Below are 144,179 nucleotides of genomic sequence, written 5' to 3'. Positions count from 1 at the left end.
TCTCAGTGTATTTGTATTTTACCTAAGTGATGGGATTGACCATTTTGGTTTTATCACTTTCTAGTGGTCCTATTATTTTAATGTTGAATCTCCAATCATTTTTGTTGGTGAGACCTTCCACCTTCGTTTCACTGTGCTTATTTCTCTGTATGATTGTTTCTAATTTAACATCTTGGTGGTGGCTAATGATGATATAGGGTGTGATTTTCTTATCCTGCACATGGGGCATATATTGATTGTGTGATCTTGTCTAGGTTTGCTTTTGTCGGTAACACTTGTATGGATCGGATAGTGTTATGTTTTCATTTGTCTTTAAAAAATTGTTGGATGTGATTGTTTTTTTTTGTGTTCCGACAACAATGATGAAATAGGTTACTTTGTACTTGGTACGAAGCCACAATATCTCAAATTAGTGAGATCAGGTACATTAACTAGTTTGGACCTCCTCAGTTGGGGATGACTTTTCAAGTCCATTACATATAAAGGTGTGTGATGAATACATAATTTCTTATATTTTTATCTCTTCATTTTACAAACTGCAGTAGTCATCAGTGTTGTGAACTTTCTTCATAGTTCTTACGTAGTTTAAGTGATTGATGCAGTACTGCTACGATATGGACTGCCAACTAACCTCAACTTTGCGCCTGCATAATAGGCAAATTGGCACACTGATATTTAGCTGGAAAATAGCAGGAATCAATGCTAAATTGGTGGATGCAGACTGGGGTCATTTCATTGAGGGTTTCCAGATCTGCATTTTCCAAGAAACGTGGGCTGTTGACAAAATCTATAAGCAGGGTTTTACCACATAGACCATTTATGCCCTACCCTAAAAAGCAGGTAGGTCTCTTGAGAGGACTAATTATATGGATCAAAACAACCCTTGATTGTTCAGTTAAGATTATTTATTCTGATTCCCCCAACATTCTTGCCCTTAAATTTCCCCAGAAGCATGGCTCCCCTACCTTTCGTGAATATTTACAACAGATCCGCTCCTATTAATAAATCACCACAAACCTTGAACATTTTGAACACTTCTAGGAGTCTATGCTACTGGTCATTATATGGATATTGCAGGTTATGTCAATTGCTGCTTTGAGCTGTATTAACCCTTATTACAGTTGAATCGGCTAGAAGATGTATGTTGGGGAATTTTCTCTTATCCCTTTCTCAAGAAGACTCTCAGGATGAGCTCCACTGCCTTACAGTTAGCTGATATGGTGCTATCTCATGGCATGCAATGGTCGCTCAACTTTTCATTCCAAAGCCAAATCAACTTTTAAGAGGGGGGAATTACAATAGTAATATTGACTATATGTTGCTACATGTTTGGATTTGGGATGAGGTGATTGATATGGAGGTCATTTATCGCTAAGAGTGCAACCATTTTCCCGTTATATCTAAAATGAAGAGGTCACAAATCAAGGATACTTCTTGCCCTGAGAGATTAAGTTCTAATGCAATAGATTTGCCCATTAACAGGCGCAACGTAAAATGGGTAGACATCTGGAATACCAAAGCTATTCTAAGAGAGATTTATGATGTAGCCCATATGGCATTAACAACATTTAAAGATCAGGTCTGTATCTATCCGTGGATAATGGCCACTCATAAAGTATTATTTGCAAACTTGGAATAATTTTTTTAAAAAGTTGTTACATCTCATAAATATACTCCCTAAATGCACAAATTGATTGGCAAAAACTGCAGAGTGGCGAATAGAGATTAAATGAAAGCCCTTTAAAGTAATGCAAGGTCTGATATTTCACAATCCAGACAGGAATATGCTAAGGCAATTAAGAACAGCAAGTCCAGATTTGGAACTACTTGTTGGAAGCAGTGAAGGGGAAGGATGCTAGATCATTTTGCCATTTAATTACTCAAAGGGCTCGTAAAAACCAAGCACACCCAGAATGTTATAATCCTTAGGGGGAATGGTTAATCATTTCACATCACTCTACGCAGAACAACTGTTGGTAGAAAGTGTGTATAGCCTTGGGACTTACCTAATAGAAGGGTCACAGGAGAGGAGGAAATCTTTTTACTGTTGAAGAAATACTTAACGTGCTGTATGAGCAGGAAGTGGGAAAGCTCCTGGGCCTAATGGAATCCCCTTGGACATTTAGGACCCCCATATTAATATTTTGTTCAACGCAATCACAACAGATGATCCACAAAACCTTGTATGACTATATAAAACAGCACCTCCTCTGGCAATGTTTCTCATACTGAGAAATGCTTTTGAGAATCAGTACCTCCGCTTATGTCTTACCTGAATAGAACACTTACTCGCGCTCCCTAAATTAGCCTATATGTAGATCACTGAAAAGAAAACAAATGACTGGTTTAAAAGTGAATAGGAAGTCTTTTGTAAAGGGAATCCTTTTTTCATAATTGTGGGGCTTACCTGCACTTAGGCAGCTTCTTGCATTGTCATTAACCCACTTATGCCTGGATGTCTGTGTTTTTTGCAGCCATATCATTTTGCCTACATTTACATTTTTGTAAATTTATATGATCCCGTTTTTAGCTATCTCTACTTAAAGCTTGTGTCCTTAATTAGGAGCTGGTCATTTCAAGTATACATAGCTTTATTATCTCCACCCCACTTACCTGACTCCATGAAGATTAAATGTGATTGCTGGAAATTATGACAAGGCGTGTCCTAGGTATGAGTTAACTGATGCAGATTTTATATGTATTCCTGAAACTATCTGATCATTGCTAACTACTGGTTGAAGGTAACAACTGACATTGAGAACATTACAGGCAGAGCACACTTAAATGGACTGGGGCCTGTCTCTTGCACTAGTATACCAGACGGTCGACACTGGCGACAGCTCCCTGATATCAGTTGTAAAACATCTATGCGATATGGTGGAAAAGATGCAATTTAAGATCGATCATTTGACAACCATAATTAATAATATGAGGGCTGTTTCTGATCAAGGCCCATGTTGCCCAGCGCCATTCAAACCATCGGGGCCAAATCAGATAGGTACAATGGGTCATACCAGGAACACAAGCTCTACGACAACCCCCAGGGAAAACACCCCAAACCCAAGAACCATGTTTAGTGAGGTGGTTAGGGACGGGAGGGACGCAACCCAAGTCAAACCAAAACCCTTCCCCGGAACATAGTTCCAGCAATTCCATCTACGTCAATGATTCTGCCAAACATCGCTTCAGAGAAACCCGGTAGCAAGGGCATCCCCAGAGATAGACAGGTAGACCAGAACACCGCTGCCAGCCGCCAGGGGAAAGGTTCCATTCTAGCATGTTCACATGTTTCCACACACAACTCCAACCGAAATAAGTTTCCCACAGTGTATCTGATTAATATTCCCAAGTTGCCTATTGGTAGAGATCGTGAAACACCTGAAGCGCTAACCAACAAAGCTATACACTGGATCAGACATGTAAGAGGATGTAGGTCTGTTATTAGGGAGGACATTTCCTGTGCAGTAAGGCTTTTTTCACCAGGTGAGGACTAGGACTGTATCAAACTCATTTTTAAAAACCCAATGATAGCAGAAGAGCTACTAAACATAGAATTTAGATCATGTTCCCCTGACCACTCTAGGATACAGATGAGATCAACACCTCCCTCCAAATGGTCAATCGAAACTAGAAAACTTGACAGGGGCTCCTGTATGGCAAATTCCAATTTAGATTTTAATGATTGACTGCAACCCAACCATGATACCAATGGGCAGGATCTGAACAGTGTACTTGACGCGGTTCTTGAAATTCCTCCCAATAGGGCCTACAAACCATCCCTGCCTAGTATCCCATTTACCTCAGTAAGTGAAGCACACAATGATATTACTGTTTCTACTTGCGGTAAAGCTGGCTCGATCCTTTCCTGGAATGTAGCAGGCCTAAAATCTAAAATAGAATTACCAGAATGGACGTCCTTTATAAGCCAGTACGAAATATGCTTATTTCAGGAAACCTGGTTACTGGAATCCCTGCATTTTCCCGGATACCTGAATTATAGCAACATAGCTGAAAAGGGGGGGAAAGGCCATCCATCTGGAGTCCTAACAATATGGGTTAGACAGGATCTTGCTAATAAAATTAAAGTTATAATTACAAACCATAGTGACTTGAAGGCTCTAAAACTTGAGTTTTCTAATAAGGAGCCTATATACATTTTTAATATTTATGCTCGCAGTACTGGAGGGAAGAAATCAGCAGTCATGGCACACTTGGAAGACATGCTTGAATCCCAACCTGCTCATTCTAACTTCATTGTGGGGGGTGACTTTAATGTAACTTTTGAGCCCCTTTTAAATGAAAATTGGACCCTACCGGACGACCAAGCCAGAGAGTGGGGGTTGCCCAAACTTGACCTTGTACCAATTAAAAGATGGTCTGAAGTATCGCTTCAAATAAATTCACTCTGTCTTAACAAGGGATTAAGATCAACAAACGGGAGAACCGATGGTGACAAGGAAGGGAAAAACACTTTTAACAACGGCCTCCGTACGAGTAGAATTGACTATATTTTGGTCACTCTGGGCCTATGGAGATTCCTTCAAGATATGTCAACTATGGAAAGGGCTGAGAGCGATCACAATCCTTTGTGCCTGACCCTCTCATATTGGAATTCCACAGACCAACCCGGAGAGGAGACGGAAGTCACCACTCTCATTGACACTGTTGTAACAAACAACATGCGCCATGTCCGATGTTCCAAGGTTTTAACTAACCAACGGACCTAGAGGTTTTATTTAAAAAGAACACATCAACCATACCGAATATGGAGGCAACTAGGATTCATGAAGCATTTTTTTGCGATTTACAAAGCCTCTTTGTTAGTCCTAGTACCCCAAATCACCCTCGAGCACCTCTACCCCCTAGATGGTACTCAGGGGAATGTAGACAGACCCGCCTGGATCTGGGTAGAGCGATCAAAGCTGGGCCTAGTTCGAAAATCCGACTTGCTATGGCTGCTTATAAAAACGCAGTCTCTAAAGCCAAACGTAACTGGGACGAGCAAAGGTGAAACGATTTAAAGGAGGCGGGATATCATAAAGATATGCGAAAGTTCTGGAATGTTTACAAGTGGGGTGTGGATGGTAACCTTGAGAAACCCCAGAATTGGGTCCCATGTGACCAATGGGTATCTTACTTTCAGCCACAATACGTGAAGGGTGACGTTTTAAATCCTTCCCCGGAGATTTCACTCTTGCCATTTACGGAGGATCCATTCACTCTGAAAGATGTGAAACGTGCTCTAGACCTAGTGATCCCTGGCAGAGCGCTAGGTATCGATGGTATACCCACTGATTTATTTTTGCAGGGCAGGGACTCTTGGGGCCCATACATACTCCTTTTGTCAAATATGATTGCCAAGGGTGCACTCATACCGAAATCATGGCTCGGGCTGAAATTATTCCCGTCTTTAAAAAGGGGGACAAATCCTTGCCTGGAAATTATTGGCCGATCAGCTTGATTAACACCTCACAAAAAATCTTTGGCAGGCTGATCCTAGAAAAAATACTGGCATGGGAACGGGACCATAATATCTTGTCCAATTTACAAGCAGGTTTTAGAACATCTATTAGCACTGTCGACCAGGTATTACATCTTACAATGCTGTACTACAAGACTGTGACATTGAGCCACGGCAGACTTTACGCCGCCTTTGTAGACTTGAGAGCGGCCTTCGACTTGGTTCCCCGCTCAACTTTGTGGAACGTCCTTAAAGACATGGGTTTACCTGGGCCTTTACTCTCACTGGTTAAAAACTCCATGACCTAAATTACGCCCAGATTAGATGGGGTAGTCCCGGCAATGTTACAACTCAGTTCCTTGTCGAATCTGGAGTCTGGCAGGGCTGTGTATTGGCCCCAACTTTATTTTCCCTTTACATTAATGATGTTGCTAGAATACTGGTTAATTCCAATGTTGATGCCCTAATTCTTGCAGGAGCCAGAATCCCTATTTTAATGTTCGTCGACGATTGCCTCATAGTAGCAAAAACCCCAAGTGGGTTGCAAAAGGCCCTGAAGCTCTTTGTTGAATTTTGCACCACACGGGGTTTAGAAGTTATTGTACTAAAGTTTATGACTTTTAATGCTCCAAAAAGTTTTAAAGGTTCAGTTACCATGAATGACCGCCCCTTTGAGAGGGTCCAGGCCTTCAGTTACCTAGGTGTGTGTATCCAGAATGATCTATGCTGGAAGCACCAGATTGAGCTGACCACCCTGAAACATCATCAGCTCACTGGTGCTCTGTGCCTGGAACACTCGAGGTCCCTCACTAAACCGATAGACCCTGTCCTAGCGGTCTATAAGGGTAAAGTGGTTAGTTCCGCTTTACACAGAGTTGAAATGTGGGGGCATGAGAACCTCAGGGAAATGACGGTGTCTGAAAACTCATTTTTACGGAACTTAAATAAATTACCTCAGAGCACCCCCCTGACTCCCCTCTTTTATGACTTAGGGCTGTCTCCAATAGCTATCATTGAATCCTTATGCCCAGTTTTATACTGGAGGCGGATCTGGACCACGTCAGAACTGGCCACTTACTCTTGGGGTCTGCTGGATATAATTACTAGTGGTAACTCTCATAAAATTAAATGGCTGGTGCATATAAGGGGCATGCTATGTGAATTAGGCCTCAAAGAACTATGGGAGGATCCACTGAACTCAAATTTCCCTCCAAAGAAGGTACTCAAGGACCTCTACTGGAAGTCCTTGGCTACCAAGCTTTTTTAGGAAAACAGACCCTTGTTCCCTGACCGGCATGTTTCTGATTACCAAAGAGAGCCCGAACTTGGAAGACTTCTGGGACACTATCATGAATCCCCTGGATCGCAAGCTCTACTTTCAATTGAGAGTTGGGAGCTTGCCTGTAAGGGCTTTTACTAGCAGATGGTCTACAGGAGACAAGCTTTCGTGTCCAGGATGCCCGGCGCTTTCTGAAACTATCGGACACTTGCTGTTCGAATGTCCAGCTTACGTGGCCCCCCGCCGGTTCTGGCTGCGCCCAATGTGCTGGTTACTAGGCACCAATAGTGGACTGGTTGCTCTAAGAATTATTTGTACCTGCTCTAATATGACTGTATATGTAGCCACAGCAAAATTTCTGGGGTGGGCATGGCTGATTAGATCTAAATTGCTTGCAAATTAATTTTGATCATGGATGCAGATTTGCTATATTTATTCCTTGTGCAACATGTCCAGTTTTAAGAGTCTTTTATCTGTTTCTATATTTATAAAATAATTGTTAACTGTATTTATCTATTTTAAAATCAAACTTATATGTACTGCATGCTTTTATGACAATTTGTCGAATAAAGCTTGCTTGACTGATACTCTATAACTGTAATGTCTTCTCAAAGTGGTAGTTCCTTGACCATCAGCATTGTTTAAGCCTGTGATTTACCATCACTGTTATTAGGGACCTATTTTGTTTCTTGTGTGACTCCGACAGGAGTCTAGAGCACAATGCTGCCTTCTGTGGAATTCTTGTGGGAAGCAGCACTCCTGAAAACAAATAGAATTTTAGATTGACCTCAGGGCGGGTCACTTTGGGACCCACCTAACAGCATCCAGGAGGTCAGGGAATGTAGCACTCTTGGCCAATCGGAGCACTCGATTTTTAGAATGTGTATGCCCGCAGGACTCACAGCTGTCTAGATAGCTATACATTTTTAACTTTAATTTCTCGAAAAACTACTGAACAAAATTACACCACATCTCAAAAAGCTCACTTTCTGGATAAAGCTCTAGACTTCAGCCAAATTTGGTGTAGCACTGATCAGAAATCCCAATGGAAATTACAATTGTGTTTTGGTACCCCCCATTTTCTCGGCAACCACTTGACAGATCACCCCACAACCTCCAAGAAGGAGCTGTAATGGATGAAATTTTTGGGGAAAGTTTCATTAAGATTGGTCAAACAGTGCAAAAGTTATTAGCGAAAAAGAAATCTATTTTCTATGGTAACTCGGTCATAACTATAAGTATACAGTGGCGACTGCCAAGGTAATTCCCTTTACAGCTACCACTTCACTTCAGATCATGCTGTAACACAGGACACCTACCTTACATGTGATAGAGCATGCAGTCTTCACCACAGATAAAGCTGATCCCTGCCTCCTCAAATTTCTGTGCGTATAAACTGCCTTTGATATCACCAAACTCCCACCTTCATCCATAGTCTAAGGCTAGAATGGGATTCACTTGTAATGTCCGTCACTGATTCTCCTCCTGTCTTTACAGCCATCACTAATTCTTGCACATGGGAATCTCAGGTAGGGGACCTTCCTGCACATTAACAATCATCAATGGCAGAATGCAGCACTCATAGAACAAGCAAAAGCAAGGAGAAACTAAAGTATTTATCCTCGTTTCGAAATTCTAACTCCTTCTCTTGCATAACAATAGTTTTTGGCGCTGCCTGAGATTTACACCTCCTTGTAAGTCTGGGGCAGCATTTAAAGCAATGGGTGTTGCTGTGGAACACCGACAGCAATACCCATTGGTGGGGAGTGGCGTAACACTGCTTTGTGAATATGGAGAAGGGCATATCGTCACCAGAACGTCGTTACTGGGGTCTTTCTATTGGTGATATCCCCTTGTAAATATGCCCCTTAGTTGCTTGAATGGGCTGAGTTGCAAAACCTGGGGGTGAGAGTATGTCAGACCTTTCCCTAGTATTCTCTGTGCAAGCACAGCAGTCTGGAGGTGGCCCTACTTGCCTGGCAGCTTCAAGTGCATTTGTGACCCAATCTCGTTAAATCCACACATATTCTGGCAGCCAGGTTCTACATTCTCTATGTGGATATTTCTGGGATCACTAGAGATAGGAAAGCGTTGCAAGTGCATTTTATGTGATAGATCAGATTTATCTCTCCACTGGTGCGGAATGTCACTAATTCTTTGCTTGATCCCAGAAAATGAAGTATAGCATGTCTAGAATGGCAGGAAGCTGTAGGCGGGGCACTCCTTATGGCGTTGGTGAATGATGTCAACTGTTTGGAGTACGTGACTTCTTCTGACTGGCTGAATGGATGTAAACTTGTGTTGAAATGACGTCCTTCACAGGGTAGCACTTCTGTGGTCTCTTCCCGTGTCCTAACTGTCTAAGCACAACCATTGGGGATAACCAGATAAGAGGCAGCAAATGATGAAAAGCCTCATGAAAACCGCACAACCAGTTTGAAAGACTCACCACCCTTCATATGCATTTTTCACGAAGAAAGACGACTGAATTAGTAACTAATGAGCATATTTTGTAGCAATCCACTTTTTATTTCGCCACTCTCGAAACACATTAGCTCCTCTGAAAATACATCTCCATAGTCTGAAGAATGTATCGCACATATCATTGGTAATCAATGCAAGTTAATCAGTGTAAGCTCTTTGGATTTATGTTTGTCACTGTGTCGGAAGGGCCTGGAAAGACGATTATATTTTATAAAAATGTGAATATGCCTTTTTAATTGAAAGCCTTTCTCCCCGGGCTTAAAAGATAATGCATTTAACTTTGAGATTTATCTGTGACCACGGCCAAATAAATTTAATCAACACTTACAATTACATATTAGATACTGTTATTGGTTTTTAGAGCTTCCAAATAATATGATTTTATGCAAATCCCTACAAATATTAATTTGTGCCATTTGTATTATCAGGTCTCTGGTGATAATTTGACTCTTATTAACAGAAATACGCTTCTAAAATAGAAAGACTTGCATTTTAATTTGGTTTCTCAGCTATTTGCGTTCACATTAGCTCTGTTAAAATAAAAAGACACAGAAAAGCTACACATACATTGGACAGTTAATGTAACATAATTGTTTGTTGCCCATAGATAAACAGATAGCGTTAAGCATAAAGTACAGAGGTGCACTAGCAAGAGATTATGGTTAACTTGCAAACACGTAAGCAAAGGCAGTGATGTGTTAGAACAGGGGTCGCTAACCTTTAATGAGAGCTCATTCTGGTTGGTGAAAATAACTGGGAGCTACTGAAGGCGAGGCAACTAACTGCATTGTTACCAGACGCCCCACACCCAGCTTAACCCTTTCACTGCTTGGCCTTTTTCCTCCAAGTGCTAAGCCTTTTTTGGCTATTTGGGGTAGTTTGCACTTAGGCCTCGTAAGTATTTGTCCACATAAGGTATCCACATCACATTTGCGTCATTTTCTTCCAATATCATGAACATTTTAAACGTACCCAGGGTTTGTGTATTCCTATGAGTGGACACAGCAATTAGCCAAATTACAGCTAAATGTTTTTTTTCGTTTAAATGTGGAAAATGTGCTGCCGAAGAAAGTGTCTGTTTTTTTCCCTGCAAATGGTATTAACCCCTTCGATGCTCATGACGGAACGGTTCCGTCATGAGTATCGGTCGAGCTGTGCTCATGACCGAACCGTTCCGTCATAACCACACCCATTTTCATTAGGGCCCAGCACCAGCGGTAAATCTGCACTGCACGGATGAGGTTAACAAAGAGTTTGTGGTGCTGAATTCACCATCCAAGCTTTTAGGGACAGGCAGACTTTTGTCAGAAAACCAACATTTTCTACACAGTTTTGGCATTTTACTGGGACATAGCCTATTTTTGCTACTTTTTGTGCTTTCAACCTCATTCCAGTTAGTGGTAGAAATGGGCGCGAAAGCCATAATGGATCCCGGAAAACTGTGCATTTCTAAAAAGCAACCAAAATTCTGAATTCAGCAAAGGGTCATTTGTGTAGATCCTTAAAGGTTTCTTTTTTATAGAAACTAACAGTTGAAATAAGAAATAAACAGTCATTTGAGCCAATGTCTTCACCTGTATCTTCTAACTATGGCCGTTTTTTTAAAGCAATATACCATTACATCTGCTGGACCCTTCTGGTTGTGGAGATATATAATATAATGTCAAAAACAATGCTACTAATGTGGATTCCTAGGTCAGGGAAAATACAATAATGGAATAAAAAACCCCTAAGCAACAATCGATCTAAACAATATGTAAGACCTAATCAAACACAGACATGATATTGGAGATTCAATGGACACTTACATTCAGTCAAACTTAATTTTATTAATGCAAACTCTTTCACAATTATTACAGTGAATGTTTAAATAATTCCATGAACATAAAGTGCTAAACAATAACATCAAAACGTAACTCTTTAAGTGGACAAAAAAGAGGAAGACAATCAACAGACATGTGCATTTTGACTGAACACAGAAATGGCAATTGATAATTTTCTACAAAAATTGATCAACAATCAGCGATATAGATCAAATAAACAATGATTTAGTCAAGTGGCTGGTTGATGAATCTTCTTGTTATCTAATTGCGTATCGGCATACTAGACGCTTTCTTCAGGAAAGCCACAATAATTCCACGAAAGGATAATGTATGGACCAAACGGAAGAGAATGAAGGCGTATGGAAGATAATAAAAATGTTTTGGAACTCTGGAGAAATACCCCAAGGCGCTTGTGCCCAAGCTACCTTGAGTCTCATTCAAAGCTCAAGGTGGAGAATATTTCCAAAGCAACTGAATACTAGTATAGTTGATGCATTATCTGTGGACATAAAAACCTTCTCTAAATGGAGCTTGATCCTCACAGTAGGAATAGAGACTCACATAATCACAATGCTTGAGGGTGGTCCAAGAATTGCCTCTGAATAAACATTCTACTGTGTAAATACCGGAAGGCATCTGTATTATTCGTCACGGGTTTTGCAGACATCTAGGGGATCCTAAAAAACACCCTGACATTTCTGAAAATTAGACGCCTGTTGGAGTCCAGGGAAGAGTGGCTTGCACTGATCCCCCACATTTTCATTTCCAGAATCAGCTGCAAACCTCAAATTTAGCTAAAAAGTCACATTTTCCTCTAATATCTCTGTGGGATCATTGCAGAGTACAAATTTTCTACCACTCACCATTCCCCTCAGTCTCCAGATAAAAATGATATCTTACTTGTGTGGATGGGCCAAATGCCTTTGACATTGACAGGGACAAAAAATGTGTAGAGACTGAGGGGGTCCCAAAGCTGGTCCAAAAGGGCAGTTTGTTTATATGTTTTTAGCCTGACACTACTTTAGGCACCCACACAAGTGAGGTATCCTTTTTTGCTGGAGTCCAAGGGAAATGCTGGATGATAGGGAATTTGTGCCTGTGCGGTGATCCTAGAGCTTATCCACACAGAAATGTGAGGAAAATGTGAAGTAAATTTGAGGTTTGCAGGGTATTCTGGGGAAGAAAATGCTGGGGGATCCATGCAAGCCACCTCAGCAGCCAAGAGTCAGTACACGCACACCACCATCCAATCGCCATCCATGCACACCGCCAGCCAACTGCCATCCACGTACACTACTAGTTAAATGCCATCCATGCACACAGTAAGCCAATCACTATCCACACACACCGCCAGCCAAGCGCCACCCACGCACTCTGCCAGCCAAGTGCCATCCCCGCACTCTGCCAGCCAAGCAGGGTGGACTGGTAACAGCAACCAGCCTCGGCAGATTGCTGCTCGACCAGCCATGTAAAGGGGGGGTGCTAGTAAAAAGCATTGCTACTGCTTTTGTTACTGGGAGCCGATACTGCAGCACTGCTCCAAATCCAGCTCCCATGGACAGAAAACTGTCCCTTCCCCTCTAGCCCACCGGGCAAATGCCCGGTGCCTGCTACGGTCAGTGCCCCCCTGCAGTAATGCACCATCCATGCACGCAGCCAGCCAAAAACCCGTCCACGTACACCACCAGCAAAGCGCCATCCACGCACACCACCAGGCAAGCACCCATCTACACACACCATCATCAAGCGCGAATCCTCCCAACCAGTATCCAAGTGCAGGTTCCACATGCACCGCCAGCAAAATTTCAGCCGAAGGTCAGTCAAACACCAGTTTAAACACACACAAACTATCCCTGGTTTCTAGTGGTTTTCTGCTCCCGATTGGGTGCAGATGAGACTAAAAATATCACTGATACAGCTAAAATGTATGCCTTAAAAATGGAGCGACCCTTGCCTATTGAGCTTCTCACTGGCATGCCTATAAACATATCCCTGGTGCCTAGTGGGATTTCTGCCTTTGGGGGAGGCAGGGGGGGGGGAGTAGAAAGACTTTTTTGGGGGTGGGGGCATTAGCATGCCGATTGTTGACAGCCCCCAACCCTACATATAAAAAAATAAATTCCTGGTGTCTAGTGGTCTTTCTGCCATTCCCCCTGGGGGGACAGATGAGGAACTATTGCCCCCATGTGCTTCCGGGGGTGACAGAAAGACTGTGGTTAATTTTTATGGGGGGGTGCGGGCATTGGCATGCCCTTTCTGTGCAGCCCCCACCACTATGTATAATAAAAAAACATAATCCCTGGTGTCTAATAGGCTTTCTGGACCCCTGGGGGTAGATACGGCGCTATTGCCCCCATCTGCCTCATGGGCAGAACAGAAAGACTGTGGCGATTTTTTTGGGGGGGTGAGGGCATTGGCATGCCCACTCTGGGCAGCCCCCACTCCTACATATATAAAAAAATCCCTGGTGCCTAGCACTTTCTACCCCCTCAGGGGCAAGCCAAGGGCTATTGCTCCCATCTGCCTCTTGGGGGTAAGAAAGACTGCAGAATTTTTTTGAGGGGTGGGGCATTGGTTTGCCCATTTTGGGCAGCCCCACAACTATATGCAGTCAAAAAAATCCCTGGTGCCTAGAATGCTTTCTGCCCCCGCCCCGGGGTCAGATCGGGGACTATTGCATCTCTCTGCCTCCCATGGGGGGGAGAAAGACTGTCAAATTTCTACATGTTGTGGTGCCCCACGAGCACTCAGAAAGTGAAACTGAAATGAGTCATTTGGCTAATTTCAGTTTCGGTATCTCCGAAATGACGTCAGCGCGACGTGTGCGCCTATTAGTTATTTAACAGAAAACAAGGGAACAGGCTCAGGAGCTGTGGAAGCTCTTCCCCAGCCCCCGAGGCTGTTGGGGGGAGAAAGAAATCTCTCTGTTGCCATCACCAGAGGGATTTCCAGTGCCATGGGGTCGGACGTGCGGGAGCCGTCCGACGCACATGAGCACTTTTGTGTCGGATGGCTCCTGCGCGTATGACGCATGGAACAGGTTAATTGGCTCTAAGCCTAATGTACATAGAGGCAGATGCTATGGTTTGAACAAAATACTTTGACTAGGGGCACTATGACAGGGCTGGGATGTGAGTCAGTGAGAGTGTGGTCTGGGAGTATGTATAAACATGTGATCGTCTGAATGAGATATATGTGTACGGGTGACTGAGAGGCTGTGCCCTATGCACTTCTGGCATAGGACAAACCTTTCACAATATGTGGCACTGTTATATCTATATAAATTTGATTTATCTCCATGCACACCTTGGTTAAACTCGGCAGTTTAAATGTCAATTAATTTTGGCCCTGTCCTTGACGCACTGTGTCTCTCCGTGCTTTTATATATTAATGAGTTGTGTGATGGTATTATCACGAAGGGTGCGCTCCTTTAACATGAAACCTGGTGGTTTCTACCCTGGCTTTTCAAGAATGTATTCAACAATCATCAGGATCAGCCATTTAGTGTTGATATCCCAAGAAAGTATTGTTTCGGATACAGAAGTCTCCCAATCTAGACAACCAATTGCAAAACAACCGCAACCCAGCACATCGCAGAAAAAGGCTTTTTAGAGACAAGCTGTCAGAACACCAAATGCGACCTTTCCAGGAACAGACGCTAGTCCCCAACACCCCCTTACCAAACACAGGAGACAGTGATTGAAACACTAATCTCCTGAATTCAACCAGAAGGGAAAGGGGAAGTGGAAGACAAACAAGAGAGACTTCAATGGTGATGGTACCAACCAGAACTCGTCTTTCTTCGGTTATTCTCTTCTGGCAATACCTGTAACAATGACAATAATGTAACTCTATTCTAAAACTATTAAATTCAGACTCTAATTATTCTTTAGATATTACTCTCATTACCTTTTTCACCAATGACTTTGCCCCACTCTATGTTTGTCTGAGCTTTTCTTTGATCAGTTGTAAGAGCTTCAGTTCCCGCTCAAGAACTGAAGAATAGAATTAGGAATAAAGTTTTTTCTCGCTTTCGTGATGGGGAAGGTTGAAGTTATAAGTTCGATTCTCACGAAAGCTTGAGCAGTCTTAAATAGAACTCCAAGTCTATATGTGCATCAGAGCACTCAATTCCTTGAAGCAAGAGTTTTTGAATAGTCACTTGACAGTTGTAATTCAGTCACTGTACTCCTCACAAGATGCTGAGGTGACGCAGTATTCAATTATAAACTGAAAGTCTTACTTGGTTCTGAAGATTGGAAACCTTCTCTTCACAGAAGGCGTTCCTCCAAATAATTACGCATATTTCATATCCTCGACTTCGCACTATCTCCAGTACTTGACAATAACAGTTCTCTGACGGCCAAAGGACTCTGAAGATGAATTCGTGAAAAGAACAAATTACCACAAAACTCGAGTGTAACTCTAGAAATAGTTCTGAATACTTTCCTGGACAAAACTGCTCTGAAACTCTGAAGAAACGCACTAGAATTCAGGCGCGCTGAGGAAACGCTGCTCTCTCCGTCGATCTATTCAGTTGAAGTGCGCAGTTACCTGGGCGAGCATGCGCCAAATCGATGTTACTGATCTCGCGCTCTGGAAGACTAGAGCGAGAACCTTTGTCTTCTCGCAGTGGCATAGCTGGCGCAACTGAAGACAGACTCAAAACCCTGAGAATGGATTTCAGAGTGGTCTTCCAGGTAGGTCCTTGACGTAACCAGTGTGGATATTTATTAAATGGTCTCTGGTTCAGGCAATTTCGTTTCTTGACCTTGCCGACAGTGGGACTAGGCAGTGGGGTCATGACAGTACTCCCCACCAAAAGGCGTCCCTTCATTCTTGGCTTGTTTGGATTTGACTGATGAAACTCTCGCACAAGTCTAGGAGCATGAACATTGTCAAACGGCTCCCAAGAGTTCTCTTCAGAGCCAAAACCCTTCCAACTGATCAAATAATGCAATTTACCTTTTCTGATTTGAGAATATAGAATTTTATATACCTCAAACTCATCTACAGAATCTACTTCTATAGGTTTAGGTGTGGATTGCATTCTTAAGTGTTGTGGACTTTTCTTTATCAAAGATACATGAAAGACTGGGTGAACCTTCAAATATGATGGCAAGTGTATTTTAACTGAGACTGGGTTGACCATTTTTTCTACCTTAAAGGGTCCGATAAATCTGGGTTGAAACTTGCGGTTTTCTTTTAACCTAAGGTGTTTGGTGGATAACCAAACCTGGTCTCCTGTTCTGAAGGGAGAATTTTTTCTTCTCTTCTTATCTGCCTGTGCCTTATAACTGTTCTTGGCTTTTTCGAGATTTTCTTTGGCTTGACTCAGGGAATCTTGCATCTTTTCTACAAAACCCTCAACTGCTGGAACTGGAGCCTCTTCCCTACTTAGAATTAAACTAGGATGTCTACCATAGTTCAAGTAAAAGGGGGAAAAACCTGTGGAGGAGTGTTGAGCATTATTGTGGGCAAATTCAGCTGACCAAACTAGATCTGACCATCCTCCCTCCTGATTCATCAAATAAAGTCGTAAAAATTGTTCTAACTCTTGATTGACTCTCTCGGTTTGTCCATCAGTTTCCGGGTGGAAACTGGTTGAGAAACGAGCGTCTATTCCCAATCTTTTGGTGAAGGCCTTCCAAAAGTGGGAAACAAATTGTGACCCTCGATCTGTGACTATGACTTGAGGAATGCCATGCAATCTGACGATATGCTGAGTAAATATTTGAGCCAACTGAGGAGCTGACGGGATACCTTTTAAGGCGACAAAATGGGCCATTTTAGAAAAAGTGTCCACCATCACTAATATTGTATTCAACCCTTGACTAACTGGGAGATCTACAATAAGGTCCATGGACACCGTATGCCAAGGATGAGGGGGGGTTGGCAAGGGCATTAACTGTCCCAAAGGAGCCCTTCGATCAGCTTTGCCTCTCAAGCATCGCTCGCAGGTGGTAACATACTGTCGTATCTGTGATCTCATTTCCGGCCACCAAAAATTTCTCTCAATTAACTCTGTGGTTTTCTGGATTCCCTTGTGACCAGCTAAGGCTCCATCATGGCAAAACTTCAAAGCCTTTTCCTGTAACTCCTTTGTAGGAAGGTATAGGCTATTCTGATGATAAGGCAATCCCTTTCGAATATCTCTATTGGAGTCTTCTTTGGACCACATCTCCATTTCATCTGAAGATAACGCCTTCTGTATCTCTTGGGTGAAATCTGTTGTAATGGAAATGGCAACAATTTTCTCCTCTGGAATTATCGATTGATCTTTTGGATTGACATCTCTGGAATTAGAGTCAATTCTGGAAAGCGCATCTGCTTTTACATTACTGGTGCCTGGTCTGAAAGTGATAACAAAGTTGTAATCCGCGAAGAACAGAGACCAACGAAGCTGACGTGCTGTCAACGTCTTTGCTGACTTTAAAAATTGCAGATTACGGTGATCAGTATAGACTGTAACCTTGTGAGCTGCGCCAAGTAAATAATGTCTCCACTCAAGAAAAGCCGCCTTAACGGCTAACAATTCTTTGTCCGAGATGGAATAGTTGCATTCAGGAGGAGTCAATTTCCGAGAGTAATAAGCCACGGGGTGCAACTGACCTGTAGTCGGATGGCGTTGAGATAAAATCCCTCCTATGGCGACATCTGAGGCGTCAGCCTCCACAAAAAATGGTTCTTCAGGCCTGGGATGTAATAGAATGGGAGCCTGAGTGAAGGATCTCTTTAAAAATTAGAAGGCTGTTTCCGCTTTCTCATCCCACTCAAACTTAACTCCTTTTCTCAATAAGCGTGTAATGGGGCTAACCTTATGAGAAAAGTCTGGAATGAATCTCCGATAAAAATTGGAGAAGCCAATAAAACTCTGAATTTCTTTCACACTCGAAGGGGAAGGCCAGTCTTGCACTGCCTTGACCTTGGACATATCCATACTGACTCCTTTGGGAGATAATACAAATCCAAGGAACTCCACTTCTTCCACATGGAAGGCACATTTCTCCAGTTTCACAAAGAGATGATTTTCAAGTAGTCGAACAAGAATTGATCTGACATGGGAAATGTGTTCATGAACATCTTTGGAAAAAATTAATATGTCGTCAATGTAGACCACAGCTATTCTGTCCAGAAATTCTCGTAAGATGTCATTCACAAAATGTTGAAAAGCTGCTGGGGCATTACATAAACCGTATGGCATCACCTGATACTCAAATAATCCATGTCGAGTTCGGAAAGCTGTTTTCCATTCATCCCCAGCAGCAACTCTGATCAAATGATATGCTCCACGCAAGTCTAATTTGGTGTAGATTTTGGCATCTTTTACTTGGTCCAGGAGCACAGAAATAAGTGGAAGAGGATACCTATTCTTAACTGTCACCTGATTGAGCGCTCTATAATCAATACATGTTCTCAATTCACCATTCTTCTTTGGAATGAAAAATAAGGGTGAAGAGACAGGCGACTTGGATGGTCGAATGAATCCATTCTCTAAATATTGCTCCAGATATTTCTTTAAATACTTGTTCTCATCTTCTGTCAATGCGTAGATGCGACTACACGGAAGCACGGCTCCCGGTTCAATTTCTATCTTGCAATCATACGGGCGATGAGGAGGAAGTTTCTCCGCCTCTCTCTTATCAAAGACTGCAGATAAATCTCGGTATTCCGCTGGAATCTCTTGGGTTTCAATCGAACAAATCAAAGTTGGATGATCGGCCAACTTTCGCGCTGGGGAATCTTCTTCTACCGAGGGGGATTCAGAAAAACAATTCTCCTTGCAAAAAATGGAGTCCATATCTACTGTTCTCTTCTCCCAATCAATGCGTGGATTGTGCTCAGTTAACCACGGAAGACCCAATATAAGCTGGAATTGTGGAGCATCGATAAGGTTAAAAATTAAGGTTTCAGTGTGACCCCTCAACCCAGTTAATTGAATCTTCTCAGTTTCATGAGTGATTGGGCCAGATGATAAATTTGTTCCGTCCACTGCTCTCACCGGCTCTACAACTTTCTTCCGTATGAATTGAATCCCAATCCGTTGAGCATACTTAATATCACAAAAATTGCCCGTTGCCCCCGAGTCAATCATCACAGTGACTTCACTAATCTTGGAATTCCGAAACTCGATGGTAAATGAAACTACTAAATGAGGAGCAGAGGATTGAAGAGTATTAACAATCTGTTGAGAATTTGAAGCTGACTTTGGTTCTGCTTCCACCTGTGCAGCTCCGACTACAGGTGAAGCCGATCTTTTACCTGCTGTGACATCTTTGGCCTTTTTGGACAGTCTTTGACAAAGTGGCCTGATAATCCACAATATAAACACAATTGCCCGGCTCTTCTTCTTTCCTTTTCTTCTTTGGATAAAGGCCCCCTGATAGATCCAATTTGCATGGGCTCCTCTGACTGAGAACTTTCGTTGACCCTTTGACTCTCAGTTTTCATACGATCGAATCGAGGTGGAGGAAGATGAAAATCTCTTCTCTTTTCACTCTTCCGTTCGTTGAGCCTATGATCCATTTGTAAAACCAAATCAATAAGCTCGGAAACTTCTGTGGGTCTTTTTGGAATCTGCGCTAGAGCGTCCTTGAGTTCATCCTTTAACCCTCAATAAAAGATGGCTACTCTCTTCGCTTCCGGCCATTGAGTCTCCACAATCAATTTATTGAATTGGGCTAAATATGCCACCAAGTCTCTATTGCCTTGTTTTAGATCGAGTAATTTGTTGTCTGTAGCTTGTGACGCTGAACGTCTATCAAAGATTCTCAGAAACTCCACCTTAAATTCCTCAAACTTGTACAAAATGGGGTCGTCCTTAGTAACTAGAGACATGGACCACGCAGCTGCGTCACCAGTCAGATACGACAGAATGAAAGCCACCTTTGATTGATCCTTAGCAAATATTACGGGTCTACACAAAAAATTTAAGGAGCATTGTGTGAGAAAGATTTGAGCTTTCTGAGGGTCCCCGCTAAATCTTTCAGGAGAGGCTAATGGAATGATGGGCGAGACTGCATGAATTACTTGAGTAGAGATATCAGAGGGTGATGAGCTACTAATTTGACCTGTCGAAGACTTAAAACTTGGACCTGCATCTAACAACTCATCTAATCTTAATTTTATTTGCAAATTTTCTTGACTAGTTCTTTCTATCTCTGCCCTGAGATTTTTATTGTCTTCCAATGAATTATTTAATTGTTTTTGCATACCATCAAGGACTGTGGCCAAAGCCTTGACATCTAAACCTTCAGCCATGTCTGCTCGGGGAGAGGTCTGTGCACCTCAGAAAGAGGCATCTTGGCACTTCAATCTGTCAGAACACCAAATGCGACCTCTCCAGGAACAGACGCTAGTCCCCAACACCCCCTGACCAAACACAGGAGACAGTGATTGAAACACTAATCTCCTGAATTCAACCAGAAAGGAAAGGGGAAGTGGAAGACAAACAAGAGAGACTTCAATGGTGATGGTACCAACCAGAACTCGTCTTTCTTCGGTTATTCTCTTCTGGCAATACCTGTAACAATGACAATAATGTAACTCTATTCTAAAACTATTAAATTCAGACTCTAATTATTCTTTAGATATTACTCTCATTACCTTTTTCACCAATGACTTTGCCCCACTCTATGTTTGTCTGAGCTTTTCTTTGATCAGTTGTAAGAGCTTCAGTTCCCGCTCAAGAACTGAAGAATAGAATTAGGAATAAAGTTTTTTCTCGCTTTCGTGATGGGGAAGGTTGAAGTTATAAGTTCGATTCTCACGAAAGCTTGAGCAGTCTTAAATAGAACTCCAAGTCTATATGTGCATCAGAGCACTCAATTCCTTGAAGCAAGAGTTTTTGAATAGTCACTTGACAGTTGTAATTCAGTCACTGTACTCCTCACAGGATGCTGAGGTGACGCAGTATTCAATTATAAACTGAAAGTCTTACTTGGTTCTGAGGATTGGAAATCTTCTCTTCACAGAAGGCGTTCCTCCAAATAATTACGCATATTTCATATCCTCGACTTTGCACTATCTCCAGTACTTGACAATAACAGTTCTATGACGGCCAAAGGACTCTGAAGATGAATTCGTGAAAAGAATAAATTACCACAAAACTCGAGTGTAACTCTAGAAATAGTTCTGAATACTTTCCTGGACAAAACTGCTCTGAAACTCTGAAGAAACGCACTAGAATTCAGGCGCGCTGAGGAAACGCTGCTCTCTCCGTCGATCTATTCAGTTGAAGTGCGCAGTTACCTGGGCGAGCATGCGCCAAATCGATGTTACTGATCTCGCGCTCTGGAAGACTAGAGCGAGAACCTTTGTCTTCTCGCAGTGGCATAGCTGGCGCAACTGAAGACAGACTCAAAACCCTGAGAATGGATTTCAGAGTGGTCTTCCAGGTAGGTCCTTGACGTAACCAGTGTGGATATTTATTAAATGATCTCTGGTTCAGGCAATTTCGTTTCTTGACCTTGCCGACAGTGGGACTAGGCAGTGGGGTCATGACACAAGCCCGGCCGCCAATGCACCACCTATCGGCATAACAGGAGGGGCAGAAGAAACGGAGGAAGAAGTGGCAAAAAGGACAAGAAGCCAGAAAACTACGAAAGTGATCTAGTGATCAACATATCTTCGAAACAACTCACGAAACCACAAATGTCAGTGCTTAATGAAGGAACTTCTTTTGTCCCTACATATACCAGAAACCTTCCAGAAACTGAAATAGCCTTATTTAAGTTTTTCAGTACATTAAAACTCAGGTATTTCTTTAAGGATGTGCCAGATACCACAGCCATTGGCACAAAAGAATTTAGACCCAAGAGCAATTTTTGAGCACCGTACTCACACAAAACTATTGAAGCTTTCGAAAGATCTGTAATTACTGAAATACAAAAAATCAACTTCATGAAACCCAAAAAAGTGAATTTATCCAAGAAAGAATGGAGTACATTATGTATTGTGTACAGAGCCCTGCACAACACGGGACCTATCCCTCTACAGAAAAGGCTCTCCTGGTATAGGCCCTCCAGATCCCTGCGCTCCTCTAGCCAGAGTCTGGCAGCTACTACCAGGATCAGGAGGTCGAAGATGGGAGGCAGAGCCTTTTGCATCTCTGCCTCTAGGCTGTGGAACGAGCTTCCCCAGAACATCAGACAAATTGGCACCCTACTGGGTTTCAGAAAGAGCCTGAAAACATGGCTATTCGCCAAAGTCTAATCCCCGTGACTTTATTTATTAGATCCGGTGGCTGTTCTACATGTCTTGACAGCTAGTGTATTGTAGTACCATCTGACTACTTCTTGTTTGGGCGCCAGGATACCCGTAGGGTGACAGTTGCGCGTTACAAATAATAAATACAATACAATACAATACAATACAATACAATACAATACATTGAAACACTTAGCATGAATTGACCTTCCAAAGAACTGATGAAGGAGGAGCTCTCATAATCATGGACACCTCATTTTATGAAACTAGTGTAAACGATCACGTGAATAATCAAGAGACATATCTACCCCTAGAATCTGACCCCACAACTGAGTATCAAAAAATTCTATCACAGATCTTAGATCATGCATTGGAGATGAAGTGGATTAACAATAAAACGTACACATTTCTTGACACTAAATTTCCCCGGAGGCCCAAACTATATATGTTACCAAAGATCCACAAAGAGGCATCCAAACCACCCTTTAGACCCATTGTGTCAGCCTGTGGGTCAATATCGGAAAGTATTGGTAAATATGTGGATTAGTACTTACAGCCTATAGTACAAAAATGTCAAACGTACATCAAAGACACAACTGCCTTCCTCTATCTACTGAACAACATCCAATTAGACGAAGAGGCAGAGTATTGGCTCTGCACAGTGAACATCGTAGCATTATACACCTCAATTCCGCATAATGAAGGGCTAGAAGCCCTAGAATGGAGCTTGCTAAAAGAAGACGACTTTGAGGCCAATAAAGTATTTTTGATTGAGTTGATGCATTTCTCACTCTATCACAGTTACTTTCAATGGAAAAATAATTACTACAACCAATGCAACGGCACCTCTATGGGTTTTGGGGGGGGCCCCCTCATACGCGAATCTGTTTATGTCTAAGTTTGAGACCGACCACATCCTACACAACCAAGAATGGACCACATATTTCTGATCTGGAAAGGCAAGAAAAACCAACTTATCGCTAATATAGCTACTTTGAATAACCTTAATCCAAGAATCAGATTTACTCACACAATTTATAAAGAATTCATATCATTTCTGGATGTGCAAATCACAATCATTAATTACCAACTTCACACTAGAGTGTACAAGAAAGCCACAGATCGTAACTCCAGCTTGCTCTTTCAGAGCTTTCACCCTGAGACTTTGAAAAAACATTTACCAACATCCCAATTCATCCGTTTGAAAAGAATCACTTTGGATGTCAATACTCTGAAAACATTGCTTATGGACCAACAACAGCAATATTTGCAAAGAGGATATCCTATGGAGATACTAGAGGAATCTCTAAAAAAAGTGGAGAAGCTCCCTAGAGAAACACTACTCAAATCATCAAGCCCAACCTCAGCACAAAAACAATTTGCGTTTTGAAATTTTCGACAGTGTCCTACAGGAATAAGAAAGCTAATAATCGTCATTGGGAGTTAATCAAAGCTGAACCTGATCTACAAAATCTGTACAACGAACGTGTCACATTTGCTTTCCAAAGATCCAAAAATCTGAAAGAGATCCGATCCACTAAAAAGGAGGTAAAACCACAGTTTAAAGGCATGGCAAAATGCAAAAATTGCATTCTCTGCAATAATGTAATCATCGGGGAAACTTTTATGCACCCAACCAAAGGCCATAAAATTGAGTTACAGTATTCAGGAACATGTGATTCTACTAATGTCATTTATGCAATTAAATGCCCTTGTGGCAAGATATACGTTGGGCAAACTAAACGGAAAATCGAAGTGAGAATGTTAGAACACAAAAGCAACATACGAACCTTGAACAACAAATCCACCGTAGCTATGCATTGGCTTCAAGCCAACCATCAAATTTTGCAATTGAGATTCACAATGCCTGAGATACTCCCACACCGCTGCGACATGGATCCTGTTAAGCAGCGACTAAAGGCAGAATTTTTCTGGATCAAAAAATTGAACTCCTTGCAGCCGACAGGGATGAATGATAGAATTGAATCTTCCTGTTTCCTATGAATAACCACATACATTAGCACAGCTAAGGCCACAGGCCATTCTTGTCCAAGCACATATATTGAATGATCCCTTCGAGTGATTGACACTAGAATCGCCCAAGAAGTCCTTTTATGGATGTTATTTATTTTGTTATATTATTCTGTATGATTTTCCCCTGCTGATAAGTATTTCACTTGAAAATTGTTTTATTAGTTTTTTATTATGTATTTGCATCATTTGTTGTCAGAACTCGCGCAGAGAATACTCACATGCGATGAAGGATATAGAATATCGCACTTTGAAGTGTTAAATCAGTCTCTCACACATGGGTATCCGGCAGAGGTAGAGTGAACCATAATCTTTATTATGCCACTGGCTGCCGACACGCGAGAGCATGTGATCGGAACTGTAACGTAGTCATCCAATCAGCACGAGTCTTTCTGTAACCTAGGAAACACGGCTCGCTAACAGCGTCTGCCGAGCATTTAAGTTATCTCGCTATTGCACACTACATTAGGGCAGTAAGTGTTGCTTAACCATACACATGTCCATGAACTATTGATACTTGCAGACCTGACACGGTCATGACCCTGCTCGTACTATACACATCACCCTATGTCGTCACATCACGTGACTTAGGACGACCCTAGAAGTGGCTTTTTGATTGGCTCCTTGCCAAACCAGCCGGCTTTGCAGTCAGAAGAAATCCAGCTAGTTAAACCAAGTAAGCTTTCCTAGATTTGTCCTGCTTTTAACTTTGGCTCTATGCAGCGATTTGTTGCATGAAACTACTCCGAGTATCCAGCTTTGACCTAGGTCGGAGCTTTTCCGCTAACGGTTCCCTGTATCTCATGTTCCCTAGCAGTATCACTATGGGAATTCCCGCGTACCTTAGAGCACTACTCATCTACAGACGTGAACATCTGATGTAGCATTTAACTGATATATATCACCACACTGCGCGTAGGCATCCACCAGAATCCCCCAGTTTTTGATTGTGTTACAACATGATTTGAGATGTTAACATGAGTTGTATGATTTTAGATTAATTTGCAGAATCTATGCATTTTATTTATACGTTATGTTCTGAACGCTAAGGTCCTGTATGTTTTTTCCAACAGACCCCTGACGAAGGGTTATTTGGTTGACCCGAAATGCATTGGGTATAATGAAATGCACTTTATGAATTCATGACTGAAATGAACAATTTAAAATCTTGAATTGGAGGATATCGAAATATTGAATAAAGAAGGAATGATATCAACACCAAATGGCTGATCCTGATGATTGTTGAATACATTCTTGAAAAGCTAGGGTAGAAACAACCAGGTTTCATGTTAAAGGAGCGCACCCTTCGTGATAATACCATCACACAACTCACTGTTATATCTATAAAACAGAAATGTTCTATAAAAAATTTCAGAATATGGAAAAATGTTCAGCACTTTAAATTCCTCCAACTCAAAATATGGCTGTATTGTTCACTTATAAGTATGGCACTGTATGGATTCCATAAAACTCATCATTTACATTTTTTCTCATTTACAAGTGTCACAGTTACAAACACCAAGCATCCTGCTCCCAGTAGACATGGTGCCATATATATAACAAAGTACATGTGTTTATATGGGAGGAATTTTCCGTGAACATATATGCTTCATAAAATATGAAAATGTATTTAGCTTAATTGAAAGTGGAGAAAGACAAAAAATACTTACTGTTTCATTAAATACATTCTCTGACTACTTTTTCAGTTATAAATATGGCAGTGTCTACTGGCCACTGGATGCATAAGGCCTACTACTTGTAAATGTGACACATTGAAATGGGAGAAAATTAAAAGGAAGCGTTGGTCAATTAGGTAACTTATGATTTTCATTTTGTCCTGTTTAAAATTGTTCAGAAACATCATTTTCTTCTTAGCTCTAATATCGAGTGGACAAGGACTTTTATTTAAGAGTTAAATACTTCAGTGATTCAGTTCTTCAGCTCTGTTATCCTGCCTGGCCCCTAAATCTGCATGAGCACTGCTCATTATCAGGCTCTGCAATCTTCAGCCTGATGATAATAATGTAAACACAGCCTTCCCTTAAAGATAAAAGAGAAATGTGACTGTGTCCTTATTTCAAAATGAACTTAGGGCTGCGAGCTACTTAGCAGGTGTCTGGGAGCTACTGGTAGCTTGTGATCCACGAGTTGGATCCACCTGTGCTAGATGTTTCTTGATGTTGGTAAAAACCTAGAAAACATGTTCTTTGAAAGAAAACATTTTTGTTTTCCTTTATTAGGAAGATCCAGAATCTGGCTCCCTCTCCTGTTGCTGCTCTAGATGTCTCATTATAAATGAAACACCCACGCCTACCTTTGTCATTCTATACATACAATTTGTGGCAACAGCTTGGGTCCCAGAAAAACATATGGCAAGTGCAAAGAGCCCCACTGCCTCTCCATTGTGACCGTTCTCCGAAGGCACAGATGAAAATCACTGTCATATTTCTAGTTGTAAATTGTTAACTCTAAAATTGGAAACTAGTTAAGATATAGTTAAAATATATAAATTTTTAATAATTAGATACAATAACATTGTGGTTTCACGGTCATCCACAAAGACAACATCGCCTGTGCAACCGCAATGGACGAGCCCACCATGCTCGGAACATATGTACTTCCAACTACATATGAGCCACTCGACGACCATCTCAGTAAACCTCACATATCTAATCCCAGGACCCTGAACCACCTTCATTACCCTCCTCACTGACTTCATCTCTCCCATAGCCATTAGATCCAATTACTTCTTGTTGCGCAGTCACCCCAACAATTCTCTCAATGACCCAATGAATCGCAATGCAACCGCCCTCCTAGGCAGCCTCAAAAACATTGCACTCACACAGCATCGTACAAGGCCCAACTCGCTTTGCTGAACTCACACTCTTCACAGCTACCTCACCCTGCATTCATGCCTGGACCACTCCATTGGTCATTTCTATATCAATGCACCCCACTTCAGCAAATCAAAGCCTAGCTGTGGATTGTAGGCCCTAGCTCAGCTGGCACCTAGGAAAATATAGAAAACCTGTATACTGTTGAAAGCTAGACACCCTGAGGCCCCTGCAAACCTCAAAATGTATCTAAAACACACATTTTCCCCACATTTCTATGATGAAAAGTTCTGGAATCAGAGAGGGTCACAAATGTCCTTCCACCCAGCATTCCCCTAAGTGTACTGTTAGAAATGGTACGTCACTTATGTAGGTATGCCAAATGCTTAGTGCCTGTGACCCAAAACGCATGTAATGTGCCTAGCAGTGGGTTTTGGGACCTAGCTCAGCTGGCACCTAAGGAAACCTAGCAAACCTATACATATTTAACAACTAGTCAATCAGGAAAATCCACGATGGGGTGATTTGTGCGGCTGTCAGCAGGTTCTGTTACCCAGTACCCCTTGCAAACCTCAAAAGATGTCTAAAAAACCACATTTTGCTAACATTTCTGTAATGGAAAGTTCTGAAATCTGTGGGGAGCCACACAGTTCCACACACCCAGCATTCCCCCAAGTATCCCAATAAAAATGGTGGATCACTTGCATGGGAAGGCTGTAAAGTTGAGGGCATGCACATCAGATGAAATAAAGGCTGTTTATTCAAGATACATCTTATACCCCATCCTCTTTAGAAAAGCTCAACTTTTTGACAGACTTCTCTCCCTTTTGAACTATAACATTCTACCCGGAGCATCATCAGGATGACATACCACCTCAATGGAATATCTAGGGAGGAGAGTTTCGAAGACCCACACAATACATTAGGGAAACAGTAGGATACCACACATCTTCCTCCCCACAACATTGCTAAAAAAAACGGAAAATGGTCTATTGAACACAACAAAACAAAATATAACTACAAAGCAACAAAAAATATATATTGATAAAATCACAAATCATTTTTCAAATAAGTTGGTTTACCACTTGTCTGAGACTTCTCCTTGCACCAGACCCTTCATGATCTACTTTGACCTTGTTAGGGGTTTCTTCGTACTCTTTGTCCTTAATCAAACCTCTGGTCAGCATGGCCACCCTTTTAAGGTTCCACACCCTATTGTCTTCTATTCTAACAACATACTTGAAAACTTTAATCACTCTCATGGAATGAGGAAAATTAGAACCTTACATGGACAAACCCTTGCTGGGTGATTCTATCCTGACCAAATCACACACCTCCACCATCAATGTTTTCATAGCTTTAGGAACATCAAATGTTTCCTTGTTCCTAATCATTTTCCTCATTCCACTTCATCCATCTCTTTCTTATTCCTTGTACACTCCACACCCTGGATTTTCTTCAACAAACATGATGGGCACAGAAACGTACCTGCTTTCACTTTCTTGAAGAATTCAAAAGGGGGTATTCCCTGTCATAGAATGGGGCATGAACCTATAGTTTTTTACCCTGTTGGAAACTTGTTTTCCCAAATTTCTGATTGACTAAAGCTGTCTGGATGGTTTCCTTCAACACAGGGCTGAATCTCTCGACCATCTCATTGACTTCTGGGTTATGCACAGGTGTTTTCCTGTGTCTGATGCCTCTGTTACAAAAATAAGTTTCTTTTGAGATTACCTGGACTCCATTGTCAGATGACAAGACCAAAGGAAAACCCCCTTTCTCAAGGATGTGCTCCAAGAAAGCCACCACAACCTTGTTTTCAATGGAATTCGTCAGCCCAATTTCAGGCCACCTTGAGTACATGTCCAACAGCACAGTCATATATTTTTCCACACTAGATATTTTGATGGGACCCAAAATGTTGATGGCAACCTCCTCCAAAGCTTTTTTAGGAAACCTTCTTAGGCTCATGGGTTGCACTCTCGGTTTCAAAACTTTGTCGCCCCAGCTACGTTCCATACACACTCCCTCACCTCTCTTTCGATGTGACTGTCCATTCCTGGCAACCAATGCACCTGCCTCAAAATGTATTTGGTCTTGAAAATCCCTGGGTGACCCTAATGAGCAAAATTTACTAGAAGTTCTCTCAAGCAGCTAGGAGGTATAAGTTGTCTTCCTCGTAACAGCAACCCACCTTGAATGGCAATTTAATTTCTTATTTTACTGAAGACTTTCATAGGCTCCTCAATCTTACCACCTTTTTACCAACTAACATTGATACCTTTGATTACTGCCTGTAGGATTTCATCCTCTGGCAATTAAGGAGCCCCATCCTTAATGAGACACAGCACATATTCCTCCTCTTTTGACGAGCTCCTGCACCTCATCGTCAAGTGTGGTTGGTATGTTTTCATCTACCAAGCATGAACAACAATCAGCTAGGAAGTTTTTTGCCTCAGAGACATACTTCGCACTAACATTTAACTCTTGCAAAGCAACCACCCACTTTCTTATTTTCGGGGAGATGTTATCCAGACCCTTTGTCTCCAAAATCTCTCTAAGAGGTTTGTGATCAATCTTAACCTGAAACTCACCTCCTCACACACATTTCCATAGCTTTTTTATTGCCCAAAGGACAGAATAGTTGAGCTCTGCACTTGGCAGACATCTTGAAATGAATAAATCATTTCTATTTCATTATCCTGTATCTGTAAAAGACTGCACCCAGCCCTGTCAAATATGCATCAGCCATGATTATAGTTTTCTGAGCAGGCTCAAAACTGGCTAAGAAAGATGCATTAGACAAGAAATTCTTAAAAACTTGGGGCCTCATGTAGGTTAATGGTATTTACCGATTCGTAAATACCAAATTTTACCGATTCAGTATTTACAAATCGGTAAATGCTATGTAGGTAAATATTCGGTAGAAATTACCGAATCTTTTAGAGTTCGGTAATTACCGAATCGGTATTTACCGATTCGGTAATTGCCATTGATTCCTATTGGCCTTGAGGCCCATACGAATCAATGTCAATTTCGGTAAAATTACTGAATAGTCAAGGGTGGCATGGTGTCACTTTGACACCCTGTTGCACCCCTGATCAGTGCTTGTGGGCATGTACATGCACAGATTTGCATATACACAGGTATTCATTATTTACAACCAACTAATAGTTGGTGGTAAATAACGAATCCTTAAGGCCCTGTGGCACTGTTTACAGTGCCACCTACATCTCAAATTACAGATTTGGTAAATACCGATTCGGCAAATTACTGAATCGGTAAATTGACATAATTTGTAATTTTTAAGGCCCCTACATCTCAAACTCCAAATACCGGTTGGTAACGGCCAAAATCGGCCATTACAGACCGGTATTTGGCCACTTACATATGGCCCTAAGTATTCTTTTTCGCATTTCTCATTCCATAGAAAACTTATTCTCTTCTTTGAAATCAAACTTAGGAGTACATTTGCCATAATATTCTGACATTCCCAGAAATGTAACAACCCCCTCCTTGCATTCTGGTGAAAGACATATTGATAATGATGTTAACTATTTCTTTCCTAGTTTCATTGCCAGATGCTGTTATTGTGTTTCCCAAATACTCAATTTCTGAAAAGTTCAATCTACATTTCTTTGCCATCAATGTCGGACCCTTGTCTCTCAGTTTCTCCAATGCCTTTGTAACCCTCAAATTATGTTCCCAAATACCTTTACCAAAAACCAATACATCATCTTGACAAACTCATTCAATCTATTATTCTAACTATGACGTCCATCATCCTCTAAAAAACTACAGCTGCTGAAAAAAGCCCTAACGGCATTCTTAGAAAATGAAATGTCCTAAACGGGGTGACAAAGGATGTCAAGTTCTGCAATTCAGGGTTTAACTTCACCTACCTGATGGTAGGCGGAGGTTAGATCAATATAGGAGAAGTACCTAGCACCACCCAACATTTCTTCAATGTTGGGTCAGGGATAGTAGTCCACCACAACACACTTGTTCAACTGCCTCAAGTCAATACCATGTCTTGCCTCTACGTTGGCCTTGTGTGTCATAGCCACCAGAGCAAGCCAATTTGTGGCCTCTACCTCCTCAATAAGGCTGCCAACCTTTAACTTCTCCAACTCCTCTTGCATTTTCCCTCTCACATTCATGGAGACACCTCTCACCCTTCAAATACTGGAACCACATGTTTCTTCAACTTAATCTTGTAGACATTCCCTTTAAGGCCTTTCCTGTTGCGAGCACTTGGCCCTCCCCACAAGTGAAGTAACATTTTTATTGAAAGATCTGGAGAAATGCTGGGCGGTAAGAAATGTGGGCAGGCCAGGTGATCCCACAACTTTACCACACAGAAATGTGAGGAAATAATATGTGTTTGTCCATTAATCAAATTTACAAGGGTTTCTAGGTAAGTAAACTTTGTGGGATCCACACAAACCATCCCACATATTAATCAGTTCAGTTCAGTTCAGTTCGTTTTTTATTTCGATAATTAAAAATCATCATAAAAATACATGGTAAACAGTGCATAAAATGTTATTAAATTAAATTACATTTCTGAACATTATGCCTATTTGAAAAAGGTTAAAACATTGACTGGGCACATTGTACATGGATCATGATTCAACGACAAAGTTCGTGCTAAGGTTAATTTCTTGTGTTTCTTAATCTAACAGCTATTTTTAGAAAACTTGAAATGGCGCACAGGGTATACGCACATATTAATCTCTTATTGACCAGTTTCCAAAAAGATGTGAAGGTTGAAGGTTTTTACTACAGAGAAAGTATGCACTGATGTTAAAAAGCAAAATGAACAGAAAACATTACCTCACACCCATACACTAGTCAATCACAGGCATTCTGATTGGATCTGGCATATGGGTAAGGAAATGGTTCATACAAAACTTTATTCAACAATGGCTTTACGAAAAACAGCCCGCAAAAGTCATTGTTAATAATTTCAACATTAGATCAAAGAACAACTGCCTTGTGAGCTGTAAAGCCATGTCAAGGCACTAACATCTTTTCAGTCCATTTACATGCTTCTACTGTGTCAGGCACAGCACACCATTCACACTGCCAGCTTGGGGCCCAACAAAACACAACACTTACATTTACACAGTGCGCAGTTCAGTCCATCATTCTCATATATCAACATGACTAACACATCAATATCACCACCGATAACCCAAACATCAGACAACTGACAAACACACCTCAAGCAAGTGAATACACATACTGTCTACTGCCGTATAGCTCCCACTAATTTGTAGGACCTGTGCATTTGTTGTACAATATACATTTTTTTGATGTGCTTAGACTGATTCCGAGCACCCCTGCAGGATATGTTGGCCTAGAGACCAGCTAGCTCACAGTGCCACCATAAGCACGCTTAACCCTATCAGGGACAGTATAGCTTCTGGCAACCACTGAACATGACAAGCCTGACTGCTCAGGGATCATAGTAACAGATCAGAACCTTTCGCTCAGTCACTCGTGCTCTATTGTTCTTAGAGAAATATACTGAGAATACACGTTGGGACGTTTTCAATATATTTATTGAACCAACGTTATTCTTGTTTAAAATACATGTGCTGTAATAATCAGTAGACAGAACCAGATAAAAGTGGTTACAAGCATGAAATAGTTAATAGTTGATATAGTTCTACCATGGTGCTAAAGCAGTGTATATGTGCAGTCATATAAAACAAGGTAGTAATCAGGCATCCTTCTATTATGTGAACCCTACTCTGTGCGTATCTAGATTGCGTGTAGGTGTAAAGCCAAGAATCCCCCTAAAGGAGGATCCAACCCTGTTACCTAGCAGGAGAGAATGTCAGACCCCAGCTTGGTCACAAACTGGACACCCCTCATGAAGATGTCAGACCGCTGCTTGATAAAGTATCAGCATGCAGGGACTATCGATGTCAACTGAAGTGCCTCCCCTGCTAATCCTATGAGATGCTGATTATTTATAATAAAAGCATCCTTGCAATGTACTTATAGATTAGCAATGTTATGGATGTGTAGATAGCCCTGTCACCCTTGGATGAAAAAAATGACATTTGTACATTTGTGCATAAAGGCCCTGTACTTGGTGTTCAAGGCTTCGTGATAATGTTATATAAGGTCTGATGTGTTAACAGAAGTAGTTTCAGAGAAACTAATCCTACATTGTCACCCATGTGAATATGTGCAAAAGGTCACAGCAGTAACGTGAAAAATGAGGACAATGTAAGAAATGAGCAGCTTCGCTACATGGGCCTAACCTAGGAACATCATACCCAGTCCTCATACTAAAGGCCACTATATATAAAAGCTATCTAAAGTCCATGCCATAATGAAATTTTCACTAAAAAGATCTAAAACCATTTTTAAAACCATCTAAAAGCAAGTATCATAAAAAGCCATTAAAAGTATTTTTACTGTTTAAAACTCCAGGCACATACAAAGCCATGGTGCCTAGAAAAAACATACAAATATTGTTTTGAATCATTTTGTTTAAAAAACAGGCAAAACAGTTCCCATCACATGGAAAAGCAAATGTCTTAAGTATTCCGAGTAGTAGACGCAACATTGCAACCTCAGATGACGGTCTCAGAGGCTCACCTCAAAGCAGGTTTATGTAGCAAAGATGATTAAATCCAGTTCCGACAGCAGCAGCTGAAGGAGGGACTGCATCCTGTAAGTGTTCCGCAGAGCCAGTATACATTTCACTAGGAGCCAAGGCATCCCAGGGTTGATTGAAGAATGCATTCATCAGCAATGGAATACGCTGGGGAGAACAATGCTCCTGCGCCTTTAAGGGGGTCCATCATTAATACTATGTCCAGTGGTGCAACCGATTGTGATCCGAGGCATAAATCCAATACACATTAATGGTTTCAACAAAAGGCAGCATGGCCCCCCTACCCCCCCTTGTTAGTGCACTTCTGTCAACAACCTCGCTAATCATTATTCCTCGACTATATCTGACATTAATGATGACCTTGCTCGACTAAAACTAGAAAGAACCCAGATCAAAGACAGTAATCTATGGTTCAATGGATCACTCAACAAGGAGAAGAGATCCCTTCGACAGATTGAATGAAACTGGAAAAAGCACCCGTCAGGAACCCATCTAAAACTTCCCCGCCAGGCCAGAAATGCCCACAATAAGAAAATCCTCAACTCTAAAACAGAATTCTTCAGAACAGAACTTGAGAACGCCAAGAATAGACATCCCAAACACCAATCAAACAAAGTAGCAAAAACCTCCAAAGAAAACCTAAAACCCCTAATATCATGCACAGAATTGTAATCCTTCTTCTGTGATAAAATCCCAGCCCTAGGAAATTAACTTAATTCCTCAACTCACAACCAAAATCTGTCGGCTCTACCTCTTCTCTCCGCTCTGTCCTCCCAAATCTCACCCAAAAACCAAGCGCACTGGTCCAACTTTAAAGTTTATGACGAGCACTCTATCTCAAGAATCCTATCTTCCCTAAACCTGAACAATAATTTCAATTATCCTCTCCCCTCTAACTGCCTAGCTGCCACGTCTCAGGCTATCATCCCTTCCTGGACTGCAATGATCAACTCTTCCCTCCTACATGGTTCGATACCTGATTCTCTTACGGCTGGCTAAGTCATCCCCATCTTAAAAAAACCTACGCTGGATCCTGCTTCCGCCGACAACTACAGACCCAAAACAAACATCCCACTCCTAGCTAAAGTTCTAGAGAATGTGTGCAACAGCAGCTGAGCCTACACATCACCAACTTCCACCTTCTAGATGACTTCCAATATGGGTTCAGACCTGGACACAGCACTGAAACCACCGTCCTCCACATCGTGGATGACACCCTCCAAGACCAAGGCAAAACCTGTCTCCTAATCCTCCTAGACCTATCTTCGCCATTCAATACGTGTTATACCTGGCATCATTGACGTGAGTCTCCCTTTCATTTTGAGTGCAAGTGCTCCCTATGTTAAATATATGTACTAATTGGTTATTCCATGATTGGGTTATTTTATTTATCTGTCAGTCCCTAGTACAGTGCACCATGTGTGCCCAGGGCTTGTAAATCAAATGCTGCTAGTGGGCTTGCAGCACTGGTTGTGCCACCCGCAGGAGCAGCTTGTAAAGTGTGTCTTAGGTCTGCCATTGCAAGGCAGGTGTGCAGTCTAGCACTGCCATGTCAACTTGGCCAAGTGCACCCACCTGCCAGTCCCTAAACCATTGCTTTGCTTCATATTAGACACCCCTATGGTAGGCCCAAGTGCAGGGTGCATTGTAAGTATAAGGTAGGACATGCTCTGAATGTGTGTAGCATGTTCTAATAGTGATTTACAGCCATTTTCGTTTTTCACTATTGAAGACAACCATTTCTCATAGGCCAGAATGAGCAGTTAGGTTATTGCATTCTTATAATCCTAACTGACTCAGGGAACGTGGTAGAAGTTCGAATTTAGTATGCCTGAACTCAGAATAATAAAATACATATTTTAGTAAAGTTGGTTTTAATATTCTGTGTTTGAAAATACCACTTTTAGAAAGTAGGCATTTTCTTGCCTAACTATCCAGGCCTGCCTCTGCTGGGTTGTTTATTCCTTGCCTGGGTTTGTGAGTGACAGGGCTGGGGGATTCCAGGAGACAGGCGGTGGTGAATTGAGAGATCTGCATCTAGATGGGAGGGAAGGAGGTGCACCTGGGTCCTGTATAGGGCTGGGCCTTCCCTGTACAATGCTGGCTCCACCCCCTGTGGCTTGTCTGATGTCTCTGCCCTGCACTGTGAAAGGAGAGGAGGAATCATGTCAACAGAGTGCTCCAGAGCTGTATCTTTCCTCCCCTGTGCTGGCTCCACCTCCTGTGGGGCGGCTGATGTCTCTGCCCTGCACAGTGAAAGGAAGAAGAGAATCATGTAAACAAAGTGCTCAGGAACTGGTTTGGACTAGGCAGATGCCTCTCTGCCTTCAGAGAACAAAGGATTTTGGGGTATAAATATTTGGACCCTGATCCCAAGAAATTAGACCACTTCTGGACAAGAAACCTTTCTGCCAAGGAGAAGAACCAAGGAAGCTGCAGGAGTTAGGACTGCCCTTCTGCCAGTGTGCTGTTTGCAGGGTTGGCCTGCAGTGGTTGCTCATTGCCAAGGGAAAGGAGAAGGAACTTTAAAAGGACTTTAATCTACAGTATATTATCCAAGGGCTTGAACTGTGCTTGCCTCCTGCTGAAGTCTCAGGGACAAAAGACTTCACCTCCAGCATCCCACTGAATTTCCTTGCTGGGAATTCTGACTCCAGGCATGCCGCTGGGAGCTGGAAGCGTGATGCATCGAGAAGAAGCGTGTCACTGCTGCAGCAGAAATCGTCGCAAGGCCGACAAGCGAGCCTTCGCCGCATCTCCATGGAAGCTTGTGTTCAACGAAGCTGCATGCTGTCACATCACCAGAGAAGCGTGACGCCATCATGAGAGTCGCCATCGCATCACCGGAGAAGCGTGTTGCAAGGCCCGTCGTGGCTCCAAAGTACAGAGTCCTCGCAAGGTTGCCAGGGCGTCATCGCATCATCATCGCATCGCCGCATCAAGGGCACCATCTTCTCGCATCGCATCCGGATCATCGCATTGCATCAAGGCACCAAGTTACACACCGCTACGGGCCCGCAGGCCGAGAATCTACGCATCACCTCTGCACCGGTAAGGCTCACGACAAGTCCCCTACTCTGCGCATGCATTGAGGAAGGACACAACCGTTCCCCCGGATCACAGAACCGACGCATCTTCCCTTTTGCGAGCCTTTTGTTTACTTTGCGTTTCGCATCCAGGTACTTTTTTCAGAACTTTGTCGCATTTACCAACAACTTGAACTAAGAGACTTTAATCAGCTTTTAAGTAATCTTAAGTGTAGTATTGTGGATTTTGTCGTTTGTGGTCTTGTGTATAAGGGCCATATGTATGAAAAACAGAATTTGTGATTCCCAATTTGCGATTTAGAGTAAATCGCATTTTGAGAATAGCAAATCGGTATGTAAACAAAAAATCACAAATAAATCGCAATTCCTTAAAAATCGCAGATTTTTTTGCAATTACCCGTTTTGCGATTCCTTAGTTGCGTATTCGCAGAATTTGCGAACTCACAATTAAGGAATCGCAAAACGGGTACTCTGAAACTCAGGTGCAGCTTCATGACATCACAACCAGGAAGTGTGACTACCCATGCTGCACCTGAGTTTCAGAATCAGAGTGAGAGGCTGGAAGGAGGGCTGAGGCAGCAGTGCACTGCAACAGAGACTGGAGAAATGGCTACACAGCAGCAGCAGCAGGGTGAAAGCCATTGAAAGAGAAAACAGAAGTTTACTGAAAGGGAGCAGGAGGTGCTCATCCAGCAGATGGTTGTGAGCCATTCGCTGTTATTTGGAAAAAAATCCCTCAGATTAGTAGAGACCTGGAAAAGGAGAATATGGGTGGAGATCCATGAGAATGTCAATGCCATAGGCATTACCCACCACAGCGTCGGGGGATTGCGAAAACGCTGGTAAGATATGCACCAGCGTTCGAAGGAAAGGTTTGCTGCCATGCTGCAGGAGGCAAAACTGACTGGTGGAGGGACTTCCACCAGTCAGGGAGGAATGGAGGAATTGGTCGAGGGTACTTTACTACCAAAGAGTGTTATCGGCGTGGCTGACCTCGACAGCTCCGACTTACCAGGACCAAGACAAGGTAAGAAGTATGCCATCACACCCCTTATACCGACCTACTCCATCCCAACACCCATGAGATACCCAGGCACACATCAAAAGTGCCAATCCAGTGCAGGCACACACACAACCAAAGCAATGCATTATGGGAGATGTAGTCATATTAAACAAACAGTGGAACAGTGAAACCCAGCTAGGCTCAAGCAGTATGTGTGTATGAGTGAAGACAATATACAGACAGTCAGGACCCACGCAATAAACCAAATAGTGTAATTTATTTCATTTCCAATGCAAGGCTTGACAGCAAATGAATGTGTGCATTTACATTCACAGCACCACAAGAAACATGGAGCCAGAGGCCTGGAGGGGAGGATGAGTCCCACAGCGCAGCAATGCCAGGGCAAGTGGACGAGGAGGAGGAGGGCAGTCCAGTATTCTCACCCAAACGCCCCAGCACATTGCAGTGGCTCCATTGCCACCACTGGATGACAAAATCGTGACCCAGAGGAAAAAGACAACCAAGTCCAGGGATAGTCTGTGCCACAATCCAGACCACGAGCAGTTCAAAGTCCTACACCATTCATTCCATCCAGGTGCAGGGCCCATCCATCCCCAAGTACACCTGCGTCAGGAGAGGAGTCAGTGTTCTGCGGCCTCAAAGGAAACATGCTTGAGGTCTTCACCTGCAGGGGAGAAGCATACAGGCAATTCAAAGACAGCTTAGGGTGGACTTCAGGGGCATGACGGGTACCCTGGAGGTACTCTGTGTGGAGATACGGGCGGACCGTGCTACTAGGCGCCGTGAAAATCAGCGCCTCCACACACGCCTTGTACTATTCACAAGGGTGGTTAACTGTCTAGCCTCAGCCACCTCTATCGAGTTACGGCGCAGCATTAGCATGCAGCGTGAGGTTGCACACAGCAGTCAGGACATGGCCAGGGGATTACTCCAGGTCATATGTGCTGTGGATCAGCTGCGGACAGTTGCTACTAGTGGGACAGGAGTCCTTAGTTCACTAGAGGAGGACGCACAATCAAGCCGTAGCAGCCTCATTGTTCCCCCAACAGGACAGGCACCGTAGTGAGCATCATGGCAGTGCTGCAGATGCCACTGAAGAGGGGAATGTGCACTTGGGGCGCGGAACAATGGGACGTCAGCGCCGCCGTTAAGGTGCCCGGACTTACTAATTACAATGGGTGGAATAACCCATTGCACAAAGAGAAAAGTGAACAATTTCTTGTTTTTGCACTGTGCATCCACATGACAATACTATCCACATTGTGTGCTACACAGGCTGCGTGATATTATGAATCGTGACTTAAAGGATATTAAACACAGTTTATCCTGAATAATCATTTCTCACCTATAAATAGTTCTGTGTTATGTCATCTCGCCTCTGTCGCCCGGCTGCTGCTCCAATCACACCGGCTGGCCTGCATCCTGAAGCTAGCCCCTCCTCATCTGATGTGTCTGAATCACTGAGCTCCACTGAGGTGCCCTTTCTGGTGGCGATGTTATGCAGCATGGCACTCGCAACCACCATCTTGCAGCAGGTCTCCGGGCTGTATTGCGGTGCTCCTCCACTTTTATGAAGGCATCTGAAACGGCTCTTGAGTATACCAAAGGTCCACTCAATGGTACTGCGGGTGGCAGTGTGGGCACTGTTGTACCTCCACTCCCTAGCGTTTACAGGATTTAGGTATGGGGTCAGTATGAAGTCCCGGACTGCATACGCACTGTCACCTGTGAGGCAAGAGGAAATAGGTTATACACTGTCCTGCCACTGCTGTACTTTACTACTGTGTCAATGTGTCCTATGCAATTACCTAGAAGGTAGCCCTCTCCAAAATCCCCATTAGTGAGTCGACGGTGGATCCCACTGTGGCAAAAGATGAACGAGTCATGGGTGCTGCCTGGGTATTTACCTACGTCAGTGATAAAGTGCTTGGCATCACACACCACTTGTATATTCAGGGAATGGTATGACTTGCAATTCCTGAACACATACTCATTGTGGGAGGGGGGGATATGGCGTCATGTGTTCCATCTATGCATCCAATGACGTGGGGGAATTGTGCTATTTGATAGAACTCCTGCTTGGTCTGGTCTAGTGCCTGTGGGGTGGAGGGGAAGTGGATGTGGTGGGGCTAGCCTCTTAACCATGTCATCATGGAATGCGTGGAAAAAACGTGACAATGCACTCTGTAACACCCCTCCTACTGAGGCTATCACTCCCTGGAAGCTATCTGTTGCCAAGAGGTGCAGTGAGCACAGGACCTGCATGTGGGTGGGGATGGTGTGTGTCCTGCGTGTGGGGTGTTCAAGAACAGGTTTGAGTTCCTCAATTAAATCAAGGATGCTCTCTTCATCCAGCCTGTAGTGTGTATGGATGTCCTCCTTAGTCTGCTGGAACAGGGTAATGCACGCACGGAATATCCTCTCCTGGCGTCTCCTCCTCTGGACAGCAGCTCTGAGTCACAGCCTCCTGGTTATCACATACAGCCCAGCCATTGTGGAAAAATCTGTTTCATTATGGGACTCCTTAAATAGTTTGCACCTGGTTACCACCTGCTCATACTTGGTGTTAATTGTGATTCTCAAAATTGCGAATTTTGTAAATTCGCTATTTGTGATTTTTTCATACATTTCATTGTGATTTCTTATTTTGCAATATCCCGTTTGCGAATTTCGCAAACTGAGAAAATCGCAAACTAAGAAATCTGGTTATCGCAACGTAGGAAATCACTATATTTCTTATGTCTTATTTTGCAATGCGATTGTGCCTCATACATTTGAAATAGCAAATTTTTAATCGCAAATGCTGATTTTTGCGATTCACAGCGCTTGTGACTAAAAATCTGGTTGATACATATGCTCCTGAGTCTATATAAAGAATACTTATTTTTATACAAACCTGTGTTGTGTCCATCTGTAGTGTTTTCACTGTATTACTGTGTATTTTCACAAATGCTTAAAACACTGCCTCTGAGATAAGCCTGTCTGCTCGTGCCAAGCTGCCAAGGGGGTGAGCAGGGGTTATTAAGGAGTGTAGTCCCCTTATCCTGACTTAGAAGTAAGGGTCCCTATTTGGACAGAGGTGAATACCCTTGCCAACTAGAGACCCCCCCAGATCTAACAATACGGTTAACCACAAAATACTCCTTGAACGTCTCAAACTCAGGATAGGTTTGAATGGCACCGTCCTTGAATGCTTTAGGTCCTTCCTCCAAAATCGCTCACATAGAGTCCTCATCAACAGTAATCAATTTGCTCCCTCTGCAATCACGGTTGGAGTCCCCTAAGGATCAACCCTTTCCCCTACCCTCTTCAATCTTTACCTTGAACCGCTCACAGAGGTGCAACACACCGCCAATATCTCCTACCTCATGTACGTCAATGACACACAGATCTACATCAAAATCTCCTCCCCTGAGGACATTCTCTACTTGAATGAAGCCTTGAAGCTGACTGCCCACTGGCTCACCACCAACCAGCTTAAACTTAACGCAAATAAAATTGAATTTCTTCTTGTCTCCCCACCCAAAACCAATCCAGACATCCAGGAATGGATCAAGGTTATCACATTGCTAAACTGCCCTCCTACCATTGTTGACTCTGTGAAATCCCTTAGAATAACCCTTGGCAGCAGCTTGAACATGCTGGGCCATATCAACTCGATGGCCAAAACTGCCAGACCTAAAAACAGCAATCCAGGCACTAGTCATTTCCAGACTAGAATATGGATGCTCTACTTTCGCAGGGTAACCCAAGAACTCTCTGACCCCATTGAAAGCCTGCCTCAGCACCGCCGCCAGACTCCTAACTGGCTCAAAGAAATTCGACCACATCTCTCGCCACCTCAAAGATCTGAACTGGCTTCCCCTTGAGGTCAGAATCTAACTTAACCTGGCCTGCATTACTCACAAAGCTCTTTACTCCAATTCCCCTGCATTTCTCGCCCAGAAACCCATGATATCCGGAGGAGGCAGAAACTCCCGATCTGCCAGAGACCTTTTGCTCCAACCAGCACTCTTCCGGAAGAAAAAAAACAACAATCGGGCCTTCTCTGGGGCAACTTGAAGAATCTGGAACTCTCTTCCGTCCACCATCAGAAGACTTCCGTCTTTGGCACGCTTTAAAAAGAAGACCAAAATGTTCCTAATGGGCAAATTCCTTGCATAATGACCACATTTCAATCACCTCAGCGACATCTTCCACCCACCACTTCTGCATTATCCTTTGCTTTTACAGATGATACCTACACTGCACTCCTGGGCATCCTACCCAAGAGTTGAGACTACGTGCCTTCTTTTATAATGTATCTACCTGTTTTTTTTTATCCCAACTGTATCCGGGACTGCTTGCTTTTTCTTGTATAATATATTTACCTATTTTACCCAATTGGTTCCCTCCCCTCCTAATTCTTTTGTATACCACTCTCAATCCTGTAAAGCACTCTGATACCCTCATGGGTCTGGTTTGCGCTCCATAAAACTATAAAATAAATGAATAAATAAATATGGGTTCTAAGAAGTGAAACCAAATAGACCTGAACAACAAGACCCAGTGTTCATTCAGTTCTCAAAGCCGATGTAGGCCAAAGCCGTGGATCATGCCCTCACAACATTGCAGCACAGCCAGTGCTGTCTACATTCTGGGTTGAACTGGGATGTCCATTGAGGAGCAGAAGAATCAAAATCAGAAACAAGTAGCAGACCTTAAAAAACGCTTCCCAACATGGAGTGCATGAAGACGGGATGACTCCAAAAATAGTCTGAAAGGTGCTAACCAGTCCATAGCTATTACATTTAAAAATGGCACCATTTCCTTCGTATCAGACATATTAAAGATACGGTGGACCAGCTCCCCAGAATGCAGCGGGAAATTAGTATGATATGATATGATATATATTATTGTGTGATTACTTAAAACCTTTACAATATACAACATTTAAAAACATATTGCAAAAGAAAAATGCAGTCATATAAAAAATGGAAATGAAAAGCTCCTAATCTTTAAAACAGCCTTCAAAGTGATATATAAACCTCCAGTATAGTCTAAGGGATTAAAAATCACTGGGATAGGATTGTTGCTCGATGATGCCTCTTGGTAAAATCAACTATTCACGGGAGGGACGGACCTCCGGAAGTAAGTTCCTAGTGCAATAGAGCTCACTGGATGTGTGGCGGCCTCTACTTGTGCCAACTTGTCTTTCAAGAGTAAGTGTGTGTGATGCACAAATTTGCCAAAGTTGGCCATATTCTTCACAATGTCCAAAGTATAGATCTGACATACAGCCTCCTTTGCTGTGCGAGTTCCTAGTTGAAGAAGGACATGTCTATGATAGATTCTGCAAGCTTCGTGCAAGGCTGGGCATATAGCAACATTTGTGCCAGGGACTCCCTTTTATAGATGCATAGACGACACTGTGGAATGTCTGACCATGCTTTCCAGGATGGATATAGTTCTTTTAAGGGAAGCAGGTGTAGTGTTGTGGCTAAGATCCGGTGTAGTGCTTGTCTCCCCACGGCCTGCATGAGGTGGGGCTTATGGGTGTGCACAATTTGAGGAAGACAGAGGGTTTCATGAAAGTCTATGGCTGCTAAGGATTCCACATCCAGTATGCGAGAACAGGAGTGTGATGGCCTTTTTATTGATGTTTTTATGGTTGCATAGTTAATCAGCCTGGTATCCCAGTTCTTGGTCCCTAATTGTAGCAGATCCTTGGCTATGGTAAGACCAGGGATTTCTTGGTTTTAGGAAGAAGGATTCTATGAGGGCCTTCAAGGAATTCTTTTCTCAGGTGCTGCAGATGTCACGTAAAAGTATTTGCCAAGGCGGCCAGCTCTTTAAATTTTTGCAGGGTGAGACCGAACTCAAGGTGGATGAGCTTATTTCTTGTACAGGTAGGCAAGCAAAATATCTCTTTATGTGCTGTACAGTGTATCTTTTCTAGGTCCTGTGTAAACATTCCCGGAAATGCCTGTTGCCCACAGTTGATCGACAGTAGTGTATTGGCCCGCAATACCCTTTGGATTCCTCTGGTTGTTGGACTTTCTAAGGTGGCATATAATTTACAAAGAGCGTGTGTGAGCATTTTCCCTTTCTGCTGCAGTTTTTGTAAATGGACCCATGGGCGGCCGGTCTTGCTAAACCAAGCCCCAAGCCAAGCCTCAAGATAGTTATAGCTGTGTGCACATTCCAGGAACAGGGATCCAAGCGCCCCTTAGTGAGTTTTTTCTAAGGGTGGGAGCCAAAAATCACGATTTTGGACTTACTCACATTCGCTACTAGCTTGTTCTTGACATTATATTCTGAGTGGTGAGAGCTTTTTTGAGGTCTATTTTGGTGTGGTCCAAAAGATCAAGAACATCAGCATATTGAATCAGGTTGATCTTTGTATTGGCAGTTTTTGGAGTAGCGACTGAGGATCCATGCTGTGCTGATCCCAAGTTGTTGTTATACAGAATAAAAAGCATTTTTTGCCAGAACACATCCCAGCTTTATCCCCCGATCTGTGGTGATTTTCTCTGTGGCAGAATCCCTGGAGAGGTTAACCCTTATCCAGGTGCAAGAGTACAGAGATCTAATGGCTTGTAGTAAATTCGGGCAGATGTTCCACTGTGCCAATTTCTGCCAAAGGATGCTGCGGACTACGCCATCAAGGGCTGCAGAGTAGTCAATGAAACAGGCAAAAAGCAGGGGAGAGCGACAAGCTACTGCTTGTTGAGCTAATTATGACATAACTGTGATGTTGTCTACAGTTGAGACCCCTGGTCTAAACCCCGTCTGGTAAAGTGGCAACCGGCCCTCAGTGTGTACCCAGTCTACTAGTTCCTGCAGAAGTGAGCTGGCATAAGCCTTTCCCTCAATGTCCAGCAAGGCAATCATCCAGTAATTCTTAGGGTCTGCGCTTTTCCCTTCTTTGAAGATTAGTTGCAACAATGAGACCCTCCAAGAGTTTGAGACTTCCTCCAGAAGCCTGCATTCTGCATAGAGCGTGGAAAGATTTGATGACCAGAAATCTATATCCTCTCTGAAAAAGGAAGCCGGGCAGCCTATTGGGGCAAGGAGCTCCATTTTGCCGAATCTTTTTAAAGACAGTGTGGACTGCTGCCTCGCTTGGAATGATAGGATCGCCCTGTGGCCCAGAAGACTCCTCTCTGATGCTATTTGACTTCCTTGGTGGCATGTATCCATTTCGACAAGTAGCTTTTTGCTCGTCGGTAAACAGATACTTGACATGGGCCACCCAGATCTCTGTGGAGACCGTGTTCTCTCTGCATGGAAGACCCATGGATTAAGTTGTTTTAGTATTGCAAAAACTCTTCGGTCTTACATGGTGCCAACACCTCAATGCTCTTTAGCAATTTTGCATCTGTAGCTACCCGTTTTAATTTCCAAACGAGTTGCGTGTGAGTCTTTACTTTTAGTTTCAGCTGGGTTTTGGCAGCTTCGAGTCCTATTTTTTTGTACGCCCTTTGTTTTATTTTTAATTACTTAGCACTTTGCTTGATCTCTGGAGCTTGATTTAAAAAAAGGGGTGCTTCCACAACGTTGCGAGCCGCAATAGGCCCTGCAACACTCTTCCCGGTGATGCAGCGGCATCTGCGGGGACATCGATCCTCTTCTCCGGTGATGAGCCGTGACAGGCCCTGCAACGCGCTTCTCAGAGATGCGGTGGCATCTGATGCCACTTCGATCCTTCTCTCTTGTGACACACTTCTCGGCGATGCGTCGGCGTCTGCTGCAACGTCGATTCGCTTCTCCGGTAATGTGGGGCATTTGGTGTTTTGAAGCGGAAGCGGCAGTTCTGCGACATGCTTATCAATCTTGTGTCGCGCTCCCAGCTCCTTGCGACACACAAATCCCCCACAAAGTCCAGCACAGCTGTAGGCACTTAAGGAAGACTTTGGGGAGCTTGTGGGTGAAGTCTGTTGTCCCTGAGACTTCAGCAGGAGGCAAGCACTGTGCCAAGCCCTTGAAGATCCTTCACAAGTTGAAAGTAAAGCACACAAAGTGCTTTCTCCTTTCTTTGGAAGTCAGGCAACCACTGCAGGCCAATCCCCCAAACAGCTCTCCTCTCCTCAGTTTCTTCAGGTTCCTCTCCTCAGCAAAGGTTTCTTCTTGTAGTCCAAAGTGATATAATTTCATGGTATCAGGGTCCCAATATTTATATCCCAAAATACTTTGTTCTCTAAGGGGAGAGGGGTGGTTGCCTAGTCCAAACCAGTTCATAAGCACTTTGTATACAGGACTCCTTCCTTCTATTCACTGTGCAGGGCAGAGACATAAGCCGCCCCACAGGAGGTGGAGCCAGCACAGGGGAGGGAAGGCAAAGCCCTGGAGCACTTTGTTGACAGGATTCCTACTCTTCTTTCAAGGTGCAGGGCAGAGACATCAGACACACCACAGGAGGTGGAGCCAGCATTGTAGAGGGAAAGTCCAGCCCTAATCAGGTCCCAGGTGCAACTCCACCCTCCCATCTAGATGCAGATCTCTCCATTCACCACTGGGCTGCCCCAGTCTGTCTCCTGGAATCCTCCAGCCCTGTCACTCACAAACTCCATACAAAGGAATACACAACCTGGCAGAGGCAGGCTTGAAAGGTTAGGCAAGAAAATACCTACTTTCTAAAAGGGGTATTTTCAAACACAGAATTTTAAAACCAACTTTACTAAAAAATGTATTGTATTTTTCTGAGTTCAGGCATACTAAACTCGAATTTCTACCATGTTCTCTGAGTCAGTTAGGATTATAAAATGTAACAATTCAAACAGCCCATTCTGGCCTATGGAGAACAGGTAGCCTTGTAATAGTGAAAAACGGAAATGGCCGTAATTCACTATTAGGACATGCGACACACACCAGGGCATGTCCAACCTTATACTTACAATGCACCCTGCCCTTGGGCCTACCATAGGAGTGACTGATGTGAAGAAAAGGGAAGGTTTAGGGACTGGCAAGTGGGTGCACTTGTCCAGGAAGCATGGCAGTACCAGACTGCACACAAGCTCTGCAATGGCAGACCTTAGACACACTTTTCAAGGTCGTTGTTTTGTCTGAATGTTGTGGGTCACGGCTGTGCCCACTTGTTATTAATGTGTTCATTCAGTTTTATTAAGAAAATGGTTAAATAAATTTCTTGTCCGGCTGCACAAAAGACATAACACTTATCAGGTGTGTGATTATCAGCTCAGTATACCATTGTGTCCATGAGTAGGGACCACTGTTTTTTGTAGCATGAAATATTGGTGGCTTGTCCTTACAGAAGTCTGAGCAGACCCATCAGTGTAGATGATGTAATCATAGCAATTTAGAGGCATTTTTCATTCAGCAGAAGACATTCTTGTTCGTACTGCAAGAATGCTTGTGTTTGTAATGTAGAAACAAATCTTTAGTCTACATATGTTACAGTGAGAGAGTTGGCCTATTGAATCCATCTTGAATGTGGTGCTTTGGCATTTGGAAGGCTCGCTTTTGTGACAGCCTCTAAGGTCGGTACTGGGATAACCACAATTTGCCTTTCCCCTGTGCTAGTGCTCTCTCTGTCTCTCACTACAGCAGTATGTACAGCTGTGAGGCTTTTTTAAGTAGGTGCAAAAATAATTTTTGTATTTGTGTACAAATGTGATTTGCATGCAATAGGTAAAGTAAAGTAAATTTATACTTGTATAGCGCACTACTCACCCGCAAGGGTCTCAAGGCGCTTGTACGAATACCGCTGTGGAACCCATCCAGGCTTTCCCTGTGAGGCGTCCACTCCTGGGCACTCCCAAGGTGGAGGCCAGGCATCCTTAGCGTTGTGGGGGCCGTTGTGGAGATTAAGCAAGCTCTTGCTCAGAGTTGCAGAGTGGGACTCCATGATTGGAATAGGCACCACGGCGAGAATTATCAGGTCCGTGGAATTTTGAACTCAAGACCGCCGAGGTGGGGAATTGAACCCTGGGCCTGGGCTAGACCTCTGCATCAGGGTCTGCCACTCTAATCATTGAGCCACACTTCTCCACTGTACTGTATCCCTTTCATTGAAAGTGTTGTTGGTGTACCCAGCTGCTCCAGCAACTAAACGGATCACCAGGTTAGATTTGTTTACACGTGTATGTAAATGTTTTGAATCTATCATATCAGCTTGTATGGAACGTAAAATGTTGGTATGTTTCTGTGTCCAATGGTTAATTGAAAAATCAGTTGAAATTCAATCGTAGAGCGGTTTTACTTGTTCTGTATAATCCAAAATGTATGTTCTGACAAAATGTAAAATCATAAAATGGGTATTCGTCTTTTCAGAGTTATTGAAAGTTGGAGAAATGCACATGTTTCAAAAAAATGTGCAGCCAGGCTTCTGCCTTCACTTGACAATTCGCATCTCAGAAACAGGACATTGAAATGGGCAAATTTGGATTTTTTTAAATTAAGTTTGTAGCCAAGGTGAGCACACCCTAGATTTATACAGTCTTCTCTGTCCAAGTGTTCTATTAATTCATCATTTATCAGATAAATATCATCTACATTGGACAACGCCTCCTTATCAAAATTTGTAAGTAACTCTGTTACTCTGACTAAAAACATCCCAGGGCTATTGTTATAACCTTGAGATAAATGGCAAAATTGCCTCTGTGAACCTAGTGCTGAAAATGCTGTCAAATATCTGCTTTCAGGAGCTATATTCTGGTAGAAAAGACCATTTGAGATATCAAGTGTTTTGTATTTTTACAGCATAATGTTATTAGTGAGGCACTGTGTGCGTTGTACTGCGAATGTGCGAGTAGATGTGTTTAAATGTCGGTAGACTAAAACTAGATAGTATGAATGAATTGTCCAGTTTCCTTATGGAAAACAAGTGATTATTCATTGATGAGGTGCAATTTTCTATCTCACTTTGGTATTCAAGTGGTTCCAGGTTTTCCCTAACTTGTTTTTTATTGGGTATTGTCTCTGGGGTTGAGGAATTTATTTTAATGGGATTTAATGATGAGGCAACACATCATCCCACCCAACATGATTGTGGTATAGTGCAGGAGCTAGCGCTAATGCCCACTACTTTGTATATGGATGTTTATTTGATTCTGGGACAAGGTCAGTGAAAACAGGTAAAATAACCATTTCCCCGTTTGTGCATTCCATTACAAACTCAGATGGCCAGTCTTTTTCAGCCAAAAGAATGTTGTAACCATGTCAGGTTCTCCCAAATGAGAACCTTGATGGTTCTGGGTATGCTCCCCCACAATTGGAGTGTTATTTTGAATAAACGATGGTGGACACTTACCCTTGTATCCACTGTGATATGCTCACTCTGCGCTTCTGCCGTCAGATAATCCATCAGGTTCCGGTGAGCTATTGTGACTTCTATGGCACTGTCCAGCATTGTCACTGCTCATTAACCATTCAGAATCAGAGTCCTCAGTAGCCTGGGCATGCCTATTTTAATCCCAGCTACCGTTTGCATTTCGGATTGAGGGTTATAATTCTTTGGTTTGTCTTCTTTTTTATTAATGCAGTCAGATGAGAGTGATTCCTTCTTTGGCTTCATGTGGTTTTCTGATATGCTCTCGGACCGTCCACCTCTCTTTGAACGTGTATCAGATGACTCCTGAAAGGTACAAGAGGAATGTGTATCATTGTCCTGTGCAGGAGTACCATGAGTTCTGGTGTAAACGGCAGCGAAGACTGTACCCCAAGTGGAACAATCTTCCACCAGCGTAGCCATCCACACAAGCAAATAGTCAAAATTCTGTGTTTTTCCTGTGGGCCCGTATGGGGAAAAATCGCTTCAAGATGGCTTGTTTTCTGTGCTATCCGGAACAGAATTTGCTCCCTACTGGTGGGAATAATTCCCATAACAGCATTAACTGTTTGTGGACTGATACTTGTGGTAGCCAATTGTGGTTGTGCAGCCTTATCAGTCCACGCAGGGTTAACTGTAAGTTTTCACATTATCTACTGTGATTGATTTCTGTAATTCTTTACTAGATATTCGTATAGTGTGCTTAACTCTGCTGCATCAAATTAGCAAAATTAGATGCACTTTTTGAGCAGCTAAGACTGGCCACGTTGCTCATTCTTTCCTGAGCGAACTGAGTCTTACGTTTTCTGTAGTGTGGGAGAGGGCACCTTTAACCAATTTATATGTTCTTGGTAAGATAATGAAGTTCCCATACCCACATATGGAATGTATTCATCTGGTGTTTCATCTTCAATGTAAATGTGCAAATATCAGCAGCCAGGAACTTAACCCAAGAATAGCATACCTACGTTCTGAATGCTTTGTGTGAACGATGAAGGTAATGTCACCACCTTTGCCTGGAGACCATATTGTAATAATTTCATAGTAACTACATGTCTGCAATTTTCTGTAATGTTTAGAGCTCCTACTTCTTCTCCAATGTTTTCTCTTTTATCTCCGTTTATGGACATTGTTTTTTTAAAGAAAGAATTTAGTAAATTAATTTATAGAGATAGGGTTTACACAATATGGGAAGTTTATATCCTACAAGATTAAATAACCTACAGCCAATAAATAGGGTATACTTACCTAAGGTGGATTTCACTACCACCATGGACGTCTCCGGTTTGGAGGTGAGTAGGGGTCTCTGAGAAAGCACAACTGCACTACTCAGGTACACCATTAAATAAGTACCCAACCAGTGCTGCAGAGTAGTTCCCAGTAATCCGTAGGATCTGTGCATTTGTTGGACAACATAGATTTTGAATCAGGTGTCTAGACTGATTCTGAGTACCCCTAAAGGATATGTTGGCCTAGAGACCAGCAGCTCACAGTGCACCATAAGCCCCCCTAACCCTAAAAGGGAGCAATTAGCTTCTGGCAACCACTGAACATGACAACCTTGACCCCTCAGGGGTCGTGGTAACAGATCAGAACATTTCCCCCAGTCTCTCGTGCTCTGTTGTTTTCAGGGATATATACAGAAAATACATATTGGGACATTTTCTATAAATTTATTGAACCAACATTATTCTTGTATAAAATACATATGCTGCGATTACCAGTAGACAGAAGCAGATGATTAGAAGCACCAAAAGAGTAAATAGTAAAATAGTAGATAGAGTTCTACCATGGTGCTAAAGCAGTGTATATATGCATACAGCGGCTCAGTGAAGGAGGACTGGACAAAAAGGCATTTAAACGGATGACTTCCTTCTTGCAAGACCGGAGCTTCCAGGTGGCTCAATATCCTCACTATTCTAAAAGCATCCTACTATCTCAAGGGGTTCCTCAGGGCTCTATATTGAGCCCCACTCTCTTTAACCTATACATGGCCCCATTGGTAAAAAAGTATAACATCTCTGTCGTGTCATATGCAGATGACACGCAATTGGTGGTCTCACTGTCACAAACCTCCAAGACATCTGCCACAAATTTCGGCACCTGTCTTCAATATCTATCCTCATGGATGACCAATAACTGCCTAAAGTTAAATGGCAGAAAGACAGAAATTCTAGTGGTAGGGAAATCCCCTTCCATTTGGTCATCAGCGTGGTGGTCGCAAATGTTGGGTCCAACCCCCCCCCCCCCCCTCCCCAATTGATCAGGTTAAGAACTTGTCGGTGTGGTTAGATTCTAACCTTTCCTTTGAGGCTCAGACCAAAAAGGTAGTGGGGAAATGCTTCAGAGTCCTACGCATATTACAGAAGACTTTGGATGTGCTCCTCATGTCAGCCAGGTTGTAAAGAACTCGGGGGTATGGATGGACTCCTTGCTCAGTTTCCAGATGCAAACGAAGAACGTAGCGTGTACCTGTTTTGGTCTAATACGCGGGCTTAAACCCATTTTAGGTTTCTTCGATGCCCCAACCAGACAGATCATTATTCAAGCATTGATTATATCTAGGCTTGATTATGTGAACTCCCTGTACTTAGGGGCAAATAAGGCAGAGATACATAGGCTACAGAGAGTACAGAACACCGCAGCTAGAGCTCTTTTGGGCTTGCGCAGAGTCAGTTCCGTGGCCAGCACTATTCGCCACCTTCACTGGTTGCCTGTGGCTCAACTCATCGAGTTTAAGGCTCTCTGAATAGCCTTTAAAATGTTGAAGCTTGGATCCCCCAAAGTTTTGACAGATCTGCTCTCCTTTTATGTTCCTGCCCGTCAGCTCCACTCCATGGGCCAACATTTGCTGTTGGTCCCTTTAGTTAGTAAAAGTCGGGCCGGAGATCGTTCCTTCCAGCACAGAGTGGCGATCCTTTGGAACTCCTTGCCCCCTCATATTGGTGGCCTCAACAATCTCACTGATTTTATGAAAGCTTTTAAAACCTTTCTTTTTCCTACTGTGTAGGCTGCCGTCTGTGGTGATGCTGCCTTTCTGCTGTTAGCGCCGGGGCGACCTTTGGCTGGGGCAGCTGTCGCGCTCTACAAATGTTTTTAAATAGAAATAGCCAGGAAGATCGTTGTTCATGCATTGGTTACCTCTGACCTGGATTATGGAAATGTTCTACATTTGGGGGCAACAGAAAAATGCATGCACAGGCTTCAATGCATTCAGAATGTGGCAGCCCACCTTGTGGGGGTGCTGCCTAGAAGAGCCTCGCCGAAGAAAGCTCTCTCTACTTTACACTGGCTGCTGATAAGAGAGAGAATACTCTTCAAGGCTTTGTGTATCAGCCAACGCATCTTGCAGGGAAAAGGACCAAGTTGCCTACATAACCTTCGAACTCCCTACATCCCATCTCGCCATCTTTGATCAGCTGAGGTTCATCTGGTCAGAATCCCGAAAATTAAAAAAGAGTGAGAATGGGAGCACGCTCCTTTAGTTATCTTGCCTCTAAACACTGGAATGCCCTCCCTTAGTTTTTACGCATTAAACAGTCTGAGCCATTTTCCGAAAAAAATTTAAAACATGGCTCTTTCGCACAGAGTCCTTTGGATTCAATTTCTCCTGTCTGTTGAGTTTGTGCTGCAGTGTGGGGACACACCAGGAGGTGTAACCAGGCGCTTTACAAGGTTGCTTATTATTATATAAAACAAGGTAGTAATCAGGTATACTCCTACTAGGTGAACCCAAATCTGTGTATGCTTAGAGTGTGTAGGTGTAATGCCAAGAATCTTCCCAAGGGAGGATCCAACCCCTTTACCTGGCGGGAGCGAATGTCGGACCTCGTCTTGGTCATGACCTGGACACCTCTCACAGAGATGTCAGACCGCCGCGTGATGAAGTCTCAGCATGCAGGGACCCTCAGTGTCAGCGGAAGTGCCTCCTCTGCTAATCTTATGAGATGCTGATTATTTATAATAAAAAGCATTATTGCAATATACATATAGATGAACAATGTTATGGATATGTAGATAGCCCTGTCACCCCATGGTAAAGGCCTTGCACTTGGTGGTCAAGACCTCGTGATAATGTTATGTGAAGCCAGATGTGTAAACAGAAGTAGTTTCAGTGAAACTAATATAACATTGTCATGCACGCAAATATGTGCAAAAGGTCACAGCAGTAATGTTATTGCGTAAAAAGAGGAGAATGTAAGAACTGAGCAGCTTTGCTACATGGTTCTAACCAGGGCACATAACACTACCAGCCACCAACACACACACAGCCGGTCAATGCACACTGCCTGCCAAGCACCAATCTGCACACACCCTCACCAAGCAAGCAACAGTCTACACACTGCCAGCCAAGCATCAGTCTACACACACCATGAACCAGGCACAAGTACACATACTGTAGTGAAGTATAATGTAAAGAAAGTCTGTCGCCAGAAATTCTTCATGTACTGTGTTTATTAGCCACAGCTCCAGCAGTCGCAAAGTAACGGTCTAACATAGAATTTCTACGCTGGAAACCCACATTGGACATTCTACATTCCAGTGATGTAATGCTGGAATGTAATGGACATGAGATCACTACAATATCTCTGTTCTTTTACAATAAATAAAACAAAACAAATAGTCAAGGAAAAGATGTTGCATAAACATATCAATTAAATTAATTACACAACAATATACATAATTAAACAAAACAAAATATCAATCATGAAACCTCAAAGGTTTAACAATGTTCTGTCTACTACTCCTTTGTTCAGGTACTGGATGGAAAGGACGCCCGGACTCAGAAACATCAATCTCAAAAGAGGAAGATGAAGAAGGAAAAACATGAGGATGCAAAGACGAATTAAATGGAACAAAAGGATCACGAGAAGGAGCATCATGAGCATGCACCTTCACCACTCTTCCCTTATTCCACCATTCCTTTCTGCTAGTTCTCACTGCACTACTGGTCACAACCTCAATTCTGACAGGAGGTTTGAACTTCGACATCACTTTAGGAGCATGATTGGGATCCTTGACACAAACCCAATCTCCTACACACATGTCTCCTTCTATAGATTTTAAGCTGTGCAAAGTGTCATAGTGACTTTTCATTTTAGCCTGAAAGTTTTCCACTTTAGGTCTCACAACTTTGTCTATATTTAGCATGTGATCACTTTTGTTCTGACACTCTTAACCATGCAGGACACAACCTAGAAACAGGTTGTCGTCCCCACAGAATTTCAAAGGGTGAGAGACCAGAAACAGCATTGGGACAACACCTATGTGACCACAGCATTTCTCTAACAGCTTTGCAGACATCAAACTTGTTCTGAATAACCCACTGTATACACTCTACTAATGTGAAATTCATTTTTTCTACTAGGCCGTTTGCTTGTGGATGATATTCAGCAGCACACTTGTGTTTGATGGCGTTAGTGTCAAGAAAACTTTTCATTTCTTTTGAAATAAATTGGACACCATTGTCTGAGACAATTTCTTTGGGAAAATCTTCTCTTAAAAATACATTTTTTAAAAGCTTGATGACACCAACTGTGTTTGGCTCTTCTACAAATTTTACTTCCCACCATTTACTATAATAGTCAACAACCACAAGAGCAAATTTAAACTTTCGTGGAAGAACACCAAATGGACCTATGAAATCTATGGAAAGCTTGGACCAAACAGATTCTGGTAATTCAACTGGCTGCAGAGGAACTGCCTCAGTTTTAAGACCTTTATCACTAGAGGCACAAAAAACACATCCCTGAACACTGGTGATAATGGCAGAATCCATCCCATGCCACCAATAACTTTCTCTGATTTTCCTTTTAGTTATGGTCTGACCTAAATGTCCTTTATGACCATACATAATGATCCTGTCCCTCAAAGAAACAGGTGGAATAAGTTTGTCTCCCCATACCAACATCCCCTTTTCTTCGATTGACAATTCATCTGCTCTGTGTTTTCACAGTGCAGGCAGCAACACACTTGCAATTTCAAATGGAATTAGCGATCCCCAAGCAGGCAGGTGCAGTGAGTGACTGCACTCACCTGCAAGGGGGTGTCTGTCCCCTGCCAGAGAGATGCAATCAGGGGGTGCACTGACAGTGCACCCACCTGCAAGGGAATGTCTGTCCCGTGCCCGAGAGATGCAACTCTCACTCTCAGTGCACATCCCGATAGCTTCTATGCCTATGCGTGTATAATACGGCACAGGTGCTGAGACAAAGGGATTCCCTTATTTGCATGGGGCACACCCCCATGCAAAGAGGGAACACCCTCTTGAGAAAGTGCTGGAGCTTTCAGTATTACAGAAGGGGCTGCCCAAGTGTCTGCGGCCCTTTCTGTAATGCCAAAGTGACCCGGAAGCGTGCAAACTGGGTGTAAATGCCTGTTGCACCCTCAGGCACTTGTGCAATATGGCTTCTGCCCCCCTTGGAGCAGATGAGCCTAAAAATAAGGCTGATATGCTCAAGGGGAGGGGGGCAAAGACTGGCTAAAATATTGTCCCCATAACGGGCAGAAAATGTGCAAAACAGTGCTCCTAATATTGGGGAATAACCCTTGCCCAAGGAGCCACTCCACTGCCAAAAACATGCAAAATAATCCCTGGTGGCCTAGTGGGTGCATTCCTGCTGCGCAATCACGTCCCCACCCACGATCACACAGCAGGAATGCACTGCAAGTGCCATCAGGCGAAAATAAAAACTCCTTCCTTTCTCCTCATGCCTCTTTGCCATCCCTGATCACCACAGGAGAAAATCTTTGCTTTTTTATCCTACGTGCTGGAAGTAAAGACTTGCAGCGCTCCAACGGCCTGCTCTAATGACATCAGCGCATGCAGAGGTCACTGAGGGGGGTGGTCGAGGGTGACATTGGAAGTGCTTACATTACCATCTTCAGCAGGGGCCTGTAGATGGGTGGCCCACGGGGGAAGTGCCAGCGCTTCCCCTGTGGGTGGGTGCTAGGGCGGAACAGTTCTGCCCTCAGCACAACAGACCCATGGTAGCGGATGGATTCATTTCATCTTCAGCAGCCAAGCAGATAAAGTTTTTCATCATTCATCAAATTTACTTAATTGTATAGTTGTGCCCAATCATAATGATGTAGTATATTCCATGTTCCTCCTTATTATGCCAAATGTGTATGTTGACCAAGAAAAGATTAGGAATACAATAACTATAGGAGATTTTAATGTCAGCCTTTCTAACCATAATATACAGAAGGGGAAGAGGCGTTGAATATACCGATGGCAACCTTCTCGGTAGGCTCCAGAGCAGATAAAAGAGGGTACGATTCTTGAGGCTATTATAGTAAATGGCAGGTTAGATAAGGTTAGATAAGGAGATTCCGTCTCATTCTACTCATAATGCACGCTTAGGTACCTCAATAAATTTAATTATTACAGGTGCTACTTGGTTTTTGATTGCCTAAAAGAATTCAAGGTGATCAACAACAATTGGAGTGTTCATGATATCCTATCATTCACTATGGCATGTTAATTATATTTCTTAATCGCAATGGTTACACAAAGGTTTCCTGATGCTGAGTGCTGCCTTAGGGTTGTCAAGGTGTGAGTTAACCTAAGCGGTAAAAAGCCAGGTTTGAAGTCCTTTCCTAAATGTTAACAACTCTGTGGTGTTCCTGAGGTGGAAAGGAAGCTCATTCCAGGCCCTAGCGGCGCAAGTAGTGAAACTTTTTCCCCCCAGTTTGATTTTATAAATGTGGGTTCTACCACTCATCTTACTCCTGTCGATCGGAGTGCTCACTTTGGAGCGAACCATTAAAGGTACTGTTTTAGATGTTCCGGACCGCTTCTATAGAGGGCATTGAGATTTGAATTGAATAGGCAGTTTGACAGGGCGCCAATGCAGCTGTTTTATTCCTTTTTTATAGAGACAAATTTTGATGTTTCAGTCAAAATTCTTGCTGCTGCGTTTTGTACAAGTTGAAGCCTGTTTGGTTGTTTCTTTTGGCTGTTTAGGTATAAACTATTGCAGTAGTCCACACATGCCTGAGACAATCCTGATCCTACTTTCTCTGCTCCAAGCCAAAAGGAAAATCAAACCCTCAGTGGTTCGGACATTTATGCATCTAGGGATAGATGTCATTTAAAAATAATTGTTTTATAATCAGAAATGTATGACTGTATATAACTTTTTCACAACAAGCACTTCCCTTGCACTGTGTCACTTCAGCACTTGCGCCAATCGCTTTGTTTATTGTCTGTGACAGCCCAGTATTGTCATTTACACACCAGAAAATGAAAAAAAGCAAAACAGAAAAAGTTATTTCTTCTTTCAACAAGAAAAAGAGGTTTCTTTCCTTTATTTGAATATATTCGTTGATTTGCTCATGTCCTTTGTGAGTTCCTTTGTGTTTTTTGTTTTCTCTTTTTATTAATTGTGAACAACAAATATTTGCATAAGCCATTCTGTATACATAAATAGATAGGATTGTATTCAGTAAATAGGAAAGCGATGGTTCCCGACAGAACTACTTTACTTCTATAACTTCACACCTAGCTTCTGAGGGGCAAGGGGTTACCCCATTATACCTTACGTATGTTGTTATTACAGCCTGCCTATATGCAGGCGCCATTAAGTCTGCCCGGAAGAAACTACTGATAGTTCAACATGCAGCAGCTCGCCTGGTTATAAAACTACCTCAAGGGTCCTCAGTTGCAGCAGCCTTAAAATCTTTACACTGGAAGATCCTGGTTATCACTTACAGAGCGATTAGGTCATCAGGACCCAAGTACCTTAGAGCTAGAATCAAATCAAATTTGACACAACAGCTTTTAAGACCGTCATCAGCAAATCTTGCACCACCCAGCTTCAATCAGGTTTCCAGTGGGGGTAAATCAATGGAAGTACTATGGACCAAAGCATGGAACTCTCTACCCATCCATCACCGGCTCTCTCAGACAGAATCTATCTTCAAGAAATTCCTGAAAACTTGTATCTTTGGAGCACCGGCCAACTTCGTGTTCTCACTCATGTGATTCGAAAGAACATACTGCTGCTCTCCTCTCTTGTCTCATTTCTGCTTTAGCGCCATGATGCTCCCTGGAGTAATAGTTGCGCTCTATAAATAAAAAATAAATAAAAAACATGGTGTAAAAATGATAAAAGTAGACCAGTGGCACTTTATGCATAGAGCAGAGAGGAAGATCTTGTGTTGTATTCGCAATTTAAATACATTGAACCCAATTGAAGCATTACGCATTGGAATGGGTCTGGTAAGCACCATTTATAAGGGAATTGGCAGCCATAACACAATGGGGTTACTGTACTTTGAATTCAAAGAAGAATACGCTCAGGAAGTTTATAAGCAAAAACTTTTTTGATCCTACAAGAAGGGGTTACACTCTGATGACAAATCAAATTGTTTGCAGGCACAAAAGCACAAGTATGGCGGATCTGCAAGATATGAGCTATTAAACCTTAAATTTTTCTTGAAAGCATCCATGAAAATTAGCTCTATGAAACATGACATCCAGGAATAAAGAGGTTGGATGGAATAATATGGTTTTACAAGTCTTTGGCGCCACAGTCCTACTTGGGTTGGAATTTATAACATAGGGTCCGTTGGTGTATGCTGTTGTTTAGACTGAATTGTCTTCCTTGAAAAAGTGTTACAGATGCTTGGCGAAGAATAAGATGGAACTACATGCTGTGTAATTTATGTAAGGGACATTAGATCATGTTTTATTTATCTGTACCATCCTAAAATTCCCCGGATGTATCTTTTTAAAACCTCTTTTTATAAAGTATGGTATTAATTCAGCTAGAGCAGCTACTCAGATGCTTCATTGCCCAGTAAATTAATTTTTAGCTTTTTAAAATGTTTTTTAAAAATGTATTAAGATGTGACTTGTGTTGTGTTAAATTACTGTTGATCTCTGTGTAGATCTAAATCTTCAATAAATTCTTGTAGTACAAAATGCACCCTTTCATCCATTTTGCAGAATTACTCTTCCAACAAAATTCTGCGTAATTATTCAAAATTTCTAGGTACTTTTCCATCATTACTCTAAGCAGAATTAAGTGAGTTACACCCACCCCTAATCGTTGCTTGCCCCTCCCCTGTATTACGGTGAGCTCTTTCTGCATCTTCGTAAGCTCAGTGGTATAAAACATAGGGGTGTGCCAAATTTGTGTAATTTCCTTTCACACAATTATGAGAAATATTATGCAAAATATGCAAAATGCACGTCTGGTGTGCATCCATGGGTACATATTAGATGCAAGGACGCATTTTGTGCAAAATAAATAGTGCAGAAAATATGTGTGTTACATACAACATCTGCTTGCTTTCTGTTTGTTTCCGTTGTTTCTCTGCTTATACAATAGGAATTTTACACAGATGACATGAAACTGCATGATATGGTGTGATTTTGACCATTTCACATAACAAACATAACGTGAGATGCCTGAAAATATGCAAGATTTTACCTAAGTATGGGCGAAATGCGTAAATTCATGGTACGCAAATTTGTGCGAAAGCGAATTTGCGATCTGCAAAATTCACGAATTTGTGCGAATTTGCGGATTTCTTTTTGCGTGTTCTTGGGGTTTTTTGCGTAGTCGCGGGCCGCTTGCAGCACACCGACCGCGAAATTACCCATGCGTTCTTACATGAGCGTGGACATCTTGTGCGCGTTGCGTATTTCCATTTCCGGGTGCTATTGGCAATCTCGCGTTGTGTGCGGCGCGCTATTACGACTTCGCGTGTGTTTTTGCATGCTCGTGGAAGAAATATTGCGTGAACTTACCCACCCGGTCCTCAATGGGTGCGGCCATCTTGTTTTTTATTCATTGCTATGGTTCTGGGCCTGACTTTTCTATCCTCTTTTAATCTTTGCAATCCTTTGTTTCTTTGAACTTTTTTTGCTCTTTTTTGCTCATTATCTATCTCTCTATTTGTCTAGATCTATATTTTGCGTTTTTCCAACTTTTAGTTACTTTAATAACTACTATTTTTGATTAACTCTCTCTTTTATTTTATTTATTTATTTCCCCCTGTTCTTTTCTTCTTTCGCCCAGGACCATGGCAAAGGGAGCCGGGAAGTCAAAGGGGCAGGGTCCCGCACCCTGTAGCCGGCTCCCTTGCGGGCGATTGAGGGGAGTGGATGTAGTGGCCAGGGAGATTTTTATCGCGGTGGAGGTGGCCGCCCTTATATTCTTTGTTCTGCGCCACCTCCCTATTACCGTGGCAGCAGGGGGCAGGCCTGGTCAAGGGTATGGCCTCCGGGAGCGTTGCCAGCGGAGGGATAAGGTGTGCTGGGCCATGCGGAGGGAGATTCGGGGGTCCGGCGCACCTACGACCAAGCGACGCACCGGTGGGCCGACGTCCTCGACCGGGAGCATGACCTGCTCAACCTGCCAGGTGTGGAAATCCCTGGTCTTGGTGAGTATTTAATAACAACTTTGTTTTCTTCTGCTCTGTGTTATATTGCTAATCTATTTTTTTCCGGAAGAGTACGAATGCTGCTGATTCGATTACATTGCAGGTAAATTAATGTTTAAATAGCTTCTGTCATTGCAGTTGCTCGCCTGGTAATTTGCATTGCTACTATGCTTACTTGTTTGCAACTTTTTGCTCATTTGAGAGCATAACTGCGTAATGCTAGAGACAGTAGAGACTCAAGTCTAGTCCTTCTTTGTACTCCTGCTGCCACTAAGAAGAGTAGTGGTGGATTGATACGTTGAGTATATTTTTTATTTGTTTGTGGTCTGCAATCATGATGACGGACTGTGTCTGTCATGTGACGTCTCGTGCTGCTGAGTGATGGCAGTCGTAGTAGAACCTTTTTGTTGTTGGTGTAGTTAGTGAATTATATACCTTTCCTATTAGACGGTCTGCGAATCCTGCAATACTGTACTATCCTCCTAGTTGACCAGATCAGGTAGATCAATACATGTAGTGCAATTGTTGTTAATTTGTTTCCCCAAGATAATATTAGATTGTGTTCAAAGAAATCAAATATTTCAAAAAAACAATCATCCATGTTGTGTTTCTTTATTTCATGATCATCAGAACCTCCCAGGGGCAAGGCGACTAGCACCATTGAGACTCCGGTGGAAGAAGGTGGACAGTCACAGGATCGGTTCCTTGCAGGCTCTTCAGCTGGCCCCAGTAAGTTGTTCTATTGTTATATTAATACTTATACTTCCCTAACTTTTACAGCTCTTAATCATTACAAACTATTTCCTAATTCTATTTTTTACAAAATAGTCTTTGATCTTCTTTTATTCTAGACTACTTTCTACATTCTTAACCTGCCTCTACCATCAATCTCTGTGCTACTACTATTTACGATTATGAGTCGGTCTGTGTCGGCCTGAGTCGGTCAGTCGGCAAACGGTGTTAAACAAAACTCTGATCCAGCAATAGCTCTAGGCACTAATTGCACTCATCTGGGTTGCCCTTGCTGTCTATTCCAGTCTTCTTAATGGAAGTGCTTTGACAATTTCCAACAACAAAATGTCAATGTTTACACCAAGAAAAAGGTAGCAGTTGCCTTTTTGATTTGCTAGGAGCACATACCATACCGCTAGTGTTTCAGGGACTATTGTGCACATAAAGAAGTATGGACAAGAGAAATTGGACATTATTGATGATAGGTGCAGTTCGACTTTCCACATACCTCAGTCCGAACAGAAGTTAAACCCCCAATCCCCTGACCGACTATCTAGTGTGTCTGACCAATGATTTTACGACCCAGAAGAACAGAAGAAGACTACCGCCGAGTCCAGGCCTATCTGAGTCACTGAAACATGACTGCCAAGTGCAGTACTTCAAACCCTTCCGCTCACTCGTGAACAAAACCACACAGTGTTTGTTAGTTTTAAAGTTTTATTTTGAATTAAGAAATGAAAAAATGATTTCTTTATTTTTAATAGCGTAGTATTCGGAGCGAGCACTGCTGATAGATGACGTTAAAGTTTAAACAACATTCCCATGAATCAAATTACTTTAACGTAATAGTTAACAGACACATGAAAGTATTAGAATAACTGTGCGGGAGCCCCCACCTTCTTTAAAGTACTTAAAGTACTGCTGGTGATGACTTACTAGTAGTTGGTGAATCGTCCTGTTGGCAGAAGGGCAATGTAATCTTCTTTCTGTAATTAGAGAAATGGGGCACGTTAAGCAAGCATTCATCAGTTGTCCTAAGAAGTGTAGCATTTAATGGAATAAGCATATAAAAAGTTAACACCCTCCCCAAAACCGTTACTTTTTTTCAATCCCAGTAATATAAAATGTGTTCTGTAACATTTTCTTCCATTACGAGACGAAATAGGAGGATGTGTATGGCATCTGAAAATATGGCATGTTTTTTCTGGATGTCACAACATCTGATGCGGCACAGAAGACCACCAGTGCCAGGGCCAGCAGTGTGGAGGGGTCCACTCTAGGGGCAATGCGGTGGCGCCACCAGGAGGAGCTGGGGGGGGAAGGCTCAGCGGCGGCGGACGGTGGTAAGTTATTATACTCCTTACTTATTGATATTTTTGAGTAGGCTCGCAAAGGAGTGTATGATGTACTGTACAGTACACAGTACACTAGTACAAGTACACTGTACTGTTAAGAACAGTTACTAATTTAGAACTACTTTTTTGGCTATCACGGAGAAGACAGTTAACCTTGACTTGTAATAGCATTAGCGGCGGTACTTCTCTAGTAAGCAATGGCCCCCTCTATTTAACTTTAACTCATCTGGCAAACTTTTATCGTGAAGCCAAGTCATATCAGATGTACTTTAGGGATGTGAAGAACGAAAAGTGAAAGAAGGGTGAAACGAAGGGCGAGCAAGTCTTAACATTTATGACTGTAAAGAATGGCGTTTTTGAATGCAAGTCAAGAGAAGAAGACGGTGGTTTCAAAAATATAATGAAAAGGGTGTTAGTTGGTTGGTGAGAAAAAGAAAACTTGGTACATTTGAGACATTAAGAAGAATGATAGACGTACTTTGGAAGCCTGGAAGTTATCTTCTTTTTCCTCATCGATAGCAGAGGTGTATGATGTAGTAGAGCAGACGCTGAGTGGATGAAGATTGTTGCTTTGAACAGCATGTCCGTGCCAGAGTAGCAAAGCTGAGGAAATCCAAATACTAGAATTTATGATTGTTCACAAATACTCCCTGCATTGACTAACAGTACAGTACTTTACTTTGCAAGCACAGCATCTATTGTGTATGTATTGTATAGTTGACAACAATATATCAAGTCAAGTCCCTTCCTCTGGCAATTATAGGTACCACACTCACTCCCTATGTTAATAATTTTATTTCAGCTGTGTCATGCGTGGACTATCACCGTAGTTCACTCAATCTATCAAAACAAAGCACCAAAAGTCATCCATCAAATTACCAAAGATCATGTGATCGGCAGGATAATGATATCTGATCAGAATTGAATAATCTTCATTCTTCTTTTGTAGTAGTCAAGGCCCGGGGGGGGGGGGGGCAGTGCAAAAGATATCATTACATTGAGCAGTAGCCCTTGATGTAACTGAGTATGGCCAGTGGCAGTGCCACCCCTACAGAAAAGTAAGAGCTTTCTATCCCCACCTGCATGTACTGCTTAAAGTACTGCAGATCTGCGTCATCATGGCTTGTGTCTGTTTTTCTTGGGTGCAAGCTGAGTGAGCTGCCATGCCGGCTACCACAAGTTCACGTACCTGTAATTTCTTTTGCAAAACAAGAGAAAAAAAAGAAGACTTTTTTTAGTACTCTCTGACTATGTATGTATTAGTGAGTCCATCCATATTCCTGCTAGTGGAATTCCTGAAACTCCCAGTAATGTCACAGGCCTACAAAGACGGCAGAAAGATACATGCCAAAATGTTATACTCTGTTTGCTACTTGCTGGAGTTACTGAAAGTCAACTTTCCGTTGAATTATTTTGACTTTATGTTAAAGACTATTGGCTACAGTATTTTCTTTCTTTCTTCATATAGATGCTACTCCGAAAAAGCTCACCAGAAAGGAGATGGCTGTCCGGGCCACGGCCTGTAAGATGGAGGCTACTTGTGCCGAGTATCGGCGGCCTTGGGCTCGGGAGCAGGAGGAGGAGAGAGCAACCACTGCAACCTCCTCCAGTGCCCCCGGGTGCACCAGCCAGAAGCCTCCAGCCAAACAGAGCCGTGGCCCGACAGCCTCCCGCCGCCGCCGCACAGCAGCAACACAATCAGCTGCCCCCCCCAGAGCCTGGATGGTACGTCAGCGCCGCCTCTGTAAAAGAGTGGAATACCTGGAGCGGTTGGTCGAAAAACATCAGCACCAGCTCCGGGACCTCTGCAAAGAGCTGCGGGACGTGCAGGATCAGCTGTCCACACTACGCCACCGGAGGAAGTGACTGTCCCTTGCCCTTTTTTTAAAGACTGTTGGGGGATGGGAATTGGGTGTTTGGGAAAGGGGACTTTTGGACATTGTTTGGGGTTACGCAGGGGGATGAGTTGGGTTAATTTATTTTATTTTTTGACTACCTCAATATATTTCTTAATAATTATTTTTCATACCAAAACATAGTATACGCGTTCATAATATTTTGCGTGGGGGTGGGCGGTGGTTACTGGATGTTTGGTTTTTTCCAACTTACCAGCATGGATGAAACATCTAGTCCTGAAATGTACCAAAGTGCCAGTAACCGAGTTAGTGAATTCAGTAGCCCTACTAGTACATTACTAGTAGTACTGGCAGTCTCTGCTCTCCTCACAGTCCTAGCTCATTATTCTACCTCTCCAAAATGCTTATCTTACCTGTGATTCATGTTTGAGAATAGGGGTAGCCACAGGGCTGCCTGCATGGCAAATGGTGATTAAGGTTGGTTGTTGACTTGAATCCTCGACGGATGAAATATCATTGTTGTGCTGGTAGTAGTAGTGGTACACACTGGCAGTAGCAGCATATGAAAAAAAGGAAATGAAACATGAGTGGCCTGAGCGTAGCATTAGAAACAGTACAATAGATAGTACGCTACAGAACAATGCCATAAATTTTAGCCTATTTACAACAAAGGGAGTTTGGCCCATGCGGACGGAAGTGGGGTAAGGGCCCAAAATGCTATATGAAAAAAAGGGGGGACCCACACTTCGATAAATTTCACACCATTTGACTTTAGGATGAAAGAAGATAAACAAAGTTTAATATGTTCATCTGGGCGATTAGTTGCGCCGTTTTATTTATCAATTTTATCAAAAAGTAGAAGTCACTTCAGTCTAGAGAAATCACAATGTCTTGAACGTACTCACCACAAGCGTACGACAAGAAACTTAAATCAAAAAGTGCATCGTAACACAACAATTTAACGCAACATACAAAACAAATTGTAGAGACATACCACTAATGAAAAATACAATGTACAAAAAACATGTGATATTGTTTCACAAAGGAAGGGGGGAAAGAAATTTTATAACCATACATTTTTACATGGTTATAAAATTTCTTTCCCCCCTTCCTTTGTGAAACAATATCACATGTTTTTTGTACATTGTATTTTTCATTAGTGGTATGTCTCTACAATTTGTTTTGTATGTTGCGTTAAATTGTTGTGTTACGATGCACTTTTTGATTTAAGTTTCTTGTCGTACGCTTGTGGTGAGTACGTTCAAGACATTGTGATTTCTCTAGACTGAAGTGACTTCTACTTTTTGATAAAATTGATAAATAAAACGGCGCAACTAATCGCCCAGATGAACATATTAAACTTTGTTTATCTTCTTTCATCCTAAAGTCAAATGGTGTGAAATTTATCGAAGTGTGGGTCCCCCCTTTTTTTCATATAATAAATTTTAGCCTAAGCAGTGCTAAAGTATTCTAAATATAAGTACTAGTTTCGTGGACTATGGCTACTATAAGAAATATTAGGAAGGCAAAGGATACTTAAACATAAGAATTAACCATTTGATTCGTCATGTATACGAGCATGATGTTTGATGCTCAATCCACAATGTCGCACATGAAATTCCATGTTCCAACATTTTTCTGTTGCTTAGACCTTATCCTTCCCTGCAAGTGTGTGGAATTTCTTGTTGTCATTTAGTCATAAGTCAATGAAAAACTACTCATCCCAGGGGAAGAGGGTTAGGGTTTTTGAAGATTGGATGAAAATGGGGTTTTTTGGAAAAGTTTTGTGGAGAGAAGAAAAAAAAACACTGCATGTACAAACAACAAATGAAGAGAAACACATGTTTGGATTCAAAGATATTCATTAATTTTTTTAAGGGACATAAAGGTAGTGCACTACTGCATGCATGAAGTTGTTTGCTAAACGGATGGTTAGGTTACTGAAAAGTTGTACTTACTACATCTTATTGGTAAGTATGAGGACCACCAGGTGTGCCGAGCGTAAATGGTGAAAATCCAAGGACGCCATGGACAAACAACAATATAAATCGACACACAAGGAATACATGTGTCAGATAGCCGCTGCTAAGAAAGATTACCTAGGAACGAGAATTGAACAAGCTCGCAATTCCCATAAAGAACTGTATTCCATAGTAAAGGAATTCTCAAATCCTCCTTCCTGCCAGCCCCCCATTATTGAGTCCCAAGAGTGGGCCGATAAGCTCTCTACCTATTTTAAGGATAAAATAGAGGTCATTCACAAAGCCTTCCCTGAAGAGATTGAACAACTTATCAGGGCGGAAAATGTCACAAAGTTAGCGACAAATTAAAGAAAGTTAAATCAGGCTCCCCAAGTGATCTAGCATCTGCCCAGATCCTTGTAAAAATAGCCCCTGCCATGCTAACCAAAATCACAGAAATCTTTAACCTGTCAACGGCCCAGGCCATCTTTCCTGCATCATGGAAAAGAGCCTATTTTAAAAAAGAATAATGCAGACCTTAAGCAATCTATTAACTATGGCCCCATCTCCCTCCTTCCACTCTATGGCAAAGTAATGGAGTCCCTAACAAACAAACAACTAACTCAATACTTAGAAGACAACACCCTATTGGACACCTCCCAATCGGGCTTTAGAGCCTGCCACAGTACCGAGACCGCCCTTCTGGAGGTAGTTGATAACATTCGGCTAGCCTTGGATGCTAAACAATCTGCCATCCTGATCCTATTAGACCTGTCGGCGGCCTTCGACACCATCTCCCACCGCGTCCTGTTAAGACAGCTGGCGGAGATTGGTGTCGGAGGTCGTGCGCACAGATGGATTCAGAGCTACCTATCAGGGAGACAGTCACAGGTCAAGATTGGCTCATTCTCCTCCTCCTATGTGGATAATGACAAAGGTGTCCCACAGGGCTCTATATTGAGCCCTACATTATTTAATGTATATCTATCCCCACTGGCGAAGGTGATCAAAACATATGGCTTTGATACAGTATCCTACGCCGACGACACCCAGATTCTGATAACTTTAGGTCCAATCCAGCTGATGCCAAATTGAGATTCCAACAGTGCATGATTGCCATCCAAGAATGGCTGACAAACAATTATTTAATGTTAAAAGCAGAAAAGACGGAAATAATGCTGTTTGGCATGGCAAACAAAATCTGGACAGATGAATGGTGGCCTCCATCTCTAGGCTTATGACCAACCCCAAAAAAACTCAGTCAGAAATCTGGGAGTCATCATTGATGATAAACTGTCCCTGTCCCCACACATAAATAAGGTTGTCCACTCCAGTATAGGGCTAATGAGAAGCCTTAGGAAGATCTTCAAGTGGCTCCCACTTGCCTCCCGTAAACCTCTTATTCAGGGTCTCATAATCAGCCGCCTTGATTATGGTAATGCGCTATTGGCTGATGTAAATCATAGCGCTCTAACTAAACTCCAGACTCTACAAAATTCAGCTGCAAGGCTGATACTTGATCTTCCACCTAGCACCCCCTCAGCTCCATCCCTGAAGGCTCTTCACTGGCTCCCAATAAGAAAGCGAATCTCATTCAAAATATGTTGTTTGGTGTATAAATCCATCAATGGTCTCGGACCTAAATACCTGTAGAGAAAGCTCCAAGGCTACTGCCCAGGGAGAACCTTGCGCTCATCTAACAAACACTATTTAAAGGTCCCTAAGGTTAGGACAGTCAGAAATGGGGACAGAAGCTTTTCCAAAATAGGCCCCTCCACCTGGAATACCCTTCCTTTATCTCTGAGAACGGACCGAAACCACAAAACTTTTAGTAGAAACCTTAAAACTTGTCTTTTTAACTGAAATTAAATCCCATGCCAGTCCTCTATAGCCAAGTCCTTCGCTAGCGCTCTGAGACCGAACGGTGAGTTATGCGCTATACAAAAATAAATACATACATACATTATTAGTACATAAAGTTAGTTATAAAAATAGCAAAGAAACATATGAAATAGCTGGAGAAATGACTTTGAAGCAGAGAACAAAGAAACGCACCTAGTCACATTCATAGAAGTTCAAGTTTACAACAATAACATTTAAAAGATAAGGAGAAGTTAAGAGAGAATACTGTAACTTTAGGTTGTAGTTGTCCTGTTGAATTGGTGAAGTTGGATGCATCCAGCCATTCCTCTTATTCGCGATATACTCCTCCATTCCATCTTACGCTCCGTCTATCAATATTGGTGACCAGACACACTGTCCACTGGCTGTCTGATGAGTAATTGCGGATTGCGTCTGAGTTCATTGTTTGTTCCATGGCACATGTTAAAAGCCGTCCTGTAATTTTTGATGGAAAAAAACAGGAAGTGAACCAGTTAAAAAAATCTAAGGTACGCTGTGTGGTGCAAAAATAACACTTTCAGTTTTCAGAGCTGACATTATTATTATATACAATATCACTTCAAAAGTGTGTAACCTGGTTCTCCTTTACAAGGATAGTAATGGTAACTATGGTTGAATTCTGCGGATCCATCATGGATTTTCTTTAAAAAAATTGCAAACAAAATAAGACATTCCCACGAGTGCTCCCAGACCCCTGAACCCAGTCGGCAAAATGTAATACACCCCTAAGTAGCCCCCTAAAAACATGCGATACTGCTACAAGTTGAAGCCTAACTTCAAATCGTGCCAAAAAGCACTCTGCAACAAGGCCCAAACCCCTCTTTTCCACCATGGATTTTCTTCAAAACACTTGCATTCAATATTAGACATTCCCAGGAGTGCTCCCAGACCCCTGAACCCAGTTGCAAACATGTAGTACCCCCCAATAAGCCCCCTAAAATCATGCAATAGTGCTACAGGCCTAAGTTCAAAACGTGCCAAAAGGCACCTTGCAAGTAGGGCCAAACCCCCCCTTTCCCACTGTGGATTTTCTTCAAAACACTTGCAATCAAAATTAGACATTCCCAGGAGTGCCCCTAGACCCCGTAACCCAGGCAAAAAACTGTAGAACCCCCCAAGTAGCCCCCCAAAAACATGCAATACTGTGACGGGGATGAGGCCTAGTTGAAACTCAAGCAGAAAGCGGACGTTGAAATTAGGCCCAAAAGACCCCTTTTCCACCATGGAGTTTCTTCAAAACACTTGCAATAAATATTAGACATTCCCAGGAGTGCTCCCAGACCCCTAAACCCTAAACCCATCTTCTCAATTATTCATTACCTATTCTACTTTTTGTCCGCATCTTCTTCGGAAAGTGAGGGCCCACAGGGCAGCCTCTCCTGTTAATTTCAGAAGTAACTCTGTCAGCAATCAGCAAGCATGTAGTCAGTCAGTAATTTCAGTCCCACTTGAGGGGACTCGTCTATGAAAACAAAGTTTCTTTATTCTTCGTAATCCATCCATCTTCCTTGAGGGAAATGGATAGATGGAGTCTGGAGGAGGAGGATAGAGGAACATGATTGAGTTGTGAACTTGTGAACCTCAGGAATGCAGACTGTGGCACCTTCAAATCAATAAGGAAAATAAGATGAACACAGTGCTGCTGATGGACTTGTTGTGAGAGTTTTGTTGTGGTAAAAGTTGCAAAACAAAGAAAGACACCCAGGAATAAAAGTGAATAAGGACGAAAAAAAAGTAAGCCATTTTCAGCCCTCGGTGTCAGGGAAGTAGAGCTCGTCCTCAAACTGTGTGAATTGAGACGGGAGTAGGTCAGCTAACAGAGAAGAACTTCTGTCACCTAAGTCGCTGTCCTCTTCATCCTGCATGCATTCACGTATTTTGTAATCTGGTGGTATGAAGTGCTGATTCATCTTGATCAGTGTTAACCTCTCCATATTTTTGGGTGAGAGGCGGGTCCTTTTTGAAGTTACAATGGCACCAGCAGCACTGAAAACACGCTCAAAAGACACGCTTGCGAGTGGGCAAGACAAATAATTTAGAGCCAGGTTGGTGATCAGTGGCCATAGAGGCCTTTTCCTATACCAATACAGCAATGGGTTCTGATTAACAAAGGCCTTTGTTGGGTCATTCAGATAGGCCTGCACCATCGACTCAAGGTTCTCCATGGTTGCTCCACTTTGCGTACCATCTGTGGCCTTTGCAGCACTGGAACGAGCAAACCCTTGATGAGTTAGCCAATCCGCTTCCGACAATATTATGGCTGGGCCTGGTGCAGGTGAGGATGATGATACGGTTGCTGCTGGTGTCGTTAACGGCTGTGAGGGAAAAAGACTCCCTTCGTCCACAGATTCAGAAGTGTAACTTGACACCGGATGGCCTGCTGATTCAGTTGTACTTCTGCCGGCTCCTTGAATTTTATGCCACTCTTTTTCTAACCGAGTGGCTGACACAGCTAGCCAATGTTTGTACTTTGAAACATCTGCTTCATCAAAAGGAATGAATGCTTTGCTGGCCACTGCCTTTTTGTACCGTGGATCCAGAATAGTGGCACAAATGTAATGTTGTTCTGTATATATGTTTTTAAGCCTTTCATTGTCACCTAGGCAGCTTAATAACCTCTCCGCCAACTGAAATGCGTCTTGCTTTTCAGCATCATCTCGGAACGTTGAAGACACCGCCTTCAGTTGGTGCTCTAGCATGACCAACAATGGGATAGCTTTGCCCAAAGAACAGTCCTCACCGCTGACTTCACAAGTGAAGACCTCAAAAGGACGAAGCATGTCTGTCAGGCTTGCAATTAGCTTCCATTCCTCCAACTCTAGCCTCATGTCTTTCATAGTAGAACCCAGTTTATCGACATAATCATTGATTACCCCCCATTGCTCACACAGACGCTCAAGCATGTAAAAGGTTGAGTTCCAACGTGTTGCCACCGCCTGGATGAGTCCTTTGACTGGCAGTCTACGTTCATGTTGAATGCTCCTCAGCTGCTTCCGGGTACCATAGTTGGTACCAAGCTTACCTCGACTTACTAATACTTTACAAATCGAACAAATAATCATGTTTTCCGCAGTTTATCTAACAGTAAAGAAGTCCCAAACTGGGGACTGGAGATGTCTGCTGGTGGTAGAGGTGATACTCTGACTTTCAATGCTAGATGAAGTGGAGGATGGGCGTGGCTGAATTCGTTTCTGTTGTTCACTTACAGCACCACTATTTGAGGTCGTGCTGGATGGAGGTCCCTGCTGGCCTAAAATATTTGGAAGCTGTAGGTCGTGTTGGTGTTGTAGTTACCTGCGTTGGTGGTGGTACCAGTGCCACGCTGCCCACATCCCGCTCAGCCGCCATTCGGGATAGGGTGAAAATGTCTGTCTGCTGCATGCCCGCTGGGGCTGGAGTGACTACTGTGATGACTGGGTCGTCGTCAGACTGTTGATCAGCAGCAGAAGCCACCACTTCTTGTTCGTCGTCATCACCAATAAGTTGAAGCCTTGCGGGAACCTTCCTTTTAGGCTTAGCTACCTTTGTCGGCTCATGGCGTGACTCACTCTCAGACTGCATTACTGGGTTCCAATCATGATCAAGATTGAAGAAGAATTTGCAGTAGTAGTAGTAGCCGTCTTTGACCTTTTTCTTGCTGGGGATCTGGAAGACAATGGATCATCAGGAGGAGTGGCTTCCTTGGATGATACCTCTGCTTGAATATCAATTTCCTGATGTGCCCCTACTTCTGGAGGAACAAGCGTTGCAGGCAGTTGTGCCGCTCCATGAACCTCTAGTTGCACTTCTCCATGCACCTCTCCATGCGCCTCTCCATGTGCCTCTCCTTGCGCCTCTCCTTGCGCCTCTCCTTGCGCCTCTCCTTGCGCCTCTCCTTGCCCATGTACTTGCGCTTGTACTAGTTGCACCTGTGGTTGTCGTTGTGGCTGTGGTTGTTGAACACTCGTCAGCTGAGTTACACCCGGCGTTGATTGGATGGTACTTTCTTGTGATGAGCCAACATCACTGGTCGATGGTGATTTAGAAAGTAAAGTGGCTGCCTCAGCAGCACTCATGGTCTTGGACCTAACTTGGCGTGGTGGCACTGAGCCCAATGAAGTGGAGGTTCTGCTTCCAGCTTGGTCCCGGCGGACACCGCTGCTGCTGCAGGCGTAGTTTTTTTCCCCAAAAAGGTGTTGGTGGGCACACCAGTCTCCTTGGTAGGTGGTGCCATTTGCTTCTTCTGCTCCTTCTTACTGGCAGTGGCACTGGCAAGTTTTTTCGCTGAGGCGCTACGGGCACCTTTCTTTGGGTCCATCTTCTTCAGATGTCAGAACAGCAGGCTGCAGTTGCATGAGTTGCAGAGTCACTACCCCAGGGCCTACTGGCTGGTGAGGCTTTACAGGCACCCCAAAATTTTAAAAAAAATCAACATATAACAGTGAGCTAAAATTCCATGACATAAATGAGAATTAAGTGCAAAAAAATCACAGAAACAGTTGTATCATGCACCCATGACTAACCCTGGGCCTACTGGATACTGTGGCTACCCACAATATATTTATTTTTTAAAGTTGGGAAAAAAGTTTTAAAACTGTAGTTGCAGCAACTGCAATGCCCCAAACAAACATCACCAACTTACTTGTAAAATCTCAAGTCCAAAAGTGATCCAAACTCCAAAGTCCAAAAAGTCCTCAAATACAAATATCCAGCAGCAGCCAAAAAAAGTAATCCTTCCAGCTCCAGATCCAAATCAAAAGTGACCAGGACATGGGCAAAGCACTGGGAGGAGCCTGCTGGACAGGAACAGGAAGTTGGAGACTCTGGGGCACTTCCTTCCTCCCACCCCCCCCCCCCCCCCCCAAAATACACTCCTTGCACCAAACAGTGCAGCCAAATGTCAATCTCAGGAGTTATTCTGATCAAAATCATCATTTTCAGAAGGTTTATGCTTCCTGCGGTGGATTTCTTGTGCAGAAATGCAATTTTTACAATTTCAGGAAGGCGAGCTGTTCAAATCTCCCGCAGGAAGTCAGCTGTGCGCTGCATCTACATGTTTGGCATTATTTACTCCCGCAATGCGTGATTGCGCGCCCTTTTGACATACTCGCGTTGTCAAACTCTCACTGTGCAAGATGGCGGGCCGCGATGATATAATTGCGTTAGAAAAACTCTAGCGCGATCACGCAGCAAGATCCAAAATGGCGCAACACACACAAACCGGGAGAAAAACAGCTTGGCGGACTCAGAATCACAGTAAGTCAACACCGTGCGCCCGATATTGTATTTTTCAAGCGCGACCAAGCAAAATAATTTGCAGCTTGCGAATTTGCGGATTTTTGGGCAAATTCGCGCGATCCGCGGACCGCAAATTTGCCAAAAATCCACAAATTCTGCGACCAAAACGGATTTTATGTCCACACTTATTTTTACCCTGGCCTAACAAAAGCTAATATTTCACAAGTAACCATGAAGCACAGAATAGTCCTGAGGTAGTCAAAATGGTTAAATTACATTTTGAATGGCACAGTGTGGATGGATTTGTCTGTTATAAACAGTGGAGTTAAAGCATGGCCTTAGCTAGATGGTACTTGTTTATGACCTGAAATGTGGGGGATTTACCACAGTGTCAAACAGGTATAGAGTATTGGCACTTTTTGAGGAGAAAGAGGAAACACATATAAGTTCTGCAGGCGACTCACGTAAAGGCTAGTGAAAGTGAGATGGTGGTGAGAAAGAACAGACCTTTGATTCAGGTTACTCTGCCTTTTCCAGAGGCTTGTTTATCTGGGTGAGGCCTGGAGTTCCAATGAAGGTAAATGAGACATTTTATGAACACTGAAGATTGTTATGAAAATCTATTTGAATTTGCCTGATATGTATTTATGCTCTTAACATAAGACCAGTGTTCTATTGAAGTGCGTGGAGTGCAGAATTAATGAGATATTGGTTATTTGACACTTGAAGGGAACTGTACCATGAAATTACTGAATACTAATTGTACTCCTCTATATTCTCTATACATACATTTTTCTATAGACTTAAAAACTGTTCACAATCTGATACACAGATCGTGAATGTGGAATATCTGTACAGGACTTTGTTCAGATAACGTTTCCTTTTTGTTGATATTGAAGTTGGATCGCTCTTAGAAATTCAAGGCTCAACTTTTACTGGATCCTGCATTCAGTGATACATTCTGCAATGAAACAATCATTTAGAAGATAACAAAGGCGCTTTGGGAAATATTAAGTCTAAATGGGAGGCCTTAAAAGTAACTTTCATAGGAAATGTCTTAAAACTATTAAGGATGTAAAGGCCAAATTGCTGATCTAATGAAAAAATGAGTGAATGATGAAGAAGCTTGCAAATGATACTACATCCACTTGAAATAAAAAGCATAATGAATTGAAGCTCAAAAATCAATAGTTGCACTAGTTGAAAAGTTTTCACTGTAAAAGGTATGTTAATAAAATGTATATGGAAGGGGACAAGGCAGTTAGGATCTGGCTGATCTATATAGAACAGATCTGCTAGGACAGAGCTAAGAGTACAGATAAATAATCACTGCAATCTGATTAATACTCGGCATAGTATAAACAGATTTAGTTAGAGACTACTTAAAGACTCTGTATACTCAAGCCTGGGTTCCATATCATAAGTCAATGAAAATGCATCTATACGATTTATAGTTGGATTCCCTTTCATGGGGGTAGGTTAATCAATTGGAATGTCTGATTATAGAACAAGAGGTAAGGGAATCTTTAGGACTTATAGGAAGGAACAGAACACTGGGATATACAGGTTTACTCCGAGAGTTTTATGATACATTTAGCAGTCAAAAATGCCTAAGTGATAGGTAGGCCCACTGGAAATATATGATTCTGTAGCTTCAGAGTTTTCTGTGTAATTTTTAATGTGTGCCATTTGCCACATAATCTGCAGCACACTTTCCAGATTTCCCCCACAAAATGTTTCTAGATCAAATGGATAAAAAATTAGTACAATTGCATCAACTTATGTTACAGCACAGTGAAAGCCCTTTGCAAAGGTTGACTGGTCATCTTTCAATAACCTTTTGCTGTGTTTGAGTGTTAGCTATTAGTAATATGGTGGAACCTTTGCCAAGACAGTATTAGCATGTGCAAAAAAGGCAAAATAATGCAGTAGTACTGTCACAAAATGTGCCACAGTACGACCCATAATTAGCCTTTTATTGCTGCATAATTTAGTCAACCGTGCAACATAATTTGCTCCTCCCCTGTTACACAATTCCAATGTTCCTAGTTACACTATGCCAAGAGATTCCAGGGTGCTCCCATAAACAGCACAGAAGGTTGAAATAGTGTTGTTCTCTAAACCAGGAAAAAACTAATGTGAGATGTTAATGACCGCTTTTTATTACTTACTGTGGCCTAAAAATATTTATTAAGATAAAATGGAAGTAGAATACTGTTAACAAAATGTGGCTTTCCCTGAATACAGCAAAATACATAAATGTAGATAGTTGTTCATGAATTGGTGACTGGTGTGTAGAGGGACATAGTTCTGGTCATTGCTTTCCTAAACATAACAAGCATTTGCACTGCAATAGGTCTTGCTTTTGCAAGAGTTTGAGCTATTGGCATTGTTAATGATAATGCCTTTTATTTATGTGTTTTGAAAACCTGAAAGCGGAGCATAAACATGCACTTTGTACTTATAGTTGTTGCTTACTTGAAGCAAGGCTGGCAGTAACTGTGCCACTTTTACTGCCAGCCTTGCTTCTCCTAAGTAAGGACTTCAAGTAGAAAGTGTGTATTTAGCACCATTTAAGGGTTTTCAAAACACATAAACCCAAAAGACATTGTCATTTACAATGCCAACAGTTTAAACCTTTGCACATCCGAGACCTATTGCATTGCAAATACGTGTTCTAGACTGGAATCATTAAAGAATGAGTAACCTGCCAAGAATACTGGCAATAAGAAAATCAACCATCGTGATTTCTACACGCCCCTTCCTTAACTCTACTTAATTATCTCCCCTCCCGCCTTGTCAGAGTCCAAGCTACAAAAATATAAGTTCAGAAGAAAGACTGCTTACCTCATGTCTGTAGTCAGCTACATCATGTCCATCATCAGCATCCACGTGTCTCTCGGCTACCCATCTTGCGCACAGTGTGCCAGACCTCAATAAACTTTCTAATTTGAAACATGACTTAATAGTGGGTTTGCTGATCCTGGGCCTAGGATTTATAGGTGGATTCCCCTTCGCAGAGATAAAATTAGGTACACAACAAAAATTGTGAACATGTCGCTGACAGCATTTTCTGAGAAAATTTACTAATATTAGGCACCTCAATCCAATTGCTTCAATGGAAGCACACAGACTTCAACTCCCACAGGGCAGTAGGTCATCAACTAAAAGGCGCAGAGCTTAAAAATGGTCACTTTACAACACAGTCTGAGGTGGTAAATTCAGCCATGCACAATTTGTACTTTAAAAACAAGGATTTGTCCTTTTTTTTACTTTATTAGAATTACAGTAGAGAAGTACAGTGCTCTGATTCTATCAACAAATGCTTTCAAAGAAGAGCATTCAATTATTGACCCTGTTGTAGAGGGGGTGAGTACCTTCGCATACAGTGATATGGCTATATATGTAAGACTGGACAAACACACATGCACACTCTAGATAGCTGGTCGGACCGGAAGTCCCGTGCGACTTCCGACCATTTATTTATAGCCTTCTGGCCACGCCTGGCCAGAAGGTGATACAATTGGTGTGCGTAGTTCCGGCCGAAGCCGGAGCTACCAACAACTAGAACGCTACATCCCTTCCTAAATTAGTCCTTTAAGACAAATTAGATTAACACATAAAGTCAGCAAGTCTTTGACTGGGCATGGGATTTGATCGGAGGCTGTACTGCCTTCTCCCTCTTACCGGAGTGTCCTCAGGGCAAGCTCTGGCCGATGGCGTCAGCGGTTCAGTGATCCCAGTGGACGGGGTGGACAGTGAATTGCTCAAAGCAACACCTGTTGGTTCGCTACTGATGTCTTGCCTTTCTGGTGTGCCTGCCTGACGCTCCGTGTTGGCAGGAGTCGCTGGGATTCGCTTGAACCACGATACGTTTCTTGTTACCTCTTCGACTTCACGCCGAGATGTCACTGCGTGCCTCTGCTTGTCCTGACAATCCATGGCTCGACTTCATAGGGTGTCCTGAATTTCCCTCCAGGTCTCCGAGCTCGAATGAGAACACGATCTCCGGGGACCAACAATCTGTCTTGAGCCCCTCTCTTCTTGCTTGCCTTTTTGTTAGTTCTTTTCCTCCGGGTTTGGGTGCACTCTGGATGATATGGTTCAGGCCTCCATTCTTCTGCCATGGGTAGCAGATCACGCCTGGGTCCTGAGAACATGAGAGCCCACGGCCACCTTTGTGTAGTGCTGTGTGGAGTGCTCCTGTATTCTCGTAGAAAGCTTTGAAGAGCATCTTCAGGATTGGTTCCTTCTACTGTAGATATTCTTAACACCTTATTAATTGTCCTCATGGATCGTTCAACTTCGCCATTAGCTTGAGGCCACTGTGGCGTTATGAGGCGATGATGAATTCCTAGTTTTTGCATACATTCTTTGAAATCATTTCCCTGGAAGGGGGGTCCATTGTCCGTTTTCAGTTGTTGAGGAATCTCAAACAGTGCAAAAGTCTTGCTCAGTATAGGTTGAATGTTCGTGAAACTTGTAGACTGGGTGACTTCCACAATTGGGTACTTCGTGTAGCTGTCCACTAGAACCACAGTGACCCTTCCGTCTGGAAAACTGCCAAAGTCTAGGTTGACCCAGGACCACGGTGCTGGTGCGTGTTCCTCTGTGATGATCGGTGCAGGGGCTTCGGTTCTTCCTGTTGGCTGACACGCCCGACAGTTCTTCCCTATAGTGTCAACTGCGTCCTCCAGGTTCGGGAACCAGACTTTTTCCCGCATGCGGGCCTTTATTCTCCTGGTGTCTTGGTGGCCTTCGTGTGCTAACACTGTCGCTTGTTCCTGTAGGGTCGTCGGAATTATCACCCTTGAGCCTCTTAAGATAAGTCCATTATCAGCGATGCTGATCTCATTATGTATCTTCCAGAACTGGTTGAGTCGTGTGCGGTCAAGCCTTGCTCCAGCCATGTACGTCTCGCAGGAATCCTTCCCAGGACCCTGTATGCACCGCATTCTCTACTCTCTTCAGGACAGTGTCGTTGGCATATTGTTCCATGATTTTGTCTGCTGACATTTCTTGAGGGCATGCTCCCTGTGATATCATATTCACAAACTCTTCGGTCTGTCTTTCGGGCTCTTCTTCTTGTGCTTCTTCCTTAGCGGGATGTCGAGATAAGAAGTCTGCCGGGTTCTTAGCTCCAGGCCTGTACACAAGATCCATTTGGTACTGTTGGATTTGGATCGCCCATGTTTCGATTCGTGGTGGCGGATGAGGCGCTGTGCCCTTGAATAGTGGAATAAGCAGTTGGTGATCGGTAACCATTCTGAAGGGGTGTCCAGTTATGTAGAGATGGAAATGATTGCATGCCCATTTTACTGCTAACGCTTCTCTCTCGATTTGAGAGTATCTCGCCTCGGTGGCGGTGAGTGCCTTGCTCGCGAACGCGAGTGGCGCCCATACTCCTGGTTCCGTTTCCTGGGTGAGGAGTGCTCCCAGTCCAACGGGGCTGGCATCGACCAGTATCTCGGTGGGTCTGGTCGTGTTGAAATAAGCCATGGTCGTTCCATCTAGGAGGGCGTTCTTGATTTTATTGAATGCCTCTTCCTCAATTTCTGTCCATCTCCACGGGCTCTCCTTTTTAGTTAGATGGCGGAGTGGTTCGGCAATGGTTGCTAGGTTCGGTATAAACCTGGTACAGTATTGGGCCATGCCCAGGAAGCTTCTCACTTCTGAGGTTGTGGTCGGTGCTGAGGCATACTTTATGGCTTGTGACTTCCTGGGATCAACTTGAACTTCATCAGAATTGAATACACAGCCGAAGAATTCTATCGATTTCTGAAAGAATTTGCATTTCTCCTTATGCAGTGTTACTCCATGTTCTGCTAGTCTCTTGAGTGTGGATCTCAGACGCTGGTGATGTTCCTCACTGGTCTTGGAGTGTATCAGGATATCGTCGCTTACATTTAACACTCCTTGTAGTCCAGATAGTATTTCTCGAATTGTATTTTGAAAGATTTCTGCTGCTGAGGATATCCCGAAATTTAGTCTCTTATATCTTCTAAGACCGAGGTGAGTCGAGAACGTCGTTATGTACCTGCTCTCTTCGGCTAGTCGGAGTTGGTGGTATCCAGCATTGAGGTCCAACTTAGAGAACCACTGGGCTCTGTTCAGATCTGTGAGTATGTCATCTACAGTGGGTGTTGTATGTCTTTCTCTCTTTATCGCCTTGTTGGGCATCCGCATATCTATGCAAATGCGGATCTTCCCTGGTTGAAGAGGTTTCTCAGCTATCACCATGGGCGACACCCACGGCGTTGGTCCAGTGACTTTTTCTATGACTCCTTATTTTTCAAGTTGGGTCAGTTCTTGCTCGACTGCTGCTCGTAGGTGAAACGGAATCCTCCGGTGTTTCAGCGCAATTGGCTGGACGGCTTTATCAATATGTAGCTTGATTGGCTGTCGTTTAATTGTGCCCAAACCTCTAAACAGCGACGGGAACAGCTGTAGTATGTATTCCGTTTGAAGTGTCTTGACTGTGTTGGCGAACGCGACTAGGTTGAGGTCCTCTGCTGTGTGGCTCCCCACTAGCAGATCTGCTTCTTTGTCGATTAAATGAAATGTGGTTGTTACTTCACGGTCTTCCGCTTTCACTTGTACTTGCATTTATCCATGCAGAGGGAGTGGAGTCTGGCTGCCGTATGTCATTATCTAAATCTTAGAAGGCGTCAACTGCGGTCTCGGGTTAAGGCTTTTGTAATGCTGTATGCCCATCACATTCACTGTTGCACCGGTATCTATGACCCCTGTGACTTCTGACCCGTCAATTTGAATTTGGCACTTTGGTTGGGGTCTTCGTTTTCTTTTCAGGTCTTTCGTGAATGATACGAAGTAGCACTCTCCTTCATTGTCAGTGGAGGAGTCATCTAATCGTGCATGGCGATGTTGTCTAGCTGTCATGGATCTTGATTCTTGAGTTTCTTCCAGATTTAGTTGCCTAACTGCTCCTGTTACGGTCCGTCTCCCCGCTGTGTTTCTTCCGCGGAATCCTGCTCTGCACACGCTGGCAAAGTGGTTTGGTATTCCACATTTCGAACATGTCTTCCCTCTTGCAGGGCACCCATCTTGACTATGCTCATCACGCCCACAGTATCCACAGGATGTTCGTCTCGGGGTTCTGGTCGGCCATCTTCCCCGTCCGCCTCTGCCTGACGTGCGGACGGCGTCAACTCGTTCTGTCTTCACAACGGCACTTGCTTCCGCTTGAGTGGTCATGACGGCCTCCATTGCTGTCGACCGGACATCAGATAACTCATGTGACCGTGCAAGCATGAGAATCTCGTCAAGCGTGATGTTGGGTTGGCACAATATTAGTGTTCTTAGAGTTTTGTTCCGGCACCCTTGAATGATCTGTGCTGTAACTTCCTTGGTATGATCATCTTCGGCGCATGTGCTCACCAGTTCCCTTAGTCGGGCATGGAAGGCGTCCATCGACTCACCTTCTCTTTGTTTAGATTGCCTGAATTTAAACCGCTCATAGTGCGGGTTGAGCTGGGGGTCAAAATGTGCGTTGAGTGCTCGCACGGCGGCGTCACATTCATTAGCGTTGCCAGTATCTGGAAGGTGGGAGAACAGTTTGTAGATTTCAGTGCCCCCAAAGTGCAGTAATAAGGAGCGTTTGACTGTGTTGTCGGTTTCACGAGTGGCTATGAAGCAGTTGTTCAGTTGACCTATCCATACTGCCCACCTCGGTGCTGCTGTGGAGGGTTCAATTAGCTTGCTGAACGGTGGGAGTGCCTGGATCTGCGAGTGAGCTGATGGATGTGTTTGTTGAGCTGGAGGTACTGCTTGCTGTTGCACTACTTGTGTGGCGCTGCCTGCTGTTGTGGTGCTGCCTGCTGTTGTGGCGCTGCCTGCTGTTGTGGCGCAGCTTGCTGCTGTGGCGCTGCTTGCTGGTTCTGGTTGCCTGGTGGGTTTGACATTGCCTCTTTGTTGTTTGTCCGCCACTGGAAATGTGTATTCCTCTTTCTTGTTTTCTCTTATAAAAGATTTTTTTTTCTCTGTTGGATGTACCAGTGCTTGTTTTTTTCTTCTCCTTCTCGAGGATTCACTCGGCTGTTCGTGTGTCAGTGCTTGTTTCCTTCTCCTCACTGGGGAGACCGACGCGCTCTCAGCGCTAGTGTCATGCTGCACAGGGTAGGCGTGCGTCACTCTGGGGCACCTCGTGGCTCAGAGCGGCCTTCGCGCTCCTCGCGCCTCTGTCAGGCGTCTCTGCCGGGCCTTTTATTTATGCGCATGCACGCCCAATGCGCTCGGGCCTGCTCACGCGCATGCGTGCAGGCGCTGCTTCGGGCCTTCTCCTGCGTGATTCTCCGCACCACCGGTGTCCCCACGCAGCACGGAGTTGCCGCTGCTCACCGTTGTGGTCGCGGACGTCGTCGGGCTACTGGGCACTGCTCGATGCGGCAATCGCTCGGCACTGGACCGCCGTCCTGCTTGTTTGTGCGCCACTCCGTCACTCTTGACTCTTCTTCGGACGGCGAGTCGGCAGGCGATGTTGCCGAATACGTCCCACTCTCGTCGCCAGTGTAGAGGGGGTGAGTACCTGCGCATACAGTGATATGGCTATATATGTAAGACTGGACAAACACACATGCACACTCTGGATAGCTGGTCGGACCGGAAGTCCCGTGCGACTTCCGACGTTTTATTTATAGCCTTCTGGCCACGCCTGGCCAGAAGGTGATACAATTGGTGTGCGTAGTTTCGTTCGAGGCCGGAGTTACCAACAACTAGAACGCTACACCTGTCTCTTTCCTATAACTCCTCAATGCCTCCTCATGGGTAAGAAGCGCTACATAAATGTAATTATGAAAGACTCAAGTGAAGGAGGGTGCTTCTGTGTGATTAAGCGCAGCCTACAGCTGTTGTGGCCTTCAATTACGTCTGCTGGAGCCTGGAGTTTCCAGACTCGTTTGACCCTGGGAGGAGGAATGCTGCCCTGATGTCAGCTGATGCTCCAGGGGATGTTTTACATTCCTCTTTTAAGTTGTGTGGATGCAGGGGCTCCCGAAGTGACTCCTTACTGAACCTAGTAACATGGTGGGAGGGGGGAGAGCCACAGGTAGAAGGAGGAGTGGGAGAGGCTGCAATGCTTCATGCAAGTTATGACGCTGAAGCTGAATTAACAGGGAGAAATGAATTTGCCAGCTTTAGTGAGGCTACACAATGAGCGCGGTGGTGTGCCTCTCTGCTGATCACACAAAGCAGGGGCTGGTACGGTGGTCCCCCGAAGCCCTGTACTCGGCAGAGGAGAGGGCGTGGGGACCTTCGGAGTAGCAGGCTGACCAGGAGGAGATGACCGAGCCCAGAAAGGGTTGGAGGGCAAGGCCCCGCGGCACAGAGAGCAGAACCGAGTACTGCAGTTTACCTGATGCAGGATTGGAATACAAATAAAACACAAGTGGGGCAAGGGTATTGCAAATATGAAGGTAGCTTTACTGGAAACAAGAAGGAAACCAAGAAAAAAAGTCCCCCAAAGAACATATGAACATGTCAAAGTGTAATGATACAGTAGTTAGTCCCTGCTGTGTGGGAGGAATGAAAGAGAAAAGGAGGGACGAAGTGGCAGGACTAACCACTAGCAAGCAAGGATTTTTAAAGGACACTGCAACAAACTAATCAGATGGGTAAAAGCCTACAAGAGGTCGTACCCTTATGCACGACCTAAAAAAGGCAATTAGCTCCATAGGTTGGGAGTAGTTCTCTGCCGTATTGGAGATTATGGATTTTGGACCAGAGTAAGTCCTGAACTTGGCTTCTGAAAATGCCATCCAAAACCAGAGTATGGACTGAAGTTATTTATTCTGAGGGTTGGAATATAGAGAGAGCAGTGATTGAGGGATGCCCCCACTCACTGATCCTGTTTGCCATAGCAATGGAGCCCCTGTCATGTTAGGCCAGGCAGTGGAGTATGGATTGTAGAATAACTATATGGGGGCTTGTTGGGTACAGATGATATTTTACTGTGCCTATGGGATCACGGTATTGGGCCTTCTACTCTTATTTTTATGCTGAACGATTTGGCAATTTGTCAGGTCTAAGAGTAAATTTGAAGTAATCCTGCCTTTTTCTCTGACATTACAATACAGATGTGGTCTTAATGAACATTGCTCCTTTGACCTGGCCACAAAATCAGATTCAAATACTTAGGGAGCCACATATATCATGCCAAATTAGACATGGTACCAAGTAACATAAATAGAGCAATCACTGCACTAAGAACATTAAACATTGGCAACAGTCTACCCCCTATAGGCTATCGGCAGTACTGCTCTAAGATGGTGATACCTAAATGTAATATTGCTTTAGTATTTTACCAAACAAGTTCCCTTGATGTTTCTTTACGGACTAAGGCAAACTGCTAACTGGATTGATCTGGAATGATGGCAGGCATAAAGTAGAGTTGGATAGGATTCAACTGTCATTGCAAAATGTGGGGCTGGTGGCATCCAGCTATGAATTGTGCTGTTTCTCTGCCCATTTGCAGCAGACAGCTAAGTGGAAGACTCTTGACCCAACACAGGGTTGCATACTTAAAATTCAATAGGCAACTGTATATGTTATGGGGAATACCTCTAAGGAAAAAGATAATAAATATGTTATACCTTGACTACAGAAGCCAGCTAGGTACATAAGAAAATGAGGAGAAGTGTCACTCTACTCCAGGAAACATTCTTTACAAAGGAACCGTTAAAACGCTGTACCGTTACAACGCAGGATTTACAACGAAAGTCGTTACAACGACTTTCGCTGGAGGGCGCTCTAGAATAGGGGATAGTTTAATTTACTATCCAACACCTTCCCTACTATCCACGGGGACTGGAGTTGGAATAATAAATTAATCTATTCACTATCTAGCGCCAACAAACGCAAGTCGTTGTAACGACTTGTGTTGTTAAACCTGCGTCGTAAAGGTACGCGTTGTAACGGTACGCGTTGTACCGTCATACATCCCTCTACTTCACTACCTCGTATTTATTTTGTGGTGTCTACCTTAGTTTGTGAAAAGTTCTTTCCAGTGGACGCTGAGTTATGATTGAGCTATGATCGAGCAGCAAATTTCAAATAGTTTGGGATATGTACAGCAATAGTTTCCTCAGCAGCTTTGAAGACATAAGAAGGGATTATAGTATACCAATGAGTCAATTTGTGTTTTATGGCCAGCTGACTTTGGGTGCCAGACTAAGATGGAAAATGTGTATGGACAACCAACAGGTGATAAGGTCTCTGAAGCTCTGGTATCATTAGATTTAGGTCAAAGGCTGTTTCAACCCCATATGAATTAATATTCCAGGGTACATCCCAACCTTTAGGTTCAGTTGGGAATTATTGAGGATAGTATAATGGCAGAGATTTAGAGGGAAAAAAAAAGATTAAAGTGGCATGCTTTTGGGGGGATTCATCTAGAAGTGCACAGTTTTGTTTGTCACAGTTTAACTACTTTCATCAAATCTATTTAACCTCATATAAATTGAATAAGATATTTGCCTCAAGTTCACAGACCTTCCCAAGGTGTTCCTCCACGGACTCTGCATTTTTAGGTTTTGCCTGCACACTGCTTGCGCTGTGCTTTTGAAACCAATTGAATTTTATTATAAATCTTAAAAGGGGCTTACATCCCGCCCTTGCTTTTAATTAGTTCCTGTGCTTGCCACTTAGTTTTCCTCCATTTTTATTGACTGTAGCATTCTATTTCCTGTTGTTCTTCCTGTGTTTCTCTTATCAGTGTCCCATGGACCAAGTACTGTTTTCATAAAGTTTGCTGGTACTTCGGTAAAAGCATGTTAGCACCTCTGCGTGCTCTGATCATAACATGCACTCACCAGTCCCCTCGGGGCCGAAGCAGGGATCTACTCTAGTGCTCCGTTTATAGAGAATCGACTCAAGTGCAGTCGGGCATGCTGCAAGTCTGCCATGGTATATGTGCTTCTACATTTCAGTGCATTCCCTAGGCAGCACCAACTGTATTCTTTGTTCTTTTTTCCACCTTTTTGTTTCTGTTACCATAAATACTTCATTTGTTTACCCTATCAACCTCATTTAACAGGTTGGGTTTCATTTGATTAAGCTTATTTTTCCAGCTTGTACAACGCTTGCTAAGTACTGACATCAATGCCATTTGCTCATTGTCTGAGCCAGGGAAGGCTTTCAGACTTGGGTCCTATGGTGCTCGGTATGGAACTTCCCTTTGTAAGTGCAGTTTTAATTACAAATATTTCCTTCCACATTGCACTGTGCCTGGGCTCAGTAATTGGAATTTATGGAGACTTAGGGGCCAATTGCGATGGCGGGCAGACTTGAGTCCACCCGCCATCGTAGCGGGTACGTGACCGCCCGACTGTAATACGGCAGGCCCGCACTCCAAATCACAATGCTACCACCACCGTGGCGGTCACATCCAGCGATTTAACTTTGCAGCACTGCTGCGATATTGTAAATCGCATGTTGTGAATTTCCATGCACAACGTAGCAGGCACCACGTGGTGCATGCCAGCTTGTGCATGGAAATATAGGGGGGTACCATGGTACCCCCCAGTGCACACACCCCCTCCCCCCACACAGAGGGGGCCAGCAACGGGCTACCAAATATAGCCTCCGCCAGCAGTTCTACCACCATGGAAAGGCTGGCTGACGCCAGCATTGTAATTGGGCAGGTGGTGCCTGCTAGGCACGCCACCATTTTACATATGCTGACCATTGCGCCGGGAAATTGTGACGATTGCCTGTGGCGGAAGCTAGGCAGGCGGTGATTGTGACCCCCACGGTTGAACAGCGATTCACCCGCCATCCTAAAGTGGCTGGGGAAATGGGACTCAGATAGCGGAGGACCACCACCGCACGACTGGCAGTGGTGGTCCCTCCGCCATCGGAATTGGCCCCTATATTCTGTCAAGGTTGCTACATTTTTTAGACTGTGAGCATTGGTCTATCAGATGCTATAACTCTAGGAAATAATTCTAAGGTGTAACTGAAATGTATGTTTCAAATAGAGTGTCGAAAGATTTATGATAGTGGAAGCAGAAAGCATGTTTTTAAATATTGGGCAATGCATAAAGTGGGACAGGTGGCAGTGCTGATTGCTACATAGAGGTTTAACAAAAATTACACAAGGGCACAGAGAGCACTTCTCTCAACTTTTAAGTTACAGTTCAATAAAATAAACTCTTAGACTTGTGGATTTTTTTTTATGGACTCAGATTCTGGGATGGTTGGGTTCGGGAAATATTTCTCTGCGCACATGCCTCCGTCTTCTGAGTGATTAAATGACTGGTTTTCAGGGCTGTGTGTAACAAAGCATGAATTTACATGAGGCTAGCTACAGAGTTGAAAGCCCATTGAATTATTTCACGCCATCCTAAAAGCTCACAGGTGTGACATCCACAGTGTAGATCAATGTGAACCTTTTGTCTCACCAGTACCCAGATGAATGATTCCTACTGCATTGACTTCAGTAGAATGGAAGGTTGAATCTGCACTACCGATATTCAAAGGTTCCTTGAGTAGGCTGTAAGTGTTTTGTACCCACTAAACCTTCTTACTATCAAAGACATTCCTGATTTCATTGTGAAGTCGTATGCACCATCATATTTCCTGAGCTGAGTATGTGCATTCGCTGCCAAGGACACAAGGACATGAGCACAAAAGCAGCAGCACAGAAAAGGGCACTGTATGCAGCAGCTACTGACAACAGTACCTTTGAGCACAAAGGCAGATGCACAGGTGATTGAACTGAAAGCTACACATACTAATAGCAGCACAGACGAATGTACTGTATGGAGACAGAGACGTTTTAAGGCAGTGGCAAAGTGGGCTCTGGCCCAGGGCCCCAGCATTTCATGGGGCCCCCTGATAGAGCCAACTCTGTTCTGCAAAAAGTCTTGTCCTAATGACCTTGAAGATTTCTTCAACAAATGCTTTTAAATACCATTTTTCTTTAGTTTATTTTCAATGTGTGTGGTCTATGTGACTCTATTTCAGACATTTTGCAGAGAAATGTTGTGGTGATGTTTCTAGCAACATCCATAAAATGCATTATTATGACAAAACAGGACCTCACATAGGAGAAATGGGAGAGAGGGGGTCACTGGTATTATTTGCTGGAATATTAGTGAGCTTCTGCTGTGCTACAATATTGAAAACATGTCACTATCCCTCAATATTAGATGCAAACAAGTTTAGAATTTGGAACAATGTGCCTGTGCACTGTCAGTGGCCTCGCCAAAGAGGGCATGAAAGGGGTGAAATTGGATCATAAACCCAAAGCTGTTCCTGAACAGGGGCCCCAAAAATATGTTTGGCCCAGGGCCCCCGAAATCGTTATGATGTCCCTGTATGGAGAAGACATTGACAGCAGCACTCCGGGGATTGAACTAAAGGCTACACATACTCCTCGAACATGCACTCCGTTCATCTCCCTTGCACTCCGTCTCACACACACATACGCGCACACACACACACACGCACACACTCATGCACACACACTATAGACAATAAATACCATTTTATGTTGTAAACCTCTTTTAACATGTACAGCTGAGACCTGTATCAAAACTGATGAATGGAAAGGGGCGACCACTCGGTCCCCCCGAACGTATGGTCGGGTGCCCCGATCCTCCCGGGAAACCATTTTGGGCGGGAGGGGTGTCTTGGCTGGTATGCCCGAAGCGGCGTAGCCTGGGCGCGCCTTTTCCCGCCCAAGAGGGGTTGTCCTAGACACCTACACCGATGGCCACGCCCAGTAGACATACCTGGGGAGGGTACACGCCCTCCCAAAGAAGAATAAAGAGAGCGGGAATCCGAAGAAGCGTCCTCTTGTTCCTGTGCTTGGAAGGCTGCACCCACTCGTTGCTCGTGAGCCCTCGACGGAACAAGGAGCCATTTTTGAGAACTTGTAATTCTTGTCTTTCTCTTTCAGAGACTTTACAGCTAAGGATCCAGGACCGTGTTGATCGGCTAACAGTTGATAATCGAAACCATGTCTGGCAAGTCTGGCAAGAAGGCAGGAAAGGGTTCCGAGACAGACCAGATGCTTCGCATGTTGGTGACCAGAATGGCGAGAATGGAACGAAGCTTCGGAAAAGTCCCAGCGCTTGGTCGTGATTTGGCGGATGTTAAGAAGCAACTGGCCGCAATGAACAAGCCTGGTAACCTGAAGAAGGTAATAGGCCCGGCATTGCCGGGAGTTGTCCCCGAGGGTAGAGGGAAACGGGTCAAGAGGAGGGCGGCGGCAGGGGAGGTTCCGGTCCCTGAGGTGCCCCCGGTCATTCCTGCCATACCAGCTGATGACCCAGTACCAACCCCAGACGCGGGTCAACCAATTCCGGTTGTGATTACGCCCGCTAACGATGAGGATATGCCTCCTGAATTGGCCACCCAGTTGGCCGCATGGCTCAATAAGAAGGCAGGGGGTGCTACGGCGCCAGGAGACACGGCCGAAGAGGCCAAATTACTAATCCAGCAGTTGCGGCAGTCGCGAGATGCCGCGAAGGCGAATCTCCCTCTTGTCTCCCCACAGGCGACACCAGAAGGACCGGCAGCTGGTCTCGAGAAAACGGCGGGAACAACAACCGCACCAGGTAAGCTCGCCTTGCCAGTGGCAGGGGAGGGCTCATTACCCTCAAGGCGGGAGAGGGTGGTTCAACATATCCCGATGGCCACAAAAGAATTGATATGGGCAGACAAGTATGTCAATATGTTTTCGTTGTTAACCGACCATCGCGAGATGGAGTATGCTAAAACACAGAAAGATTTGTGGCACCCGAGCGTCTGGCGCGCCAAGATGGCGGAGTTCAGGGTTGAGGAGACGATAACGAATTGGGCTAAGGCCTTTGCAATGTTTACTGCGATTATTGATGAACGTAAGCCCGAGGTATTGCCCGAACTGTCTTGTTATCAGGCACGTATAATGGATTTTTATGAAACGTATGAGGGGGGTGAATGGAAAGGTTACGACATGAAGTTCCGTAAAGCAAAAGAGTATGATTCCTCTCTGACATGGGATTGCCTCGACTCAATTTCTTGGCATAAGCAGCCCCTGCCTGGGGCGGCAAGAACTTCCTCGCCAGGTGGGAATGGGTCGGGGGTTTCCCGCCAGAAGCCCGCTGTGCCCTTTTGAGCAGGCACCGGTGACGATCACCAGCCGAAAACCGGCGGGAATGGTGGAAAGCGGGGGGTCTGTTGGGGCTTCAATAGAGGCAACTGTAACAGACGCAAGGGGCATGTAGGTTCATGGACGTGTGTGCGGCTTGTGGGAATTCCTCTCACACGGAGAGTTCATGCAGATCGAAAAATAGCGGGTCGGGAGGTAAAGGAGGGTCCAAGCAGGACTGAGGTGGATTGTTGTGTACAATTGCCTACTCCCGTTGATCTCATGGCTATGACTCCTTGGTTAAACAAATCCCCTGATTATGTCTCCGCTGGGGTGTTGAGGAAGGGATTCTTATATGGCTTCCACATCCCGGCGGGGGATTTTCGTGGGGAACCTTTTTGCAAAAACCAGCTTTCGGCACAGCATAATCCAGGTGTGGTGGAGAGAAAAATCGCTAAAGAGGTGAGCCTAGGCCGAGTGGCTGGGCCTTTTCAGCTCCCGCCAGTGGCGAATTTCATCTGTTCCCCATTAGGAGTGGTCCCCAAAAAGGACCCGGGGGAGTTTAGGCTGATCCATAATCTGTCTGCTCCAAGGGGTTTCTCAGTAAAAGATGCTATTGACCCAGAAGTCTGTTCGGTGCGGTACGCACCGTTCGATGATGCCGTCACCATGTTAAATCGCCTGGGCCCCGGGGCGCTGATGGCGAAATCAGATATCGAATCAGCGTTCCGGTTGCTCCCGGTACACCCACAGGATCAGCGTCTGCTAGGTTTTGCGTTCCAAGGACGTTATTACATGTATAAATGCATGCCGATGGGTTGCTCCATTTCTTGTGCCTATTTTGAAATATTCAGCTGTTTTTTAGAGTGGGCATTCACCGAGGCCACGGGGCATAGGCATGTTATGCATTACCTAGATGACTTTCTGTTCTTGGGAGCAGCCGGCGACACGAAATGTGCGCAGGCGCTACAGGACTTTTGCATCCTCATGAGGGAGTTTGGAGTGCCATTGGCACCAGGTAAGACGGTTGGACCATCTACTTCACTGGAGTTTCTGGGAATTGAGCTCGATTCTGTGGAGGGATGTTTCCGTTTGCCAGTGGGAAAGGTATCTAAATTTAGGGCTTCCCTGGAACTTTGCCTTGGTAAGGCGAAAGTGACCCTGCACCAGTTACAGCAAGCAGTGGGTCAGCTTAACTTTGCCTTGAGAGTGATACCAATGGCCCGCCCCTTTTCACGCTCTATTGCACAAGCCATGGTTGGTCTCAAAGAAGGACACCACCGCACGAGACTGTCTGCAGAGGTTCGCCAGGACATGCGCATTTGGTTGGCATTCCTGGCGGACTTCAACGGTCGAGTGGTGTGGAACAAGCCGCCAGCGTCTTCGGACGAGCTGGGTTTGTGGACCGACTCGGCGGGGAGCATGGGATTTGGTGCCATCTTTGGTAATCGATGGTCGGCGCAAACATGGCCGACGTGGTGGCACACCAGCGGTCTCACAGGTAACATAGGGTTCCTTGAGCTATTCCCTATTTTTGTTGCTCTGATGGCATGGCCGAACGAGTTCCGAGACCGCTCGGTGGTATTTTTGTCTGATAATATGACCGTTGTCGAATGCATTAACCAACAGGCAGCACGCTGCAAATGGATCTTGAGATTGTTGAAGGAAATTGTGCTGCTTTGCATGAGACTGAATGTACAGTTCAGGGCGAAACATGTGCCGGGTGTACTGAATCATGCGGCTGATGCACTCTCTCGTTCACATATGCAGGCGTTCAGGGGTTATCTACCTACAGCGGACCTAGTGGCGGCACCATTCCCCGAAGCACTCTGGCTAATCGGTGCCCTGGATTACAAGACTTCGTGGCAGCAAGCTTAGCCCCCAGGACGAGGAAGGCATACGAAGGAGCGTTTCGTTCCTAATGTGCATTTTTGGGTCCGACAGGGAGTCAGAACTGGGGTCAGGAGGATTCCTTCCTTGGGTTCCTGGTAGCACCGCACAGAGAAGGCCGATCAGCGGCTACGGCCAATAGACACAGGGCGGCCATCTCATTCATGGCGCAGGTGCATGGCATCAAAGACCCAACAGGTTCCTTTTTGGCGAAAAAAGCCCTTTGCGGCTGGCAGCGCCTCGAGGGTCGCAAGCAAGACGAGAGGCGCCCGATTGGCTTAGAAAGGTTGTCCCTGCTCATGGCAAAACTAGGCACGACATGCTCCTCCCAATTCGAAGCAGTTCTGTTCCGGGCAGCTTTCGCATTAGCGTTCCATGGGGCTATGCGGGTGAGCGAACTGGTCGCAAGGAATAAGAAAGATGTGGAGGGTGGCTTGTGCAGGGATCACATCCTAATTAGGGGTGATTCGATGGTAGTCACAATAGCTAGGTCCAAAACTGACCAGGGAGCGATGGGAAACAGTGTTGTTGTCCAGCGCATGCGAGGGTCCCCCACGTGCCCGATAATGTGTATAGAGGAATACTTGGCACTGAGGGCGGATACATGGGGGGGGAGTTTGCTGAGGCACATCGATGCCACCCCACTGACGAGGTTTCAGTTCCAGAGGGTGCTAGCACTGACAATCGCTGCGGCGGGCATGGACCCGTGCGATTTCGGGACCCACTCCTTTAGGATAGGGGCTGCTACTGAGGCTACAGCCAGGGGTCAGAGTGCAGAAGAAGTGAAACAGTTAGGACGATGGTCCTCGAATTGTTTTAAAAGGTATGTGAGATTGCACATGTTGTGAAGTCAAGTTACATGCACTCACGCTTCTTGTCTTCTGTTTGATTTACAGTTTCGCGAGCATGTCATGCGGGCGGAATTTGCAGTCGACCCAGTACCGTGGGACCATCGGTCATGGATCACCGTCTGAGGAGGGAGTGGTTTGGGTCGTGGGCCACTCATACGTGAGGCGGGCCGGGGACGTATTCAAAGCAGGTGACGCGACTCGCGCAGCTGGGGAATATGGGTACAGAGTGGCCTTCCATGGAAGGGGCGTGCTCTGTATTGACCAATTCGAATCTTTTGTTGAGGGTCTCTTAGGGCGGCAGAGGTCACCGCCATCTGTAGTCATAGTACACCTGGGGGGCAATGACTTGGTGACACTGGGTAGACGAGGATTACTCGAGCAAGTTTTGTCGGCCGTTAGCTAGTTGGCAAAAAGAATCCCGGGGTACACGATTGCCTGGTCCCACATGATTCCCAGAAAGGTGTGGCGGGGGGGCCTTTCAGTGTCAGCACTGAACCATTCGGTGAAGAAGGTTAACAACAAAATTGGTAGATTGTTTCGCTCGGCGCAGTTGCATAGCATTCCTCATGGCTGTATTCGGGGTGATCACATGTATCTGAATGATGGGGTTCACCTGTCCCGGGAGGGGAATGTTTTACTCATAGGAGACTTCATAGCATGGCTAAGGGGTTTGAGGAAGCATGACCTTTAGGAGGAGTTTGGGGGGGGCAGATAGCCGGTCAACTATCCGGCCTGTGGCGGTAAGGTCATGATCGGTGAGCAGTAATTTCAAGGTCCCTAGAGGGGGGCGCCACCCACTATGGATGGGAGCGCCCGGGGGGAGGCGGCCATTGGCCCCTCCCACTGGGAGGCGGCACCCACTAAGGATGGGTCGCCTAAGGGGAGACGGCCATAGGCCCCTTCCAGGGGAGGAGGCGGTTATATGCCCCTTCTACGAATTTCCCGGGGCCCGGATATCCGCGACGGTGGATGTGATAGAGAGTGTGGGGGTTGGGGGGGGAGTACCCGCTGTCCTTCCTACAGATACCTCACACGGGTGCTCGGACGACCTTTAAGATGGCGTCGAGCGGAAAGGGGGGCCCCCGACAAGACAAGGGAAATTACAGTTGGCAATGGGGGTACAGTCCTCTGCGCGGCCGCCACTCACACCGTGAGGGTGAGAGTTTTTGGTAGTAGGGATCTGACACCGGTTAAGACCTTGCCATTGGCCCTTAATGCTAGGATGTACAATTTTAATTTAGAAAGTATGCATTTGCAGGATGTTAGACTCGGCTAGGAAACCTTTGTATTAGAGATTTGTTAAGGTTAGCCAAATAACAGGTCTTCATCGAAATGTAATAAATGAAAATTGTACATGATTATGAAACTTTTATTTAATGTTTTAATTTTGTTTCATATTTTAATAAATACGGCCGGGAGGGTGACTCCCTCCCGCCTTCCAAAAGTTCAGAAATGCGTCCGTCTTCCCATCCTTGGGGATTGTGTTGGGAGGGGGTGACGGGCATCCCGGCCATATGGAAAGGGGCGACCACTCGGTCCCCCCGAACGTATGGTCGGGTGCCCCGATCCTCCTGGGAAACCATTTTGGGCGGGAGGCGTGTCTCGGCTGGTATGCCCGAAGCGGCGTAGCCGGGGCGCGCCTTTTACCGCCCAAGAGGGGTTGTCCTAGACACCTACACCAATGGCCACGCCCATTAGGCGTACCTGGGGAGGGTACACGCCCTCCCGAAGAAGAATAAAGAGAGCGGGAATCCGAAGAAGCGTCCTCTTGTTCCTGTGCTTGGAAGGCTGCACCCACTCGTTGCTCGTGAGCCCTCGACGGAACAAGGAGCCATTTTTGACCCACCCACCAGCCCCTTATGGCAATGTTGGTTTTGCAATAAAGTTTTGCTCTGATAACATCTTTTTTCCCTCCGTATAGAAGGAGAATGAATGTCTAGATTGATGATGTGACTTCTGTCAGTAGGATACTGTTTTTTCTTTTAGGAGTAAACAGTTTGATACAATTAGGTAGGCTGATATTTTCTTCCTTAGTAGGTGAACCAATGTCGTATTTATTTTTTGGTCGGGTGGTAAGGTCATGAACGGTGAGCAGTAATTTTAAGGTCCCTAGAAGGGGGGCGCCACCCACTATGGATGGGAGTGCCAGGGGGGAGGTGGCCATTGGCCCCTCCCACTGGGAGGCGGCACCCACTAAGGATGGGTCACCTAAGGGGAGACGGCCATAGGCCCCTTCCAGGGGAGGAGGCGGCTATATGCCCCTCCTACGAATTTCCCGGGGCCCGGATATCCGCGACGGCGGATGTGATAGAGAGTGTGGGGGTGGGGGGAAGTCCACGCTGTCCTTCCTACAGATACCTCACACGGGTGCTCGGACGACCTTTAAGATGGCGTCGAGCGGAAAGGGGGGCCCCCGACAAGACAAGGGAAATTACAGTTGGCAATGAGGGTACAGTCCTCTGCGCGGCCGCCACTCACACCGTGAGGGCGAGAGTTTTTGGTAGTAGGGATCTGACACCGGTTAAGACCTTGCCGTTGGCCCTTAATGCTAGGATGTACAATTTTAATTTAGAATGTATGCATTTGCAGGATGTTAGACTCGGCTAGGAAACCTTTGTATTAGAGATTTGTTAAGGTTAGCCAAATAACATGTCTTCATCGAAATGTAATAAATCTAAATTGTACATGATTATGAAACTTTTATTTAATGTTTTAATTTTGTTTCATATTTTAATAAATACGGCCGGGAGGGTGACTCCCTCCCGCCTTCCAAAAGTTCAGAACTGCGTCCGTCTTCCCATCCTTGGGGATTGTGTTGGGAGGGGGTGACGGGCATCCCGGCCATATTCTCCTGTGCTACTCATGCAAGGGTTGAAAGGTTGCAGCAAAAAAATGCTCTCAACATCCAGACAAACATATAGCATGCTTGTTGTATTCTATCTGCATATCATTGTTTACTTGTCTGCACTTCACATAAGCTCCCTCTGTTTGTACGCCTTCACTCTGTATTAGTTAGCAACTTCAGGGCATTGTAGCTATTTTATTAGTACTGCAAATAATGTGCATGCTTTTCGTCTCCATTTTTTGTTTTGTCCGATGCTTTTTCATTCAATCTCCTCCTGTCAGCACGCATTTCAAGCTGCTTGTGAGCTGTATGATTATTTTTTCTCCGACACCTTTTAACTCATCTTCTTGTAGTTTCTACATTGCCCCTTTCCATCCCCTAAATCACAACCTTACTAAAACTTGGGGGCATATTATCAGGTACGGCGATAAAATTATCGCTGCTTTAGAGGCAGAAAACTGCTGCTAAAGCGGTGATAATGGGCTTATCGCCGCTTTAACGGTCGTTTTCTGCCACCAAAGTGGCGAAAATTTTAACGCCCGTCCTTGATAATAGGCCCCTTGTTTCTCACATTTTTATTTAGAGAACGTTGTGGGCTGCATTTGATTTTAGTTAAATCCTCAGCCCTTCACCTAATCGACCCGCTTTATTTTACCACCAGTTACTGCACAATAGATTGCCGTTCTCATTAGATAAGCCATTACTTTTCTACGGAGTTTCAGCAACTTATCTTGCACAACTGCCCATCAAGCTAAAACTTAAAACAACCAAAAAAGTATTTTTCATCACATAAGCAAAACCTATTGCATTTATAAATACTTGTTGTATGTAGTGTGGGAATGCCCTGAACTGACTACATACTGGAAGCTATGGTGAAAGCAAACAAGGAGGTGACTACATGCCCCCCGTGGTCACCCCAGAGACCTGTTTGCCAGGTGTCTTTAAGCAGCAGGTGCAGTAGAAACAGTAAGTAAGATTGTCTGATTTAGCAGGCAAAGTTGCAGGTCAAACGCAAATTTGCAATGTATTCAAAGCGACACATGCCAGCCAATACATACTTGAAGAATGGATTTTATCAAACGAGCAGCTGATGAACTGTCCTTCATATTACTCAATCACTAAAAACAGGGAAGAGAGAATCTGTTGTCACTTGTGAAAAGATACTGACATCATTTACCAGGGAAAAAGATGACTTGAGATGAGCAGCTACGTGTATATTGTACGCCTGTATTGAAACAATTGTAGTTGGTAACTGGAATCCTATGAAAAGTGTGAGTATGGCTTACTTATCTTGCAAACCTTGCCTTTATTATTACCACTGAATATGGAAAAATGTGATACAAACTGTTCTTTGATAAAGGGTAAATAATATTGTCGCTATATTTACAATACAGAAATGCAATAGCAACTGAGGCGCATATTACCTAGAAGTGCGTTAGAAAGCGCACAACGCACATTCCCATATCGCCGGATTTCTTTGCCATGATAGCGCGCAATTATCAATGTGCATCACGTAGGCGAAAAGAAATCAGGCGATAGTCGGCGATATGGCACATTAGCGCATGAAAACAGACTTTGTTTTCATGCGCTAATGTGTGCATTGATAATATGGGGGGGAGGAATAAGCGTTATGATCCACACCCCCATGTTATCAATGCCCTAACACCTGGTCAGAGCAGGCGTTGGGAGACCTGCGATAAACGAGTTTATCGCAGGTCTGCCTCTCCCAACGCCTGCCTTGGTAATAGGGTGTTCCCACCTCCAATCACATTTTACATGTGGTTGGACGTGGGAACGCCCATTTTGCATGTCATTAGCGATGTTTGTCGCCGACATGCAAAGTGGGCTTGAGCCAGGCGTTAAAATGCCCTTGTGGATAGGGCTCTAGAAGTATTGCCCCTTTCTCAGCACAATTTTCCGAAAAAGCGCCGATACTTCCCCTTGCTAATATGCCCCTGAGTTCTTATGTTTTTATGTTGGAGTCACACTTTCAATTGAAAGTGCATTTTTGGATTTGCCTTCAACTTTTTGCACCATGAATGAATTTGCACAACAACTGCAGTGGGTGGCCAGGTGGTTGGCGGACAGATACAGGTAGTGGGGATATCCGTGCCATTCATCCACCACACCCCCCCACTTCAAAGACACTTTACACGAACTTGGTGTTCACTGCGTAGCTTTTATTACTTGTCAATAACACCATCTTTTTTTGTAACCATCTGCGCCACAGGTTACCATGTATTTACAATTCGTCAGCTCTAGATCCACTCGAGGCATGTTGTACCAGCAGGACACAACCCAACCCCTTACCACTTAATACCATTACTGAACATAAGGAGGCGCAGTATCCATCTGCGCCACAGGTTACCATGTATTTCAAATTTGTCAGCTCGAGGCATGTTGTACCAGCAGGACACAACCCAACCCCTTACCACTTTGTCCATATGATATACCATGTGGCTTCATCCAAGCACCGGCTACTAGGGTAGGGCCGGAGAGTCCAGGACCACCAGCAGGACAGCCCCCTCTCCCGCCAGCCCAGAGCCCCAATGACTGCCTCTCTGTTGCAAGGTCAGGCAGTTTCCTCATAAAGAAGTTCCTGGGCCTTTTCCTCTTGTCCGGGACCACGCCAAATCTACTTAAAACTTAGGGATGGGTGGGTGGGCAACTGTTCCCGCTGCGCCTTTCCGGCTACTCCACGAGGCGAGAGGACAAAGAGGGCTACTCCCTTGATTCTGACTATTTTATCACCAAAGGGGAGGGACCGCCATTGCACCTCCTTCTTTAATCCATTTCAGGCATCCCTCCCCTTTCCCACTTTCAGGGAAACAAAACCGTTCCCTCTGCACTAAAATCCCACTAAAGGCACCCCTCCCCTAGATGCGGGGGGTGCCTCTCAGAAGATACATGCTGTGAACACAGGGGTTTTGTCCTACGGGACCAGGCTGGACACTGTATACCTGAAAAAAGACAAGTGCCTGGTCTCGAATTTGAGTGCTGTTCTTTAATTTTCAGCAACTAACCTTTTAAATTAATTATAAAGCTTGTGTTTGTTTTCACATCTTTACATTGTTAAACATCATTCATTGATTGCAAAACGAGGTTTCAAAACAACCTTTACACAAACATCTTTAACTTAATATGAAAACATGCAAGAAATATTTTCTAAAAAATGAAACATTTGTTACGTGCAATTGAATATTACGTGCAAATTACATTGCATTCATGTGTACAAAAACAATTAATAAATTCATGGGTACACCAGTGAAAATGAACAATAATCCTGTATGCCTGTTCCTTTAGCTATTTAGGATTATATACCACCCTAGGCTTTGTTGGGTTGTTAGTGATGTCCAATACCCTAGGACTAATGTTTATATGCCTTTGGTGGGATGGAATAAAGGAATGACTCCTTTGGGAAAGCCGACGCGTTTCCAAACCCAGTCTTGAGTTAGACGGGTTTTTCTTCAGGGCAATCTGGGTACCTATTGTTTTAAAAAAACAGAAAAATAGACTTCATTTAGTTCCTGTTCCTTTATCATTTAGTGTCTAGCTTCTCCCTGTGAGGAACATGAGATTACCTTTTTGTTCCTGCGCGGTGAAGTCCTGATTTTAATGGTTGAAAAGATTTTTTCAAACCTGTTGTCATAAAAATGAACACTGTTTGTATTTGTTTTTTCGAACGGAGGACATTATGCTATAGTCAGATTCTGGATAACCACTTACTTGTGGAACTTGTGCGAGAGCTTGTGAAATAGCTTGGCTCCAATGTGACGTGTTCTCAATGTTCTACCCCATCTATTGAAAAAAGGGGGGGTGCTGGTTTTAATTGCGTGTGAGTCTTAAAATTGCTAACAATTGAGTTATTTAAAGTATCGAGCTAGCTTACTTGGGGCGGCATTGTTGACGAACGCGGTGCTCCTCTTCTAGTTACGTGCTACCGCGGGACTCCGCTCTACTGGGAAAATAGTCGAAAACATGAAACTTAGTTTCACTGAGTTTAAACTGACTAGAATCTTTCTGAGTGCGGTGCTGGGCTGTTGTCCGCTCACCTTGTTTGAATTGCGGTTCTGCCGTCCTGGTTCTGACTGCTGTTTAGTGTGCTGCTCAAGACGCGCTGCATTGAATCACGAAGATACAACCCGGAGTCACATGTTTTGTATGTACCTAAGACTTCTGGGAGTTGTAGTTTTTAGTTTGATTGGAGCCATGCTTTGCTAAATGGATGAGATTTACCATGTAGTTTTACTTGCGGGCTTAACTGCAATTGCGGCCTCGCAGGTATATGCAGAAGGGTAGGAGGTGTTCACGGGGTTCAGCGTATATTTCTATGAAGTTCAGTAAGTTCGTTCATCCCATCCACCACACAATTGAACTTTAGTATTAAGTATGCTTCCCTTTGAATGAGCAATGTTTCTACGTCACCACCACGATTGGGAATTTTGATTGCTGACAGCACTGTCCATTTGAAGTCTTTTTCTGTATGACCACTTTGCTGAAAATGGTGTACCATAGGAGCTGTGACAATATTTTGTTTGATCCGTGAGCGGTGTTGGGCTATTCTTTGATTGATTTGTTGTGTCGTTTTTCCTATGTACAATTTGGGGCAAGGGCAGATAATTGCGTAAACCAAATTACGACTCTTACAATTCGTAAATTCTTTGTGTGTCCACTTCATGTTGTTGTGATGGAATTCTGTACCTTCCATTGTGCTGGCGCATGACACACAGGTCCCGCACTTATGGTGCCCTTCTATGGGTTTGAGTCTCCAAAGGGCCCGTAAGTCAGATTTGACTTGACTTGTGCCTAAATATGCCCGAACCACCTGTTGCCCTATGCTTCTGTTCTTTTTCAGTGCGAAAAGGGGTTTCTCAAATGGTATGTCAAGTCCGGACAGTAAATGCCAATTTTTGAGAATAATGGCTTTGAACTTGTTGGTTTGTGGTCCAAATGTTGTTACGCACACCAATTTTTCCAAGGGTGTGTGTTGTTTTTTAACCAATAGCTCTTCCCTCGGGGTGTTCAATGCTCTTTTAGTGGATTGTTTTAACATTTTGCTCGGATAGCCTCTTGCTATCAATTGCTTGCTCAGAATTTCTGCGTGGGCCTCAAAGTCCTCCTTTCTAGAACAGTTTCTCCTAATCCTCAGCATTTGGCTATAGGGGAGATTGGCTTTTAAGTTTTGAGGGTGATGGCTCCTATAATGGAGGATCGTGTTCTTGTCAGTCTCTTTTCCGTGCAAGGTGGTGGTGAGCGTGTGGTTTCGAGGTGTGACTTCCACGTCCAAAAATGTGAGACGAGCATTGCTCGAGGAGATGGTGAACTTAATGTCAGGATGCCTCGTGTTTAGCCAATTGTGGAATTGATTCAACGTGTCTATGGTGCCGTTATCAATAAGATTGAAGGTTCCACATTTGATGATACCCAGCATTTAATGGTGTCCTTCGACGTGATTTCCCTATATACCCAGATCCCCCAAGAAGAAGGCCTAGAGGCCTTGGAATTCTTCTTAGAGACACAACCAAAGCCACAAAGAGTTCCAACAGAATTCATAATAGCCCTAGCCAGAATCGCTTTGAAGAGAAATTATTTCCGATTTCAGGACAAATTCTACATGCAGGTGAAGGGGACCGCCATGGGGTGTCCTTATGCCCCGGAAATGGCGGTCCTCTTCATGGCCCTGTATGAGGAGCGTTTTGTGTACCAGAACAACCCGTACCGCACTCACATAATCACGTGGTATCGTTACATTGACGATATTTGGTGTCAATGGAACGGCACCATAGACACGTTGAATCAATTCCACAATTGGCTAAACACGAGGCATCCTGACATTAAGTTCACCATCTCCTCGAGCAATGCTCGTCTCACATTTTTGGACGTGGAAGTCACACCTCGAAACCACACGCTCACCACCACCTTGCACAAAAAAGAGACTGACAAGAACACGATCCTCCATTATAGGAGCCATCACCCTCAAAACTTAAAAGCCAATCTCCCCTATAGCCAAATGCTGAGGATTAGGAGAAACTGTTCTAGAAAGGAGGACTTTGAGGCCCACGCAGAAATTTTGAGCAAGCAATTGATAGCAAGAGGCTATCCGAGCAAAATGTTAAAACAATCCACTAAAAGAGCATTGAACACCCCGAGGGAAGAGCTATTGGTTAAAAAACAACACACACCCTTGGAAAAATTGGTGTGCGTAACAACATTTGGACCACACACCAACAAGTTCAAAGGACCTGTGTGTCATGCGCCAGCACAATGGAAGGTACAGAATTCCATCACAACAACATGAAGTGGACACACAAAGAATTTACGAATTGTAAGAGTCGTAATTTGGTTTACGCAATTATCTGCCCTTGCCCCAAATTGTACATAGGAAAAACGACACAACAAATCAATCAAAGAATAGCCCAACACCGCTCACGGATCAAACAAAATATTGTCACAGCTCCTATGGTACACCATTTTCAGCAAAGTGGTAATACAGAAAAAGACTTCAAATGGACAGTGCTGTCAGCAATCAAAATTCCCAATCGTGGTGGTGACGTAGAAACATTGCTCATTCAAAGGGAAGCATACTTAATACTAAAGTTCAATTGTGTGGTGGAAGGGATGAACGAACTTACTGAACTTCATAGAAATATACGCTGAACCCCGTGAACACCTCCTACCCTTCTGCATATACCTGCGAGGTCGCAATTGCAGTTAAGCCCGCAAATAAAACTACATGGTAAATCTCATCCATTTAGCAAAGCATGGCTCCAATCAAACTAAAAACTACAACTCCCAGAAGTCTTAGGTACATACAAAACAAGTGACTCCGGGTTGTATCTTCGTGATTCAATGCAGCGCGTCTTGAGCAGCACACTAAACAGCAGTCAGAACCAGGACGGCAGAACCGCAATTCAAACAAGGTGAGCGGACAACAGCCCAGCACCGCACTCAGAAAGATTCTAGTCAGTTTAAACTCAGTGAAACTAAGTTTCATGTTTTCGACTATTTTCCCAGTAGAGCGGAGTCCCGCGGTAGCACGTAACTAGAAGAGGAGCACCGCGTTCGTCAACAATGCCGCCCCAAGTTAGCTAGCTCTATACTTTAAATAACTCAATTATTAGCAATTTTAAGACTCACATGCAATTAAAACCAGCACCCCCCCTTTTTTCAATAGATGGGGTAGAACATTGAGAACACGTCACATTGGAGCCAAGCTATTTCACAAGCTCTCGCACAAGTTCCACAAGTAAGTGGTTATCCAGAATCTGACTATAGCATAATGCCCTCCGTTCGAAAAAACAAATACAAACAGTGTTCATTTTTATGACAACAGGTTTGAAAAAATCTTTTCAACCATCAAAATCAGGACTTCACCGCGCAGGAACAAAAAGGTAATCTCATGTTCCTCACAGGGAGAAGCTAGACACTAAATGATAAATGAACAGGAACTAAATGAAGTCTATTTTTCTGTTTTTTTAAAACAATAGGTACCCAGATTGCCCTGAAGAAAAACCCGTCTAACTCAAGACTGGGTTTGGAAACGCGTCGGCTTTCCCAAAGGAGTCGTTCCTTTATTCCATCCCACCAAAGGCATATAAACATTAGTCCTAGGGTATTGGACATCACTAACAACCCAACAAAGCCTAGGGTGGTATATAATCCTAAATAGCTAAAGGAACAGGCATACAGGATTATTGTTCATTTTCACTGGTGTACCCATGAATTTATTAATTGTTTTTGTACACATGAATGCAATGTAATTTGCACGTAATATTCAATTGCACGTAACAAATGTTTCATTTTTTAGAAAATATTTCTTGCATGTTTTCATATTAAGTTAAAGATGTTTGTGTAAAGGTTGTGTTGAAACCTCGTTTTGCAATCAATGAATGATGTTTAACAATGTAAAGATGTGAAAACAAACACAAGCTTTATAATTAATTTAAAAGCTTAGTTGCTGAAAATTAAAGAACAGCACTCAAATTCGAGACCAGGCACTTGTCTTTTCTCAGAAGATACAGCCACCACACCTCCACCCATGCAAATCCCAGACCTGATGAAGCTCTTCCATCCCTGTGCTAAAACTAAACCCCAGACTCACAATGGCTGTGCGTGGTGTATAAATGCTTCCACATAGCGCTATACATAACCCACGCCTTCACTTCATAAGCTCATGTCGTCCCACTCAAAGGAACTCCCAGAGGCACTATAAGTACCTCGGTGGCAGAATTACAGCAATGGCGAGAAGCAGGAATCCAAGACATAGGAGACTTATACTGCAACGGGGTATTACTACCGTACACCTCACTCGTGGACTAAGAGGAACTCCCCTCTGGACAATTCCTATTGCATCGCTCTCTCATGGCAGCACTCACCGCTAAATGGGGTGATATATCCACAGAGCCAGCCACACACCTTACTGTGCAATATATGCACGTCATGGGTCAAGGAGGACACTTAACCAGTGGTTTGTGACCTCGCTAAGACATCACACAGCCACTGACCTGTCGTCACTTAGGCAACACTGGGAGACCGAGAAAGGACAGCAGCTTTCAAATTCAGAATGGTCTTAGATATTGCAGAGTCCCAAACACATTCCCAGAAACACATGTCTACGACAGATTCAATTTTTCATCATACACAGAGCATACCTCACACCTGCAAAGATTAACCAGTATTTCAAATGCCACGGTGCAAAAAGACCCTTATGCTCACTCATAGATGTGGACTTACTACACATGCTCTGGGAATGCCCCACTCAGACAAAATACTGGAAAGCAGCAACAGAAGACCTAGCGCAGTGCACAAGCAGAGACCTCGTCCCAGAATGGCATACAACAACAAGGTTACTTCCAAATTGCTTGACCTGGGGATGGTGGTAGCAGAGAGGCTGATCAGTGATCACCAGAAAGTGGAAAACCCCGCATCCCCCACACATTATAATGTGGAGACGCTCCATGCTCGCCTGGGTAAAAGCAGAGAGCGTATCACTTCATAGGGAAGACACGCTAGGCCTTCGCAAAATCCTCATTGCTAGCAGCTGCGACGAGATCCTATCAGCTCTATCCCAAGTCCACGATAACGATAAACCCACCTCACCCCTAAAAAAAGGCACATACGTAAGTACGATAAGTAGAGATATAGCACTAGAATAAGTAAAGAGACTAGGATATAGAGCACACCTCACAATCCAAATAACACCATGACACAGTCATTAACCGCACACATTTCTTCATAAAACATAGCAACCAGGGTGCCCAAGCGATAACTTCACAACCTAGAAAAAAATCCAGTACGTAATACCGTTACACTATGACCCCCACCTCCCCCAATGGTTTACCCAGTTTGCATGCATAATCATAGACAGAATATGGAATTAAAGCACAAGTTACACTCACCTTAGAGGAATCGGCCAGCTTTAAAAGTTAGAAGAAATAAAAATTTAAAAAGGGGGCTGCATAACAGTCAAACACATTTAAATGTAAATAGACGTTAAAAAACGAAAATACGTATTCTGTGGCGAAACGGATAATATGTCGTACTTCACGTTTATAATGTTGTAGAATTGACCAGCTGAATTATGTACAAAGCAACTCTAATAAGCACCAGTTGGGTTTAAAAGTGAGGCTAACGTATAGCTTGCCACAATGTGAAAATGAATAAAAAGAGATTTCCCAAAAAATAAAAATGAAGCATTTGCAGAAAACTAGACAGTCAGTGAACTAATTCAGCTAAGTTTCGACCTGCCACGTTTCGCGAATCAACATAAAAAAAGTTATTGGGTGAAAAAATGAGTGATTTTCTGCTTTAGCTCTCATAGAATATTTTGCTCTCATCTGCAGCCTGAATGGTGGAAGGGATTTACACAAAATGTAGCATGAAAGAAGACCGTTAGTAAAAAAGCATGCTTATTTTGTGTGAAGTAAATACATCTCATAGTTTTGTACGATAGTGTTTAAAAAATATGCAGAGTGGGACTTTCAATATGGAGTTCAGCAATGACACATCAGGCCCAAATACGAGCAAGTAGCAAAGTTAAAGAGAAACAGTTTTAGAACAAAGAACAAATGAATGCACTGTATACCACTTATCTCTACTCTAATCCCATTACTTTGTTTGAACTACAGTGTTAATAGTTAAGCAGAACAACACAGTTTAGTTAAAGCAGCAGTAGGTTCTGTAGTACGTGAAACATGAAGCAGCCATTTTAATACTAGTGCGCACCTCCAGAGATTTCCCACCAAGCGACATATATGTCACACCAAGTGAGTGTGGCAGACGCATGCGCAAAACAGTTCCTGCGTTGTGGCGGCCATTTTAATGCAATTGAGTTACTGTTAGTAAAAGCACATATGCGAGCTCCCCTGGGTACTAGAAATGTCATATGGTGCAATTATTAGTAAACTAAACATGTTTGTTAATACATTATTCATTATTTCGAGAGGGTTGAATCCAAGCAAGTCTTTTTACGTGTGAAACCTTGCTCCATCAATGGAATCAATTATTTTTTCATTTCTCATTTAGCACTCCATGGGGTGCATGTCCTCTACCTTCCTCTCACTTTCTATTTTTCTGTTTTTTTAAAACAATAGGTACCCAGATTGCCCTGAAGAAAAACCCGTCTAACTCAAGACTGGGTTTGGAAACGCGTCGGCTTTCCCAAAGGAGTCATTCCTTTATTCCATCCCACCAAAGGCATATAAACATTAGTCCTAGGGTATTGGACATCACTAACAACCCAACAAAGCCTAGGGTGGTATATAATCCTAAATAGCTAAAGGAACAGGCATACAGGATTATTGTTCATTTTCAATGGTGTACCCATGAATTTATTAATTGTTTTTGTACACATGAATGCAATGTAATTTGCACGTAATATTCAATTGCACGTAACAAATGTTTCATTTTTTAGAAAATATTTCTTGCATGTTTTCATATTAAGTTAAAGATGTTTGTGTAAAGGTTGTGTTGAAACCTCGTTTTGCAATCAATGAATGATGTTTAACAATGTAAAGATGTGAAAACAAACACAAGCTTTATAATTAATTTAAAAGCTTAGTTGCTGAAAATTAAAGAACAGCACTCAAATTTGAGACCAGGCACTTGTCTTTTCTCAGAAGATACAGCCACCACACCTCCACCCATGCAAATCCCAGACCTGATGAAGCTCTTCCATCCCTGTGCTAAAACTAAACCCCCAGACTCACAATGGCTGTGCGTGGTGTATAAATGCTTCCACATAGCGCTATACATAACCCACGCCTTCACTTCATAAGCTCATGTCGTCCCACTCAAAGGAACTCCCAGAGGCACTATAAGTACCTCGGTGGCAGAATTACAGCAATGGCGAGAAGCAGGAATCCAAGACATAGGAGACTTATACTGCAACGGGGTATTACTACCGTACACCTCACTCGTGGACTAAGAGGAACTCCCCTCTGGACAATTCCTATTGCATCGCTCTCTCATGGCAGCACTCACCGCTAAATGGGGTGATATATCCACAGAGCCAGCCACACACCTTACTGTGCAATATATGCACGTCATGGGTCAAGGAGGACACTTAACCAGTGGTTTGTGACCTCGCTAAGACATCACACAGCCACTGACCTGTCGTCACTTAGGCAACACTGGGAGACCGAGAAAGGACAGCAGCTTTCAAATTCAGAATGGTTTTAGATATTGCAGAGTCCCAAACACATTCCCAGAAACACATGTCTACGACAGATTCAATTTTTCATCATACACAGAGCATACCTCACACCTGCAAAGATTAACCAGTATTTCAAATGCCACGGTGCAAAAAGACCCTTATGCTCACTCATAGATGTGGACTTACTACACATGCTCTGGGAATGCCCCACTCAGACAAAATACTGGAAAGCAGCAACAGAAGACCTAGCGCAGTGCACAAGCAGAGACCTCGTCCCAGAATGGCATACAACAACAAGGTTACTTCCAAATTGCTTGACCTGGGGATGGTGGTAGCAGAGAGGCTGATCAGTGATCACCAGAAAGTGGAAAACCCCGCATCCCCCACACATTATAATGTGGAGACGCTCCATGCTCGCCTGGGTAAAAGCAGAGAGCGTATCACTTCATAGGGAAGACACGCTAGGCCTTCGCAAAATCCTCATTGCTAGCAGCTGCGACGAGATCCTATCAGCTCTATCCCAAGTCCACGATAACGATAAACCCACCTCACCCCTAAAAAAAGGCACATACGTAAGTACGATAAGTAGAGATATAGCACTAGAATAAGTAAAGAGACTAGGATATAGAGCACACCTCACAATCCAAATAACACCATGACACAGTCATTAACCGCACACATTTCTTCATAAAACATAGCAACCAGGGTGCCCAAGCGATAACTTCACAACCTAGAAAAAAATCCAGTACGTAATACCGTTACACTATGACCCCCACCTCCCCCAATGGTTTACCCAGTTTGCATGCATAATCATAGACAGAATATGGAATTAAAGCACAAGTTACACTCACCTTAGAGGAATCGGCCAGCTTTAAAAGTTAGAAGAAATAAAAATTTAAAAAGGGGGCTGCATAACAGTCAAACACATTTAAATGTAAATAGACGTTAAAAAACGAAAATACGTATTCTGTGGCGAAACGGATAATATGTCGTACTTCACGTTTATAATGTTGTAGAATTGACCAGCTGAATTATGTACAAAGCAACTCTAATAAGCACCAGTTGGGTTTAAAAGTGAGGCTAACGTATAGCTTGCCACAATGTGAAAATGAATAAAAAGAGATTTCCCAAAAAATAAAAATGAAGCATTTGCAGAAAACTAGACAGTCAGTGAACTAATTCAGCTAAGTTTCGACCTGCCACGTTTCGCGAATCAACATAAAAAAAGTTATTGGGTGAAAAAATGAGTGATTTTCTGCTTTAGCTCTCATAGAATATTTTGCTCTCATCTGCAGCCTGAATGGTGGAAGGGATTTACACAAAATGTAGCATGAAAGAAGACCGTTAGTAAAAAAGCATGCTTATTTTGTGTGAAGTAAATACATCTCATAGTTTTGTACGATAGTGTTTAAAAAATATGCAGAGTGGGACTTAAAGGCTAAACACTTTTGCAGACTTCTGCCATTTAATCGAAGTCAACACTGTCAATCACATTTTTAAACTGTAACACAATGTCATTTGCTGGGTTAAGATTTTTTTGGCCACCTTGAAACTCACATGATGGGGCACTCCATATATGTAGGAACCTATTGTGAACTGTACGTTCCAGCATTATCAGGAAGCAGAGGTCATCAAATGCCTTTTTGAAACAGGACTACTAAGTTCATTTCTATTATCTAAGAATTTACCAAGTCAGGTTCAGCATCTGCAAAGGTGTTTATTATTTTCAGTGTGTGGTTACATTAGGAAGACACCAGTTCACTTGAGGGATATAAGCGATCTCTGTGAAATCCAAATCTAACCTAATAAATGCCTTTCATGTTCATACTTTCCCACCTCAGCTTCTACATTATTTGCCTTGCCCTCTTTGTGTTATTACTCCTCATGATCCTACCTTGCTTTACCACTAAGAGTGGATTTTGGGTAAGCCACCAGCTCATGATTGGATGGCTTTTTTATATCAGGTACATTCTCTTGGTTGGATGGCTTTCCTTTGTGTTCCTGCCCCTTGAAGCATTTCGTTTTTACAGTCACTTTAGACTAGCAGGGATGTGTCCTCCCATTGCTGAAGTCATGGTGATGGCGCACAGAGTTACCTGCTCAATTACCATACAAACCTGGGCCCATAATCATACTCACTTTGAACAGGTAAATCCGGCTTTCTAATCAATTCGCCAATCAGTAATTTTATTTTACTTAGGACCTATACCCATTGTCTTACCAATCTTGTCACGTGTATTTAAGGCCTAAGGGATCAAGGGTGTTAGAATAATAGGTAGAAAAATAACATTTAATTTACTTTCATAAAATAACCATAGACTCGGGAAAGTTTCAAAACTTTATCTATGTAAATTCGTAAATGTCAATGTCCACAAAAAAGTAATTAAAGCCTTTTCAATTAGGAAAATAATGATTAAAACAATGATATGTTGAAATATTACGAAACTACTTTTAGGCAATGAAACAAAGGGAAGGTGAGAAGGGGAAACAATACCATGACATACCCACACAGATTTATTTTTACCTAGTACGGTGTGAAGAACAACCCTGGCCACAGGCTGAGATAAAGGACAGGACTCCTGATAGTTCAGGTGCTCCCAGGATAGACAGGTGCAGACCAGAACCAAGTCAGATGCGGGTCAATATGGGTCTGGATAGATGCAGGTCAGGACAGGTACCCTCAGCTAAAGTGCAACGCCAGCGTCACACCCCTCTCTGCGGCTAACAGTCGGACCCCGATTGGGAAATTGATTCTTCTCCCTCCGAACTCCGATTGGGTTATTGATCCTTCTGACAGCATGCTCCGCCTGCACCTCTGCTCTCGATCGCCTATTGAGTGCATTGGGTCGGTGACAGGTCAGCTATTCGGACAAGTCGGACAATCAAACTAGCTAAGTCTACCTTAGTTATACCGTTTTCCAGGGCAATGTACCACCCCCCAATGTTGCGAATTTGTGTGTTCCCTCAATTTGATTGGTCAAAAGGCAAGGAGAGGTCATCACACCATACCAGTATGAGATTACTTCATTCATTAATGCAATTTTCAGTCCTGCACATAATTGTTTTTCCCATGCGCTTTTATTTCAACCAACATTATTGTAGCAAAAGATATACAATTTTTTTAACAATTGTAATTTTCTTCTTCCTCTAGAGACTTCATAAGGTGAACTTCCTAGGCGCATCTCGGGCAAGACTGTCATTGGCAGGGTTTCAATGCTATGGCTTGTGGACACAGGAGAATTCAGCACATGCGCGATGAGGGTTTCAATATGGAGTTCAGCAATGACACATCAGGCCCAAATACGAGCAAGTAGCAAAGTTAAAGAGAAACAGTTTTAGAACAAAGAACAAATGAATGCAATGTATACCACTTATCTCTACTCTAATCCCATTACTTTGTTTGAACTACAGTGTTAATAGTTAAGCAGAACAACACAGTTTAGTTAAAGCAGCAGTAGGTTCTGTAGTACGTGAAACATGAAGCAGCCATTTTAATACTAGTGCGCACCTCCAGAGATTTCCCACCAAGCGACATATATGTCACACCAAGTGAGTGTGGCAGACGCATGCGCAAAACAGTTCCTGCGTTGTGGCGGCCATTTTAATGCAATTGAGTTACTGTTAGTAAAAGCACATATGCGAGCTCCCCTGGGTACTAGAAATGTCATATGGTGCAATTATTAGTAAACTAAACATGTTTGTTAATACATTATTCATTATTTCGAGAGGGTTGAATCCAAGCAAGTCTTTTTACGTGTGAAACCTTGCTCCATCAATGGAATCAATTATTTTTTCATTTCTCATTTAGCACTCCATGGGGTGCATGTCCTCTACCTTCCTCTCACTTTCTCTGCACCCAGAACATGATCTTTAAATCGCCCCTCTTCTTTAGCTTCACTCCTTTCCTTGTCGCCCCTCCCCCATTGTTTCTCTTCCACCACCCCTATCACTCTCAATGGTTCCTGTTGTTATTGAACTGACATTGCAGTACGCTATTACAATTGTGTCAATAGAGCCATCTTGGAAGTGTATTTGCTGCCACACAGTGAGAAACATCATGGTGTGATAAAACATAACACCCATCCTGAAAGAACAAAAATGCTATTTTGATGCTTTCAACATGGGCACCAAATGTATCAAGCAACTTTGTATCATGAAATGTCAAAGCCATCTTGAATGTATCAAAAATAACGTTATTCTTTCAAAATGGATGCCACATGAAGAAAATACACCTGGAACGTAGTGTAGTAGAAAAGCTTTATTCGATTTTAGCAAAATTTTAAATCACAAAAGCAGCAACACCAAGAAATCAATACATATTGTGCGTAGAAAAACAGAACTTGTCACATATATATCATTACATTTAAGAATTAACTGTAAGTACAGCAATTTTAAGAACACATTAAACTTGGAACATGGCTAGTTACCACTATTGGCGTTACTAGTGCAATTTTAAGAGGATTCGGAACAGGCAAAGCAATAGCATCATCCAAAAAGCATTGGAACAATTTGCTTTCTAATGCATGTTTACATTATTTCCGTTTTTAAGTACAAAACCCTCAAATTACCTCTGGTTTAAGAAATTTTTGAATGTCATTTGAAAAGTTTTTTTATCATTTCTGTACCTGGAACTCTATTTTTCCCATTCCATTTAGCAAATTGTGTTGTTCACATAATGGAGTACCTCTCAAATATCGTTTGACTGTATTTTTTTTATAAACCAAATCTACAGTGATTAAGGCCTCCCATGAGAAGACTTCAGAACAACAGTTCAAGCCATAGCCCTCCATTACCTATATGAATGCAACACCTGCCCAACAGCTTTCCAGAAGCCACCCTTGCTCCCCTGAAAGGCTTCTTTCATACAGCTGCACAGTTCGACAAGGAACTGAAGAAATCCCACCGCCTTACCCTCTCACGAAGAGATCTGCACTGGCTCCCATTCTAAGCTCAGATCATTTTTAAGATCAGCTTTATCACTTGCACCAAGACCCTGTGCCTACCCAGTAAAGTAAATATTAATATCTGGAGGGTAACACCAGACGAGGAGCTCTGATATCTTCAGATTAGCTACTAAACACTGCAGGAAGGGAAATAAGCATTCTCAGCCTACAACCCCAGGAACTGGAACAACACCCAGCTTCAATATCAGAACTGCAACAACTCTGTTACAATTCAGGAAGAAACTGAAATCTCACCTCTTCAAGGAGTGCTATGTCAGATAAGCTGATTTCTCCCTTTCCACGAGCTCTATCTCACCACCTCAGTCCCCTCACCTCTATTTTTGTCCACTGGTTTTGAGCCCCTGTACGGTGCTCTGTTGCTATTCAGCGAGGTTCTCGCTTTAGAAATGCCAAAACATAAGTACATACACTCATGTTTAAAAAAGGGAGCGCAGAAGGCATACTCGAGTCTCAAACTGCAGTCACCCTAGTCGAGTTCCTATGCCCATTGAAGGCAAGGTGCAGGGTGCAAATTCAAACAGCGTTGTCCCAACCAAGCTGTAACACTGGTGTCTCTCGTTTAACCGGAAGGGGCCTGTGTGAGACTTCTTGCCTCATTTTTGCCGGGGATCTATCTTCATCCCCATGCAAGACATTTGCAATATTTTTGTACCTTTCCATCCATTTTTGAAGCACACAGGAAATCATTTAATTAAAAAAATATCTTTTCAAGATTTCCATTATTATCATGCCGTTCTTGTAAGGACTTTATTAGATGCATTCCACGATTTTCAGGTTTATTGCAATGTTCCTCAGTGATGGCTTGTTTTCAGCGCTGTACAGGTAAAAACACAAACCCAGAACATTATATTGCAATGCCTACCCCTCTGTAAAAATATACTGACATTTCAGCAGATGGGAAGACGGCTTTAGCAGAACTTTCGACCCTACTCCTAACTTGTGAACCTAACAAAAAATAAAAGGTGCAGCTACTCTTTCGTGTTTTAGTGGGAGAATTATGCTTACTCGGCTGCAAGTCAGACAATCGCGTTAGCGCGCCACGCTGAGCTGGCACATGTCACCTGTTTTCTGCGACAACCGTCTCATCTCCTCACATGCCAACGCGCTCATTACTCATGCTAAAGGCTTTTGACAGACCCAAGGAGCATTTGGCAAGACCTAAAAGGTGCTCCTGTTTCTTTTTTCACGACAAAGCATGCGTGGTCTTTTTCTGCCTTTATTTTTCTGATGGTTAAGGTAAAAGAGGTGCTAAGAAACACAGAATTATCTATGGATCCGCCTTTCGTGCGATCTATCAATGAAGTGTTTGCCCTTTAGGGAACGGAATGCTGGGGTTCTATGATGCTCGCGGTAAGTTCTGCTAGAGGTTTATGATCCGGTGCAAATAAACGTGAGTTTTCTTCAGATGCTATTGTCCTGGCTGTGAATATCTGTGCGTTGCTTAGGCGGAAACTTTTAGCAAGACTTGCATTTTCAAACTCTGCTGGACTCATTACCTGATAGCACTGCTCTTGAAATGAGTCAAAGATCTGAGCCACATATACAGACGACCTTTGTGAACCCCCCCCGGGAGGATCACTCCTAATAATGTGGAAAAGCTAAGTGTTCAGCAAGCTAAGAGTTTATATGTCAAGCTCAGCAATTTAGACATTTCTGCATTCGAAATCCTTAACTGTGCTTCACTACACCCCCAGAATTCCACGCAGTGCGTAGAAAAATATATTATATCCCTCTATTTAATGCTCAAAGTGATTTCTAAATGTCCTATTTGTTCCTATTAGCTCATAATATAATAATATATCCCAGATAAACCAATGTTATAAATAGGTACATTTCATTTGAGGATCGATAACGTAGAAGACAAGGTAGGACCAGCCCACTTCAGAAGACGAATGAGGACAAAGCTTCCTTGGTAGAGACGCTCATACGTGAAGTGCTATCCATAGCCTCTGCCTACAAGTGAAAGGTAAGTAGCGAGCCTGGTCGTGTACTCACAAATATGATCTTACAAATGAGATGCAATGCTTGAAACAGAATGTCATCACATTTCCTTTGTACATCACAATGTGTGTGTGTCAGATGAAAGCTAGGATGCAGCTTACTTAATGAAGATGGGGATAGTATCCACATATCCTCCATCATGGGAGGGCAGAAGCAAATAGCACACTATTCACAATCTCAAAATATATTTTCAAATAGGAATTAAGCTTACCTTTTTTGTGTGAATTTAGAGTTCCTCTGGCTGTTATTTATAAATGTCAAGAGCCCCTCCCATCTTACATTTTTGTAAATTTCCCAAAAGTCATAAGACTACAAAGAGAAAACAAGCTTTGGCAAAGTAAGTAGGTATGGACCATGAAACCTACTGACTTTTCCAATGTGTTTTTCTTCTAGATGGCCACTGCGAATGCATGTGCATTGTCACTTCTATTTTCTTAATTTGAAAGAAAATCTATTCACAAAAATATCCATCTTTGATTGTATAAGAAATAAAAACAGAAAAGACATTCACAGATGGCCTACTCTATGGGGTTCATTAGGATGGCGGTCGTATACACATCCGCGGTGCTGGCGGAAAATGTCCTTTTCCGCACTCCATCAGCAGTCCTCCTGTCCGCCATATTACAATGTGCAAAGATAGCCCATTTTCCTTCCACGGCAGAGTGTCGGGATCAGCCAGAAATTTCCTTCCGCCAATAGACTAACACCACCGTATGGAATGACGTTACGACTGCCGGACAAATCATGATGCCTCAACCAGCCCATGACAACGCAGCAGAGAAACCATCCCCCCGGAGACGGCGGAAGAACTACTGTGGAGAGCGAAACTAGAATCCCGGTCACCTCCACGCAGTCCTGACCGGTATGGATCCAGCTTTTCAAGCCCTTCCACTGCTCTTCCTCATCCACTATCAGCAAATAAGACGTCGCTGCAGTCAACACCGCAGGTACGTAAAAACACAACTCTGCATACAACCACTACACACAACTCTTGTGCTGAAATATGGTTCCTGTCAACATCAGACACTCTGGTGGGGACAGGAACATATCCCCCAGTGTATTCACATATGTCCTGCCTGCTAGAAAGCCACACCTCCACGTCCTGGTCACCCATCAACCGCAAAATCACTGCAATGTCCCGGACAAGTCACCGCAGCGGTGAAGACGTGGGAAAAGCTGCCCACAATGTAGTAGGCAGGGCCGGCACCAGGCATGGGCATTCTGGGCAGATTCCCAGGGCTTCACCTTCACCCTACCCACAGTACGCTAACCACACCAATTTGGGCACATGCTGTGTGCCCCTCCTGTGCCGCCCTGCACAATGTATCACCCAAGTGTGGCTAGTCCTTGAACTCCACATATCAAAAGGCAAGGTAGATTGACTGGGAATGTGGGGGTGAAGATGAACACCCTGCACAGAACATCAGGGGCTGGACAACCCTTCTCCTCACACCAACCTTCCACTCATGTGAATCAAACTGTGTATAATTCAGAAATGAGGACTAACACTGCATATGAACAACCACTGAACTGTTCACACTGCTTGTAAAGATCCTCAGAAAGATCCCACACTGACACTCTGCAACATACACATACCATAGGTCAGCAGCAATGTAGGACAATAAATGGGCTAGCCCAAAGGGAAGTGCCCAGTGCTGGAAAACCATGGAGCAAGCCACATAGCATGTGTACATCACATGCAAGAGGAGGAACATATCACACTACCCTTAGGCCCTCAAATCAGACATGGGTGGCACAGTTAATGAAATTAAACCACAGTGACCTCTGTGCAACAACTCAGTGACAGGTCAAAAATAGGAGGAAAAACCACTATTGTGCACTCAAAACAAGCTCATGAACAAGAATCCACCTTGCTGCATACACACAGGAAATACACACTACCTTTGCAACATACATCTGAATGTATCACAATGCACAAACTACTCACACAAAATGTCATGCAAATAGATTGAACATCACACAGACATTACACCTGTCAGTAGAAAGAACCAACACAGGCCAAACACTGAATCCATCCACAACAAAAACACAACATATGCACATACCAATCAACCACAGACCAAACTCAGCTGGACATCAGGGTGATGCACACCAGGCAAGTACAAGGCAAAATACACTGACAGCACTGCATGCACACCAAGCAGTGTGTTCACACCAACTAAACCAGTAGCACACATATCTGAGTGCCCCACCATGAACTCCCACAACACACATAATCACAGCACACAGATAACATCACACTCAAGAAAGGTAGCTGTACCTCAGAAAACATACATACAGCTTAGCCATCGGCCACAGATTCACAACTCAGGGAAACCCAGATGCAAACAACATGACTAGAGGACTGTACTGCTCAAACATATGCACTGCACATGAGCAACCAGGACCTTGGTGTGCACATCAGTGGTGGACAGTTGAGGAGTGTACAGTCCACAAACACGTAGAGGAGTAACTCACAATGTGTAGGGATGAAAAGCACCTATAGGGAACAGTATGCCTCCTCATACCACATACCATACTGGAGCCACAAATGTGTCAAGTGGCAGCAGTGCATGAGAAAACTCACAAATAATGTCAGCCTGGCTGGGCAGGTCAGCACAGTAAGCACAACCTTAAACAAGACACATGACTGATCAACAAAACACAACACAGACTTTGTAGTCATACACTCTGCATACTCACAACTGACAGAGAAAAGTAGGAGTACCCCAGGAGTTCAAGGACACACCTACACACTGCACAGTGCTCAACCTACAACTCCTACATGTGCCCACAATCTGAAGCACATGCCTGACAATGTAAACATACAGGGACTCATTACCTGGATCATACATGTGTGTGTAATTGGCATGTGCAGGGGCACATACACATCAACACTACTGACAATGACAGGCCAGTCACACTGTATGACTACTCAAGTGCACACATTCAAATGTACCCATGTGACTATGAAGACAGGCCCACACAATATGACTATACACCAACAGTGCTGTGCACACACCAAGAAAGACCCCACAGAAATGCTGGGCCCTGGCAACCCTGCAATTAATCCTGTGGATAGCATTCACCTCTGTTCTGGTATTGCATCCTAACATGACATGTGTAATATTTAGCAAACCTGAGCACAGAATGATTAGGGAAGCGTAGATCATCACAAACAACCAGCATTGCACCCTCAAGCCTTAGACTACAGAAGAACAAAAGTGCTTGTTACCTCTGCAAGACTCTGAAAAAATAAAACAAGCAATTGGCAATGGTACAGTGCCATACCGAGCATTTGTCACATGAACCGATACCCTTACATAAAACCTTTTATTTAGCAAGGACATTGTCAAAGCAGACAACAGGAGTTACCGTCTTTATTACATAATACCCCGATAGGCATCAAAATTACAAACCAGCAAGGCCATTAGCCAGTACAAATTCCATGTATGCATGCACACCAATCATGTGTGCATGAGATACTGCACATGGAATGGGCATCCAAAGTGCCAAACAGCAAGGCCATTGGCCGGTCCATAGTTCCAGTTCGCACATTTGTGCATGAGAAACTGCACAGGGAATGGGCATCAAAAGATACAAACAGCAAGGTCATTGGCCAGTCCATAGTTCCAATGCACACATGTGTGCATGAGAAACTGCACAGAGAATGGGCATCCAAAGTAACAAACAGCAAGGTCATTGGCCAGTCCATAGTTCCAGTCCGCACATATGTGCATGAGAAACTGCACAGGGTATGGGCATCAAAAGTAACAAACAGCAAGGCCATTGGCCAGTACAAATTCAATGTACGCACATGTGTGCATGAAAACCTGCACAGGGAATGGGTAACACTGTCCACTGCCATGGGAATCACCCAATCTCAGGGGATATAAATGGGCAGTCCTGGCACCGCTGTGGGAGAAATGGTGTGGGGAGGGGGACTTTGCCACAACTTTGGATTTCAGTTGAACTGGGGCCAGTTGGAGGACTGGACATGGGAGAGAGAGGGCTGGCTGAGGTAGAGGCATCAGTGGCTGTGGTAGCCTGAGGGCTGCTTGGACCGGGTGGTGTGGTGGCACAGGGAGGTGGAGACATGCTGCTGGGAAACACAGTGGGTGAGGGTGAATGTTGCGGGCTGGCTCTCAACTTCTTGGGTATTCGGTAGCCCAAGTGTCTTGGCTGGAGTGGGAAGTGAGGTGGGTACAACAGCCTCACTCTCCACTAAAGGTGTGTCAGGTGCATGTTGCTCTCCCTGTGGGATTTTACTGGATCTGGTGGTATGCTTGGGGTGGCCTTACCTTTTCCCCTGCATCCCCTGTTGTCCAGGTAAACCCCCACTTTGCTCTCCTGTCCCAGCTTCACAGGGGTGTGGGTGGGAGTTGACTTTGTGGGTGAATCTTCCTTAGAGAAGTGTTTGTGCTTAGTCGTTACAGCTTACAAGGGTTCACAGCAGACAGGGCAACTGTTTTTTTGTCCTTGGGAGCAGGTGTGGGATGGGAGTGGCCTTGGATGGGGGTGATTTTGATGAATGTGATGTTGAGGCCTGCTTCTTGGCCTGATGCCCATGAGTGTCACATGTTGGGCTTTTGCTTTGGCGCTCCTGTGTGCCTGTTTTGTGGGGCAGGGTGGTTACTGGAGGGGGAGGTGCTGGACTGGGAGCATGTGACTTCTGAATGGCTGCCATCACTGTGGAGGACAAAGACTTAACAGTTTGGTGTAGGCCACCCACATCAGAATGAATCCCCTCCATGAAGGCAACTACCTATGCCAACTTCTTGTCATGATCCTGGAAGGCATTCAGTAGAGCAGTCTGACCCACACACAGCTGGCGCAAAATATCCACCGCTTCCACACTGAGGAGACAGGGGCAGGGGCAGCGATACCTGAGGGGAAGGAGACTCTACCCTCCCTAGCTCTGTGGGCACGGACAGCACTTGTGGTTGCAACTGGAAGGGTGGGCACTGGATGATGCTTCATGGAAGAAGAGGCAGATTTCGACCTTCCTGTGCCTGCCAATATCGAGGAGTCACTGCTGGAGTCTGATGATGTGGAGGTTGGTGTTTCTGGGCATTTTTCATCCAGGGCACTCCTGTCCCCCTCTGAAGCGCTGGTCACATCAGTGTCAGTGAGTTTATGTGTAGCATTCGTACCATAAGCTTCCCCACTGGTGTGAGTCCCCTGGCCTTTGGTGCCCTTGGTAGATGCTGCAAGAGACAGAGATAAAGGTTCAGTATAGTGCCATACTCACAAACATCATATACAAGCAAAGCACAAAACTTGAAAATGATACTTCCCTTGTTGCCCTACTCCATTTGCAGTCAGCATTTGCGACCTTTATGCAATCATCATAAGATGCATGGAAACATGCATAGTTGATATTAATGTCCCATTTGACGTTGACAAAGCCGAATAGCTTGTAACCTAACATACTATTCTTGGTAAGCATACCGGTAAGCATACCTATGTGCCTATAGATGAGATAGATATACATCTAAACATGTTGTCTCTGTCACATATGGACTCACTTTAAAGGAACACCACAGATACAGACTGCCAAATGTCCTTTTGCAATGGCCATAAGCTCCTGCTATCCACCATGTTGCGCTTTGAAGCACAACTACAGTTGCACATTGGTGTCAGCTGTGTAGTTGTCACACATTTTAAGTTGTGCACAGAACACATTTATAAATGCACACTAACATGATGCTCACTGCTGTTCACTGCCAGGTGATGTCTATGACAATCCTACTACAGCATATGTCACAAGGCCACATCTCATCTGTAAATTTCAAGAGTCATTGTATTAAACACATGAGAAACTACATATTGTAAAAATGCATAACAGCGGCACTCAACACTGCGGCCACTAAGAAGCGATTGCATCATACTAGAGACATCACAGAGCTCTGCACTGGCTCAGGGTTTAAATTCATGCAGTCACTCACACCCAAAGTCACACTTCGCAGAATACTCACCCCCAACTTGATGCTGATTAGAGGTGTCCTGCTCCTGAGCGCCAACCGTCCACTCAGAGGGAGCACCCCCAGGGTCATCTCTGCCACATTTTTGCTCAGCTGCCAGATGTCATCCCACCTCTTGTGACAGTGTGTGTGCCATCGTTTGGAGACACCCAGAGGCCACACCTTTCATGTAATGGCCCTCCATATGGCCTTACGCTGGTGGACCTTAAGCTGAAGGCATTGGAGACAAGAACATGACGTTTCAGTGATACTGTGTTATGTACCACTGTGTGTCAGTACAGGAGCATGAAAAAAACATAGCACCCCAATACATAAATGTTGAACAGAGGCCATACAGTATGACACATAGTACACTTGCATCAAATAATCTCATAGAAATGTATACATGTATCATGATGGACATAGTACCTGGTTATCTCATACACATGCAGAGTGCCAGCACAGAAACCAATGTGAAGACCCTCATCTGTGATGCAGTATGTGAGTGAGCAATACATACAATACATTTGAAATGATGTTTCGGGCAGACTCACTGTATCAAACACTAGACACCTCTCAATGTCCTTGGCCAGTAAATGGATACCTGTGTCCTGGAGGTCACATTTAGGGCCATGATCTTACACTCTCACACTCTTCTCACAAGGTGTAGGCCTGTCTTGTAGAATCCTCAGGCCTAATATAGCTCATTGAGAAATAGGGTGGCGGACAACACATATGTTTCACTCAGTCCATTTACAGATGGGCCCTTGCAACATTGGGCAGTTTCTGTGCAGACCATATGGACTCACACTGAGGTTAAATATGGGTCATCAGAAAATTCACATGCATGTACAATATGAGAGGCAAAAAGCACCTATACATGCAAGACAGAACACATAATGAAAATAATGGAAGGATAATATCTCCAAATTACATTTATCTGATGTGTCATAGGTGAATTACCACCAAGAGTGATACACTCAGACATTTTACTCTTGTGCATAATGCACACATCCATGGGGGAATATATAAACTGTACACACATTCTTCAGTACCCTCTGGACGAAATACATTTGTAATGTCACAAATGAGCATGTGAAAACCTCATGGATTATGACATCACATAGCACAGGCAATGTTTTTTCAGACGTCCACTTTTCAAACCAGCAGTGTTACTGTATGGCTGCAAATACACTGCATGTGCCTCCCATCCTTCAATGCAGCCATGGATCTGTGGAAATAAGGCTATACACTCCATTGACATGAAGTCAGCATGCTAGGCAATGTATCACACATGTACATCACCCAGTCGCAGACCAATGTTTGTATTTTTCTTTCTAAAGAAGGGCTGTAAAAATGTCCATGTTGCCATCCTCCCAAAACACTCAAGTGCAATTCTTACTGGGCCATGTATGGAGCATAGTATGTGAAAAATAAGGATGCATGCACATTTACTTGCACTCACAGGCACATACTACTGCAGACAAACATCATGTGAGCACTCTCAAACTTTCACTCTGAAACATCTGGCGCACCATATAGCCTCCCATACTGTGAAAGGACCTCATCCACCAGGACCTCCAGCTCCTCTGTGGTGAGGCTACTGGCCCTGATGTTCTCAGTTCTCGCCATCACTGGGGCCATGAGACAGGAAAAGCAGAAATTGGTGGTGAAGAATGGCAGGCAGCAGTGTCTGGATGTAATTGAAATGTGTGGCTCTCTTACAGAAATATATAGCTCCCTGGGGTTGTTCCAGTGGTACTCAGCTGCTGTAATTGGGGTTCCTAGTCAGTATTTTTCAATTGTACCCAATGACCGGGTCCGCGGTAGCAGAGCATGCCTACCGCAGGTTTCAAATCTGTAATTCACTACCACGGTCGCGGTTCCCATTGGATGTAATGGCATGGGCATTGGTGGTGTCACACCGCAGAGGCCAGGCAGTCACTACTGCAATTGTGCATCTTTCAATTGTACCCAATGACCGGGCTCGCAGGAGCGGAGAATGCCTACCGCGGTTTTCAAATGTGTAATTCACTACCGAAATCGCAGTTCTCATTGGCTGCTATGGCATGGGCATTGACCTTGTCAAACCGCGGGGGCCAGGTGTCGCTATCGCAATCGTGTATATTTCAATTGTACCCAATGACTGGGCCTGCGGTAGCGGAGCACGCCTAACGTGGGTTTCAATTGTGTAATTCCCTACCACAATTGTGGTTCCCATTGGCTGCAGTGGCATGGGCATTGGCTGTGGCCAGGCAGTTGCTACCATGATTTGGCATTTTTCAATCGTGGCCATTGACTGTGATCGCAGTGGCGGAGAAAGCATGCCGCACGTATGGACACATAATGCTCTAGCAATGGCAATGGCCAAATCTCATCATGGAATACTAGACACTTACAATGTATTATGCCACCTTATTGCTGAATTCAATGCTAGTGGGACATTGAACTCACTGATGCCTACACATGCCATGTCAGTAGTCATGATTATGTGCATTGGCATCTACCTTCTCACATGTCACCTATGATATTTGTGTGCATATAAACAGATTTTGTGTCTAATGAACTCTCATATTTGTGAACATGTAAATGTGTGAGATGGCTAATCAACCCACAGTAATGTTTGACTGACTACATAATGTGCCTATTTCACTGTGTAGATTGCTGAATACATTTTGATAGTTGATCAGCTTACACACACTGTGCTCATGGTGTAGAAAAGTTGTGCTCTGTGCAACGTAAGAAGAAGGTGTGGCAGGTACAGCAGCTATGTAGAAGTCAGCAGTGTTGCTGTTTCAAACTGTCAGGCTGGTGACACAAAATGTAGGAATGTACCATTTTCCATTCACATAGTCAGATTCTGTTTTGGAGGTAGTCACCACATGTACAACTATATGAGATCAAGGTGTCTCTACATGTGACTTGTGCATTAAGCTGTTGTTTCAGTTCAGTAATTGTTGGCGCTGTGTCAGTCAAGATGTAAGATGTTTGACACATCTCATAGGGCAATTAATTGACATGTGACCCCTTTCATTTTATGTAGGAGGCAACCAAATGTGCATCATCTGTTCACAGTGCTGGCAAACATGGAGGATGAGGACATCATAGGAAAATTCCATCTGGATCGCCTTACCCTTCAAGACCTATGTGCTCAGTGTGAGCCCCATCTGAGGCCTCACAGAACCTATCCGACTGCTTTGACACCAACGGTTAAGGTGATGGCGGTCCTGCATTACTTTGCAACTGGTTTGTTCCAGTATACAGAGGCCATCACTAGTGGGATGTCTCAACCAATGTTCAGCATGGTGCTACGTGATGTCCTGTTCGCAAGGATGACATACAAGGACCATCACATCCATTTTGATAAGAGACATAAATTGGCAGCTGTGAAGGGTGATTTTTATGACCTTGGCCACATCCCTAATGTTGTGGGCGCCATTGACTGCACACATGTTGGCCTGGTTCCACCACGGCACATAAGCACATATACAGTAACAAGAAGCATTTCCAATCCATTAATGTACAAGTGGTATGTCAAGCGTATATAATAATCTCCCATGTCTGTGCCAGATTTCCCAGATCAGCACATGACTCCTACATACTGCATAACAGCATCATACCACAACTGATGGCAAATCTGCGTCCGGAGCGTGCGTGGCTTGTTGGTGAGTGCGCAGAGTCCTGTAGTGTGCTGTATGTGTGACATGCTATTCTCAGCTCCTGTTTATGTAATTAAATTGCTCCCTGTATGTCACACCTAGGTAACTCTGCGTATCCCAACCAGCCTTGGTTGCTGAGCCCACTGAGGAATCCAAAGACACCGGGGGAAGTTTGCTACAAATATGCACATGGGAGGACACATCGTGTGGTGGAACGTACTTTTGGGCTTCTGAAGTTTAGATTCCATTGTCTGGACAAGAGCGTAGGCGCACTACTCTACTCCGCCAAAAGGTGTGTCAGATCATAGTTGCATGCTCCACAACCTGGCCTTGCTCAAAGAGATCCCCTTGCTCCTGGATGATGATGAGCAACAGATGCCCCATGCAAACCCACACATGCCCAGTGAAAATGATAGTGGAGAAGAGGAAGGTGTTGACCTGTGTCAACAGCTCAATGACAACTACTTCCCTCAAGTGTAAGCGACATTGTACAAAAGTGACATTTTCTGTTATCTTTGATGGTAGTAGCAAGGCAAAGGTGATTTTTTTGACTGCTGCCTGTTGTTGGCTCTGTGCAATTGGCTGATGTGTGTGGCACAGGGTATATTTGTCCAGGTACCTTATGTCTATGTTGAAGTAGTTGCTCATTGTTATGGGTGCTGGTTTGTGTACGTTGATGAATAGTTGTGTGTTCTAGCTGTGATGGCATCACCTGACAAGTAAATCTCATTCTCTTGTGTCTTTCTAGTTCCTTTCGCCCTATCAATGCCGCTACACAATCAGAGCTTGTGGTACGTTGGAGTTTGAGTTGACATTGTACATACTGTGATAACATGGAGTTGACACAAAGACATAGGCGTGTAAAGAATGTTTATTTACAATAATTATTTGTGACAGAGAAGTAATTATTTACAAAATTGTGGAAAGTGAATTTCCGAGTTGTCCGTGATGGTAAATGAGAACAATAGAGTAGTCACCACATTGATGTAGTCACACAGTCCAACAGACTCCTGCAATCAACATGGGTGCCATCATGGCTGGCTCGGCATCTAGCGTTTGGATGGAGCATTGCCATGTTATACTCCCCTGGTGTTTCTCTGATGGCCCCTTGTGCGTTTGGCAGGGGGGCCTCTGCTGCTGGCTCAGCAGTGTCCACAGCTGAGGTGGTTGGAGTATCAGCATGCGGGCCACTAGAGGGTTGTTGAGCTGTCACTTGGGCCGCATGTCTGTCCCTCAGAACACCCACAAGCTGGCCCATGAAGTCGCACAATTTGGCCCATACTCGTGTCCATGGACCTCAGTAGCAGGTGGAGCTCACACACTTCTTCCACAACCTGGCCCATCTGTCCCTGGGTCTGCACATATGCCCCAAGGAATCTGGCGTTGGTGGCCAGGGCTTCGGTCCCAGTGTCCTCCTGTATTTGTTCCCCAGTTGCCATCCCACCTGCCCTGCTGACCCGGACCTGTTGCTTTGGCACTCGACGTACCCGCAAACTCTCCCTGCCCTCCTCTGATTGTGTGGTGGTGTTGGTAACTACTGAGGCAGGGAGAATGTTGCAGGCAGCAGTGGTGGTGGTGGTTGAGGCCACACTGGTCATTGCAGCAGGGGTCAGCACTGTTGTTGTTGCTGTAGTGGTGGCGGTGGGGACAATGAGGGACTGAGACGTGGTGCACCCTGGCAAGCAGGATGGGGCAGGTTGTTGCTCCTCATCCAAAAAAAGTAGGGAATCTGTATTCAAGTGTTCATGATCGGGGTGGGAGACTGGCTCTGCAGGTTGGTATTGTTTTCTGCTGCAGTTGCTTGTGGATCTCCCGTTGAACAGAGGTCAAATGGCCATTGAAGTTCACTCCACAAGCTTGGTGTTAGATGTTTGGATGTTACATGTGATACACCACACACGTTACATTGCACTCACTTTGTATGGATGCAAGATACTGGGCATAAGGACATGATGTTGAGGGACATACATTGCTTGTCATGGTGTGACATGTGAAAGGGAAGCATTTGCCACGTATAGATTGTGTGATTACAAAGACATGTCATCATCTAACAACTTGCGGCACATCAATTTTATCTAATGCGTCTTTTTGGTAAGCATGGGCGGAAAATCCGTTTCGCTCGCGGATTTTGCGGATTTTCGGTAAATTCGCAATCCGCGAGATTCGCGAATCTCCCGCAAAATCCGCAAATCCGCGAGCAGCGGATTTTGCTCGCACTGTTCGCACTGTTTGCGGCTTCCCAGTACAACTTCGCGCCCCGCGAATAAGTGCAAAATTGCAGAAATACGATCTTAGCAAAACTGAAACTACTTACCAGGTTCAAAAGTTCAGGCTCATCATTAGTAGCCATTTCCTGTAGTGCTTCCTGAGGGGCCCCTCCAGAGTTCAGTTGCCAGTTGCAACTATTATGTGACCCTGCTCTGAACCTCAGAATAGTTACACATATGCCACAAAGGTCCTGAATTACAGCTAAGGGAGACAAGCAGGAGCCAGGCTGGAAGTTCAAATCCATTAATCAGCCCCTAATTCATTATTGTCAGTTGGGGCAGGGCAGGTGTTGTAACTAATTTTGCAACAATGAAAGCACTTAGCAAGTGCAAAAGATCACTAATCAGGAAGCACTAAGGAAGCAGGTGCCAGCTAAAAAAATATTCTGTGACACATTAATCAGCCCCAAATTAATTCAGGTCACTTGAGGCAGGGAAGGTGTGCTTGCGTTGCCACAATAATGTACACTGACTGGACAACCAGAGGGTGCTGTGATGAAACAGAGGGTGGCATGGGTGGGCCAGAGGGTGGCATGAGTAGTCAGAGAGTGGCTGTCAGGATTCACCGAGTAGCCACTGTAGCTTCCTCAAGACTGTTGGTCAGCTCCCTGTCCTGGCCCCGTTCTGCACGATCTAATGTGTGGTTTCCTTGTTCCTCTGGCAGACTGAGAGATTCCAGAGGTAATCCGAGTCATTGAACTAAAGAACTGTTAAGACTGTAAATAGTTCCCCTTCCTAAGATGGCCGCTCAATGTGCCATTTACTGTACTCGATAGATGCGCCCTCTAGTGGACTTCAGGAAGGCGCGCGCTCCTAACTGCGCACTTCAACGAAGATTCTGTTCGAGAAGCTTGTTCTTGTCGCTGCTCCGCGTCAACAATTCATGACGGGAGAATAACAGCAATTATCAAAGACGTTCTAAGTATCATAGTACTAGAGTTTTCAGAGACTTTCATGAGAGAAACCCTTGTCGTGCGCTCTCACTGCTCAGAGAGGCACCTCGGTCAGACGAAGTTTCCCAGCCGCTGTCCCCGAGCTTTGACAGCTGTCATCCAAATATCCTACGGATTCTGCAGGAGAAGACGAGTGTCGAGAAGGACTTGTTCTGACACGACGTAGTTGAGTATTCCGCTGAAGAGAATCTTGAACTCTACAAGTAAGGCGTTACATCTCCTCGTCAAGTCAGCAAATATCCAAACTGGATTGCTTCCACTCGCATTTCCCCACTGGACATTCCCCCTTGCGTTTTTTCCTTGCCTTTCCTCCCTCTTGTACCTTCCTTTATCCTTTTTGCGTGCTTCAGAGGTTCAGTGAACTTTTGCTCGCACTTCTGACCCGAGGATATCTCTGCACAGGACCCCAAGACAAAGTCTGATGAAGAACTTCACAGGTACAATTCAGGTTGATAGAGAGAGGGAGGGCAAGAGTAGGAATATCTGGGGGAGAAATACTAATGTTCGTATATGTCTTCACTGCAGGAAGTTCAGTCGGATAACATTCCTAAATATAGAAGAGAGGCAAATACCTGGGCAGAAACTGGTAGGACAAGTTTCATTTATCATTTACGAATAGTCAGCATGGTGTAAGAAGGTTTGTGGTATATTCTCTCTCTCTCCCCCCTCTGTGTATTAGGCACCTACAGAAACGACGGCGAGACGAATAGCAGTCGCTGGAAGTAGGGTGCCAGTCGAAGTACAGGTATTCTCTTCTCTGTCCACTTCCCCTTTCCCTGCTGCTGGTGGTCTTGCTCTTGAAGCGAGGGTACCGGTGGAAGGGTGATCGGGACATTTGTCAGTACTGCCCCTGCGAAGCGTTGGAGCACCTGGATATCGTGACAGTTTGAAGTGCCCACGTATTTTACCTTCGCCCGGGCAGTATGGCTGAGGGAATGGACTTGAAGGAATTAGGTGCAATCTTAGTAGGGATTCAGAGAGATTTGGGAGCCGTTCGAGATGAAAACCAAAGTTTAAGGTCAGAGTTAGTGGCTTCCCGTCAAGAAGCTAGGTTGTTAGCACAAAAGGTAGATGGTTTAGCTATGGGGAATCCCGTACAGAGTTCAGCGGTACCAGTCACTAGTGGTGCCGCTGTGGATCCAAAATCTGTAGCTCAGGTAATTCATTCGGTATCCCCGTTGATCCCATTGGCAACTCCTGAAAGGTTTTCGGGAGATCCTCAAAAGGCTCAATATTTTTTGACCCAATGTTCCCTCCATTTCATGTGTCGACCCACATTGTTCCCAGACGCCCAATCTCGAGTAGCATTTATCCTGTCATATTTAAGTGGAGATGCTGCCAATTGGGCCATGCCTTTAGTTAGTGAGGATGATCCTTTGCTTAGTGACTTCACTAAATTCAAGGCTGAGTTTCTTAGAATTTTTGATCGGAGAAGGATATCTCAGGCCACCGATAACGAATTATTGGAGCTGCGTCAGGGATCTAAAGATTTGATTACTTACCTCACACAGTTTAATAAACTGATCCTAGAGACTAACTGGCCCGAAGAAAAGAGAGCTGCCTTGTTTTATCGTGGCTTAAGAGATGAAATCAAGGACACCCTGGCTCAGATTCCCAATCGACCCACCGAGTTGTCAGCTTTGGTAGATTTGGTTTTGGAATTGGATTTTCGGAACTCAGAACGCAAAGGTGAGAAGAAGAAAGATTGGAAGATAAATTTCCCGCGCTTTGACAGAGCGAAGAGCGAAAAAGGACCCGGAGGGAATTCAGAGTCGGAACCCATGCAAATTGGGACAGTTCGAGGCCCTTTGAGCAACGAAGAAAAAGAACAACGGAGACAAAAGAAGTTATGTTTGTATTGTGGTACGGCCGGCCATTTTGTAAAGGATTGTTTGAAGCGTCCCAAGACTCCGTTTAAGGGAAACGAGGTGAACCGCCAGTAGACGGGGTCGCTCTGGTGGTGAAAGAAGATAAGACGACTCCAAAGTCACATTTGATTTTAAATATGCTACAGACCATGACTCCTCATGTAATCCTTCATGTAACCATGCAATTCCGTGAACATCGGATTTGTGGAGTGGCCATTATGCTCGATTCCGGTGCTACTGGAAACTTCTGTGATATCCGTTATGCTAAACAGATGGGTATTAAGGCAATCGCAAAGGATCATCCCGAGCCTGTAAGTGCCGTAGATGGGACCAATTTGACCTCCGGACCAATTACTAGTCACACCGAAGAATTGGAAATTACTCAAGGAGAAGGACACCGGGAAGTGTTGCAGTTCAATTTAATCGATGCCCCCCAATTTCAATTGATCCTGGGACTGCCCTGGTTAACCCTCCACAACCCGACTATAGATTGGGAAAACCGGACAGTCAGTCTGCATTCAGAGTTTTGTCTGTCCCACTGCTACGGTACCAAGAATATTGAGAAGGAACCTACCGTTGAGCAAGGGATTTGATACCATCCTGGTGGTGGTAGATACATTCACGAAGATGAGTCATTTTGTCCCCTTGTCAGGAATTCCCACGGCAGTCCAATTAGCTAGAGTATTCAGTGAAAATATTGTCAAAATTCATGGTGTCCCTAAGATAGTGGTCTCAGACCGAGGTCCCCAATTTATTTCCCACTTCTGGAAGGCCTTCCTAAAGGGGATGGGGATAGAGGGTAGACTGTCCACTAGTTACCACCCAGAATCCGATGGGCAAACAGAGAGGACCAATCAAGAATTAGAACAGTACTTGAGGTTATTTCTATTGGATCAGGGTGGGGAATGGTCCGAAAAGTTGTGGATGGCCGAGTTTGCTTGTAATAATGCGAAGAGTGCATCTACTGGTTACTCTCCGTTTTATTTGAACTTTGGTAGACATCCTAACTTTATGGTGTTACAAGAGGAGTTAGATGTCCCCGCAGCCAAGAGGGCCCTTTTGGATTTGAGTTCTTTGCACAAATCAGCTGAAAAGAATCTAGAGAAAGCTAAGGCATCCTATAAAAGGTTTGCAGATTCACATAGGAAAAAGCCCCCACAGTACCAAGCAGGAGATCAGGTGTGGTTGTCCACTAAAAATTTACATTTGAAAGGAAACAGAAAATTCCAGCCTAGATTTGTGGGTCCTTATACTATCGAAAAGGTGTTAGGACCAGTTACTGTAAAACTGAAACTCCCGGCCAAGATAGGTGTACATCCAGTTTTTCATGTATCCTTGCTGAAAAAGGTTCAATCGCCTATACGGCTTACAAAACCTCCAGATCCACTTAATGTTCAAGGGCATCCAGAATATGAGGTTAAGGATATTTTAGATTCCAAGTACGTAAAAGGGAAATTGAAGTATTTAGTTGATTGGAAAGGGTTTGGCCCAGAGGAAAGGTCTTGGGAACATGTCAGCAACCTTCACGCTCCACAACTGTTGAAACGTTTTCACTCCAGATTTCCACACAAACCAGGACCGATGAATCGGTCCTTGAGAGGGGGTACTGTCAGGATTCACCGAGTAGCCACTGTAGCTTCCTCAAGACTGTTGGTCAGCTCCCTGTCCTGGCCCCGTTCTGCACGATCTAATGTGTGGTTTCCTTGTTCCTCTGGCAGACTGAGAGATTCCAGAGGTAATCCGAGTCATTGAACTAAAGAACTGTTAAGACTGTAAATAGTTCCCCTTCCTAAGATGGCCGCTCAATGTGCCATTTACTGTACTCGATAGATGCGCCCTCTAGTGGACTTCAGGAAGGCGCGCGCTCCTAACTGCGCACTTCAACGAAGATTCTGTTCGAGAAGCTTGTTCTTGTCGCTGCTCCGCGTCAACAATTCATGACGGGAGAATAACAGCAATTATCAAAGACGTTCTAAGTATCATAGTACTAGAGTTTTCAGAGACTTTCATGAGAGAAACCCTTGTCATGCGCTCTCACTGCTCAGAGAGGCACCTCGGTCAGACGAAGTTTCCCAGCCGCTGTCCCCGAGCTTTGACAGCTGTCATCCAAATATCCTACGGATTCTGCAGGAGAAGACGAGTGTCGAGGAGGACTTGTTCTGACACGACGTAGTTGAGTATTCCGCTGAAGAGAATCTTGAACTCTACAAGTAAGGCGTTACATCTCCTCGTCAAGTCAGCAAATATCCAAACTGTATTGCTTCCACTCGCATTTCCCCACTGGACATTCCCCCTTGCGTTTTTTCCTTGCCTTTCCTCCCTCTTGTACCTTCCTTTATCCTTTTTGCGTGCTTCAGAGGTTCAGTGAACTTTTGCTCGCACTTCTGACCCGAGGATATCTCTGCACAGGACCCCAAGACAAAGTCTGACGAAGAACTTCACAGGTACAATTCAGGTTGATAGAGAGAGGGAGGGCAAGAGTAGGAATATCTGGGGGAGAAATACTAATGTTCGTATATGTCTTCACTGCAGGAAGTTCAGTCAGATAACATTCCTAAATATAGAAGAGAGGCAAATACCTGGGCAGAAACTGGTAGGACAAGTTTCATTTATCATTTACGAATAGTCAGCACGGTGTAAGAAGGTTTGTGGTATATTCTCTCTCTCTCCCCCCTCTGTGTATTAGGCACCTACAGAAACGACGGCGAGACGAATAGCAGTCGCTGGAAGTAGGGTGCCAGTCGAAGTACAGGTATTCTCTTCTCTGTCCACTTCCCCTTTCCCTGCTGCTGGTGGTCTTGCTCTTGAAGCGAGGGTACCGGTGGAAGGGTGATCGGGACATTCGTCAGTACTGCCCCTGCGAAGCGTTGGAGCACCTGGATATCGTGACAGTGGCAGTGGTGACAGAGAGTGGCAGTGATGAAGAAGAGTGTCCCAAACAGGCTGGACACGTAGAAACAACAAGTTCGCGAAACTTGCGACCCGACAGGTAAGTTCGCAATTTGCGACATTGTACAAAACCCTCGCGAAATGGCAGAAACCCGCGCAAACACAAAAAAAAATCCGCTAATTCGCGAGAATTCGCGGATTTTGCGGATTGCGAGTTCGCAAATCCGCAAAATTCACGAACGCGACGTTCGCTAAATTCGCCCATGCTTACTTTTTGGGCTGTTCTGCATGGATTCACTTTCAGCTCAGTAAGAACTAGCCATTGCAATGTTATACATACCTTTTTCATATCATGTACTTTACTTTATTTGTCTGGTTGACCATGCATGGGTTGAGTTCATATTGGCCTTCATGCTCTGACACTATGGCAGTTGCACATTGCATTCAGTGCTGTGCATGATTGGGTCCTGAATTTTTGCCACATGTGACTTGGTGAGTCAAAGTTTAATTTCTGTGACAGTTACGTACTCTTACTTGTCTGCACGCTGGATGTGGTATTCAAATATATGCCAAGTTGAATGGCATGTGAGTGCTGGTGTGGTCATATGGCTCCATGCATTTTGAAAAGGACAGGTTAGGCACTGTCTACCTACCTGTTCGGTGACACAGTGGAGGAAAACTCTCACAGCAGTAAATATTGCAGAACATTTTGAATGTGCTCAACCTCCACATTGATCCTTTCTGCCGATGTCAGCACCCAACTGCATACAGTTTACGGCACCCTTAGCTATAACCAAGTCACCAGTTTCCTAATACTCTCAAAAACCCAGAGACAGCAAACAAGCAATATATAGAGACAAGATAAGGAATGGTGAAAACTGAAGCTTCAACAAGACATCGAGGCTCCAAGAACACTCCAAGCAAATCAAGGAAAAATTCAGTATTTAAGGTCACTTAATACACCGATACAATCAACCTGGATTCTAATTGAGGCATAGTTATCTTCAAGTACTTCAAGAACCTTTTAAGCACCACCACACTAAATCTACAGAAAAATTCACCAAAATCAACAGGTCATTCAAGAAAAAGCTTGATAACCATATAACCAGGAAACACATTAATATTGGCTTCTGTCATTATATGATCATCAAAGAGATGATCATCAAAGAGAAAATGATCACGTCACATGAGCAAAGACAGAGGGGGGCATTTAGCAGAGTGGATGGGAACACCACTGTAAATCAGTGATTCTCACACTCTACCAAACTTCTGGTTCCCTAACTCTCTTTATACAAGAGGAAGGAATGGGTTTACACTGGCAGTGCCCCACCTGGCTCACCAGTGAAAATGAAGACAAGTTTAGGTACTCTGATGATCAACAAAACACACACACAGTAATTACATCTTTAAACTCCTAGAAATGCCTCAACCGCAAATAGCTACTGCCACTTCACACACCTATAGAAGTTATGTGAATAATGTCCCCATCTCCATTACTCCAGATTCATCTTAACATTCATCCTACATTTGCATAGACTTTGTGATATATTAAGTACATGTGAAGACGCTATATTCAAGCCAGGTATCTCATTTGTAAGACCACAACAATGGAACTCATCACAACAGCAACGAATAACACAGCCTGACCACATAAGAAAGCAAGTCACAAAAAAAAGCTAGGGCCCGATTAGGATGGCGGACGGATCGCCCGATCCGTCCGCCATCCTTGCCCGTTCGTCACCTATTTCCCCCCGCCATATTACAATGGTGGGGGGACCATTGCGGACGGGAAGACTGTCCGCCGCTTTTCCACCACGGTCGCCTTCCCACCATAGCAGAAAAGGTCTAATATGGTGGCGGTGTCTATCAGACACCGCCAGCCATATTAGGATGGTCTGAGGGAAATGCCTTTCCGTGGCGGCATTGCCGCCACGAAAAGGCATATGGTCCTTGCTTTGGGGGCCCGTTGCGGGCCTCCATGGTGAAGAGGGGGTGGTGGGTGCACATGGGGGTACACATGGTACCCCCCTGCATTTCACATTACAACATGGCAGGCACCGTGCGGTGCCTGTCATGTTGTGCTGTGAAACGCACAACATGCATTTTTTACATTGCGGTGGACGGTGCTTTCAGCACTGTTGGCCGCAATGTTAACAATGCGGGATGCACCCGCCACTGTGGCGGGTGCATCCTAATTCGGGGCACGGTACCTCCGCCCTTGTGGCGGATGGTCCCTGCCCCAGACAGGATGGCGGACGGACTCCGTCCGCCATCCTAATCGACCCCCTATTTCAGTGAACATTTTTTTTTACCTTGCTCCTCCTTTTGTAAGTAATGATTTGAGGATGACGGAGGGAAACACAAAGAGGATAATCTAAGGTGTCTTACTAAAGAGATTGTGTAGGTGCACTCTAAGTAATTCTAGGTTTAATATGGTTGGCGCAGGTACAGTTTGGCATGAGTAGGGATACAAGAGCTAGTTGCGAGAGAAGGCTGTTGTATGGGTTTTGAGTTTTTACCTGGTCTCATATTGACGTTCCCAGGATAAGGTAGACCATATAGCAGATCTGCTGCATGGTGGTGAGAACCCACTCCTTGAGGGGAGATACGACTGAGACGGAGTCTAGGTCCAAACCTAGGAACACCATTTGCTACCTGTGTACTGGAGAAATTCTCCTTCAGAACCTCCTCCAGCCCTGCCCCTTTTCTTGCCACCCCCAAAGATCTGTGCCTCCATTTCTAAATGCATTGGCATTGTTTGTCACCTCCTGGTATGTGGTCAGGTTCTTCACTCCACTGAAAGTTTATAGAGGCAGAGCATAATGATATTTGTAATTATGAATAAGTATTCCTCCTCCACAGTGAAGTTCCCCTTGCCCAGGGTTGCTTATGTCTTAGAATCTTCAGGTGTTGTGTGGCATCCTGTTAGGTAATCCAAGGGGAAGAGAACAGAGACTCTTGCGTATACAGCGGCTATGAATTTGGAGTCCTATTGTGCAGCATGTGTTAGTGTTTTGGATCAAGTGCATGATGTTTTCCTATTTCCTTCAGTTCTGAGTTCTCCATCCTGGTGGCTGAGATCTCTTCTGCCAGGACAAAAAGCTCCGCAAAATGGGTAAAGTAGAAATACCACTGTACATGTACTGCACTCTCATAATTTCATGATGGTAGGATCCGCCCACTAGCATGAAGGAGTGGAGGCTCGTACATCCTACATTAGTAGGTGCAGATTTCTTCTTGGAAATTCCATGTAAATCCTGAGGCCCAGGAGGGTCTATGGAACCCAGAGATGGTTCAGGATTCATCAATCAAGCACAAGACTTGTGAATTCTGTGATGAAAATATAATTTTTTGCTAAGTATTTCATTTAAAAAGGGTACCTTTGAGATGCCCCCACACCAAACATGGGTCTAGATGATAGTGTAAATTCACTCTACCACCTTAGGCCTATTTTCTTTTTCTTAACACGTTGCTCGATGCACTGTGTTAGGTAATGCAGCCTGCAGAACAAATCTTTCCGGGTCAGGCAGCCAATCGGAGTGTGGTGGATTCACAAATCCACAGCTGAATTAAAAAATCGGCAAGGGAAAAAAGGAGAGGATAATTCATAGTCAAATGGCATGGATTTATTTTTTAATTGGCTTCGCAATCCTCCATGGATTGGGTAGTTTGAATATAAGCTTCCAATGGAATGCTGGCCTCCTAGTCCCATTATTTGTATTCATTTTATGAGCAAAGCCATCCAGAATGTTGCAGAGAATTATTGAGCAGGAAGCGAACAAACAGGGAGCTGCACTTTATAGGGAAATTGTCATACAACTCAAATTTCATTACAAGACCGGAGGCTACATTATGCAAAAACCTTTAATGCAGACCCAAGCAGCCGCATCACAATACAAAGGTTCCAATAGAACACAGGCAACAGCAAAGTGCCATAAACCAACAATAGACAGCCTCTTTTAAATGCGGCTCCCAAGCAGATAAGTTGACTCTTTATCTTCTCTTCATTTTACTTGTATTTTGTACTTTAATCTCTTTGTTTTTTTCACAGGGTGTGCTATTGGTGTGGTATGACCCCACCCCTCCCCTCACCGATCTCCAATTTATGAAAAAGGAAGATCCTCCAAGTTTCATACAGAACTTTGCTTGATCTTCCTTTTTCAAAACACCGTTACGTTGGTTTTACCTTTATTGTTCTAAAACTGGTTATTTTCTCAGTACATTCTAAATGCATTCAAAGACAGCTGTAACTATGTTAATGTGATTGCAAATACTGTGATATCAGCTTAAAGGCATAGTCTGGATCTCTTCTAGTCCTAATTTAGGTGTGAAACACCTAGATTGGGCTATACGCTACACAGGTAGAAAGCAGGAGAGAGGTGAGAATATATCCCTGTTTCAAACTATTCTTGGTGAATATCTCCATAGGCAGGGATCTATTCTCCCCCAAATTGATTCTTGTCCAAAAATATTTTAAGCTATCAATAGTTATTAATATCAAAGCTTTTTAGAATTTTGCGTGTTTTCTTCTTTGCACAAAGTGTATCCGTATTAAAAAGCGGAAAGACTGTACAAGATTTACATATCCAGCATATCAGGGAAAGAATTTCCTTGAGACATTCTTTGTTTGCTAAGAGGTGTAATAAAAGATCCATCAATGATAGAGTACTTTATTCTGAAACTTATCTGCTGCCAAGCCACATTTCTAATTCTATGTAAATTAATCTGGCACACGTAAATACTTATATGTAACAGTTATAATAATGTAATCTTAACATATGGTTTCTTCAGTCTTGTTTTTCAAGTTGTTTATTGTGATTCAAATGGCTCTCTTGTATAAGTCTGCATAGTAATCGTAGCTAACACATGTTTCGCCGCAATAATGACTTCATCAGGGCTACAAATATAAACAAAAATAAGAGATAAAATGTTCTAATCTAAAATGAATTGTAATTAATATAGAATAAATAAGGCACCGATAGCCACCGCCAGTGACTTAGATGTGCAACCTATCTGACAAGCAAACATGGTGAGCAATGTGAAAAGGATGTTGTATGTCAGCTCAACAACAACTAACGGGTGGGAGGAGGGTCCAAGGGAATATTTAAAGACCTAGGCACAGTTACACAGTATGTCAGATGACCATACATATCTTTGGTCAGTAAACTTTCTCATCACCAAAATAATGGAGGTGGGCAGCATATTGGATAAACAAAAAGTAACTTGTTACAAGAAAGTGGTGAGAAAATAATTATTTTTATGGTGCAGAAAGGTAAGGTGAGCAAATAGCAATGAAGTCATTATGTGTGTAAGTAGATATCCCAAGATCAGGGCAATGTTATGGTGTCAATTAAAGGCTGCATGCAGATAAAATACTGTGTGAATTACTGAGAATTACTAGTCGTACCTGGTATAACCACGCTGTTTATTGTACTATATTGCACTGCCTTCCAATAATAAAAAGATTTAAACCTAAAATACTGTGTAACCGAACAAAATTGTACTTCCTTATTTTAGACTTCTAAATTGGGTATTGATTCTTTGATGGTAATATCCATCACTCCACCTGGGGAGAGAATTTGTGGCGACATAGAAAATATCAAAGCGTAAGGATAATGAAAAAATAATAGTAATCTACACCTGGTTCGTGATAATAATAATTATAGAAGTTAATGTAAACACTTACCCCTGGCAGGAAAGGAAACAGATGATCAGTGGAGGTAATAGACAACTACATAAGGAATTTCCTGAAATGGAACAAAAATGGGGTTTCAGTTGATGACAAAATATCTAAAGATTGACAAGTCAACAGCACAATCTGTAGGTAATTCAACAAACCAGTGGCAATTCATCCTGTAGATTGAAGGTTTAAGGGTGCACGTTCACAATGAACAAATGGCGTGTAAAGAGATATCCCTGCTGCTTTTCCGAGAAAGGGTAACTCTAGCTTTTCTATTCTAGACTACATAATATGTGGTAAAGATCTATTCAGGAAAGCTCACTTACTAAATATTAAATTTACACAAGGAATTGATCATGCAATTATGTACCTCAAAATGTGAATTATATTGCAGCCTACATTCCCATGGTCCTTAAAGCAGGCTATGGTACCACTGAAATAGCACAGGAAAAATGGCAGTTAAATATGGAATTCAAAAACAATCAACAAAATTAACTCTGCAATCATTGCTTAACAATTATTTCAGTGTAATACCACAACAGATCCAGTAAAAAGTTTTGAAGATATTGTCTCCCCATTAGTGGCTACTCTGCATAAAATACCAAAAGGTCAAAAAAAGCACTTGCGACATCGAAAAAGAAAGAGCCCAGCTATTGAAACAATCAAGTTATACAAATTAATTTGATTGCATTTAGTAGAACTCCATTCATTGCTGTTATGGAAGTGAGTAGTATTTTTCCACGTTTGTCTGCTTTTATCTTTGTTGGAAATACTGGTAGTGGAATTGACAAAGCTTCCTCTTAGTCGCCAATATCTCATTTTTTCATGAGTGCATTTGAGATTTTCCAGTTGAAGTCTCCTGTTAGAATGACAGGGGGATACCCTTTAGATTCTAGTACTGATTCAATTGCCTCAAATGTGTTTTTATTTTTAATGAATCAAGTTTGGGTCCTACGGAGATATAGACATAAAAAATGTGAAGATCTTGAGAGGTATCCAAATTTTTTTTCCAGTGTTTGATCCTAATACATTGTACATTCGAAAGGAGAGTGTTACTTACTTCCAAGTCCCACTGGAATTCTTCTCTTCAGAGGATTGCAAGTCCACCTGGCATGGCCCCTCTTTGCGGCTTCCACCGGAACATCATAGATCGAAAAAGTAATCTTTTTGGTCAAAGGTTTTTAGAGCCCAGGTTTCTTGGGGGGGGGGGTATTTTCCTTGATTAGAGCTAACTTCTACGGATTTTTCCCTGCCATGTTCAAGAAGCCAATTTCAAACTTCTTTGTTTTTCCCTGTTTATGAATATTCAGGTTTTCAGAGATCAAGCAATTTTCCTCTGGTAATATCTCCTCTTTTGCTGTAAATTTCTGACCATATCATATTTGTTTTTCGCATTACAATGGATCCTGGAATCTTTATTGATCCTTCTAGAGAATTACATGGAAAACTCTGATCAGATTTTGACAACGCAAATGGGAATACTCCAATATGTGGATAAAAAGAGAAAAAACAACTTCAGCCGAATCCTCAGTTTCCAATAAGAAAAGTAGAAGAAAATGAAGAAGGAAAAGAATAAAGAAACAAAGTATCTTCAATGTCTGAATATAATTCTCCAAATAAGAAACAAATGGAAACCCAAACTGGTAGGACCACTCAAAAAGAGAGGAAAAGCAAGAGGTCATGCATCGTGACTTCATGCGCTATGATGGCACAACTTATTTGAGGATCCTATAAACATCCAAAACGTCATCCCACTCTTTTCAATCTTTAATAAGAGATGCTTAGAGCGGGTAATCATTCAACATATAAAGAAGAAATAACTAAACCTAGAACTCCAGCTATAAAGGAGTCTGAGCTCGACCCACTGAGAAAGGACAACAGAAATAATAAAACTAAGGGGAAAAGTATTAGGAAAAGAGTAAAATGAAGATTCATAACACAAAAGGTGTGGAACCTAAAATGTCCTCACTTTCTGTTCTCTAAACAGACAGCTTTAACAATTTTGCAAACCACTATGTCTTCAGAAATAGACCAATAGAAACAAAAGAAGACTTGAAACAACTAAATCTCCCGGCATCACATTTTTCTATAAACCCGATGGCGTGCAGACAAAATATTGAGTTTTAAAAGGCGACTTACAGAAATATTGAGTCCTAAATATTGTGAATGAGAAATATTGACAGCAATAATATCATAGTCAAGAATATTGATTTAAGGTATGAAATATCTATTTAAAAAATTTAGAAGTGTTTAGTATTGTTTGTAAAAAACTATAGTTGTTTAAAATATTCATTGTTTAATTAGTGGTATGTATTTTAGTATATATGTTAAATGTATGTGATGTATTGTTTTTGTATAAGAACTGTTTATATTTTTTAATATATGCGTTACATTTTTTTGTAGTTATTAATTTTATTTTATTTGAATTTTGCGTTTTTAGTTCCATAGCGTGTTGTGGATTAATAGGGGAATAAGGGTGGACAGTAACCTAATTATATTAAATGAATGATTAATTTTTATTGATTAATATTTGTCTAATTGAGATTTTATGGTGTTAATTGAGTAAAGGAATGTATTATTGATTAATTAAAAAAGGTTTGTTGATTATTATTAATTAATTAATTGGTCATTAATTATGGCAATTGTGTAATTAATGTTAGGTGTGCATTTTCGGGTTATAGGAGTAAAGGGTGGGAAGTAATTTATATTTTATTAATTTATAAATAATTTAAAACTGATATTAATTAATTTATTTAAAATTAGTTATAGGGATTGTGCAAATAATTTTAGGTGTGGGTTGTGGGGTTTATAGGGGTAAAGGGTGGGAAGTAATTTATTTTGGATTTATTATTATTTAGTTGTTTATTGATATTAATGAATTTATTTAAAATTAATTATGGCAATTGTGTAATTATTTTAGTTGCGGGTTTGGGGGTTTATAGGGATAAATGGTGGGAAGTAATTTTTGTTTAATTAATTAATAATTAGATGTTAATTAATATTAATTACTTGAAATTTAAATACAGAAATTGTGTCATTAATTTTAGGAGTTTGCTGTGGGGTTTGTGATTTGTGTTTAATTAATTATTAATTAGTTTTTAATTAATAATAATTCATTAATTTATATTTATTTAGTGTAATTGTTTACTTTTTCCTGTGTTGTCTTTACTTTTAAAGGGGTAAAGGGTGATTATTAAAAACATTTTACTTACTTTATAATTAGTTGTTTAATAGTAAAATAAGTTTAAATTAAGTATTCATTTTTTTACAGTTTAATTTTAGCTATGTGTTGTGGGGATTATTGCGTTAAAGTGTGGCAAGGTAAATCTATTTTTTTTACTTTTATTGTTTTTATTAAATGATATTTCTTTAAATGGTACCAAATTATGTCAGTACATTTTGAGTTGTGATTTGTGTGGTGTTATAGGATAGGGAATACAATAAAAACACTTATGTAACAATTAATTTTTTTGTTTGTAAATATTTTCCAGTTACAAATATTTATTTGTTTGAAGTTTATTTTTTTATTATATTTTATAGGTAACTATCATATGTAAATAACATTATAATATATTTGTATTTTAAGCTTTAACATATTTATATATTCATTTATTTATCTATTTTTTTTTTTTAAATATTCTTTTTGATTTGATTTTTGAACTGACTGGAGTGTGAATAGTACATTTTATCCCTCTGCTCTCCAACATTTTCCCTACTGTTGCACTCACTGGAGTATGAATATTAATTTTGTACCCCTCCGCTATCCAACACTTTCTTTACTGTTACACTCACTGGAGTGTGAATAGTAATTTTTACCCTTCCTCTATCCAACAATTTCCCTACTGATGCACTTATTGGAGTGGGAATGTAATTTCTACCCCTGTGCTATCCAACACTTTCCCTACTGTTCCACTGACAGGAGTTGAAATAGTAAATTGAATCCCTTAGCTATCCAACACTTTCCCTAATGTTGCACTCATTGGAGTTGGAATAGTAATCAAGTTTTTTTGCAGTTTAGTTTTAGCTGAGTGTTGTGGGGATTATGAGGTTAAAGTGCGGAAAGTTAATGAATTTGTATTACTTTTATTGTTTTTAATTAATAATATTTCCTGAAAAGTAGAGTTTATTTAAAAATCTAGATGTGAGTTGTGATTTGTGTGGTGCTATAGGGTAGGACATAAAATAAATAAATGTATGTAATATTTAATGTTTTTGTTTGTACATATTTTCTAGTTAAAAATATGTATTTGTTTGAAGTTTATTTTTGTATATCATATTTGTAGGTATTTATCATATGTAATTAACAATATATATGTTTTTATGTTGTTATTTTCAATATTAAATATATTTGTATTTTAATTTTTAACACATATGTATATATATATATATGATGTAATATGTGACATGATCAGCAGTGGATTGCGGGTGCGCGATATATAGTTAGTGCAACTAACTATATATGCGAATTTCAATGGTTTTGTGTGAGTAAAATAAGGTTTTGTAAATGCTAATTCCTAACTATATATGGTCTATAACCTATAGTTTTTTCAGTGAATATATATATATATATATATATAAATGTAAAACCTGTAAGGCTTGCCAGCATGGCATCAATACCAAGACTTACCAAGATGGATTCAGTGATAAGCAACACCTTATATCACAGGTTTTAACTTGCAAGACAGAATATGCAATTTACATTCTCCAATGTCCCTGCTTATTGAAATATAATAATAATAATAATAATTCTTTATTCGGTTAATCACAAAGAAAACCATAAAAGAAACAATCAGCATAAAAAGTTCATACATACATAAGTTAAGAAAGACCATTTCATAGAAACATTTGTGCAATTAGGCAAAGGGAACGAGTATCATTTGTTTAAAAAAAGAAGTTTTTGTTTCAGGGAGTCTTCGATCATTAGATCATTATGTTTTTTCTTTTTTCTTTTTCCCTAGTGCAATTTGCTAAAGGTTTTTTCTGTGTTTCAAAATGCATTTTAAAAAGTTTAAGACCAGGTAACAGACTTCTTCAGACTCTAGAGTTTGCAGTCTTAGGAAGGCCGGTCGACATTGTTTGAGGCCCCATCGCCTGCATAGCGGAAGTATCCAATATTTTCTGTGGGGATGATAAAATTTACAGAATAAGATGACGTGGATATTGGATTGGATTGATTTCGCGTCACAAGGACACAAAGGCAGGTTTGGGTCCCAGGCCTTGTTTAAGGGAAAGGCCACCAGTCTAAAAAAGAGGTTCAGTCTGAGCCTGGTAAGCAGCATCCTCTCGTATGTTTTGGTATCGAGAGTGAGATACGGTTGGATGCCAAACGTTTGCTGGACTGTGTTCGCGTGAACCACTGAAGGTTTTGCTGACTCGGTTGACAGTCTTAGTGTTTCCAGGTGCCGTAATGCAAGTTCCTTAAGTTCCTTTTTTGGGAGAGCAACTAATGATTCTGGATGGAGGTAGTGTTTTTCGAGGCCAAGGTCAGTAAAAAAGTTTCTAATGTAGCGAAGCCATTTTATTCTGTGGGCGTGGTCAAGTGACATTATGTCGGCCACTATCGACTGTGATAGTGTGTTAACTTCCGAGGTCCAAATACGCCTCCACAAAAGCAATGGCTGAATTTTAAGGAGGTCCTGCAAGTAGGGAATTCCCAATTCCATGTGGGAGGCGTAGTTTGATGAGCCTTTTGGGGTAGCAAGAAGAAATCTTACAAATTGGTTTTCGATTATTTGGAGGGCTCCAACGTCTGTGTGGCCCCAGACCCCTGCTCCATAGAGAGCTATCGCCTGACACTTGGCATTGTAGATTCTTAGCAGTTCTACTGGGCGCCTCCTTCCCAGTTTCCGAGAAAAGGTCTGCAGGGCTGCTATTGAGCGCTTAAAAATGTGACATCTTGCTTCTACTGCTGGTTTCCATGTTAGGTTATCGTCAATCAAAATCCCGAGGTATGGGTATTGTGTGGCGATCTCCAAAGGTTGGTTATCAAGAAAGATGTTTTTTTTGCCTTTCTTCGCCCTCCCCGTGATCATGACAAAAGTTTTTTTTACGTTAACCTTTAGATCCAGGGAATTCATAAAGGTGGTATATCTATTTAGAGAGTGCTGGAGTTCACGCGGGGTTCGGGCCAGGATGACGGCGTCATCCGCGTAGAGGAGCGCTGGGATCGGTCTCTGTTTCATTTTTGGGAGGTCCTGAGCCCCCCTCAGCATCGCCTCCTCCAAGCCGTTTGTGTAGAGCGAGAAGAGAAAGGGGGCTAGGACACAGCCCTGCCTAACTCCTCGCTCCACGCCAAATGATGCCGTCAACTCGCCGTTCTTTCCGAACCGGACTCTGGCCGAAGCCCCAGAATACAGCTCTCTAAGAAGGTCCAGCAATGAGGGGTCCACATTCATCTCTCTTAGGACTGTCCATAGTTTGGAATGTGCGACGCAGTCGAAAGCGGCAGACAGGTCTACATAGACCACGTATACCGTCGATTTCTTTGCGTGCATGTATTTAGCCATTATGAGGCTGAGATTAAGTGCCTGCTCAACTGTCCCAAGGCCTTCTCTAAAGCCGAATTGTAAATCCGAAATGATGGACTTTTCCTCACTCCACAGTTGCAGTCTCTCCAGAATGACCCTTCCCACCACTTTGCCGAGGGAGTCCAGGAGGGATATGGGACGATAGCATTTTGGGTCCTGTCGGTCCCCTTTCTTAAAGATGGGGACCATGATTGATCTAGTCCAGGAGTCCAAGATGCCCTCACTAGCTGCTGCTGTACATACTCTCGTTAAGATAGGTGCCCAAAGCTCCTGGTTACCTTTAAAAAGGTCCACAGGCACGCCATCCGGACCCGGGGTTTTTCCGGTTTTGCTTTTATCCAAAGCCACCAGGATTTCTGAGATGTCGAAAGATATTGAAATTGGGTATTGTACTTCATTGTGGTGGTGAGGTGGATGGTCTGGGATTCCTTGGTCTTTGAATATTTGTTCAAAGTGAGCTATCCAAGTTCCCTCATCTATAGCCACCTCTATCTTGGGAGAGTTGTTGTCCGAGAAGAAAGGGGATCTGATCGTTCTCCAGAAGTCCTTACTGTTTTTTGAT

The sequence above is a fragment of the Lissotriton vulgaris genome, chromosome 4_1 (genome assembly GCF_964263255.1).
Source record: "Lissotriton vulgaris chromosome 4_1, aLisVul1.2, whole genome shotgun sequence".
Taxonomy (NCBI): domain Eukaryota; kingdom Metazoa; phylum Chordata; class Amphibia; order Caudata; family Salamandridae; genus Lissotriton; species Lissotriton vulgaris.
The sequence above is the reverse complement of the archived record's forward strand: the minus strand, read 5'-3'. Positions refer to the sequence as shown.